The 144179-nt window shown below is 44.4% G+C and overlaps 1 protein-coding gene across 1 annotated transcript; it reads left to right on the forward strand.

The window, feature by feature from the left end:
* The first annotated feature begins 11419 nt into the window (after positions 1 to 11419).
* Positions 11420 to 101237, forward strand: LOC123405206 (probable small nuclear ribonucleoprotein F). Its single transcript, XM_045098986.1, has 5 exons — positions 11420 to 11539; positions 12614 to 12704; positions 99769 to 99808; positions 99956 to 100015; positions 101171 to 101237. The coding sequence occupies exons 1-5, from the start codon at positions 11420 to 11422 to the stop codon at positions 101235 to 101237; spliced, it is 378 nt and encodes a 125-aa protein (XP_044954921.1).
* The last annotated feature ends 42942 nt before the right edge of the window (positions 101238 to 144179 follow it).

Here is a 144179-nt window from a genome sequence, read left to right on the forward strand (position 1 = left end):
GTTCAAAAATGATGCCTCACGTACGGGTTACATCCCGTACTCGACGGAGCCGCATCCTGCATCTCCATGTCACCTCAGATTGGCTCACCGGAATTAGGTGATATCGTGCTGATCGTTCCAGTTGTGCCTCCCATTTATCTCAAGGCCACCTGTGTTGCCGGCCTATACCCTGGGTCGCAATGGAAGCACCTACGGGACATCTACACGGACAACCTTCCCGATGCCAGCAAGCTGTTTGTTGATGTGCCGACATCGACGGTGGACAAGCCAGCGTACTACAACGAGTTCATGGAGGGGATTATCAATGAGGGTGGCCTATGGTATGGCCCTGTGGAAACTTAAAGCCAATAAAGCCACATCCAAGATCCCCACGGCCAATACATCGACGACAACCTCATCCAACACACCCAAGGCCAAGACCCCCATGGCTAATATACCGACAACAACCTCAGCCAAGACACTCAAGGCCAAGAAACTTTGGAGCAAGACAGCGTCGACATATAAGAGGATGCATTGTTTCACGATGATCTATCTCATCAAACCAGTGCAAAAAAGGAGAGAGGAAAGCGTGAGGACACGATGATACACAAAGGATGCGAACAAGTTAATTTGCAAAGCTTGGATGAAAATTAGACAAGATCCCGAGACTGTCACGGAGCAAAAAGGAAAACTATTTTGGAAGAGGTCTCACACATACTTCAGTGAACGTTGGAAGTTTGAGCCCTTAAAAATTTGAGAGTGATCGCGACGATGCGTTAATATAAAAGAGGTGGGCCTTCATCCAGTTGGAGTGCAACAAGTTTTTTGCCTCCCTTGAGAACATCACCAGGCAACCCATGAGTGGCCTAGGCATCAAGACATGGTATGCAATTCAGTATCTTGTTAATATGGGTGTATCTTGTTACTTGTAGCTTTCATCTCCATTGCATATGAATGTATATTGTTGCTTTCATCTTCATTTGTAGACGTTCCAATCTTTGGAAACCATCAAGATCCAAAATGGGGGCAAGGCATTCACCTTAACCCATAGTTGTACGATGATTTTTGAGTGTCTCAAGTCCAAGGAGCAATATGTACCCCAAAAGAAAGACGAGGGACCGACATCGGTCATTGAGCCAAATGGAGGTGAGAAGAGGGGGAAGACAAACTCCAAGGTTGATGACAAGCGGGAAGTATTAACACTCACCTTGCAAGAAACTTTGAAGGGGTCATGATCCAAAGGAAGTGAGGGAGGAGAGAAAGCACCAAGAGAAAGAGGAGCAAACAAAGACCTACTTTGAATTACAAAAGAAGAAGCTCTCAAGATTGAGGATAGCTATGCCCAAACAAAAGAAAATGAGGTGACGCTTGAGTTGATCTTGAAGGAAGTACAGATCATGATAGTCGACTTGAGCAAGGTGTTCCCAAGGAAAAAAGGTGTGATGCCCTCGTCTTAATCGTGCATTAGTCATACATGCAAATACGCACGATCAAGATTGGAGACTCACACAAAGATATCATAACACAACTCTAGACACAAATTCAAAAATAAAGATCTATATTAAAAAGGAAGCCCACGGAGGCTCGAATACACAAGTCAGCGGAAGCAACAAGATCTGAGTAGAGACATAATTAAACAAGTTTGCCTTAAGAAGGCTAAGCAAACAGTGACATCTAGAAAAAAAAAGGCGCAGGACTCCTACCTGGGAGCCTCCTGTCTGCTCCTGGTCATCGGCGGCCTCGACATAGTAGTAGGCTCCATCGGGTTTGTAGTAGTCGTTGGCGGGATCAGCTGGCTCCTGGCTCCATCATCAAATCACAAAAATCATATCGAGGGAAAAAGGAGAGCAAAGCAAATGTGAGTACTAATACATCTCCAACGTATCTATAATTTTTTATTGTTCCATGCTGCTATATTATCATTCTAGGATACTTTTTGGGAATTTATATACCAATTTATAATATTTTTGAGAACTAACCTATAGATCCACTGCCTAGTGCCAGTTCCTGTTTTCTTGGTGCTAGTGTTTTAACCATGCCAAAAACTTTATGTGATGTGCTTGGTCTCACCAATATTGAAGTGTGTTCCCTAATCTTGCATCTTGCAGATTCTACCATCAAGAAACCTTTAGGTAGAATTAATGATGTGCTTATTATTGCAAAAAAAAATTATGTGCCTGTAGATTTCATTGTGCTTGATATTGATTGCAATCCTTCTTGTCCCATAATACTTGTAAGGCCATTCTTACGAAATATAGGTGCAATTATTGACATGAAGGAGGGAAACATAAGGCTCCAATTCCCATTAGAGAAAGGTATGGAACACCTTCCTAGAAATATAATTAAACCACCTTACGAATCAGCCATTAGAGCCACTTATGGGTTGAGTGTCAAAGATAACAACACTTGAAACTATGCATTATGCCTAGCTAGGGGCATAAAACAATAACGCTTGTTGGGAGACAACCCAATAGTTATCTTAATTTTTGTTTTTTTACTTTCTGTTCTTTTGTGTTGACATGATTATTGACTCTATAATTATTATGTTTTTATGTTTTAATTAGAGTTTGTGCCAAGTAAAGCCTTTGGGGTAACTTATTTGATGAGTATGATTGATGCTATGCAAAAACAGAAACTATTGTCTCGAAAGCATAATATTAGTTCCCTGCTCGAGCGTGTTAAATTCATAAAAAATTTATGCAGTGTTTCTGCACAAATTCTCCATGTTGTCCTAATTTTTCAGAATTTTTAGAGTTAAAAAAGTATGGTATCTTCACAGATTGCTATAGATTGTTCTGTTTTAAACAAATTCCGTTTTGCCTCCATAGTTTTCTTGTTTTGATGAAGCTATGGATTATATGGGGGCATATAAGTCATCGATAAGTTAGAATAAAATATGCAATATGTTTCTTATACTAACGGATCTCACGAAGTTTTGTTGAGTTTTGTGTGATTGAAGTTTTCATGTTTTGAGTGTGATCGCGATGGACCATGGAATAAGGAGTAGCAAGAGCCTAAGATTGCGGATGCCCAAGGCACCCCAAGTATTATTATAAGGAATAATCAAGCGTCTAATCTTGGGGATACCCCGGAAGTCATCCCGTCTTTCGTCTGAAACCATCGGTATGTCACTTGGAGCTACATTTTTATTCATCACATGATATGTGTTTTGCTTGGAGCGTCGTTTGCTTTTGTTTGCTTTTACTTTCAGTTTGTCACAATCATCATTTGCTGGACACACATATTAGATAGAGAATCACCTTCATTATGATTTGCTAGAATACTCTATGTGCTTCACTTATATCTTTTGAGCTTGGCAGTTCCTCTAGTACTTCACTTATATCTTTTCAAGCACGGTGGAGTGTATATTTTATAGAAATAATTTTCTCTCGTGTTTCACTTATATTTATTTGAGAGATGAATAAATAGTGACGGTAATTTGCATTGGTCATAAGACTACTCCAAAAATAATAGGCATTCAATGAATGATAATAAAAACCATCATGTAGCACACATAAAGAAATTGTGAGTTAATGACATTGATATGGTAATAGGAAACATGTGTAAGCCCATAATTGTTGATTTATATAAGTGTCGGGATGAAAGGGGTGTTAACTTGTTGTTCATCTAAATATTAAAGAGGCATGGTGATGATGTGTGAGCATTCTTATTCCTTGTTAAAATCCTAGTGTTTTCTCGAGTCGGGGGCGCGCGGCGGTTAACTCCTACCAACCCCCTCCCTAGGGGCATGCGAGTAGTGCTTTGATGTGTGATAAAACTAATAAAACTTCACAATAAGTATGTGAGTTCTTTATGGCTAATGTGACACCTTGGACATACACATCTTTACCTTCTCGCATTTGCTAGCCTCTTCGGTACCGTGCATAGCCCATTCTCACCTCGAGGATTGGTGCAACTTTCACCGGTGTATCCACACCCCGTGGCATGATACGCTTTGTTGGACATAAGCCTCATTATATATTCCTCAAAACAACCACCATACCTACATATTATGGCATTTCCATAGCCATTCCGAGATATATTGCCATGCAAATTCCATTGTCACTTCACATGACTAGTTCGTTCATCATCATATTGCTTTGCATGATCATATAGAGCTGACATAGTATTTGTGGCCAAGCCACCTTCCATCATGTTTTTGATACATGTCACGCTAGATCATTTCACATCCTGGTACACTGCCAGAGGCATTCTCATAGAGTCATAACTTCCTATTAGTTCTCCATATTGAGTTGTAAGTAAATAAAAGTGTGAAGATTATCCTTGTTAGAGCATTGTCCTAGTGAGGAAAGGCTGATGGAGACTATGATTCCCCCACAAGTCAGGATGAGACTCCGGACAAAAAATAAATAAAATGGGGGAGGCCAAATGAGCCCACCATATTTGAAAAAAGAAAAAAAAATGGAGGAGGCAAAAATAAAGAAAAAAGAGATAAAAGCCCACCATAAAAAAAATGAGAGAAAAAGAGAGAAGGGACAATGCTACTATCCTTTACCACACTTTTGCCTCAAAGTGGCACCATGATCTTCATAGCGAGAGACTCCTCTGCTGTCACCTCCATATGCTAGTTGGAATTATCTTATCATAATAAACTTGGCTTGTATATTCCAATGACAGGCTTCCTCAAACGCCCTAGGTCTTCATGAGCAAGCAAGTTGGATGCACACCCCACTTAGCTTGAGTTAAGCTTTCATACACTTGTAGTGCTAGTGCATCATTTGCATGGCAATCCCTACTCCTCGCATTGACATCTATCGATGGGCGCCTCCATAGCTCATTGGTACACCTAGTTGATGTGAGATTATCTTCTCCATTTTTTACCCCTTTGATATCTACCGCCATATTCTATTCCACCTATATGCTATGTCCAATGGTTCACGCTCATGTATTGCGTGAAGAAAAAAAAGTTGATGCATATTCAAAAAGTACGATCCAATTGCCTGACTTGAACACGGTGGTGCTTAACATTTGTATTTATGTGGTGAAGACGGAGTCATGCCTTACTAATACAATAAAGATGAATAGGGGGTAAATATTCTTTTAGGATCTATACTTTGAAAATCAATAATTATGTTGCTTATACTTAATCAATATTATTATGTTGATGTTTGTTAATTGATTATTTCTCAATGATCATACATACAAGAAATTATATTATGGATAGCATGTCACATAAAAATTCTGTTTTTATCATTTACCTACTAGAGGACGAGTAGGAATTAAGCTTTGGGATGCTGATACGTCTCCAACATATCTATAATTTTTTATTGTTCCATGCTCATATATTATCATTCTAGGATACTTTTTGGGCATTTATATACAAATTTACAATATTTTTGAGCACTAACGTATTCACCCAGTTCCCAGTGTCACTTCCTGTTTTCTGCGTGTTTTTTGCTTTGCTGGTTTACCCTACCAAACGAAGTCCAAATGCCACGAAACTTTAATATGATTTTTTTGGACTATACGAAGACCTGCAAGCATCAGAAGTGGATGAGAGGCCACACGAGGGAGGCACAAGCCAACAGGGCGCGACCTAGAACTTGCATGTGCCCTAATGGCTTGTGGCCACCCTGGATGCCTCCTGACATCCCTCTGTGGCCTATAGATTCACAAATATTCCGAAAACCCTAAGAGCACTCCCGAAAAACTTCTCCGCCGTCGCAAGTCTCTCTTCTGATGGGAGGCCATCTAAACCTTTGTTTCGGCGATATGCCAAAGGGGAGATCAATCACGGAGGGCCTCTACATCAACCTTGCTGCCCTCACCATGACGTGTGAGTAGTTCACCATAGACCTACAGGTCCGTAGGCAGTATCTAGATGACAATCTCTCTCTCTCTCTCTCTCTCTCTTTAATAACATGTTCATCGCATCTTCGCTTTGATCTGTCCGATGTAATCACTATGTATGGTGTGTTTGTTGGGATCCGATGAATTGTGGGTTTATGTTGAGATTATTCATAAAAACTATTTGAGTCACCTCTGATTATTATGATTCTTAATTGCATGATCATCATAGCTTCGTAATGCTCTCCGATCTGTTGAGATAGTTTGGCCAACTATATTAATATTTCTTCAGTGGGAGTGGTGCGTTGTAGTAGGTTCAACCTAGCGAATTTCTATATCCCAGTGACAGAAGGGGACAAGACGAGTCTTTATTTTGCTGCTACTAAGGATAAAATGGTGGGGTTTATTCATATTAATTGAGTTTATTTTGTCTACATCATGTCATTGTTCTCCAAGCATTACTTTGTTTTTAGTTAATACGTAGAGAGGCAAGCATAGAAGTGCTCTTGAAGTGGAGTAATAGTAATAGGTGCACGCAGGAGTCAGCCTATTTGCTTATGAACGTGATGCCTATATACACATGATCATTGCCGTGAAAATCGCATAATTATTCGCTGTTCTATCAATTGCCCAATAGTAATTTGTTTACCCACCATATGCATTTTCCATGACAGAAGCAACTACGGAACACTACGACCCCCGGGTCTATTCACTTATATATATGTACAAACGATACTATTACCTTGTTGCCATTATTTGTGTTTTATTTTATTTTGTAATTTACAATTATCAACAATTATCTACACACCTCATCTGCTTGCAAATAATGAGATCAAGGGGATTGACAACCCTCTTGCACGCGTTGGGTGCAAGTTGTTTATTTCTTAGTATGCAGTCGCTGAAGACGGTTGAGGATTGGTATTCCTATTGGTTCGATAAACGTTGGTTTTATAACTGAGGGAAATACTTACCCGCATTGTGCTGCGATAAACCGTCCTCTTCATGGAAAACCCAACGCAGATCAGAGTCATCAATTACTCATCCAAAGTATTCGCAAGACTTACATCACATCTATGCCAAATATGGATCGGTGTTAAGGAAAGGGGGTGTATTTCTGGACTATACTGCAGAAAAGACAGAATAGAAGGGAAGGCTTAGCCTATCGAAGACTAGCATCTTGGAATGTCTTGCACCATTAGAAGAGTACATATTAGTATAACATATGTTAGTATTTAGTAGCAATGCCCAGAGATCCTTCCTCGACTCCTCGCGCGAAAGCGATCTCGGAGCCATCATTTGAGTTTAGTGTCACAAGTATTTAGTTATAGTTGTAGTAGATCAGGATACTCTTCGAGCGTCCATTACCGTGGATCGAATAGATATGCTTCCCTACGGGGGTGCACCAACTTACCCAACATGCTCGATTAACTCCGCCCGGACACACTTTCGAGATCATGCACGGCCTCGGCCGATCAACACAACATAGTCATACCCAGGCTCAACAGAGAGGCGACCACGCCGGTCTAAATCCTAAGTGCTCAGGGATCTTGGGTCCATCTCCCTTTGCAGTCCTGCGTGTTACGAGGATAGCCTAGATCAATCCTAAATACATCTTTACACAAAGAATGTGCTTATGCGGGCCACCCGGGCATGCGCAGCTCACTGTGGCATCTCGAGAGCTTTTGGGAGAATGTACGACATAGAGTGCCCATACTTATCCGCGCGTAGTGGTTAGTGCGAAAAGGAGAGAGGCCTACTCATATCACATATCCAAACTCGTTAGTGTCTTGGGAGCGCACGAAATGATCAATGATCCTGTCGCCCCGTCTCGAGGACTTACGACAAGGGTGGGGACCATCCCCCTCTTGGTGCGGTCTGCCTGCTCGGACGTGCCTCGTAATTATCTCGCGGGTACCATTCAGGTCAACCCGATTCATAACAGACTGTCCGGAACTCAGGTCCACCTCAACCGGGGTGGTACCGCCTGTCCCTTCAGTCCCACAATAACAGTAATAGGGGCAATAAGTAAGGTAACAGTGTGTCCTTGGCATCAAGGGGGATCCGAGGAAGCACCCTCGATGGATTTTTATTTGATGTAACCGTCAAGGTGAACGATAAGGTATCAGCCTCAACAGGTTCACACTTGAGGTGTTGCACGACAAAGGCGTCATCGGAGGTGGTGAAAGAGGAAACACCCTCAGTAACCCACAACCGACTAGCTATGCTATAGAGATATCATCAGGAGTGAGGTAGGAGGTATCACCATCATCACTCGATAGCAGCGCTGGATAGTCGTACAACTAAGGGGGTGCGGTGATGTGTGGATCTTGGCACGTCAATCACCTCGATCGAATCTTCAGGTAATATAGCAGGGCAACAAGGACAAATGGGAGGGTCACTGATGGATCACTCCTACGGCGCCAGAAATCGGCACGTTGACGGGAGACTATTCTTGACTCGATACTCCCCGGCAACGATGCCAAAAATCCCTCGCGGCCTCTTGAGCTTGCGTTGGTTTTTCTCTTGAAGAGGAAAGGGTGATGCAGCACAGGAGCAGTAATTATTTCCCTCAGTTGAGAACCAAGGTATCAATCCAGTAGGAGAATCAAGCCAAGTGTCGAGAGTACCTGCGCAAACACAAACGAGCTTGCACCCAACTCTATAAAGGGGTTGTTAATCCCTTCAAGATTGATAGCAAAGTGAGAGTTGAAGGCGGAAAGTGCAACGAAGTAAAAGTGTAAGGCTCAAAATATGAAGTGGAGTAGACCCGGGGGCCATAGTGTTCACTAGAGGTTGCTCTCATGATAGCAAGTATTACGGTGGGTGAACAAATTACTGTCGAGCAATTGATAGAACCGCGCAAAGTCATGACGATATCTAAGGCAATGATCATACATATAGGCATCATGTCCAAGACAACTAGACCGATACTTTTTTGCATCTACTACTATTACTCCACACATCGACCGCTATCCAGCATGCCTCTAGTGTATTGAGTTCATGACGAACAGAGTAACGCCTTAAACAAGAAGACATGATGTAGAGGGATAAACTCAAACCAATGATGTAAACCCCATCTTCTTACCCTTGATGGCAACAACACGATGTGTGCCTCGCTACCCCTTCTGTCACTGGGTGAGGTCACCGCATGGTATGAACCCAAAACCAAGCACTTCTCCCATTGCAAGAACCATAGATCAAGTTGGCCAAACAAAACCCACAACTCGAAGAGAATTACAAGGATATGAAATCATGCATATAAGAGATGAGACAAAACTCAAATAAGATACATAGATAATCTGATCATAAATCCACAATTCATCGGATCTTGACAAACACACCGCAAAAGAAGATTACATCGGATAGATCTCCATGAAGATCATGGAGAACTTTGTATTGAAGATCCAAGAGAGAGAAGAAGCCATCTAGCTACTAGCTATGGACCCGTAGGTCTATTGTGAACTACTCACGCATCATCAGAGAGGTCATGGTGTTGATGAAGAAGCCCTCTGTATCCGAATCCCCCCTCCGGTAGGGCACCAGAACGTGCCCCAGATGGGATCTTGCAGAGACAGAAGCTTGCGGCGGCGGAAAAGTATTTTCGTGGATCTCTCTCGTGGTTTCAGATTTTTAGGAAATTTATAGGCGGAAGAAGTAGGGCAGGGGAGCCACGGGGAGCTCACAAGCCTTCTAGGCCCGACCCCCCTAGGCCGGGCCTGGTGGGCTTGTGACCTCCTCCGAGGTCCCCTGCCTTGGTTCTCAAGTCTCCTGCGTGTCTTCTGTTATGGAAAAAATCATTCCACAGGTTTTATTCCGTTTGGACTCCGTTCAAAATTCTCCTCTGAAAAGGGTCAAAAACATGGAAAAAACAGGAACTGGCACCGGCACTGAGTTAATAGGTTAGTCCCAAAAAAGATATAAAAGGCATACAAAACATCCAAAGTTTGACAAGATAATAGCATGGAACCATCAAAAATTATAGATACGTTGGAGACGTATCAATCACTAACCAACTTATACTAAGCATATAGGATAACAAGTAAGGTACAACAACAGGTTACAATAAGCAGGCTATGCATGAGAATAGGAGCTATCGACAACAGTAGAAAAACCTAATGCAAGCATGAGAGAGAAGGAATTGGTGATATAGGAATGATCAATGAGGTTTTGCTTGCCTGGAAGCTCTGCTGCAAGTGGTTGGACGTCATAGGTGCAGTCGTACCCAGTAGCAGTATTGGTCTCGGGGTCTATCGGGGAGAATAGGGGGAAGAAAATATATAGAGCAAAAAAATGCATCACGATGCATGACAAGGCAATATGTTGTGTTAGCGGTGACCTAGTGCAGTGCTACGCGTTATAGACGGAGTGGGAAATATCCATGGATATTTCCCAAGCTTTAGGGAGTTATTGGAGAGACAGTCCGAGGGGAAAGATCCATGTTCATCATGTTAGAGGCATGTGACAGATGAGTTGATAGCATATTCAGATTCTTTATATTTTTCTAAGCAACTTTCATATATAAATAATTTCATCTTACTTAAAGATTATTTTATATGATTTTTCAAAGTTTTAAACATTTTCTAAAATTACTGGATTTACATTAATTAGAAAAATATTAAATCAAATAAAATGCTAAGGTCACACAACTCTGTGTACACACAAGTATACGAGAGAGGCCGACCAATGGGTCCGTTGAGGAGGTCAATAGACCAGTCAACATAGGCTGACTCATGGTCCCCCCTTGACGAGTCAGGAGGATGATTGGGCCGGTCCTATCTGTTTATACGGTGGATGGGCCCCACATATCATACATATGGAGCTAATTAGGGGATAGATTAATTAGCTGGGTTAATTAGAGGGTGGGACCTACAGTGACTTAACAAAATCAACTTAATAATTTTAACTATTTTTAGTTAGATTAGGAGGGTGGGCCACCAGTGAGTGATTGGGCTGCCTAGTCAGCAACATTGACTGGGGTCAACCTAGTCAAGTAAAGCCAAGAGACGCACTCGCGGTGACCCAGGGTGGGCCCTAGGCGGTGCCACATCAACGGTAGCCCCGGAGTTGGCTCCGGCGATCAAATCCACAGTGAAGGCTAGCGGAACTCTTCGGAAATGTGTGATAGGGGGTCAGATCGAGCGCGGGAGGTGACATTCGAGCACCCACGAAGTGGCGCATCCAACAGCGATGGTGACAGGGCGGAGATGGCCAGAGTCAACGTCGACGTTGAGGCGAGGCGGCGACCGGAGCTTGGGCTGGTGTGGACGAATCGAAGGAGCATTCAATCGAGTGAAACAAAGTGGCTATGGTGCTCTATGCGGTGCGATGAAGATGTTGGACACCACGGTTTGACCATTTGGTCACCGAGGCATCACCGGAGACGATCTCGAGAAGCGCTGAGCTTCAGCTCACATTGTAGTGATGGCTACAGGACGAACGCGAGCCAGAGAAGTCTGGGGGAGGAAGAGGGGCTCATGGCTGTCATGTAGAGGTGCAAAGTGGGCTCGAGGGAGACTTGATGGAGCGAATCATGGCAGCGAAGCTCCAATGTACCGAGGTGGAAGAAGACGGCAAAGCGGGCGCTATGGTGGCTTCCGGCCCAACCTAGTGGCACCGTAGGCCATAGCGATCGATGGTGAGAACCGTGGACACAATCTCAGGGCGCACGGGGAATGTTGAGCGTGCAGGAGAGGTCGGCCATGGCAACAGCATCGCTAGGGTGGGAGGCGAAGAGCGCGGGGGAGAGCTTAAAGTGAGTGGGAGTGGCGTTATTGGAGGGGAGGCGACCAAGGGGTCACGGGGTCGGCCTTATCCCCTTCTCCGCAGAGCTGTAGCGGCGGGGATGATGAGGTGGTCCGGCAAGGACACGCGGGATCGTTCGGCTGGGCCAGCTGGGCCTATCCCTGTGGCCTAAGGCCCATGGGTAGGGTTTTTCTTAAAAAATATTCAGTTTCATTTTTTACAGCAATAGCTTTTTATTTTAGTTAGACATCAAATGACTTTTGTAAATTATGGGACTATTGCATTATTTGGCACTGCCACAAAAAGTATGGAAAGTAAATGAAGTTGTTTGAATTTTGCATAAATGAAAAGGTATTTAAATATGCTTATTTGGCCCTGTTTTAGTTGATATAGCCCAATTAAGCAACCAAGTGATGTTGATTTCCTTAACCAATAGTTGCTATGGAATATTGGCTAAATGGTGAACTATTTTCCAACCATGTTGGTGAATTTAATTTCTCAGTTAATGATGATGATATATGAGTCAAAGATGATCATGACTAGTTAATCAAGGTAGCTTACTTAATGATGATGATCAATGTAGCTCATTAAATAAGGGTGTTACAAAAGGGCTTTGTTCGAGTACAAGCAAAATGAGATGCTCGTGATAGATTAATGAACTATGAACAGATGCAATCATTTTGTATGCCCACATGAAATAAAGTCGAGATGCATGAACTACGTCTCAGACATACTTCTCTGTATATTGCCATGAACTCTAGCCAAGAGGCATTCATTTTGTATGCTGGCACGATGCCGACATGAATTCTAGCTTTATTTTCTCAAATATGTTTGTTGGAAAAAAAGGCCAGGCATACCAAATGGGTTGGCCGGTTGGGCACACTGGCAATACTGGTGCGAACGAGGGTGGAAGCCGGCCCTAGAGGAGACCCAAGCATACAAAAAACGGATAAAATATGTGTCCATTTGTGTCGGCCGCTTGGAGTTGGCCTAATGCCCCTAACACCACTACTGTTATATCTACTCATTCAAGAGTAAAATATGACCACGTGGTTCACTTTCTCATGGTTCATATGTTTTGCAGGCCACGGTATCAGTTAACCTAAAGCCTTTCCTTAACAACCTATCTGGAAAGTTTGTTATCGTCAAACTGAAGTGGGGTATGGAGTACAAAGGTAATATGTGTCCTTTTCATATTTCCAGATATATGATTTCCTTGTTTAGTGTGTGTATATTCTATTTTCGAGAACCCCCGTATTGCCTCACAATATTTTTTTTGGGAATAAGGCAAAATACTTGCCATTTCATTAATTATGAAAAAGGTTTTGACATAAGCCGTAAAATGACGAAAATAAAGACAATGACTACTTTCACGACATAAGAGCACTCAAATGCTGGCTCTAGCCAGCGCCCAAAGATGGGCCTCCCCTTTGATCTTGGCGACGACGACAATGGTAGGGGTTGTCGTGTTGTGGAAGACTCTCGCGTTACGCTCCTTCCAAATTTTCAACAAGACAAGCATCATAATGGAGACAATTGCCTTCTCGATATGGCCTCCAGAGATTAGGACTGGACGTCTGAGCGAGCTTTTTGGCTCGGTTCGAAGCTCGCTCCACCTCGGCTCGCTATAGCTCGACCCGATAGGATAAATGAGCGAGCTAAGTCGTGAAAAGGGGCTCCTTTCCTGACTGAGACGAGCCGGGTTTTCTCCGGTACAACTCGCTGACTTGCTCGAGGCATAGCCCAATTCCCATCATCCATTGTCGCATTAGAGCACGAGCAACACAACGAGAACACAATCTCTCCCCTCCTTTGTTCGGCGTCGTCTCATCCCTGTCGGGACCCCGATCCTAGGTCATAAGAACCCAGCCTGTCACACATCACATGACTTTGCGGCCTCACGCACGGTAAACTCCACGGCCGCCACCTTACCTTGGCCGGGACCGTTTGCGTCTTTTGGCTCACGTATATGAATGTGTCGCTAGCGTTCAAACGACAAGAAACCGGGTCAACATGACTAGTTATAAACCCAAGTGGTACATCCGTACAGGACAGGCATACATAACCCAGCAAAGCAGGTGTCGGTGATCAGTGTGTGTAGACGAGTCGTAGCAAGCTACAAGGACTCCATTACACCGCGTGACATTTCCCCGAGGGGACAGACACAACAGCAAAGAAGGATACATGCCAGTCAATCAATGTGTTCCGAGCAGTAACAAGCTACCAAGGCCCGATGGAAACACAAAGAGGCATTTCCCTGTAAAGAGTATTACTAAAGGAAAACAACTAGGTGTCGAATCCCACACATATAATGCATTTCAAACATACACACATTATGCACGATATGTGTAGATACAACATGGCATCACAACATAACTCTATGACTCAAGCATTTATTAAAGACTCATAAGAGTCAAGATAGTATGATATTACAAATAGGGGTCTCGTGACCCGACACCCAAGTCATACAAACAACAAGCGGAAGAAAATCATGTCTGGGTACAGACATCTACTAAAAGTGGCTGGAAGAGCCTGAAAAGCTAATACGACCCTATCAAAGGAGCTAGACCTTTGTCTGGGATTCCCAAACTATTCCGGTCAACATCGAACACATCGCGTAGAACCTTTTAATGAGTCTAAGACTTCTCTGCAAAAACATAAATAAAGCAACCGTGAGTACAAAGGTACTTAGCAAGACTTACATCAGAACTATCTACATATGCATCATGTTTCAATGAAAGGATTGTGTGGTTTGATTGCAGCAAGCCAGCTTTGACTCTTGGCTAACCTGTACTATGACTACAAGTTCTTTCTTTGAGGTGGGATAGCGCACACGAGTCCACATATTCACCAATGCAATACACCACTATGGATCCACTCTCGTCTCCCTACGAGAAGGCATTCCATAGCACTCACACTTATCTTGCATGTTTTAGAGTATCCATTTAACTTGTCTATGTACCACATAATGCTTCCAAGTAGTCCATATCCGAGTACGCGGCTATTCGAATAGATTGATTCACCCTGCAGGGGTATAATTCTTCACACACGCTCCCACCACTTATCACCATGTGCACGTCATGCATCTCGGCAACCTTCAAGCGGAAGCACTGGCGTGGGTGTCGGCCATGACCGTTAACCACACAAGACCCTAGTCCAGGTTTATCGCCTATTTGAGACTGAACCCGCAAGGAAGTCCGGCCGAGGTTTCCTCTACGGCCCCAAACGATGTGCGTAGGGTTCCCAAGCCCACCATCCGGGTGCCACTTGGTACACTGTGCCACTGTGTATCTACCGCAGAGAAGCCTACCCCGTCGGGCAGAGCTAAACACGACCGCCAACACTTTTCCTACAAACACCAGAAACTAATTGCAACTCCTGGACAGGGATCTAGGCAATTAATAAGCCGAGCGGGGTCATATTTCAGGGCCCAATGCATGGTAGTATCTTGTCTTGGATAACCTACACAGAACTCAGTTCTTAAGGACGGTCCCAATGAGACAACCCACCATGTACTCCTACATGGCCTCTCATCGCTACCTTTACCAAATCGGATTCACACTTCTACTCCCACACTGTAGGACATGAACACAACCATTCTGATTCATCATCCAGATGGATCAGACCCGACACTACTCTAAGCATAGCAGGAATTGTAAACAAGCATGGATGAGTAAGCACAACAAGGCTCAAGCAGTTGCTACTCATGCTAAGTGGTTTCAACTATTTACTGTGACAAAATCAGGTCATGCAGAGGAATCGGTTCAACTACCGATAACATGTACAGTTGAATCGTGTTTCTCCTAATGCAGTAACAGAGAGCAGGAGCGAGAGAGTGGGTTTATATCAATATGCTCAAGGAGGTTTGCTTGCCTGACACGTCTGAAGATAGCAATGAGTCTTCATCAATGTCAACGAACACCTCGTCGGAAATATCGTCTACCGAGAGGGAACAACACCGGCAAACAAGAAAGGAACAACAATCACTTCACAGAAATGCAACACTATGATGCATGCTCAAGACACGAAATGAAAGGTGGCAGGGCTAATGTGGCTATCATTTCTTAAGTTGAAGTTGGATTTGAATTTGAATTCAAATATCACTTCAAGCCGGGTATTTTTCCAAGTACCCTTATAATTGATTCGACCTGATGCTCATAACAAGTTGTTCCAACATGCATGGGGTTAGTATTTTGAGGTACTGATTTGCATTGACCAATGTTTGGTCATAACAATTGAAGTGGAATTCAAATAAGTATCAAATTCCATCTCCAAACTAAATATGAAATTTATCCTGTTCACCATTTTTCCTATTTGGTGATGTTAACTTTTTCAAACATGCATGAAAATGCCATAATCGGATTCTTTGGATTTTTCTGATCCTTTTTCATATATAAATTATTTTCATCCGAGTTATGTTTTATTTTCTATGAATTTTTGAAGTTTTAGGCATTTTATGGAATTATTTTATAATAGGAAATTAATTACTGTGTCAGCACTGCGTCAGTAGTCAACTGGCCCAGTCAAAGTCAAACCTGACGTGTGGGGTCTACACGTTAGTGACAGAGGTTAATTAAGAGGGTTAGATTAGTTTTAATTCCTGTTTTAGAATCGTAGCGCCCACTGTTAGTGAGTCTTTAGGTTAGTTAATCTGGTTAGTTAATTTTGTGATTGACTTAAGTTAAACAGGGATAGGCCCCACCTGTCTATGACTCAGGGGAGTCAACCCACGGTCACACGGGGTCGAGACCACCGGCGGCTCAACGCCGGCGACTACAGACGCGGCGGAGCTCATCGGAATATCCCTATGGGCATCCATTTCGGTCGCGGTTTGGCTTTACGGATAGCTGATGAAGCGCAGCATCCGTTCCGACAAAGCCACGGGCCAGGAGGTGGCCGGAGCGAGGCCGGCGACGACCTCGGGCGGTGTCCGGAGTCGGCCATGGTGGGGGTTGGCGCTAGAGGGCAGGAACGGAGGGGGAGAGCATAGGAGGAGGAGCAGGAGCTCACGGCGGCTCCATTTCTGGCATCAGCGATGAAGGGGGGGCTCGGAGCAGGCCGAATCGACGGCGGCGGATCCGGTGACCGGAGGGAGAAACGGCGATGATGGCGACGCTGCGGGGGCTCGGGAGCTCGGAGGAGTTGATGGAGAGAAGCAGCTCATCGAGGCGGAGGTGTGGAGCGTGACAGGGAAGCGAGGGGTGGCCGGGGTCGACGGCGACGAACTTGAGCAGTGCTCGACAACGGCGGCGAGAGAAGAGAGGAAACAGAGAGAAGAGGAGGGGAATGGAATGGGGAGGAGATAAGGAGGGCTTGACGTCGCGCTGGCGAGAGAGAGCAAGGGGGAGGCGACACGACAAGCAGGAGGTGGCAAGGCGAGCTTGCCACGGCTCTGCCCGTCCTCCTGGCGGAGGAGGAAGATGACCTCCTCGCCCCTGGTGGACTGGGCCTGGAGGGGCAACATGTAGGGTTTTCTATTTTCTTCTCTTTATTCTTTTCTGTTTTCTATTTGCTAACATTTGTGTTGATTTGAAAATAAATCCAAATCATTTTGCAAAATCCTTATAATATTTTTATGTGGCATAAATATAAATGTCCAATACCACATAATAGTTTCAGTATTTAAAAAGCTATATTTTATATATAGAAAATATAATTCCATTTAAAATAGTTGTTTGATTAATTAAAGAAAATCCAATATAAAAAGTTTCTGTGATCCAAAATATTGGTTGACATTTTTATTTCAGTCCAATATTTTATTGGAAAATCAGGGACATTTCCTTGAACCAATTTGAAGCAATATTTATGTTGCTTGTTTGACAAAACTTTAAATGATGAGGCTTGATCACTCCTCATTTCATTTCCAAAAGAAAAAAAATAGGAATGCATGCATGAGATGCAAAGACAAACAATTCTAGGTCTGGGGCTGTGACAATACCTCTCCACTCCGAACGCAAGCGAACGTGCCTCCCGTGACGAGCAAGTACTCTCTCCTTCCGTCTGGTCCCTAGCATTAGCTTGGTGCACACACACTCGACACTCACGCGCGCTTCTCTGCACCGTCACATGGACAGCAGACAACACGCATGCTCCCCTGTATGGCTGCGCGTTGGATGGATGGATTTATAGCTAGATGGATGTATGAATGCTTCTACTTGATTGTGTAGAGTGTAGCTGTTGTCCACCTTAACGTGTGTCGTTGTTTTCTCACAACAGGTTCCAGGGGGTGGCTAATTGAGGTGAGAGCAAGGCCATCGTGGAAGATTCGGGACGGGATAGGGTAGTAGCACATGGTGGTTTACCTAGGTTCGGGGCCCTCGCGTGAAGGTAACACCCCTAATCTTGCATGTCTGATGATATATATGTAGTGTATCTGGTTATAGTACAGAGTTGCTCCTTGAGATGTATTTGGGGAGGAAGAGGGAGCTGTGAGAGCTCTTCCCTCGTGCCTCATGCATGTGTGTGAGAGAGAGAAGGGGAGAGAGTGAGCCCGTGAGAGAGCATATCCTAAGTGAGTAGGCATGGTGCCCTTTATATAGGCATGAGTGGGTGGCTTGAGATGTAAGCTACAGTGGGTAGCTTACATCTCAAGCTGTAGGCAGGTTGAGAGCTAGGCTATAGTGTATTCACGTTGTAGTTAACTTCATAGGGCTGCAGCCGGCCAGGCTCCAGCCGGCCGGGTGCAGCCGATAGCATGTAGCCGGCCACTAGCAACGTGCAGTCTGCAAGGCTCTAGCCGGACAGGCTTGAGCCGGATAGGCTTCCACCCAGCCCGGTGTAGCCTGCACCCCGCAGTCAGCCATCAAGAGCCTGCAGCCGGTAAGGCTCCAGCCCGACACACTCCAGTCGGATAGGATTCCAGCCGGCCGGGTGTGGAATGCAGCCCGTAGTTCGCCAAGAGCAGCCTGTAGCCGGACTGGCTCCAACCGGACAGGCCGCAGTCGGACCAGGAGCCAGATGGGGTAGCCGGAACGGTGGGCCTTAGCCACCCCGATAATTTAAAATGTTGAGTCGTCTCCATGAGCCTACCTGGGGGTTATTCCCCCGACAATAGCCTCTGAGCCTCCGGGTAACTTGGAGAGTTGGGCAGAGGGTTTTTTATATTTTCATAGCAGAGTTCGTTTGTGACAGTTGGCAGCGGGACACGGTCAACGTGGCTTGCTTCCAGTGCAACTCAAAGAGCGTGCCTTCATAGTTGCTAAAGCAGTCGACGACATCGAGGATGTCGGGCGTGGATGCAGAGTCCGTCGTCTGGTGGGCATGGGTCCCTACCGCGTGAGCATGCGTGTCCACCAGCTAGCTGTTTCCAACGGGGGTGCGCAAGCGCACCCGCTAGGTGTAGCGTCCGAGCCTACAGGCGACTTAAAGAGTTGGGAGGAGGGTCTTTGCTGTTGCTGAAGCAGACGGTGGCGTCGAAGATGTTGTGCGCGAACACGGAGTCCGCTTACTGACTGGCGCAAGGCTGTCGTGCATGAACGCGGGGTCCACCGACCAATGCGTGTGACTCTCTGCCATGCACGAACACGGAATATGTCCGCTGGTGGGCGCGGGGTCCTGCCGAGGATGGACGCGGAGTCTGCCGGTCGGCAGTTTCCATCGGGGGCGCGCAAGCGCACCCGCTGGGTGTAGCATCCGAGCCTCCGGGCAAGTCGAAGAGTCGAGCAGAGGGTCTTTGTTTTTGCTGAAGCAGACGACAGCGTTGAAGACGTCAGGCGCGGACGTGGAGTCCTCCGACTGATAGGCACGTAGCCCTGCCGTCCACGGACACGGGGTCCGCCGGCCAATGGGTGCGAGGCGCTGCCGTGCACGGATGCGGAGTCTGTCGGCTGGTGGGTGATACGTCCATTTTGCATCATGCTTTCATGTTGATATTTATTGCTTTTTGGGCTGTTATTTTACTTCAGGGTACAATACTTATGCCTTTTCTCTCTTATTTTGCATGGTTTATATGAAGAGGGAGAATGCCGGCAGCTGGATTTCTGGCCTGAAAAAGGAGCAAGTTTGAGATGCCTATTCTGCGCAACTCCAAAAGCCATGAAAATTAACGTGGATTTTTTTGGGAATATATAAAAAATACTGGGACGAAGAAGTGCCACAGGGGCGCCAGCAGGTGGCCACAAGCCTGCTAGGCGCGACCACCCCCCTAGCCGCGCCTAGGGGGCTTGTGGGCTCCCTACTGGCCCACTGGCTCCCCTCTTGTGCTATATGAAGGGTTTCGTTCCGAAAAAAGTCAGGAGGAGGCTTTTCGGAGGATTCACCGCCGCCACGAGGCAGGACTTGAGCAGAACCAATCTAGAGCTCCGGCAGGACGATCGTGCCAGGGAAACTTTCCTCCGGGGGGGGGGGGGGAATCATCGCCATCATCATCACCAACACTCCTCTCATCGAAGGGGAATCATCACCATCAACATCTTCATCAGCACCATCTCATCTCCAAACCCTAGTTCATCTCTTGTAACCAATCTCCGTCTCGCAACTCCGATTGGTACTTGTAAGGTTGCTAGTAGTGTTAATTACTCTTTGTAGTTGATGCTAGTTGGATTATTTGGTGGATGAGTTTATGTTCAGATCCTTGATGCTACTCATTACCTCTCTGGTCATGAATATGATTATGCTTTGTGAGTAGTTACTTTTGTTCCTGAGGACATGGGATAAGTCATGCTAATAGTAGTCATGTGAATTTGGTATTCGTTCGATATTTTGATGTGTTGTATGTTGTTTTTCCTCTAGTGGTGTTATGTGAACGTCGAGTACATAACACTTCACCATTATTTGGGCCTAGAGGAAGGCATTGGGAAGTAGTAAGTAGATGATGGGTTGCTAGAGTGAGAGAAGCTTAAACCCTAGTTTATGTGTTGCTTCGTAAGGGGATGATTTGGATCCACTAGTTTAATGTTATGGTTAGAGTTTGTCTTAATTCTTCTTTCGTAGTTGCGGATGCTTGCAAGAGGGGTTAATCATAAGTGGGATGCTTGTCCAAGTAAGGGCAGTACCCAAGCGTCGTTCCACCCACATATCAAACTATCAAAGTAACGAACGCGAATCATGTGAACATGATGAAATCTAGCATGACAGAAATTCCCGTGTGTCCCCAGGAGCGTATTTCCTCCTATAAGACTTTGTCCAGGCTTGTCCCTTGCTACAAAAGGGATTGGGCCACTTTTCTGCACCATTGTTACTTTTGTTACTTGTCGCTTGCTACGAATCATCTCACCACACAACTACTTGTTACTGATAATTTCAATGCTTGCAGATAGTACCTTGCTGAAAACCACTTGTCAGATCCTTCTGCTCCTTGTTGGGTTCAACACTCTTACTTATCGAAAGGACTACTATATATCCCCTATACTTTTGGGTCATCAAGACTCTTTTCTGGCGCCGTTGCTGGGGAGTGAAGCGCCTTTGGTAAGTGGAAATTGGTAAGGAAACATTCATATAGTGTGCTGAAATTTGTTGTCACTTTTCACTATGGAAACTAATCCTTTGAGGGGATTGTTCGGGGTATCTTCACTTTGAAGGGAAGCACAAAGAGTTGCTCCTCAACCTGCTGCACCTATTGAAAGTATTTGCTTTGAATTTCCTTCGGGTATGCTTGAGAAAGTGGTGGCTAATCCTTTTACACGAGATGGAACTTCACATCCAGACTTGCATCTAATCTATGTAGATGAAGTTTGTGGTTTATTTAAGCTTGCAGGTTTTCCCGAGGATGAGGTCAAGACGAAGGTATTTCCCTTATCTTTGAGGGATAAGGCGTTTACATGGTATAGGCTATGTGATGATACTCGATCATGGAACTACAATCAGTTGAAATTGGAATTTCATCAAAAGTTTATCCTATGCATCTAGTATATCGTGATCAGAATTATATTTATAATTTTTGGCCTCGTGATAGAGAAAGCATCGCTCAAGCTTGGGGGAGGCTTAAATCAATGTTATATTCGTGCCCCAACCATGAGCTCTCGAGAGAAATTATCATTCAGAACTTCTATGCTCGGCTTTCTCATGATGATCACACCATGCTTGACACTTCTTGTACCGGTTCTTTTATGAAGAGAGATATTGACTTCAAATGGAATTTATTGGAGAGAATTAAACGCAATTCTGAAGATTGGGAGCTTGATCAAGGTAAGGAGTCAGTCATGAATTTCAAGTTTGATTGCGTTAAATCCTTTGTTGAAACAAATATTTTTTGTGATTTTAGCGCTAAGTATGGACTTGACTCAGAGATAGTAGCTTCATTGTGTGAATCATTTGCTGCTCATATTGATCTCCCCAAAGAGAAGTGGTTTAAATATCATCCTCCTTTAGAAGTCAACGTAGTTAAACCCAATCGAGTTGAAGAGAAATTCATTGCCTACAATGATCCTATTGTTCCCAATGCTTACATTGAGAAACCACCTTTCCCTGTTAGGATAAAGGATCATTCTAAAGCTTCAACTGTGATACATAGAGGCTACATTAGAACACCTACACCCCCTGAGCAAATGAGAGTTGAACCTAGCATTGCTATTATCAAAGATCTCATGTCCGATGATGTTGAGGGACATAATATTCACTTTTGTGAAGATCCTGCTAGAATTGCTAAACCTCACGCTAGAGATAAACATAGGCCTGTTGTTGGCACGCCTGTTGTTTCTGTTAAGATAGGAGACCATTTCTATCATGGTTTATGTGACGTGGGTGCTAGTGTTAGTGCAATACCTCAATCCTTATATGATGAAATTAAAGACGAGATTGCACCTGTTGAGATAGAACCTATTGATGTCACTATTCAGCTTGCCAATAGAGATACTATCTGCCCCGTGGGAATTGTTAGGGATGTTGAAGTCTTGTGTGGTAAAACGAAGTATCCTGCTGATTTCCTCGTTCTTGCTACCACTCAAGATAGCTTTTGTCCCATCATATTTGGCAGACCTTTTCTCAATACCGTCAATGCTCATATTGACTGTGAGAAGCAAACTGTCACTGTTGGCTTTGAAGGTGTGTCACATGAGTTCAGTTTCTCCAAGTTTGGTAGACAACCTCATGAAAAAGAGTTGCCCAGTAAGGATGAAACTATTGCCTTGGCTTCTATTGATGTGCCTCCTACTGATCCCTTAGAGCAATACTTGCTTGAGCATGAAAATGATATGCATATGGATGAAAGGGATGAGATAGATAGGGTTGTCTTAGAACAATATCCTATCCTTAAGAATAATTTGCCTGTTGAACTGCTTGGGGATCCAACCCCACCAAAGGGTGATCCTGTGTTCGAGCTTAAACAGTTGCCTAATACTCTTAAGTATGCTTATCTTGATGAAAAATAGATATATCCTGTTATTATTAATGCTAGCCTCTCAGAGCATGACGAAAAGAAGTTACGAAAAACTCCGAGGAAGCACCGTGCTACTATTGGATATACTCTTGATGATCTTAAGGGCATTAGTCCCACTCTATGCCAGCACAAGATTAAGACTAATCCTGATTCCAAACTAGTTGCTCATCATCAAAGGAGATTAAATCCTAAGATGAAATAGGTAGTAAGAAAATAAATATTAAAGCTCCTGGAAGCAGGTATTATCTATCCTGTTGCTCATGGTGATTGGGTGAGTCCGGTGCATTGCGTCCCTAAGAAGGGAGGCATTACCGTTGTCCCTAATGATAAGGATGAATTGATCCCATAGAGGATTATTACTGGCTATAGGATGGTGATCGATTTTAGGAAATTGAATAAAGCCACTAGGAAATATCATTACCCTTTGCCTTTTATCGACCAAATGCTAGAAAGATTGTCTAAACACACACACTTCTGCTTTCTAGACGGTTATTCTGGTTTCTCCCAAATACAAGTTGCACAATTTGATCAGGAGAAAACCACTTTCACCTGCCCTTTTGGTACCTTTCCTTATAGACGTATGCCTTTTAGCTTATGTAATGCACCTGCCACCTTTCAAAGATGTATGATGGCTATATTCTCTGACTTTTGTGAAAATATTGTTGAGGTTTTCATGGATGACTTCTCCATTTATGGGTCTTCCTTTGATGATTGCCTCAGCAACCTTTATTGAGTCTTCAGAGATGTAAAGACACCAATCTTGTATTGAATTGGGAGAAGTGCCACTTTATGGTTAATGAAGGCATCGTCTTAGGACATAAAATTTCTGAAAGAGGTATTGAAGTCGATAAGGCTAAGGTTGATGCGATCGAGAAAATGCATACCCCATAGATATCAAAGGTATAAGAAGTTTCCTTGGTCATGTTGGTTTCTATAGGAGGTTCATCAAAGACTTCTCTAAGATTTCTAGGCCTCTTACCAATCTCTTGCAAAAGGATATTCCTTTTGTTTTTGACGATGATTGTGAGGAAGCCATCGAAATACTTAAGAAGGACTTGATAACTGCGCCTATTGTTCAACCACCTAATTGGAACTTACCTTTTGAAATCATGTGTGATGCTAGTGATTATGTTGTTGGTGCTTTCCTAGGGAAAAGAGTTGATAAGAAGTTGAATGTTATTCACTATGCTAGTAAAAATCTAGACAGTGCCCAAAGAAATATGCTACTACGGAAAAGGAGTTTTTAGCAGTCGTGTTTGCATGTGAAAAGTTCAGGTCTTACATAGTTGATTCCAAAGTCACTATTCACATTGGTCACGCTGCTATTAAGTACCTCATGGAGAATAAGGACGCTAAACCTAGACTTACAGATGGTTTCTCTTGCTACAAGAATTTGATTTGCATGTTGTTGACAGGAAGGGTGGTGATAACCCCGTATCAGATAACTTCTCTAGGTTAGAGAACGTTCTTGATGACCCACAACCTATTGATGATAGCTTTCCTGATGAGCAACTGAATGTCATCAATACTTCACGTAGTGCACCGTGGTATGCTGATTATGCAAACTATATCGTTGCCAAATATATACCACCTAGTTTCACATACCAGCAAAAGAAGAAATTCTTCTTTGACTTGAGACATTACTTTTGGGATGATCCTCACCTTTATAAGGAAGGAGTAGATGGTGTTATTAGACGTTGTGTACCTGAACATGAATAGGGACAGATCCTACAGAAGTGTCACTCCGAGGCCTACGGAGAACACCATGCGGGAGATAGAACTGCACACAAGGTATTGCAATTAGGTTTCTGTTGGCCCACTCTCTTCAAGGATGCCCGTATGTTTGTCTTGTCTTGTGACGAATGTCAAAGAGTAGGTAATATCGGTAAACGTCAGGAAATGTGTATGAACTATTCACTTGTCATTGAACCATTTGATGTTTGGGGCTTTGATTATATGGGACCTTTTCCAATATCCAACGGCTATACTCATATCATAGTTGTTGTTGATTACGTCACTAAATGGGTAGAAGTTATCCCCACTAGTAGTGCTGTTCACAACACTTCTATCAGGATGCTTAAAGAAGTTATTTTCCCTTGATTTGGAGTCCCTAGATATCTGATGACCGACGGTGGTTCACATTTCATTCATGGTGTTTTTTGTAAAACGCTTGCTAAGTACGATGTCAACCATAGAATTGCGTCCCCCTATCACCCTCAGTCCAGTGGTCAAGTAGAGCGAAGCAATGCAGAAATTAAATTAATCCTGCAACAGACTGTCAACAGGTCTAGAAAGAATTGGTCTAAGAAGATCGATGATGCACTGTGGGCTTATAGAACTGCCTATAAGAATCCCATGGGCATGTCTCCGTACAAAATGTTGTACGGTAAAGCATGTCATTTACCTCTTGAGCTAGAGCATAAAGCTTATTGGGAAATCAAAGAGCTCAACTTTGATTTCAAACTTGCTGGTGAGAAGAGGTTATTTGACATTAGCTCGCTTGATGAATGGAAAGCTCAGGCATATGAAAATGCCAAGTTGTTCAAAGAAAAGGTTAAGAGGTGGCATGATAAGAGGATACAAAAGCGTGAGTTCAATGTAGGTGATTATGTCTTCCTATATAATTCTCGTTTAAGATTTTTTGCACGCAAGCATCTCTCTAAATGGGAAGGTCCCTATATTTTTGAGGAAGTATATCGTTCCGGTGCTATCAAGATCAACAACACGGAAGGTAATTGTCCGAGAGTTGTAAATGGGCAGAGAATCAAGCATTATATCTCAGGTACTCCCATAAATGTTGAAAGCAATATCATCAATATCATAACTCCGGAAGAATACCTAAGGGATGTTTATCAGCCTGTTTCAGACTTCGAAAACGAATAGGTATGTGAGTCAGTAAGAAAACAGACTCCGAAACTTTTCCAGTAGGAATTTTTCTCCGTTTTGGAATTGATGAAAAATAGAAAAAATGGAAGTAGTCCGGAAAGCGCGCGAGGAGGCGACAAGCCTGCCAGGCGCTGGCCCACCCCCTGGCCGCGCCTGGGGGGCTTGTGGCCACCTCGTGTGCCTCCCGGACTCCATATTCATGCAGAGTACTCCTTCTGGTCTGGAAAAAATCATTATATATTCTCCCGAAATGTCTGACCCTCGTAACACGCGAATTTCCTCTGTTTCGTTTCGAGCCTGTTTTCTGCTGCAGATTTAGGGCAAGATGTCTTCTCAAGATTCAGAGGGGGAGAGCTATGTGGCCGATTACCTTGACAACCCCAAGGTCTATGGGGACTTGGATCGTTATGGTTGGACCATTGATGAGTAATAATATTATGATCCCAAGGGGAAGGAAGGAAGAAGTTCCGATGAAGACGAGGCTCCTCTACCTCCACCTGGAGACACCCATGTGGAGTTCAAGAAGTCGAGCCTCTGTGACTCAAGGAAGAAGCCTAAGACTTTGTTTATCCCTTCTCGTTTCTTGCAGGACAGTAAGCAGGAATTATGCCAAAGGGTGTTAAGGCTTGAAGAGGAAAATGATGATCTGAGGGAGCAGAATTTTATGCTCAGATGGAAATTAAATAAGGTCAAGGCCTCTGCAACAACTCCACCACCATCACCGCCAAAGGAAGACAACTAAGCATGGATATGGGCAATCCCCTTGGCTTGTGCCAAGCTTGGGGGAGTTGCCTATCGTATCACCATCACATCTTTTGCCTTTACCTTTGTTTTAGTTTGTTCTTTTTTAGTTTTCTTTTTCTCTAGTAGATTAAAAGTCTTAGTGTTTTAGTCTTGAGTTTTGCTTTGTGTCACCCCCGATGTATTCGAGCTTGTGAGCCATATAATAAAGAGTGTCTTAGTTGAGGGCTTTGCCTCTTGCCATGATCAAATGAGTGAGAAAAGAACAACAACATGAAAGATCATGTAATGATCTTATGGGAAGTGATGGCTTCACAGATAAAAAGAATGTTGATTGAAACTTGTCGAGGGTAGACAAACATAGACCTTCGTCATTGTTGCAATTAATAGGAAGTGATAAAGAAGCATAGGTTCACATATAAATACATCATCTTTGACACCATCTACGATTGTGAACACTCACTAAACTATTGCATGCTTAGAAGTAGATGTTGGACAAGGAAGACAACATAATGAATTGTGTTTGCTTGGTTCCGAACAATGTTACATGATTAGAGATCCCTTAGCATGTGAAGATTGCTTCCACCTCATATTAGCCAAAACATCCGCACCAAGTAGAGATACTACTTATGCATCCATAAACCTTCAACCCAGTTTTGCCATGAGAGGCCACCATACCTACCTATGGATTAAATAAGATCCCTCAAGTAAGTTTTCATTGGTGCAAGCAATAAAAATTGCTCCCTAATATGTATGGTCTATTAGTGTGTGGAAAATAAGGTTTGTACGAACTTGTGACGTTCCTCCGCACTAAGAGGAAGACATAAAAGCGACAGACTGCATAATAATTTTCTTTATCACAGGAGGCAATATAAAGTGACGTTCCTCCGCACTAAGAGGACACGCATCCAAACCTCAAAAGCGCATGACCACCTGTGCTTCCCTCTGCGAAGGGCCTATCTTGTACCTTTACTTTTTGCCCTTGAAAGAGTCATGGTGATCTTCACCAATTCCTTGTTTCGCCTTTATCTTGGCTAATGTCATATGCTAGGGAAAGATCTATATTCATATGGTAACTTGGGGGTAAGCATTCATGAATTATTATTGTTGACATTACCGTTGAGGTAAGCAGTTGGGAGGCAAAACTATAAGCCCCTATCTTTCTCTGTGTTCAGCTGAATCTTTGATCTCATGAGTACCACCTAAGTTGTAGCAATTGTAAAGAACAAAAAGATGATTGAGTATGTGGTTTTGCTTTACAAGCTCTTATTTGACTCTTTATGATGTTGTGATAATTGCAATTGCTTCAATGACTAAAGGCTATCGGTTGCTAATTCTCGGTAAGGTTCATGATCCATACTTTACTTTGTGAAGGAATTGTCACTTTAGCATGAGAGATTATATGTTGGTATTGCTATTCTGATCATGATCATGATGCATGCATGTTCGTATCTTGTTTTGTCGACACCTCTCTCCCTAAACATGTGGGCATATTTATTGAGCTCGGCTTTCGCTTGAGGACAAGCGAGGTCTAAGCTTGGGGGAGTTGATACGTCCATTTTGCATCATGCTTTCATGTTGATATTTATTGCTTTTTGGGTTGTTATTTCACTTCATGGTACAATACTTATGCCTTTTCTCTCTTATTTTGCAAGGTTTACATGAAGAGGGAGAATGCCGACAGCTGGAATTATGGCCTGAAAAAGGAGCACGTTTGAGATGCCTATTCTGCGCAACTCCAAAAGCCGTGAAAATCAACTTGGTTTTTTGGGAATATATAAAAAATACTGGGCCGAAGAAGTGCCAGAGGGGCACCAACAGGTGGCCACAAGCCTGCTAGGCGCGGCCACCCCCCCTGGCTGCGCCTAGGGGGCTTGTGGGCTCCCTGCTGGCCCACTCGCTCCCCTCTCCTGCTATATGAAGGGTTTCGTTCTAAAAAAATTCAGGAGGAGGCTTTTCGCAGGATTCGCCACCGCCACGAGTTGGAACTTGAGCAGAACCAATCTAGAGCTCCGGCAGGATGATCCTGTCGGGGAAACTTCCCTCCCGGAGGGGGAAATCGTCGCCATCGTCATCACCAACACTCCTCTCATCAGAGGGGACTCATCACCATGAACATCTTCATCATCACCATCTCATCTCCAAACCCTAGTTCATCTCTTGTAACCAATTTCCGTCTCGCGACTCCGATTGGTACTTGTAAGGTTGCTAGTAGTGTTAATTACTCTTTATAGTTGGTGCTAGTTGGATTATTTGGTGGAAGAGTTTATGTTCAGATCCTTGATGCTACTCATTACCTCTCTGGTCATGAATATGATTATGCTTTGTGAGTAGTTACTTTTCTACCTGAGGACATGGGATAAGTCATGCTAATAGTAGTCATGTGAATTTGGTATTCGTTCGATATTTTGATGTGTTGTATGTTGTTTTTCCTCTAGTGGTGTTATGTGAACGTCGACTACATAACACTTCACCATTATTTGGGCCTAGAGGAAGGCATTGGGAAGTAGTAAGTAGATGATGGGTTGCTAGAGTGACAGAAGCTTAAACCCTAGTTTATGCGTTGCTTCGTAAGGGGCTGATTTGGATCCACTAGTTTAATGCTATGGTTAGACTTTGTCGTAATTCTTCTTTCGTAGTTGCGGATGCTTGCGAGAGGGGTTAATCATAAGTGGGATGCTTGTCCAAGTAAGGGCAGTACCCAAGCGCCGGTCCATCCACATATCAAACTATCAAAGTAATGAACGCGAATCATATGAACATGATGAAAACTAGCATGACAGAAATTCCCGTGTGTCCTCGGGAGCGTGTTTCCTCCTATAAGACTTTGTCCAGGCTTGTCCCTTGCTACAAAAGGGATTGGGCCACTTTGCTGCACCTTGTTACTTTTGTTACTTGTTGCTTTCTACGAATCATCTCACCACACAACTACTTGTTACCGATAATTTCAGTGCTTGCAGATATTACCTTGCTGAAAACCACTTGTCAGATCCTTCTGCTCCTCATTGGGTTCGACACTCTTACTTATCCAAAGGACTACGATAGATCCCCTATACTTGTGGGTCATCAGTGGGCGCATGGCCCTGCCGAGCATGGACGCGGAGTCCGTCGGCTGGCTGTTTCCAGCAGGGGCGCGCAAGAGCACCCGCTGGATGTAGCCTTCAATCCTCCGGGAGACTCGAAGAGTCGAGCGAAGGGTCTTTGCTATTGCTGGAGCAGACGGTGGCGTTGAAGATGTCGAGCATGGACGACGAGTCTGCCGACTGATGGGCACGGGGTCGTGCCGTGCTCGGACACGGGGTCCGTCTGCCGATGGGCGCGAGGTGTTGTCGTGCACGAATGCGGAGTCCGCCAGCTGGTTGGTGATGTTTGCTGTCTACCCCTGGCAATTGTGCCAGAAATACACATACTACGGCACATTGGTATTCCCTCGAAGCGGAAAGGGTGATGTAGCATAGCGACGGTAAGTATTTCCCTTAGTTTGAGAACCAAGGTATCAATCCGGCGGAAGAGTATCTCACCAACCTGCACAAACACAAAAGCTTGCACCCAACGCTACGAAGGGGTTGTCAATCCCTTATAGATAGTTTGCCAACTGAGAACTGAAAGCAACAAAGTAACAAAGCAAAGTAAAAGCGGAGTTGTAAATGATGGATGTGAATAGACCCGTGGGTCGTAGTGTTCACAAGTGGCTTCTCTTATGAAAACAAGTAGACGGTGGGTGAACAAATTACTGTCGAGCAATTGATAGAACTGTGCAGAGTCATGACGATATCTATGCAATGATTATTTCTATAGGCATCACGTCCGAAACAAGTAGACTGATACTTTCTGCATATACTACTATTGCTCCACACATCGACTGCTATCCAGCATGCATCTGGTGTATTAAGTCCATCAGAACAGAGTAACGCCTTAAGCAAGATGACATGATGTAGAGGGATAATCTCAAACCAATGATAAAAACCCCATCGTTTTACCCTTGATGGCAACCGCTTGATGTGTGCCTTGCTGCCCCTACTGTCACTGGGAAAGGTCACCACATGGCAGAACCCAAAACCAAGCACTTCTCCCATTGCAAGAATCATAGATCTAGTTGGCCAAACAAAACCCAAGACTCGGAGAGACTTACAAGGATATCAAATCATGCATATAATAAATCAGCAAAGACTCAAATATATATCATAGATAATCTGATCACAAGTCCACAATTCATTGGATCTCGACAAACACACCGCCAAAGAAGATTACATCGGATAGATCTCCATGAAGATCACGGAGAACTTTGTATTGAAGATCCAAGAGAGAGAAGAAGCCATCTAGCTACTAACTACGGACCCGTAGGTCTGAAGTGAACGACTCACGAGTCATTGGAGGGGCGATGATGATGATGAAGAAGCCCTCCACCTCCAAAGTCCACTCCGGCAGGGCGCCGGGAAGGGTCTCCAGATGAGATCTCGCGGAAATGGAAGGTTGCGGCGGCGGAAAAGTATTTTCGAGGTCCCCTGATTTTTGGTGGAATATTTGGGAATATATAGGCGCAAAACCTAGGTCAGGAGGCGGCCAGGGAAGCCACAAGCTTGCCCACCGCCGCCTCCCCTGGTGGCGGAGTGGGCCCTTGTGGGCTCCCTAGGGCCCACCTGGCCTGGCCCAAAGTCTCCCTGGACTTCTGCCGTTCGGGAAAAAATCATTTCGGGGTTTTTCTTCCGTTTGGACTCCGTTCCAAAATCAGATCAGAAAAGAGTCAAAAACACGGAAAAACAGGAACTGGCACTTGGCACTGAATCAATAAGTTAGTCCCCAAAAAGATATAAAAAGGTACATAAAACATACAAAGAAGACAAGATAACAGCGTGAAACCATCAAAAATTATAGATACGTTTGAGACGTATCAGTGGGCACGGAGCCCTGCCGTGCGTTGACACGGAGTCTGTCGGCTGGCTGTTTCCAGTGGGTGCGCGCAAGCACACTCGCTTGGTGTAGCCTCCGAGCCTCCGAGCGACTCAAAGAGTCTGGCGGAGGGTCTTTGCTGTTGCTGAAGCAGACGGTGGTGTCAAAGATGTCGGTCATAGACATGGAGTCCGCCGGCTGATAGGCATGGGGCCGTGCCGTATGCGGACGCGGGATCTGCCGGCCGATGGGCGCGAGGCGCTGCATGCACGGATGCGGAGTTCGCCGCTGGTGGGCGTGGGGCCATGCCGGGCGTGGTCGCGAAGTCCGCCGGATGTAGGCTTCGAGCCTCCGGGCGACTCGAAGAGTCGGGCAGAGGGTCTTTGCTGTTGTTGAAGCACACGATGGCGACAAAGATGTCGGGCGCGGGGACGGAGTCCGCCGACTGATGGGCGCAAGGCCCTGCCATGTGCGGACGCAGAGTCCGCCGATCGATAAGCGCGAGGCGTTGCGGGAAGCGGAGTCAGCTGGGTACTCCGCATAGCTGGCCATCTGGAGGAGACGGATGGGGAGGCAGCCGGAACGAGGGTCGTGGAGCCGCCCAAACTTGGAACCGACCAACCTTGGAGTCGGCCAACTGGGAGCCAACTAGACTAGGGAGGTAGCCGGAGCGGGGAGCCAGCCGGATCGAGGCCTCCAGGTGAGGGGTTCCCCATGGAAATGATCGTGCAAAAAACAAAGTTAGTTGGCCCAGATATATCAAATATTTGGGTCTCGTAGTGCAAGCTTTGTGGAGAGTGTGCCCATTCGATTTGGTTCGAGTCCCCTTCAGTCTTTTTCAAGTTCTCTCCGATATTTGTCTTTTGCTCTTGTTAGCCGGAATGGAGCGTACAATACTCAGACTCTGGAGCAGACTCGACCGAGCAGATACTCACAAATGAAACAACCGGGTCACGCATGCCATTTTCTCCCCGGACGATTTTCACGTGTGGTGACCTCCAGCTTTCGCTCTCGCTAGCCGGATAGCCGCGGTGCGGTCTGTAGCTGAGACAAAGAGTAGGCCTTTGGTACTGTACATGCTACTAAGTTGTATTATGAGAACGAACTTATCAGACCAAGCGGCCAAACCCAGACCGAGACCAGCTAGCGCCGGAGTGAACACTAAAGTAGCTGAAACAAATGCGGGATGGCCCCCGAGGGTTGCTTGGGGTATCCTTTTTTGTGTGCGGCACGAGGATATGCCAGTGAAGACCTCACATTGCTTTTTTGGCATTGGCAAGGCGGTTGTTGTCAATGACGGCCGACGCGGCTTGCAGCCATCATTGCTTTTTGCCAATGGAGCACGCCGGCGAACCGGTTGGGTGTAGCCGCTAAGCCTTTGCCGGTCGGAGGATGTGCCAGTCAGGTAGACCTGACTATACGTTGAAGTGGACATGCAGCTAGAGCCGGCTCGATGTCGAAGTAGGTGGATAGGCCAGCCGTCCAGACGGCGACGTAGGTCAGCCGATGGGGTGGTGACGTGGGTAGGTGGGCACAGTTTGCATCTTCTTCTTTATTAGCCAGCCAAGTTGCTTTTTTATTTGGGCAGCTGACCCACATTACCTTCTTACCTGGGCAGCCGACGCACTCATTTCCCATGTCGCTGTTTTTCCAGCCGACAGGGGACCACGCGGGCTCAGCTGGCAGAGGGGGCGGTGGATGACGGAGCAGGCGGTGTGAGGCATCAAGCTGGCTACTGGCTCACGGCAGGACAGGCGCACAGGCGGAGCCGCAACCAACCGAGAAGGAGCCATCGAGGCGAGGCAGGGCGCCAGACCAAAACGAGGCAAGGCGGAAACAAACGCATGCGCCGGGGTGCGCAGAGGCGGGAGCCTTCGGCGGAGCGGCAGTCGTCGCCGCGGCAAGGCGTGCGGTGCGTAGTGGGAGGATATCAAGGCATGCGGTGCGTAGTGGGAGGACAACAAGGCGGATTCGGCGCAAGCACAGAGCGATGGGCACAGAGGAGCTGTGACTCGAGGCAGAGGCGGCGCGGCCGGATTGGAGCAGTTACGAGGATGGGATCCGTGTGGGCGGGGTGCGTGCAGGAGCTCGGGGAGAGCGAGAGGCGGAGAGCAGTAAGGGTCCAGGCACGCACAGCCGAGCGGAGCCGCCGTCGCCCAGGCGCAAGAGCGCGCGAACGGGAGGAGGCGAGGCCCAGCAATAGGAGCGGCGGCGTGGTTGGTGGGGAGGCGAGACGGCGCGGAGGCTTTGCGTGGCGAGGCGGAGGAACCAGCGTGTGGCGCGGCGAGGCAGAGGAGCCATCGCGGGGTTGCGACTCGGACGAAGGCACGCGGGGTGATACGTCTCCATCGTATCTACTTTTCCAAACTCTTTTTCCCATGTTTTGGACTCTAATTTGCATGATTTGAATGGTACTAACCTGGATTGACGCTGTTTTCAGCAGAATTTCATTGGTATTATTTTTGTGCAGAAATCAAAGTTATCCAAACGTCCTGAAAATTTACGGGGAGCAGTTTTGGAAAATATAAAAAATATCTGCGCCAAGTTCCACCTGAGGGGGTGGGCCAGTGGGCCACAAGCCCTGGCTCCGCCACCACCCCTTGGTGGCGGTGGGCAGGCTTGTGGGGCCCACACGGCTCTGCCGCCCCCAACCTGAGGTCTATAAGTCCCCTTTCGTCCCAGAAAAAAATAAAAAGAGAAGTTTTCGTCGCATTTGCGATACGGAGGCGCCGCCACCACCTGTTCTTCATCTGGAGGGCAGATCTGGAGTCCGTCTTGGGCTCCGGAGAGGGGAAATCGTCGCCATCGTCATCATCAAACTTCTTCCCTCTCCAATTCCATGAACCTCTTCATCGTTCGTGAGTAATCTATTCGTAGGCTCGCTGGGCGGTGATGAGTAGGATGAGATCTATCATGTAATCGAGTTAGTTTTGATGGGGATTGATCCCTAGTATCCACTATGTTCTGAGATTGATGTTGCTACTACTTTGCCATGCTTAATGCTTGTCACTAGGGCCCAAGTGCCATGATTTCAGATCTGAAATTATTATGTTGTCACCAATATATGTGTGTTTTAGATCCGATCTTGCAAGTTGTAGTTACATACTATGTGTTATGATCCGGCAACCCCGGAGTGACAATAACCGGAACCACTCCCGGTGATGACCATAGTTTGAGGAGTTCATGTGTTCACCAAGTGGTAATGCGTTGGTCCGGTTCTTTGTTAAAAGGAGAACCTTAATATCCCGTAGTTTCCTTTTGGACCCCGCTGCCACGGGAGGGATGGACAATAGATGTCATGCAAGTTCTTTTCCCTAAGCACGTATGATGACACACGGAATGCATGCCTACATCACATTGACGAACGGGAGCTAGCCACATATCTGTCCGTGTTATAGCTGTTGCATGATGAATATCATCCAAACAAATCACCGACCCATTGCCTACGAGTTTATCCTACTGCTGCTACTATTGTTACTACTGTTGTTACTTGTCTTGCTCTCCTGCTACTGCTGCTACTACTATTGCTTGCTACTGGTTCTACTTGCTACTGCTGTCGCTACCGCTGTTCCTTGCCACTGCCGTTACTCGCTACTTTGCTGTTACTACTCTGCTTGCAGATACTAATCATTCAAGTGTGGTTGAATCTGACATATTCAACTGCTAATACATATTCAACTGCTAATACTTGAGAGTATTCTCTCACCTCCCATCGTGCGAACCAACAAATTTGGGTTGAATACTCTACCCTAAAAAACTGCTAGGATCCAATGCGCTTGTGGGCCGTCAACAACATTCTTCTAGTTTCGATCGTCGGAGAGTGCTAACAGCATTCTTCTGGTGCCGTTGCCAAGGGGAAGAAGAGTTGACATCAAGCATTTTTCTGGCGCCGTTGCCGGGGAGGTATTGCTATATTCTCTGAGTCCCTTGAGATTTATATCTGTTGATCACTATGAAGAATCTGAAGGATCCGAAGACCAAAGTCTTGCCCTAAAGTACGAGGGGAGGTAAGGAATTGCCATCTAGCTCTGCACTTGATTCACCTTCAGTTATGAGTAAGTTTGCGACATCACCTCCTGCTAGAAATCTTGATATGTCGCCTGTGCTTGATGATGCTTGTGATACTACTGCTAGAGATGCTATGCTTGATACTATGCCTGATGCTATGCTTGATACTGCTAGAGATGCTATGCTTGATACTACTTTGCCTGATGATGCTAGAGATGCTATTTTGCCTGATGATGTTATGCTTGACACTGCTAGAGATGCTACTTTGCCTGATGTTCCACTAGGAGTGTTCCTTGATGCTCATATTGCTAGAGTTACTCCAATGCTCGTGATGCTTCTGAAACTACTGATACTATTGAGATAGAACCTGCTTTTGCTCCTGTTAGATCTAGCTCTCCTAGATATGAATTGCCTGATATCCCTGAGGGTTACGTTATGAAGGGAGAGATAGCTGAGGATTTTCTTGCGTGTAAGGATGACTACGACGCTGAGAAATTACTTGCCAAGTGGAAGGAAAAATCTCGGGAAGCTTAGATGAAATATGACCCGAAGTTTGCCACTTCACCTATCTTTATCACCGATAAGGATTATGAATTCTCTGTCGATCCTGAGGTAATCTCTCTAGTCGAATCTGATCCGTTTCACGGTTATGAATCTGAGACGGTCATAGCCCATCTTGCCAAACTACACGATATAGCCACCCTTTTCAATGATGAGGAGAAGATCCGCCACTACTATATCCTTAAGTTGTTTCCTTTCTCTCTAAAGGATGATGCTAAAGCCTAGTTCACCTCTCTTGCTCCTGGATGTGTGAGTAGTCCCCAGGAGATGGTCTATTACTTCTGTGAGAAATATTTCCCTGCCCATAAGAAGCAAGCCGCCTTGCAGGAAATATACAACTTTTCTCAACTCCAAGAAGAGAGTCTTCCACAAGCTTGGGGGAGGCTCGTCCAGCTACAGAATGCTTTGCCTGATCACCCTCTTAAGAAGAACGAGATACTTGATATCCTCTATAACAGACTTACCGATGCCTCTAGAGACCACCTAGATAGTTGCGCCGGTTGTGTTTTTAGGGAACAAACTGTAGAATAAGCTGAGACTCTATTGAATAACATCTTGATCAACGATAATGTTTGGACTATTCCCGAACCACCTCCTAAGCCAACTCCTAAGAAAAGAGGTATTCTATTCCTCGGTCCCGAAGATATGCAAGAAGCCAAGAAATCTATGCAAGAGAAAGGCATTAGATCTGAACATGTCAAAAATCTACCACCTATCGAAGAGATCCATGGTCTCGATAACCCGATACAGGTAGTAGAAATGAATTCTTTGCGTAGGTTTGATGAGAGTGATATTCCTTTTGTTAAACATGCTAGCCTATGCTTTGATGAATTTGACAACTTTGTTGCCAAACAACAGAGTTTCAATGAGTATGTTAGCAGACATTTGGAACAAAGTACTCGTATGCTTAGCCATTTAAGAGCTTGTGTAGACAGAAATGTCTATGATCTGAAGCTTCTGAGTAAACATGCCTCTATGATTACTACTCAGGTAGAACAAGTACTTAAAGCTCAGAATGACTTGCTCAATGAACTAAATGACAACTCTATCAAATTCATTACTAGAGGAGGCAAAATGACTCAGGAACCTTTGTATCATGAAGGTCATCCTAAGAGAATTGATCAATATTCTCAAGGAATCAGTGCTGATACACCCAGTCATCCTAAGGAGAAGAATAAGGATGATAGAAACCTACATGCCAGTTCACCAAATACTGTCACACCGGAAGAACCTAATGATATTTCTACGTCTGATGCAGAAACACAATCTGGTGATGAACATGAACCTGGTGACAATATGGATAGTGATGTTCATAATAATGCTCAACCTAGCAATGATGAGGATGTGGAGATTGAACCCGCGGTTAATCCTGATAACCCACAACCTAAGAAATACGATAAGAATGACTTCACTGCTAGGAAGCATGGTAAAGAAAGGGAGCCATGGGTTCAGAGATCTATGCCCTTCCCTCCTAAGCCATCCAAGAAAAAGGATGATGAGGATTTTGAGCTTTTCGTTGAGATGATAAGACCCATCTTTCTGCAGATGCGGTTAACTGATATGCTCAAGATGTCGACGTATGCCAAGTACATGAAAGATGTCGTGACTAATAAACAAAAGATACCAGATCTTGAGATCTCCACCATGCTTGCCAACTACACTTTTAAAGGTGGAACTCCTAAGAAACTTGGTGATCCCGGAGTGCCCACTATACCTTGCTCCATTAAAGGAAACTACATAAGAACTGCCTTATGTGACCTTGGAGCTGGTGTTAGTGTTATGCCACTCTCTCTTTATCGTAGACTTGAGTTGGATAAGTTGACACCCACTGAAATTTATCTGCAAACGGCCGACAAATCAACTGCTTTCCCTATCGGCATTTGTGAGGATGTTCCTGTTGTGGTCGCTAACACCACTATCTTAACACACTTTGTTATCTTGGATATTCCCGAGGACGATGCCATGGCTGTCATCCTCGGAACACCCTTTTTAAACACTACAGGGGATGTTATAGATTGCAACAAAGGCAATGTCACTCTCTATGTCAATGGTAATGAGCACACAGTGCTCTTTCCGAAGAAACGATATCAAGTACATTGCATCAATGCTATCGAAAATACTTCATCGATTCTCATTGGGAGCTTTGAATGCCCTATTCCTCCTGTCAAGATGAAGTATGATTTCTCGTTGTGGAGATACATATCCCCATTGAGGTGACTTAGTGGCTATTCGAAAATTCTCCGTTCTCTCTTGAGATTCGAGAAGGTTTTGTCATAAGGACTTGATCAACCCCATTGACGGATTTCTTTCGATGACCATGAAACGGATGAATCAAAGAGTCACATACCTCTGTTTTGAGCTTTCATTTTCTGTTACTTAGAAGAAAAATGATAGAATTAGTTTAGCTTTTCCTGTTTTCTGTTTTAGCGTCCCGGAGAAAAATACCTCGAAAACAAAAGTTCTCCGATGGTCTTGAAACTTTAGTATGATTTTTTCTGGAATTTTTGAAAATTTCTGGACCTGAGAGCTGGCCTGGGGGCCTGACCAGTGGTCCACAATGCCTGCCACCGCCACCTACCCCCTGGTGGCGGGGTGCAAGCTTGTGGGGCCCACAGGCACCCCCACCACTCATTCCAACTCCCAGCCTCTTCTTCCACTTCTAGAAAAAATTGTTTCGCAGCTCAAACCCATGTTCTTGCTCATTTGGGTGTGATTTTCCATCTCCTTGCTAAAAGCACCATTCTCCGAACCTTTTTAGGGAAATTGCTCCTTGGTAAGTGACTCCTCCATTGGTCCAATTAGTTTTTGCTCTAGTGCTTTATCCTTCGCGTATTCTTGCTACCTTGGTGACCCTGTTCTTGAGCTAGAAAGGTTGATTTTAGCCGGTCCCAAGTAGTTTTAGCGCGTGATACGGTCTCTAGGCACTAGTAGGAGTAGTTGCTACAAGTTGGGTTAATCTTCATTCACTTTTCTTTCGAAGTCTCTAAAAATTTCAGAATTTTTCAGAGCTAGAAAAAGGAAAAGATGAGGAGGTTCTTGAGAGGCTCTTCAAGCCGTACCCACAAGGAGGATGAGAAGAACCACCCCAAGTACGTAGTCCCTCGAGTCACAGAAGTTCGAGCGTGCGAGTGGCCAACTGATGAATTTTTGCGCGCCGCCGGACTTTATGAAGACTTTTATTACTTGGTGGAGAACGCAGGTCTTACTGCGTTCGCTGAAGATAAGTGCTCACAATACCTCCTCCTCACCAATATTTTCGTTCAAAGCTTCAACTTTTATCCGAGGAAGAATCCTCCCATGGTTGAGTTCATGATATACGATGTCCGCCAGTGCATGACGCTGCAGGATTTTTGTAATGTATGCAAATTACCTTATGTTGGGGATATCCGTGACCCTCATCCACGGGACTTGGAGGATTTCATTGGTTCTATTGCTGTTGGAGAGGAGAGAGGAGTGTATCGCGCTAGAATTGCTAGCATACATTTTCCTGTGCTTCGGTACTTCTCACTATTTGTGGGAAAATGTTTGATTGGTCATGGGGAGGCTGGATCGCTTAGTTCTCCAGACCTTGCGGTTTTGCGCGAGGGCCTTTATAACGATAAGACTTACAGCCTAGGTGCTATAGTGGCCCAGCGGTTGAACCTGAACCGTTTTAAAGGTGTCATCTATGGAGGTATCTATGCTACCCGTCTTGCCAGACACTTTGAGATACCCACTAGACTGGGAGAGGAAGGAGAGATGCTTCTCCCTAAGAAATATCTGGATTATGACAGCATGGTTCGCCATGATTTTCTGGATAGAGATGTTAGTAGATGGATGATTTATAACCTGGTGTTTAGTCAGGGTACTCGAGAGACTATTACTTTGCCTGCTCCTTCTTTGTTCGATCTTCATGCAGGCAGGTACACTATTATGCCCTCGGACATCTACGCATATTGGGGCTTGGCCCAACCACAGGCGCCCGTGCCCGAGCCGCCAGTCGAGTACCAGACGCCAGTTTATCAGTGGGAGACAGAGGAGCTCACATAGCAGTGGCATCCACAGTCTGCTCCGGAGTATCCTGGAGCTGGTTATTTCCCACCTTGGGAGTAGACCAAGCTAGGCCAAAATACTAAGATTGGGGGAGTACGTGTTCTCACCGACTTTGCCACTGTATTATCCATGCTAGTTTATTTTCGTTTTCTTGTTTTCTTGTTTTGTGTCCTTTTGAGAAAACCCAAAAAGATTTTTCTTTGTTCTTTTGCTTGTTGGGAGCTTTCCCATGTAAATAGTTTTCTTTTCCTTTGTGTCAAGGTAGAAGATATTGGTTACAATATTTAGTGGTTCTTACATGCTTACCTGTTTAGCTTTCAAAGAGCCATATTACTTTGTCTTCTCCTTTGTGTTTGCCTGCAGATTCAGCTTAGTCCAATGCGCTTATTATCGTTTTCATAGTTCGATCGTGCAAATGAAAGGCAACAATGATGATATATGATGAAGTGACTGAGACTGAAAAGCTGGTATGAACTCTATCTATTTTGTTTTTGTAAATATGACTAGCTTGTCGACCCAGATTTAGCTTTGTTGTGAGAGAACCATGTTTGCAATGATAACTTAGAGATCATAGTTTATGATGCCATGCTTATTTAGCTGAGAGCTTATAATGGTTTGTCTTGAATGCCAACATAGATTTTGAGATGGCTATGATGTAGTATGATAGGATGGTATTCTCCTTTGAACGTTTCGAGTGGCTTGACTTGGCGCATGTCCATGCATGTAGTTGAAACAAAATCAACATATCCTCTATGATGTTCGTATCCATGGTTATTTATATCCTGTTCATGCTTGCATTCAATGTTAGTCAAACTCATTGCATCTTGATGACTCTTGTCGCTCTCTAGTTGGTCGCTTCCCAGTCTTTTGCTAGCCTTCACTTATACTAAGCGGAATACTGCTTGTGCATCTACTTCCATAAACTCAAAAGTTTTCCATGAGAGTCCACCATACCTACCTATTTGCGGTATCTACCTGCCGTTCCAAGTAAATTTGCATGTGCCATTCTCTAAACCTTCAAGAAATAATCTGTTTTGCATGCCCGAACCGCTCATGTGGTGACAGAGGGCTATTGGTATCTTCCATGCTAGGAGTGTTATCCTCAACATGTGTTTATTCACTGTCATTCATGAGAAAGGGGCCGGTAATTGGAATGCCCAGTTCCACGCTTAAATCGAAAACATAACTGTAAAACAAGACTCCCCTGGATTGATGTTAGTATAGACGGTACCCAAGGATGTGTGATTGATTGGTGGTGGGAGAGTTAAAACTTTACTTTTCTGTTTGGGAACCGCCTATAGCATGAGTAGCATGGAAGATATTGAGAACTCTTGGTCATTGCGTTGACAATGAAAGCATGTCACCCAAAATTATTATCTCTGTTTTCAAAGCTTGAGCTCTGGCATCTCTGCAAATCAATGCTTCCCTCTGCGAAGGGCATGTGTATTTATTTTCCTGTTGAGTCATCCTCCTCTTATATAAGCACCAATTAGAGAGCACCTCTGTCATTTTTATGTTTTGCTTTTGATTGATATTGAGTATGACTATGACTGGATCTTCGTTGCTATGAATTACAATGTTTAGTCAGCCCTTGATCGTTGAATGTGCTCTCCATTTATGTTTTGCGGTCTCAGAAAGAGCTAGCGAGATACCACCTATTCATATTGCTTCATGCTTGTTTTGATTGAAGTGTTGGTATTTGAAACTCATTATTATTTTCTCGTTAGCTGATTATGCCATTGATATTAGTTTACCGTGAGACCTTTGTGTCATTTGCTTATGTGGTTAACTTGTGATCTTGCTGAAATTCTGGTTATGAGTTAGACATAGTTGCAACAACAAGATCAAATAGAGTTTGTCAAAGTTTTTCTTTCTCTCTCAGTTTGTCAATTTAGTTGCTTGAGGACAAGCAAGGTTTTAAGCTTAGGGGAGTTGATACGTCTCCATCGTATCTACTTTTCCAAACTCTTTTGCCCTTGTTTTGGACTCTAATTTGCATGATTTGAATGGAACTAACCTGGATTGGCGCTGTTTTCAGCAGAATTGCCTTGGTGTTATTTTTGTGCAGAAATCAAAGTTCTCCAAACGTCCTGAAAATTTACGGGGAGCAGTTTTGGAAAATATAAAAAATATCTGCGCCAAGTTCCACCTGAGGGGGTGGGCCAGTGGGCCACAAGCCCTGGCTCCGCCACCACCCCTTGGTGGCGGTGGGCAGGCTTGTGGGGCCCACACGGCTCTGCCGCCCCCAACCTGAGGTCTATAAGTCCCCTTTCGTCCCAGAAAAAAATAAAAAGAGAAGTTTTCGTCGCGTTTTCGATACGGAGGCGCCGCCACCACCTGTTCTTCATCTGGAGGGCAGATCTGGAGTCCGTCTTGGGCTCCGGAGAGGGGAAATCGTCGCCATCGTCATCATCAAACTTCTTCCCTCTCCAATTCCATGAACCTCTTCATCGTTCGTGAGTAATCTATTCGTAGGCTCGCTGGGCGGTGATGAGTAGGATGAGATCTATCATGTAATCGAGTTAGTTTTGATGGGGATTGATCCCTAGTATCCACTATGTTCTGAGATTGATGTTGCTACTACTTTGCCATGCTTAATGCTTGTCACTAGGGCCCGAGTGCCATGATTTCAGATCTGAAATTATTATGTTGTCACCAATATATGTGTGTTTTAGATCCGATCTTCCAAGTTGTAGTTACCTACTATGTGTTATGATCTCGCAACCCCGGAGTGACAATAACCGTAACCACTCCCGGTGATGACCATAGTTTGAGGAGTTCATTTGTTCACCAATTGCTAATGCGTTGGTCCGGTTCTTTATTAAAAGGAGAACCTTAATATCCCGTAGTTTCCTTTTGGACCCCGCTGCCACGGGAGGGATGGACAATAGATGTCATGCAAGTTCTTTTCCCTAAGCACGTATGACGACACAAGGAATGCATGCCTACATCAAATTGACGAACGGGAGCTACCCACATATCTCTCCGTGTTATAGCTGTTGCATAATGAATATCATCCAAACAAATCACCGACCCATTGCCTACGAGTTTGTCCTACTTCTGCTACTACTGTTACTACTGCTATAAATTGTCTTGCTCTGCTGCTACTACTGTCGCTTGCTACTGTTGCTACTTGCTACTGTTGTCGCTACCGATGTTCCTTACTACTGCCGTTACTCGCTACTTTGTTGTTACTACTCTTCTTGCAGATACTAATCTTTCAGGTGTGGTTGAATCTGACATATTCAGCTGCTAATACTTGAGAGTATTCTCTCACCTCCCGTCGTGCGAACCAACAAATTTGGGTTGAATACTCTACCCTCGAAAACTGCTACGATCCCACACGCTTGTGGGCCGTGAACAACATTCCTCTAGTTTCGATTGCCGGAGAGTGCTAACAGCATTCTTCTGGTGTTGTTGCAAAGGGGAAGAAAAGTTGACATCACGAGGGCGTAGGGGCGTGGCACAGACGGAGCTCGGAGGAGAGCGACACGGACGGGACGGCGACGGGTTCCACCCCCCGTGTCGATGCCTTCCGTCTCAGCGCCATGGGCCACCGCGGTTGGTTGCACGGTGCTGCCTGCAACCTCGAGTTGCATGCAATTGTGGTGTGGAGGCAGGGCTGCAGAGCAGCGCATAGACCCGCGTGCGTGCAAACGGAGTGCCCGGAGTGGATGGGCCAGCGCGGGGAGGGAGCGGGCGGCGCGACAACGCTCGCATAGAACTATAGCCGGGCAGGGTGCGTGCAAGCAGGTGGAGCGGAGCCTGCGATCCACGCGGTGGCGGTAGTAGCACGCAGCGGCGAGCCGGCTGCACAGGCGTACGAATCCACACGCGGGGGACTGACAAGCTAACACGCTGACGTGCGTGTAGGGGTGGATCAACGAACGACACTGAGAAGGCACGCGCGGGGGTGCGGAGGTCCTCGTGCAGCGAAGCATGCGAGGATGCCGAGCCTGTCGGGGATGGCGCCCTCGAGGTCGTTGTAGTAGAGGTGGAGGAACTCAAGGTTGGCGAGGCGCAAAAGTGATGCCTAGATGTAGTTGGTGAGGGAGTTTTTGCCGAGCTTGAGGTCGCGTATAGGAGAGTGGCCACGACAAGCAGCGAGGTCGGCAAGCAAAGCATGACCATCGTGGCTGTAACCAGCACATCCGCACCTAGCGTCTAGCCAGCCACAACCATTGCCCAATGATTGATGTTGCCGCTCATGTTTCTTGTTGCTGTTGGAGCAAAACATGGCCGGGAAGATGAATGCGGAGAAAGTGGAGAATGGCCTTCCGGGAGCCTCATCGAGCCGAGGCCGTTGCAGCCGTTGGGGCGCGTCGGTTGCTCGCATGAACACGGTGGCTAGCAGTAGTGTCAATGCGAGGAGCATGACAACCAGCAGCAGCACCAACATGGCCAGGACGGCAACCAGTCGAGCCGCAAAGGCTACAGCCGCCGGGATGAGGCCAGCGCCAGCGTGAATGCGATGGCCAGGAGTAGCGCGAGCACGAGGAGTACGTAGCGGCGGCCCATAATGGCCGCGAGTCGCTAGTGGCAGCACGCGGGGTTATGGAAGCGGCCGACGAGGTGAGCGCCCCGAGGCCGGACACAAGAGAGGAAAGCAGGTGAGACGACAAGTTGCCAACATCGCGTTGGTGGTGACGAAGATGGTCCCGCCCGTACCGTGATTCCAGCGGCACCTAGCCCCTTGTTGGACGCCAAATGTTGTCGTTTTCTCACAACAGGTGCCAGGGAGTGGCTAATTGAGGTGAGAGCAAAGATCCGGGACGGGATAGGGTTGTAGCACATGGTGGTTTACCCAGGTTCAGGGCCCTCACATGGAAGTAACACCCCTAATCCTGCATGTCTAGTGATATATATGTAGCGTATGTGGTTGTAGTATAGGGTTGCTCCTGGAGCTGTATTAGGGGAGGAAGAGGGAGCTGTGAGAGATCTTCCCTCGTGCCTCATGCATGTGTGTGAGAGAGAATGGGAGAGAATGAGCCCGTGAGAGAGCATGTCCTAAGTGAGTGGGCATGGTGCCCTTTATATAGGCATGAGTGGGTGTCTTCAGATTAAGCTACAGTGGGTAGCTTACATCTCAAGTTATAGGTAGCTTGAGAGCTAGGCTATAGTGTCTTCACATTGTGATTGACTTCGCATATCCGCATCCATACACGCTCCCGCGAGACAGGCCCCAGCCGGTAGCCGGCAGTCGGCTAGGAGCAGCCTGCAGCCGGCTATGGCACCCTGGCTCAGAGGAAACCGGAACACCCCGTATTCCAGCCCAAGGACCAGTCTTCTGGAATACGGAACCGTTGGCACAGAACAAATCATCTCTTTATTACTATGGAAACGATTACAAGGATGCATGGATTACATCGCCTTGGCGATACTACACCTGCCTACGGTAAATCCTACGCTAGCAGCGGAACAACTACCAATGTGATGAACTCCACTCTGCAGGGACTCTGGCTGGAACGCACATCCTAGCTCGCAACTCAGAATCCTTGGCAAGCAAACAATCAAGGCATGACCTGCAAACTGGCATGATAAGCTAGGTGAGTACTTTGAATGTACTCGCAAGCTCACAACAAACATCAGCATTAAGGGACAACATCATAGCAATCAAGATTAATTAAAGGGTTGTTATTACTAAAGAAGTAACATAGAACTATCTATATCAGACTACTCTAACCATACTCGGGTGATACCAACTGATGTGATCTTACCAAGATCCTTTAGCGAGTATCCTCAAGATGGATACCAGGACTTATCACCGTCACGATGCCCCACTGTTACACCGGCACGATGCCCAACTGTAACACCGGCACGATGCCCAACTGTTACACCGGCAATTGTTACACCGGCACGATGCCCAGCTGTAACGTACTCAGACGAGTTCTTCCATCATTACTATCATAGATACGGTTGATCATCTACTGAGGTCTGGTCGGGCTGTCCAATACCGTGGACTCAGCTATTCGAATAGGTTTGACACTCTGCAGAGGTTGCACACTTTACCCATTCCCTGGAGCACTGACCTCGTGATCCCATTCGGGTGCACCAGCATTGCTCCAACGAAACTTGCCTGAACTGTGACCCTTTCATCGTACCACCGGCAACCACTCCCTTCCGGAGTCCTGCCCTGGGTGGCCCTGTGTCCTCATGACACTTTTGTCCTCATGACACCTGCCACCGTTGTGGCCAAAAAAAATTGTCCCAACTGGGAATGGGTACCCCAAACAACTCAACTGGCTCACAGGGTTATCACCGCCTACCGGGCCAAGGTAGCGCGCGTGCATAACCCTCCCTCTTTGGAGGTACCGGTGAAAACGATCACACGAACAGCTCAAGTCAAGGCCGTCCCATATCGGCAAAGAGGTGGTTGTGCGGATGGGCCCAGACAGGTGACTCTGATCAACCAACTAGGTTATCTTATATCCGAATAATATGTCACAGCTGACACTCAAATGTCATAGCAATCTGATAAGCTCTAGCCACTACTGTATATTCAAAAAGTAATCATAGACAGTAATCTCAACCTCATGTTACCGGCTAGTGTGTACGACACTAGTCACTAACGATCCTGTACTCATCTCAGTAATAATTTATTCAACAGTGCATACTCCCATTCCAAATTATCAACAGATATATTTGTTATTAAAGTAGTTAATGAAACTATGATATTGCCATGTGTTAGAGCATATATCTCCATATGTGGTTTTGGTAATTGATGACAATTCTTATGGAATAATGGTTGCCTTAAGTTATTTTTATAGGATTTGTCCATAGGCACTTCTTGAAGTCCATCTGTTGGGTTCAAGGAGTTTATATGATGACCAAGGTGGTATTCAAGGTATTTTCCAAAGAATGGTCATAGAGACATAATGTTGATCAAGATCGTCATACAAAGAGTAAATCAAGATGATCAACACACAAAGCGTACAAGATGTACCAAGAGGGATCAAGTGATCCCATGGTACGGTAAGCATTGTCCAGTATGTATTTGTGTGCTAACCCATGGTCTTCTTGAGAGTTCTATGTGGGGTTAGGTGTGTTTCCATGGGCTTGCGTCAAGACGAAGATCTCATATAACCCATGGAGGATGACGTCAAGTGGTGGAGGATGGTGGCAATGGACTTGTGAAGATATGCTGAAGAGCGGCTCACCCATAGTGTGTATGGGGGAGAAATCAACTAGTCTTCATCAAGACAACGCAAGCAAGAAAGGTGGTCCATCTTGAGGAAGCCAAGATCATCGTCATCTAGCTCAAGAGGACGAGGTGCAAGGTATAGGTTTGCCCTTGATAGGTTTTCTGTTTTAGGATAGATTGTCGTACTGTCAAGGGGGGCTCTCGAGTGAGTAGCTTGATCGTATCGTTCATTGAGAGCTCAAACCATTTGCATCCTTGCATCATACTTCTTTTTTCTTGTTTGGTATTTCTCTTTGTGAGTTTTAGAGCTTATGTTCATCTTCATGACACGCTCGAGTTCATCGAAAACGGAGTCCATATGCATCTTCTATGATGTTTTCGATGTCGGGAGTTTTTACCGCTCCATATGCATGTTCATGACACACTATGATGGTAGTACCGCTCCTCGTGCCAGCGGTAGTACCGCTCCTGTAGCGGTAGTACCGCCCTCGGAGAGGTAGTACCGCCCCCGGAGGGGTAGTAATTTTTTACTACTGCTCCCTAGCGGTAGTACCGCTCCAGGAGCGGTAGTACCACTCCGTCGGACTGTTTTTCGTGGCCTCAGCATGGTTGGTGAACCTACCGAGCGGTAGTACTGCTCCCATGAGCGGTAGTACCGCTGTGTGCGGGCTGTGAGGCTTAACGGATGGATTTTTCCCCACCTATAAAAGGGGGTCTTCTTCCCCATTGAACCTTATCTCTTAATCTCGTGTTCTTCCCCCATTGTTGACCTTCTTCGAGCTTGCTAACTCTCAATCCCTCCAATGATTCTTGCTAGTTCTTGAGGGAAAAGACAGAGGAGATCTAGATCCACATTTTCACCAATCACTTTCTCCTCTAAGTGAGGGGAACCCCTTGGGTCTAGATCTTGGAGTTCTTCGTGTTCTTCTTCATTCTTCCTCTCATTTTCCTCCCTAACATTAGTTGCTTTGGTGGGATTTGGAAGAGAAGGATTTCGGTACTCCGTGTGCCCTTGCCATTGCATTAGTTGCATCGTTTGAGTTCTCCACGGTGATACGTGGAAGTGAAGTTTGAGAAGCTTATTACCTTTGGTACTTAGTACCCTAGATATTGTTCTTCGTGGATGCTTTCACGTCCTAGAAGCTTGGTGGTGTCTTGGAGCTCAATCATTATGGTGTAAAGCTCCGGGCAAGCGTCGGGGTATCCAATTAGGTTGTGGAGATTGCCCCAAGCAATTTGTACGGGTATCGGTGACTGCCCCCAAGGTTTGCCATTTGTACGGGTTCGGTGACCCCCTCAAGGGTCCCTTAGTGGAATTCGGCATCTTGCATTGTGCGAGAGTGTGAGGAGATTATGGTGGCCTTAGTGGCATCTTGGGGAGCATTGTGCCTCCACACCGCTCCAATGGAGATTAGCATCCGCAAGGGTGTGAACTTCGGGATACATCATCGTCTTCGCGTGCCTCGGTTATCTCTTACCCGAACCCTTTACTTATGCACTTTAGTTTGTGATAGCCATATTGTTTATTGTCATATATCTTGCTATCACTTAGTTGTTTATCTTGCTTAGCATAAGTTGTTGGTGCACATAGGTGAGCCTAGTTGTTGTAGGTTTTGTGCTTGACAAATTAAACGTTAGTTTTATTACTCATTTGTTCAAGACTAAACCGTAATTATTTTAAAGCGCCTATTCACCCCACCCTCTAGGCGACATCCACGTCCTTTCAATTGGTATATGAGCTAGGTCTCTCTTTATTAGGTTTAACCACCTAGAGAGTAAGGATGTCGACTAAGGGTTTAGGATTCAGTGACACTCTTAGTTTCGATGGCACAAATTTTGATGTTTGGGTAATTCGCATGCTTAATCACTTTCGGGCCTTGGACCCAAATTTAGAGCAAATTGTACATATGGGTTTTTATCCTCCAAAGGATTCTCAAAATATATCTTTAGAGGATGAGAAAAACTCTTATCTCAATGCTCAAGCTTCAAATGTGCTTTTTGAAGCTTTGAGCAATGTAGTTATATTTCAACTCATGCCATTCCGGGATGCTCATGAGTTGTGGACAAAGCTTCAAGATAAATATGGTATGTCAAGATTTGTGGGAATGATTGTTCTCCCTCCACCTTCGGTCGTGTGGTCTTCTCAACTTCATCTACTTCACCTACATGTGGATTGCCACAAGGTAATGATATGGTGAGTAGTGGTGATCATTGCAACGATGATAGTGGGTTTATTGTTGATGATCCTTCATCACTATATTATTGCAATGCTTCATCTTTGGGCATTAACACTTCGATCACTCTAAATGTTTTACATGCTTGTGTTGATAGTCCTTGCATATCATGTAAAAAATGCTTGACTAAATCTCATGATGATATGCTTCCTATATCTTGTTGCCATGATAAAATGTATATATTCCCTCGAGTTGTTGTGCTAACAATGTAGAGGAAATTCATCACTCCATGGAACAAGATGTGGCCTTGAATGATGCTTCAAGGGATCCTACATCATCATCTATTGTGACTCACGTTTTCCTTATGGCTAAGGCTTCAAAGGTATCTCCTACTTTGAATCCCAATATATCTCATGATGATGAGGTTGATGATAATGGGGATGAGAATAATGATGAAGAGAGTGATAATACTGCATCCTTAAAAATTAAGGGTGAAATGATTTTTAAATCTCTTTATAAGAATAAACTTGCTTGTTCCAACTTCTTGGAAATCATGTCTATTTCCACTGAGGGCAAGAAATACATTGAGGAGTTGGAAGCTCATCTCGAGGAGCATGAGGCCACCATTGAGACAATGGAAGGTCATGAGCGTGAATACGCTAACGAGATCGCGGAGCTATCTCAAGCTCTTGAAAATGAACAAACCACCAAGGAATCTCTTGAGGAAACCTTTGCTATAGAATTATCAAGATTAAAGGAATCCTATGATAGAGCTCTCGAGGTGGCTAATGATTTTAGAACTAAAACGATAATCTTGAACTTGCACATGCTAAACTCATTGAGGACTATGAGCACCTCGAAAATGGCTCACAGGCTATTAAGAGTTCGCTCATCGAACTCACCGAGTCTCATGCTCAACTTGAAGCTTCATATGCTAAAGATCTTGTCAAGTTGCCTTCTCCTCTTATTGTTAATAATGATGCTTGTCTAATTCTACTTCTTGTGAAGCATCCATTTTAAAGGAAAATGTTGAGCCAAGGGCTCAACTCGAGTTGCTATCTAGCAATTATGGGAAATTGGAAGAAAGTCATGGAATTCTCACAAGCTCTAATGATGATCTTCTAGTATCCCATAATGTGCTAAAATTAGCTCATGAGGCTATTACTACCAAGGTAACTTCGAGTGAGCCTCATGTGGACATTAGCACTACTTCTAGTCAAAAAGCTATATTGCCATGTGCTAGTCCTCGTAATTCATCTACTCACATTGTTGCTACATCTTGTGATGAATTACTTTCCATGCCTTGTTGCTCTAACAATGAAGCTTATACTTCCTCTAGTACTTGTGTTGATACTAACCATGTAGAGGAAATCAAAGAGCTCAAGGCCCAAGTCACTTCCTTGAAGAAAGACTTGGAAAAGAGTCATGAAGGAATGTCCACACTCAACAATGTCTTGTGTGGGAAAAAATCCCCGAATGAAAAATATGGACTTGGATTCAACTCCAACAAGAAGAATAAGTCCAAAAGCTTCAAGGAGAAGGGCCAAGAACAAGTCAAGAATTCGACCAAGATTATTTGCTCCAAGTGCAAAATTGAAGGGCACCATGTTAGATCTTTCCCACTAAAGAAGAAGCCCCAAAGTCACAAGCAACAAGGGAAGAGGCCACAAGTGCACTCACATACTCAACTACAAGTTGAAGAAAGACCCTTCCCAAGAAGACCCAAGCCAACACTCCTCATGTTGAGAAATCAATAGGGAAGAAATTAAAGGGTAGATGTTGCTACTTATGTCGTGAGAAGGGTCACTTCGCTTCTTCTTGCATGAGAGGTAATTTATCCAACCCAATCATTATTGATGATATCTATTCACTTGGGAAGGATAAGGTTGGCAATGTGTTTGCCAAGTTTGTTGGTACTCAAAGTGGTGTCAAGAAAAGTACCATTTGGGTTGCCAAGCCTATTCTGACTAACCTCTTAGGACCCATAGTGGTTGGGGACCAACAAGCTCAAACTTGATCAATAAGTGTTTGTGGAGGACATTAGAGACTTGGATACATAATGAAGAATTAAGGGGTCTTCATCATTCATATTTTCTCAAGCCAAGTCATTTGGATTATCGAGTTTCTATCTTATATCCAATGTGCCTCCTTACGGTAACTTGTACTTAAATTGTTTACATTGTTAGTTGCTTGCCCCTTTGCATGTTGTAGTTTTGTACCTTACATGTGTTTGTACATGTTGTGCTTCCAACTTGCTTATGTTGAGTAATCGAGTATGTGTATGTTGGTTTGCATATCATGTACATGTGAGTCTTGTATTGAGCCTTTTTTTGCATCTTGGTTGTATCTTTGTTGGATCTTGTGAGAGATTAATGGATATCCCATTGTGGGGGAGTGATGTGCTTTGCACACCTCACACTCCTATAAATGTGTATACATGGGGAATACCACTTAGGATTGATATTTCAAGATTATATAGTTTATATGTGGTATGTCTTACTCATGAGAAATTCAAATTCTATATGGTCCATTAATTAACTCTTGTTGGTTTTAATTTACCACTTGTTAATATTGTTGGGTTATCACATTATGGGGGAGTAATATGCTATGTGCATATTACAAGCCTAGAGAATGTGTACATTTGAGGTATTGCCACTTAGTGTTGATATTGTAAATTATCTTGTTCCTAGGTGGCATGTTTGCTCTACAAGTGTCATTTGCTTGCGTTTTATGGGTAAAGATGATCTTGGGTATATTTGCGATCTACCAATGTGTATCATTTCCAAAATACTTATTGTCCTTGACAATAGGTATTCCCATCATGTGGTAGAAATTCCTAATCGTCTTTACATTTGATTTTGTGTTTCATTTGTCTTCCTTGCCTCTTGTGGATCTATTTTAACATGTTTAGTGTTTTTATAGATATAGAGAAAGTGATGATCCCATCTTGTGCATTTTGTATTTAAATGCAAATTCTATATAATGCACATCCCTTGGGGGAGCTATCCTATTTTCTTTAGAACACTCTCTTTATTCGCCCATCATAAAATCTTTTGATCCCCATCAAGTGTGTGTTGATGGGAGGCAAGTCTTGCTCTTTATGATGCTTTGTGCCATCGTGAAAATTTGTCGAGGGTTTGGTTTGTTGGAACCTAGCTCTCTTTTGGAAACTAGATACCTCGTGTTTGTTTTCCTTCAATTGGTATCTTGTTTCCTTTTATTTGGCATGTGTAAATGGATATCTCATTCCTTGAGGTATCTTTTAATTGATATCCTTCAAGTGATAGTTTTTCGTTTGGTATCTTATTATCACCTAATACCTTGTCTTTTGGTGTATTATCAACTTTGTGTTGAGTTGATTCTTGAAAGCCTTGAGCATGCATATTTACTATATATAGCTTCTCTTGCTTGCTTTCTCTCTTTGACCCAATATATAGGGGAAACTCCACCTTGTCATAAATTGGCTAAAGTGTGCATGAAATTCAAATTCATATAGATGTGCACATATGTATGTGGAGTTTGTCCTATGTATTGTTGGTTTTCTAACTCTTTGGTCCCAATGAGCTTGGGCACCATTTTGTTTGTTTTGTTGTTCCAGGAACAATTGGAGATGCGTTGGATGCTCGGCTCACCTATAAGGAAGGTGTTGAGACCATGTGGTTATTGGAGCCAAGTTAGGATGATCAACGAACAACTATCTACTACATCAATCCAATGTTGTCTCGGTAACAAGTATCTACTTCATGCATTCATTTCTTTCCAGGTTGCATCATGGCATGCATCTCTTGATTCGTTCTTGTAGTACTTGTTTCCTTTCTCAAAGCATCTGAACGATGATGTCTTATTGCTAGTTGGGATGTCTTTGATATTTGTTGGGGAACGTCGCATGCGAAACAAAAAAATTCCTACGCGCACGAAGACCTATCATGGTGATGTCCATCTACAATAGGGGATGTGTGATCTACGTACCCTTGTAGACCGTACAGCAGAAGCGTTAGTGAACGCGGTTGATGTAGTGGAACGTCCTCACATCCCTCGATCCGCCCCGCGAACCGTCCCGCGATCAGTCCCACGATCTAGTGCCGAACGGACGGCACCTCCGCGTTCAGCACACGTACAGCTCGACGATGATCTCGGCCTTCTTGATCCAGCAAGAGAGACGGAGAGGTAGAAGAGTTCTCCGGTAGAGTGACGGCGCTCCCGAGGTTGGTGATGATCTTGTCTCAGCAGGGCTCCGCCCGAGCTCCGCAGAAACGCGATCTAGAGGTGAAACCGTGGAGATATGTGGTCGGGCTGCCGTGGAAAAAGTTGTCTCAAATCAGCCCTAATACCTCAGTATATATAGGAGGGAGGGGGACGGAAGAGGCAGCCTCAAACCCTCAACGTTTGGCCGAAATTGGAGGTGGAGGAGTCCTACTCCAATCCTACTTGTAGTAGGATTCCACCTTCCCACTTGGAAACTCTTTCCACCTTGTGTTTTTTCCTTCTCAAACCTTATGGGACTTAGTGGGAACTTATTCCAGCCCACTAGGGGCTGGTTTATCTCTTCCCATAGCCCATGAGACCCCTTGGGGCGTGACACCCCTCCCGATGGTCCCCGGCACCCCTCCCGGCACTCCCGGTACACTACCGATGAGCCCGAAACTTTTCTGGTGACCAAAACAGGACTTCCTATATATCAATCTTTACCTCCGGACCATTCCGGAGCTCCTCGTGACATCCTGGACCTCATCCGGGACTCCGAACAACATTCGGTAACCAACCATATAACTCAAATACGCATAAAACAACGTCGAACCTTAAGTGTGCAAACCCTGCGGGTTCGAGAACTATGTAGACATGACCCGAGTGACTCCTCGGTCAATATCCAATAGCGGGACCTGGATGCCCATATTGGATCCCACATATTCTACGAAGATCTTATCGTTTGAACCTCAGTGCCAAGGATTCATATAATCCCGTATGTCATTCCCTTTGTCCTTCGGTATGTTACTTGCCCGAGATTCGATCGTCAGTATCCGCATACCTATTTCAATCTCGTTTACCGGCAAGTCTCTTTACTCGTTCCGTAATACAAGATCCCGCAACTTACAGTAAGTCACATTGCTTGCAAGGCTTGTGTGTGATGTTGTATTACCGAGTGGGCCCCGAGATACCTCTCCATCACACGGAGTGACAAATCCCAGTCTCGATCCATACTAATTCAACTAACACCTTCGGAGATACCTGTAGAGCATCTTTATAGTCACCCAGTTACGTTGCGACGTTTGATACACACAAAGCATTCCTCCGGTGTCAGTGAGTTATATGATCTCATGGTCACAGGAACAAATACTTGACACGCAGAAAACAGTAGCAACAAAATGACACGATCAACATGCTACGTCTATTAGTTTGGGTCTAGTCCATCACATGATTCTCCTAATGATGTGATCCCGTTTATCAAATGACAACACTTGCCTATGGTCAGGAAACCTTGACCATCTTTGATCAACGAGCTAGTCAACTAGAGGCTTACTAGGGACAGTGTTTTGTCTATGTATCCACACAAGTATTGTGTTTCCAATCAATACAATTATAGCATGGATAATAAACGATTATCATGAACTAAGAAATATAATAATAACTAATTTATTATTGCCTCTAGGTCATATTTCCAACAGTCTCCCACTTGCACTAGAGTCAATAATCTAGTTCACATCACCATGTGATTCCAACGAATCCAACACCCGTATAGTTATGGGGTCTGATCACGTCTTGCTCGTGAGAGAGGTTTTAGTCAACGGTTCTGAAACTTTCAGATCCGAGTGTTCTTTACAAATCTTTATGTCATCTTATAGATGCTGCTACTATGCGCTATTTGGAAATACTCCAAATATCTACTCTACTATACGAATCCGTTTCACTACTCATAGTTATTCGGATTAGTGTCAAAGGTTGCATCGACGTAACCCTTTACGACGAACTTTTTAACCACCTCCATAATCGAGAAAAATTCCTTAGTATATTTAGTTACTAAGGACAACTTTGACCGCTGATCAGTGATTCAATCCTGGATCACTCTGTGTACCTCTTAACAGACTTGCTGCAAGGCACACATCAGGTGCGGTACTCAGCCTGGCATACTTTAGAGTCTACGGCTAAGGCATAGAAGACGACCTTCGTCTATTCTCTTTATTCTGCCATGGTCGGGTTTTGAGTCTTACTCAAATTCACACCTCACAACGCAACCAAGAACTCCTTCTTTGCTGATCTATTTTGAACTCCTTCAAAAACTTGTCAAGGCATGGATCTTGTTGAAACTTCCATTAAGCGCTTTCGATCTATCTCCATAGATCTTTGATGCTCAACATTCAAGTAGCGCAATCCAGGTACTCCTTTGAAAACTCCTTTCAAACAACCTTGTATGCTTTACAGAAATTCTACATTACTTCTGATCCACAATATGTCAACCACATATACTTATCAGAAATTCTATAGTGCTCCCACTCACTTCTTTGGAAATACAAGTTTCTCATAAACCTTGTACAAACCCAAAATCTTTGATCATCTCATCAAAGTGTATATTCCAACTCCGAGATGCTTGCACCAGTCCATTGAAGGATCACTGGAGCTTGCATACTTGCTAGTATCTTTAGGATCGACAAAACCTTCTGGTTGTATCACATACAATGTTTGCTCAAAGAAACCGTTGAGAAACAATGTTTTGACATCCTATGTGCAATATTTCATAAATAATGCATCAACAACTAACATAATTCTAACAGACCTTTCGCATCGCTACGAGTGAGAAAGACTCATCATAGTCAACAGTTTGATCTTGTCGAAAACATCTTTGCGACAAGTCGAGCTTTTCTTAATAGTGATTTATCACCATCATCGTCTGTCTTTCTTTTAAAGACCCATCTTTACTCAATAGTCCTCTGACCATCAAGTAGTTCTTCCAAAGTCTACACTTTGTTTTCATACATGGATCCTCTCTCGGATTTCATGGCTTCCAGCCATTTGTCGGAATCTGGGCCCACCATCGCTTTCTCCATAACTCGTAGGTTCACTGTTGCTCAACAACATGACCTCCAAGACATGGTTACCGTACCAGTCTGTAGTAGTACGCGACCTTGTCAACCTACGAGGCTTGTAGTAACTTGATCCGATGCTTGATGATCACCATCATCAGCTTCCACTTCAATTGGTGTAGGCGCCATAGGAACAACTTCCTACGCCCTGCTACACACTGGTTGAAGTGATGGTTCAATAACCTCATCAAGTTCTACCACTCTCCCACTCAATTCTTTCGAGAGAAACCTTTCCTCGAGAAAGGATACGTTTCTAGAAACAAACACTTTGCTTTCGGATCTGAGATAGGAGATGTACCCAACTGTTTTGGATATCCTATGAAGATGCATTTATCCGCTTTGGGTTCGACCTTATCAGACTGAAACTTTTTCACATAAGTGTCGAAGCCCCAAACTTTCAAGAAACGACAGTTTAGATTTCTCTAAACCTCAGTCTATACTGTGTCATCTCAACGGAAATACGCGGTGCGCTATTTAAAGTGAGTGCGGTTGTCTCTAATGCATAACCCATAAACGATAGTGGTAATTCAATAAGAGACATCATAGTATGCACCATACCAAATAGTGCGTGGCTATGACGTTCAGACACATCATCACACTATGATGTTCCAGGTGGCATGAACTGCGAAACAATTTCCACATTGTCTTAACTACGTACCAAAACTCGTAACTGAGATATTCATTTCTATGATCATATCGTAGACAGTTTATCCTCTTGTTACGACGAACTTCACTCCGAAACAGAATTGAACTTTTCAATATTTCAGACTTGTGATTCATTAAGTAAATACTCTAGTATCTACTCAAATCGTCAGTGAAGTAAGAACACAATGATATCCACTGCGTGCCTCAGCACCCATTGGACCGCATACATCAAAATGTATCACTTCCAACAAGTTACTATCTTATTTCATCTCAATGGAAACAAGGCCTTGCTCATGTGGTATGATTTGCATGTCACTAGTGATTCGAAATCAGGTGAGTACAAAGATCCATCAGCATGGAGCCTCTTCATGCAATTTATACTAACATGACTCAAGCGGCAATGCCACAAGTAAGTGGTACTATCATCATCAACTCGTATCTTTTGGCACCAATATCATGAACATGTGTAACACTACGATCGAGATTCAATAAATCATTGAAGGTGATTATTCAAGAAAATAGAGTAACCATTATTCTCTTTAAATGAATAATCGTATTGCAATAAACATGATCCAATCATGTTCATGCTTAACGCAAGCACCAAATAACAATTATTTAGGTTTAATACCAATCCCGATGGTAGAGGGAGCGTGCGACGTTTGATCATATCAACCTTGGAAACACTTCCAACACGTATAGTCACCTCGCCTTTAGCTAGTCTCCGTTTATGTCGTAGCTTTTATTTCGTGTTACTAATCACTTAGCAACCGAACCGGTATCCAATACCCTCATGCTACTAGGAGTACTAGTAAGGTACACATCAACATCATGTATATCAAATACACTTCTTTCGACTTTTGCCAGCCTTCTTATCTACCAAGTATCTAGAGTTGCTCCGCCTCAGTGACTGTTCCCCTCATTACAGAAGCACTTAGTCTCGGGTTTGGGTTTAATCTTGGGTCTCTTCATTAGTGCAGCAACTGTTTTGCCGTTTCACGAAGTATCCCTTCTAGCCCTTGCCTTTCTTGAAACTTAGTGGTTTTACAAACCATCAACTATTGACGCTCCTTCTTGATTTCTACTTTCGCAGTGTCAAACATCGCGAATAGCTCAAGGATCATCGTATCTATCCTTGATATGTTATAGTTCATCATGAAACTCTCACAGCTTGGTGGCAGTGACTTTGGAGAACCATCATTATCTCATCTGGAAGATTAACTCCCACTTGATTCAAGTGATTGTCGTACTCAGACAATCTGAGCACATGCTCAACGATTGAGCTTTTCTCCTTTACTTTGTGGACAAAGAATCTTGTTGGAGGTCTCGTACCTCTTAACAAGGGCACAAGCATGAAATCACAATTTCATCTCTTTAGAACATTACTTATGTTCCGTGACGTTTTAAAACGTTTTCGGCGCCTTGCTTCTAAGCCATTTAAGTATTTTGTACTGAACTATCGTGTAGTCATCAGAAACGTGTATGTCGGATGTTCACAGCATCCACAGACGACGCTCGAGGTGCAGCACACCGAGTGTTGCATTAAGGACATAAGCCTTCTGCGCAGCAACGAGGACAATCCTCGGTTTTACAGACTCAGTCTGCAAAGTTTCATACTATCAACTTTCAACTAAATTTTCTCTAGGAACATATAAAAAACAGTAGAGCTATAGCGCAAGCTACATCGTAATTCGCAAAGACCATTAGACTATGTTCATGACAATTAGTTCAATTAATTATATTACTTAAGAACTCCCACTCAAAAAGTACATCTCTCTAGTCATTTGAGTGGTACATGATCCAAATCCACTATCTCAAGTCCGATCATCACGTGAGTCGAGAATAGTTTCAGTGGTAAGCATCTCTATGCTAATCATATCAACTATATGATTCATGCTCGACCTTTCGGTCTCATGTGTTCCGAGGCCATGTCTGCACATGCTAGGCTCGTCAAGCTTAACCCGAGTGTTCCGCGTGCGCAACTGTTTTGCACCCGTTGTATGTGAACATTGAGTCTATCACACCCGATCATCACGTGGTGTCTCGAAACGACGAACTGTAGCAACGGTGCACAGTCGGGGAGAACACAATTTCGTCTTGAAATTTTAGTGAGAGATCACCTCATAATGCTACCGTCGTTCTAAGCAAAATAAGGTGCATAAAAGGATTAACATCACATGCAATTCATAAGTGACATGATATGGCCATCATCACGTGCTTCTTGATCTCCATCACCAAAGCACCGGCACGATCTTCTTGTCACCAGCGTCACACCATGATCTCCATCATCATGATCTCCATAAACGTGTCGCCATCGGGGTTGTCGTGCTACTCATGCTATTACTACTAAAGCTACGTCCTAGCAAAATAGTAAACGCATCTGCAAGTACAAACGTTAGTTATAAAGACAACCCTATGGCTCCTGCCGGTTGCCGTACCATCGACGTGCAAGTCGATATTATCTTATTACAACATGATCATCTCATACATCCAATATATCACATCACATCGTTGGCCATATCACATCACAAGCATACCCTGCAAAAACAAGTTAGACGTCCTCTAATTTTGTTGTTGCGTGTTTTACGTGGTGACCATGGGTATCTAGTAGGATCGCATCTTACTTACGCAAACACCACAACGGAGATATATGAATTGCTATTTAACCTCATCCAAGGACCTCCTCGGTCAAATCCGATTCAACTAATGTTGGAGAAACTGACACTCGCCAGTCATCTTTGAGCAACGGAGTTACTCGTAGCGATGAAACCAGTCTCTCGTAAGCGTACGAGTAATGTCGGTCCGAGCCGCTTCGATCCAACAATACCGCGGAATCAAGAAAAGACTAAGGAGGGCAGCAAAACGCACATCACCGCCAACAAAAACTTTTGTGTTCTACTCGAGAAGACATCTACGCATGAACCTAGCTCATGATGCCACTGTTGGGGAACGTCGCATGGGAAACAAAAAATTTCCTACGCGCACGAAGACCTATCATGGTGATGTCCATCTACGAGAGGGGATGTGTGATCTACGTACCCTTGTAGACCGTACAGCAGAAGCGTTAGTGAACGCGGTTGATGTAGTGGAACGTCCTCACATCCCTCGATCCGCCCCGCGAACCGTCCCGCGATCAGTCCCACGATCTAGTGCCGAACGGACGGCACCTCCGCGTTCAGCACACGTACAGCTCGACGATGATCTCGGCCTTCTTGATCCAGCAAGAGAGACGGAGAGGTATAAGAGTTCTCCGGCAGCGTGACGGCGCTCCGGAGGTTGGTGATGATCTTGTCTCAGCAGGGCTCCGCCCGAGCTCCGCAGAAACGCGATCTAGAGGTGAAACCGTGGAGATATGTGGTCGGGCTGCCATGGCAAAAGTTGTCTCAAATCAGCCCTAATACCTCAGTATATATAGGAGGGAGGGGGAGGGAAGAGGTAGCCTCAAACCCTCAAGGTTTGGCCGAAATTGGAGGTGGAGGAGTCCTACTCCAATCCTACTTGGAGTAGGATTCCACCTTCCCACTTGGAAACTCTTTCCACCTTGTGTTTTTCCTTCTCAAACCTTATGGGCCTTAGTGGGAACTTATTCCAGCCCACTAGGGGCTGGTTTATCTCTTCCCATAGCCCATGAGACCCCTTGGGGCGTGACACCCCTCCCGATGGTCCCCGGCACCCCTCCCGGCACTCCCAGTACACTACCGATGAGCCCGAAACTTTTCCGGTGACCAAAACAGGACTTCCTATATATCAATATTTACCTCCGGACCATTCCGGAGCTCCTCGTGACATCCTGGATCTCATCTGGGACTCCGAACAACATTCGGTAACCAACCATATAACTCAAATACGCATAAAACAACGTCGAACCTTAAGTGTGCAGACCCTGCGGGTTCGAGAACTATGTAGACATGACCCGAGTGACTCCTCGGTCAATATCCAATAGCGGGACCTGGATGCCCATATTGGATCCCACATATTCTACGAAGATGTTATCGTTTGAACCTCAGTGCCAAGGATTCATATAATCCCGTATGTCATTCCCTTTGTCCTTCGGTATGTTACTTGCCCGAGATTCGATCGTCAGTATCCGCATACCTATTTCAATCTCGTTTACCGGCAAGTCTCTTTACTCATTCTGTAATACAAGATCCCGCAACTTACACTAAGTCACATTGCTTGCAAGGCTTGTGTGTGATGTTGTATTACCGAGTGGGCCCCGAGATACCTCTCCGTCACACGGAGTGACAAATCCCAGTCTCGATCCATACTAATTCAACTAACACCTTCGGAGATACCTGTAGACCATCTTTATAGTCACCCAGTTACGTTGCGACGTTTGATACACACAAAGCATTCCTCCGGTGTCAGTGAGTTATATGATCTCATGGTCATAGGAAGAAATACTTGACATGCAGAAAACAGTAGCAACAAAATGACACGATCAACATGCTACGTCTATTAGTTTGGGTCTAGTCCATCACATGATTCTCCTAATGATGTGATCCCGTTTATCAAATGACAACACTTGCCTATGGTCAGGAAACCTTGACCATCTTTGATCAACGAGCTAGTCAACTAGAGGCTTACTAGGGACAGTGTTTTGTCTATGTATCCACACAAGTATTGTGTTTCCAATCAATACAATTATAGCATGGATAATAAACGATTATCATGAACTAACAAATATAATAATAACTAATTTATTATTGCCTTTAGGTCATATTTCCAACAATATTCGTATGTTGGAAGTTCATATTGTACAATAAAAAAATATTATGCCATGTGCTATGCTTCCAAGCAAAGATCTTATTGATATATTTATGACTTCCTTTTGGATATATTGTTTGTTCCTTCTTGTAACCATTTCGTGTGTACATCCTTCTTTGTGGATATATATCATCATGATTGTCTTCTACTTAGAATCTTTTACACATGAGAGAAGTTACATCTCTAATTGATATCCTCTTTTCTTTTACGTCCACCGTTGCATTTCCTTTTTCAGTTTTTGGTGGCTTCGTGAAAGGATTTGTCTTGAGTGCGTATCTTATTTTCATACATATTGATGCACTCTTTGGCCGTGAAGATTATTTTTCCTCATGCTTGTCTTGATGAGGGTTTTGCCATTTCGATTGGTATCCCTCCTCTTGACAAGGTTCTTATTTCCTATCTTCACCATGGGTTGTCACAAGCGTTGGTTCTTATTTTGTTTATTAGTAAGCTTGTGAACCCATTTTCTAGTATGTGTGTGTGGGAATGATGTCTTGCACTTTGTGTCTCATTTCATCAAGACTATGTTGATGAGTAATGATCATCCTTATCTTAGTCTTCTCAAGTGCTTTGCCATGACTCACACACATTATTTTGGTTGAGCCTAGTCTTAAGTTGCTTCTTTTACATGTTGCTCAAGCATTTGTTTTGTGCAAGTGATACGCTTATTGTCTCATTTATCTTCTTGCACTCGTTGTGTGTTTTTATTAATTTTGGGGGAGCAACGATCCTATTTTGTGCACTTGTATCAAATACAAAAATCTCTTATTAGTGCACAAATCATGGGGAGTTTCTCTAGTTTTGATAAAACACTCTATGGCCTTTATCATAATATCTTTTATTCATGTGGTTTGAAGGACCATATGGTTGTTTGTTTGATCTGGTATCTTTTGATTGCTTGCCTCTATTTTTGTATGTCTTTGTAGCATACGATCCTTTTATTTGCAATCTTTGGGTCCTCAAAATTGTTTGTTTTCCTCCAACTACTTATCATTGTATTTGTGTATTTCTTTGCACTCATTTGGTAAGAAGTACACACTTTTTGGAGGACCACCAAATATATTGGCTTTCTAAAAATTTCGTCCATTTTGGCAATCGATGCCAATGGAGAAGTTTAGAGAGTTTACTTTGGATATGTTTACAGGGTTTTGCTTTTATTTCATAAGCATTTACATCTTGCACGCATGCATTATTGCTTTGTATGTGTGCGCTTGGTTATGCTTATTTCCTTATATAAACTCTCTTGAAGTGGTTGTCATCAATTACCAAAATGCGGGAGATTGTTAGAGCATATATCTCCATATGTGGCTTTGGTAATTGATGACAATTCCTATGGACTAATGGTTGCCTTAAGTTATATTTATAGGATTTGTCCATAGGCACTTCTTGAAGTCCATCTGTTGGGTTCAAGGAGTTTATATGATGACCAAGGTGGTATTCAAGGTATTATCCAAAGAATGGTCAAAGAGACACAAGGTTGATCAAGATCGTCAGACAAAGAGTAAATCAAGATGATCAACAAACAAAGCGTACAAGATGTACCGAGAGGGATCAAGTGATCCCATGGTATGGGAAGCATTGTCTAGTACGTATTTGTGTACTAACCCATGGTCTTCTTGAGAGTTCTATGTGGGGTTAGGTGTATTTCCATGGGCTTGCGTCAAGAGGAAGATCTCATACAACCCATGGAGGATGACGTCAAGTGGTGGAGGATGGTGGCAATGGACTTGTGAAGATATGTTGAAGAGCGGCTCGCCCATAGTGTGTATGGGGGAGCAATCAACTAGTCTTCATCAAGCCAACGCAAGCGAGAAAGGTGGTCCATCTTGAGGAATCCAAGATCATCATCATATATCTCAAGAGGACGAGGTACAAGGTATAGGTTTGCCCTTGATAGGTTTTCTGTTTTAGGATAGATTGTCGTACTGTCAAGGGGGGCTCTCGAGTGAGTAGCTTGATCGTATCGTTCGTTGAGAGCTCAAACCATTTGCATCCTTGCATCATACTTCTTTTTTCTTGTTTGGTATTTCTCTTTGTGAGTTTTAGAGCTTATGTTCATCTTCATGACACGCTCGAGTTCATCGAAAACGGAGTCCATATGCATCTTCTATGATGTTTTCGATGTCGGGAGTTTTTACCGGTTTTATTCGAAGAAGGGTTCTCACCATTTTCTTATGGGACTTTTCTCACTTTCTTCTTATTCATATTTCTATCAAGATTGGGTTATCCCATGTCATTAGCTTTCCAACAAACCTGGTTTCGTTGAATTCGGAGTCCGTATGTGAAAGTTACAGCAGTTTCAGTATACAGCGGTAGTACCGCTCCTGGTGCCAGCGGTAGTACCACTCTTGTTGCGGTAGTACCGCCCCCGGAGAGGTAGTACCACCCCCGGAGCGGTAGTAATTTTTTACTACCGCTCCCTAGCGGTAGTACCGCTCCGTCGGACTGTTTTTCGTGGCCTCAGCATGGTTAGTGAACCTACCGAGCGGTAGTACCGCTCCCATGAGCGGTAGTACCGCTGTGTGCGGGCTGTGAGGCTTAACGGTTGGATTTTTCTCCACCTATAAAAGGGGGTCTTAACTCTCAATCCCTCCAATGATTCTTGCTAGTTCTTGAGGGAAAAGAGAGAGGAGATCTAGATCCACATTTCCACCAATCACTTTATCCTCTAAGTGAGGGGAACCCCTTGGGTCTAGATCTTGGAGTTCTTCGTATTCTTCTTCGCTCTTCCTCTCATTTTCCTCCCTAGCATTAGTTGCTTTGGTGGGATTTGGGAGAGAAGGATTTGGGCACTCCGTGTGCCCTTGCCATTGCATTAGTTCGATCGTTTGAGTTCTCCACGGTGATACGTGGAAGTGAAGTTTGAGAAGCTTATTACCTTTGGTACTTAGTACCCTAGATATTGTTCTTCGTGGTATGCTTTGGCGTCCTAGAAGCTTGGTGGGATCTCAGAGCTCAATCATTCTGGTGTAAAGCTCCGAGCAAGCGTCGGGGTCTCCAATTAGGTTGTGCAGATTGCCCCGAGTAATTTGTACGGGTATCGGTGACCGCCCCCAAGGTTTGCCATTTGTACGGGTTTGATGACCGCCCTCAAGGGTCCCTTAGTGGAATCACGACATCTTGCATTGTGCGAGAGCGTGAGGAGATTACGGTGGCCTTAGTGGCATCTTGGGGAGCATTGTGCCTCCACACCGCTCCAACGGAGATTAGCATCCGCAAGGGTGTGAACTTTAGGATACATCATCATCTCCGCGTGCCTCGGTTATCTCTTACCCGAACCCTTTACTTATGCACTTTACTTTGTGATAGCCATATTGTTTATTGTCATATATCTTGCTATCACTTAGTTGTTTATCTTGCTTAGCATAAGTTGTTGGTGCACATAGGTGAGCCTACTTGTTGTAGGTTTTGTGCTTGACAAATTAAACTTTAGTTTTATTACGCATTTGTTCAAGCCTAAACCATAATTATTTTAAAGTGCCTATTCACCCCCCTCTAGGCGACATCCTCGTCCTTTCACCATGCAATGAAGCAAATGAAAGTTGTGGCTTGCCTGGGATGATGGAACCACCGGGAAGAAGCGCGAGAAACTCGCGGAAGGAATTGCCGGAAATAGTTCTCTCTCGGAGGAGGGGCTATTTACGGCAAGGGCAACATGGTCATTTCCACTGTGAGATCACATGATGGAAATGATACCATCTTGTCGGGATCCATGAGACGAATACGTGGGCTTTGGAATCACTAGAATCGGAGTTATGGATAAAAAGTTATAAGGGTCTTGGTGGCAGGGACTGATCTGCAAAATAAATATTCACATACGGGCCTATCAGTGGATAAGGCAGAAAGCACTTTTGAGTGAATACGCTTTCGGAGAAGTGAAAGCGTATTTATGCCCAAAGAACAACAGAATACGCTTCCATAAGGGGAAAACGTATTTTACCAAAAGGCGCTTCCACTTAAAATCCCGTGGGCCGAGGGTGGGTCAACGGTGTGAGGCTTACTTGCGGGGCCCACGGCTGACCTCTCTCTCTCCCATCTCCATCTTCCTCCTCCCGAGAAGCAGAGGAGGCCGGCAGGGCGCGACCGGCAAGGGAAGCCGCCGCTCTGGCGAGCTATTCTGGCCGGCGAGGCGCCCGAAGGGCTCGCGTGGAGCACCGCATCCGGGGAGAGTCTCGGTCGAGCGCGGGGAAAGCAGCACACCGTGGAGGAGGTGGTTCTGGCCGAGTGCGGCCGGCGAGGGCTCCGGTGGCTCCGGCCGTTTCTGGCCAAATTGAGACCACCGGCGGCCCCATTGGACCATGCCGCATCCGTCCGAACCAATCACAGGAGTAGAGGAGGCTCGGGGAGCTCGGTCAAGAGGGAGGCAGGGCACGACTACGGGTGGAACATGAAGGGCTCGCTGCAGTGAGGGAGAGGGAAGGGCGGAGGGCGGAGGAGCTTCGCTGGAGACCAGGGGATATGCAGAAGCTACCAGGGGTGGGAGAGGGGCTTGGCTTGGAGCGAATTTAGGAGGAGGAGGCCGGCGTCCATAGCGGCCAGGGAGAAGGAATTGGGCACTGGGGGTTAGTCCTCGAGCAGGGGAGGAGGCTGGGAGGCTGCTGGGGTGTAGGAGAGCTCAGGGTATGCCTTAAATAAGCATGGGGAGGAGCTTCACGACGATGGCCGAGGCTTCGAGATGAAGGTAGCCATGGCAGCCCTCCGGTGCTCAACAGAGGCAGCCAGTAGCTACTGGACGAGGCGGAGAAGCCTCCAGAGGACTGCTACGGCAACAAAAACCTTTCCCGGCAACGGCGCCAGAAATCCTTCTGCTGCTACTAGCATGATTGTCACTAATAGAATTTATAGTGAAACCATTGCAATCATGCTTTTCAGCCAAGGAGCCATCGTGAATCACTTCATAAATTTCTTCCTCACAATTTTCAGATTCACGCATCTCAAGCAAAACTCCATAAAGATAGTCAAGTGCACTCAACTCACTAGCAATTGGATCAACATAATTGGATCTCTTAAAGAGATTAGCAAGTGGATGAGGATCCATATCAGTAGATTTTCAGCAACTGAAGATGCAAGCATATTGAAGGCACATGGCACACAAGCGAACAGAAAGCAAGCGAGAGAAAAGGGCGAACGAAAAAGTCAAACGGGAAAGGCAAATTGGTGAAGTGGGGGAGAGGAAAACGAGAGGCAACTGGCAAAAAAGGTAAATGCAAGAGATGAGTTTGTGACACTTACTTGGATAGATCTTGACTTGATCTCTCCCCGGCAACGGCGCCAGAAATCAGCGTGTTGACGGGAGATTATTCTTGTCTTGATACTCCTCGGCAAGCGGTCCTCCCCGGCAACGGCGCCAGAAATCCTTCTGCTACGGCAACAAAAACCTTTTCCGACAACAGCGCCAGAAATCCTTCTACTGCTGGCTACGCCTATAGGGATTTCCTTGGCAAATATGCAAAGGATTCCCCCGAGGCCTTGGAGCCTTGCGTTGGTGTTCCCTTGAAGAGGAAAGGGTGATGTAGCACAGCGGCGGTAAGTATTTCCCTCAGTTTGAGAACCAAGGTATCAATCCAGTAGGAGGATCGCATCAAGTCACAAGTACCTGCCCAAACACAAAGAGCTTGCACCCAACGCTATGAAGGGGTTGTCAATCCCTTATAGATTGTTTGCAAAGTGAGAACTGAAAGCAAAACATAAACAAAGCAAAGTAAAAGTGAAAGTTGAGATGATAATTGTGAATAGACCCGGGGGCCGTAGTGTTCACTAGTGGCTTCTCTCATGAAAGCAAGTGGACGGAGGGTGAACGAATTACTGTCGAGCAATTGATAGAACCGCGCAAAGTCATGACGTTATCTATGGCAATGATCATATCTATAGGCATCACGTCCAAAACAAGTAGACCGATACTTTGTGCATCTACTACTATTACTCCACACGTCGACCGCTATCCAGCATGCATCTAGTGTATTGAGTTCATAAGAACAGAGTAACGCCTTAAGCAAGATGACATGATGTAGATGGACAATCTCAAATTTATGATGAAAGCCCATCTTGTTACCCTTGATAACAACAACATGATGCGTGCCTTGCTGCCCCTTCTGTCACTGGGAAAGGTCACTGCACGGTATGAACCCAAAACCAAGCACTTCTCCCATTGCAAGAATCATAGATCTAGTTGGCCAAACAAAACCCAAGACTCGGAGAGACTTACAAGGATATCAAATCATGCATATAAGAAATCAGCAAAGACTCAAATATAATTCATAGATAATCTGATCACAAATCCAAAATTCATCGGATCTCGACAAACACACCGCCAAGAGGATTACATCAGATAGATCTCCCTGAAGATCATGGAGAACTTTGTATTGAAGATCCAAGAGAGAGAAGAAGCCATCTAGCTACTAACTACGGACCCGTAGGTCTGAAGTAGACTACTCATGAGTCATTGGAGAGGCGATGATGTTGATGTAGAAGACCTCCAGCTCCAAAGTCCCCTTCGGCAGGGCACCGGGAAGGGTCTCCAGATGAGATCTCGCGGAAACGGAAGCTTGCGGCGGTGGAAAATTGGTTTCATGGACGCCCAGATTTTTTCTACGATTTTAGGGAATATATAGGCCAAATAGCTAGGGCAGGGGAGCGCCAGGGAGGCCACAAGCCTCGTGGCCGCGCCACCCCTAGCCGCGGCCACAGGGCTTGTGGGCTCCCTGTGGGCCTCCTGCCTTGGCCCTCAAGTCCCCCGATCTTCTTCTGTTCTAGAAAAAATTATTACGGGGATTTTATTCCGTTTGGACTCCGTTCCAAAATCAGATCTGAAAAGAGTCAAAAACACAGAAAAAACAGGAACTGGCACTTGGCACTGAATTAATAAGTTAGTCCCAAAAAAGATATAAAAGGTATATAAAACATCCAAAGTTGACAAGATAACAACATGAAACCATCAAAAATTATAGATACGTTTGAGATGTATCAAGCATCCCCAAGCTTAATTCCTGCTCGTCCTCGAGTAGGCAAGTGATAAATAATGAATTTTTGATGCTTTCATGCTACCTAGCATAGATGTCCTTTGTAACTCCTCTTATGTGACGTGAATGTTCAGATCCATTAGATTCAAAACAATAGTTTGCTATTGACGTGGAGACAATAATACTTCAAGCAAACTAGCAAGGTAATCATGAACTTTCAAAATAACAAGGCCAAAAGAAAGTTATCCCTACAAAATCATATAGTCTGGCTATGCTCTATGATCCTTGCACGGCGAATTTAAATCATGCACAACCTCGATATTTCCCAAGTAATTGTTTTCACACCTTTACTTTCTCAAACCTTTTCAACTCTCACGCAATACATGAGGGTGAGCCATGGTTTTAGCACTATAAGTGGAATGGAGTGTCTTGGAGGTTGCAAGGCAAACAAGGCGAAGATGGTCACATTGACTAGGCATATCAACGAGCTATGGAGATGCTCATCAATAGATATCAATGTGAATGAGTAGGGATTGCCATACAAATGATGCACTAGAGCTAAGAGTATGTGAAAGCTCTTAAAGAAAACTAGTGGGTGTGCATCCAACTTGCTTGCTCACGAAGACCTAAGGCAATTTTGAGGAAGCCTATCATTGGAATATAGAAGCCAAGTTATATAATGAAAATTTCCCACTAGCTATATGGGGGTGACAAAACGAGAGACTCTCAATCATGAAGATCATGGTGCTTAATAAGCACAAGTGTGGAAAGATAGTACCACTGTCCCTTCTCTCTTTTTCTCTCTTTTTTTGGTGGGCTCTTTGGCCTCTTTATATATATATACATATATATATATATATATACATATATATATATATATTGTGGGCATCTTTGGCCTCTTTTATTTCCTCACATGGCACAATGCTCCATCAATGATGATCATCACACTTACAACTCAAAACTTAGAACAATGATGACTCTGTAAGGAATGCCTTCGGTAGTGTATCGTGACAATGATCTAGCATGGCATAGACATCAATGCAACACATCATGCTAGCTATCTTATGATCATGCAATGGCAATGTGGAAGTGGTGGCACATGTCATGGTGGTAGTTGCATGGCAATATATCTCGGAATGGCTTTGAAAATGCCATAGTAGGTAGGTATGGTGGCTGTTTTGAGGGAGGCTAATGGTGGTTTATTGCACCGGCGAAAGTTGCACGACAGTAAAGAAGATAATGATGGTGGAAGGTGAAAGTGCATCTAGACCATGGACTCAACATTAGTCATGAAGAACTCATATACTTGTTGCAAAAGTTTTAGTAGTAATCGAAACAAAGCATTCAACGCATACTCCTAGGGGAAGGGTTGGTATGTATAAATCATCGCGCGATCCCGACCGCCACACAAAGGATGACAATCAATAAACTAATCATGCTCAGACTTCATCACATAGCGGTTCACCATACGTGCATGCTACGGGAATCACTAACTTCAACACAAGTATTTCTAGATCCACAACACCTACTAATATAACTTAATATTACCACAACCACAACTCAAAACTAATTGAGATGAATCAAACTTCTCTAACTACTCAATGCACATGAAGGTGGAAGTTTTCATATCCCTTCGGATAACTACCCCTTTTGAGACTACTTTCATAGCATACATCAACTACCACGCCACGCGCTTCCGTGCTCTAAAAGATAGAAGTGAAACACATAGAGCAAGATCAACTAGCTCAAAAGATATAAGTGAAACACATGTGAGCTGAATTGCCTAATCAAAGGATATAAGTGAAGCTCGACAAAATCACGGTGAGTGCATGTCTCTCTCTCTAGGTGTGCAGCAAGGAAGATTGTGACACAACAAAAATAAAAAACTCCTACAATACAAGACGCTCCAAGCAAAACACATAAAATGTGGTGAATAAAAATATAGCCCCAAGTTATGTTACCGATGGATTGAAGACGAAAGAGGGGATGCCTTCCCGGGGCATCCCCAAGCTTAGGCTTTTCCGGCATCCTTGAATCAACTTGGGGTGCCTTGGGAATCCCCAAGCTTGAGCTCTCGCCACTCTTTATCTCTTTGTCCATAAGAACTTCACCCAAAACTTGAAAACTTCACAACACGAAACTTAAACAGAAACTCGTAATATAATTAGTATAAGAAAGCAAATCACCACTTCCTTAGGTACTGTAGCAAACTTAAATTCTACTTATGTTGATGTTGGGTTACTGTATTTTCAATCTTCCATGGCTAATACCCCCCGATACTATCCATAGTTTCATCAAAATAAGCAACCAACTCAACAAAAACAGAATCTGTTAACAGCAGACCAGTCTATAGCAATCTGTATACTTCGTATACTTCTGGTAATTAAAAAATTCTGCCAAATTATGACAGTCTTAATAATGTGCGTAGCAATCAGAAGCAAAAAAGAATCAACTCAACAGCTCTCACAGAAAAAAATGAAAATTATTTTCGTGAGCAGAAAGTTTCTGTCTTTTCCAGCATGATCAAACGATCATCCCCAAGACTAATCATCACGGTTTTACTTGGCACAAACGCAAAAGAAGCACAAAAAACACAATCGTAACAGAATTATGGAAGTGTGGGAAACACAAAACAGAAAGAAAAAGGATAGATTCGTTGGGTTGCCTCCCAACAACCGCTATTGTTTAACGCCCTTAGCTAGGCATTGATAATTCAATGATGCTCACACAAAAGATAGGAATTGAAGCACAACGAGAGCATCATAAAGCATGTGAAAATCACATCTAAGTCTAACATACTTCCTATGCATAGGCATTTTATAGGAAAACAAATTGTCAAGACAACCAATAGTTACCAAATGCACGGAAGAAGAAAGAGACAATAGCAATCTCAACATAACGAGAGGTAATGTGGTAACATGAAAGTTTCTACCACAATATTTTCCTCTCTCATGTGGGATCATATTCAAATTAAACAATATAGCTATCCAATAGGATATTCTTTTCATGATCCACATGCATGCAAAGTTGACGCTTTTCAAAAATAGTGGGATTATCATCAACTAAAGTCATGACTTCTCCAAACCCACTTTCAATCTTATTGCAAACATCATATTCATCATGAGGCTTAAACAAATTTTCAAGATCATAAGAAAAATCATCACCCCAATCATGATCATTGCAACAAGTAGGGGACATAGCAAAACTAGCATCCCCAAGCTTAGGGTTTTGCATATTTTTAGCATGATTGTCACTAATAGAATTTATAGTGAAACCATTGCAATCATGCTTTTCATCCAAGGAGCCCTCGTGTATCACTTCATAAATTTCTTCCTCACAATTTTCTGATTCACGCATCTCAAGAAAAACTCCATAAATATAGTCAAGTGCATTCAACTCACTAGCAATTAGATCAACATAATTGGATCTCTTAAAGAGATTAGCAAGTGGATGAGGATCCATATCACTAGATTTTCAGCAAGCGAAGATGCAAGCATATTAAAGGCACATGGCACAGAAGCGAGAGAAAAGGGCGAACGAAAAATTCAAACGAAAAAGGCAAATTGGTGAAGTGGGGGAGAGGAAAACGAGAGGCAACTGGCAAAAAAGGTAAATGTAAGAGATGAGTTTGTGACACTTACTTGGATAGATCTTGCCTTGATCTCTCCCCGGCAACGGCGCCAGAAATCGGCGTGTTGACGGGAGATTATTCTTGTCTTGATACTGCTCGGCAAGCGATCCTCCCCGACAACAGCGCCAGAAATCCTTCTGCTACGGCAACAAAAACCTTTCCCGGCAACGGCGCCAGAAATCCTTCTGCTGCTGGCTACGCCTATAGGGATTTCCTTGGCAAATATGAAAAGGATTCCCCCGAGGCCTTGGAGCCTTGCGTTGGTGTTCCCTTGAAGAGGAAAGGGTGATGTAGCACTGCGGCGGTAAGTATTTCCCTCAGTTTTTGAGAACCAAGGTATCAATCCAGTAGGAGGATCGTGTCAAGTCACAAGTACCTGCACAAACACAAAGAGCTTGCACCCAACTCTATGAAGGGGTTGTCAATCCCTTATAGATTGTTTGCAAAGTGAGAACTGAAAGAAAACGTAAACAAAGCAAAGTAAAAGTAAAAGTTGAGATGATAATTGTGAATAGACCCGGGGGCCGTAGTGTTCACTAGTGGCTTCTCTCATGAAAGCAAGTGGATGGAGGGTGAACGAATTACTGTCGAGCAATTGATAGAACCGCGCAAAGTCATGACGTTATCTATGGCAATGATCATATCTATAGGCATCACGTCCAAAACAAGTAGACCGATACTTTCTGTATCTACTACTATTACTCCACACGTCGACCGCTATCCAGCATGCATCTAGTGTATTGAGTCCATAAGAACAGAGTAACGCCTTAAGCAAGATTACATGATGTAGATGGACAATCTCAAATTTATGATGAAAGCCCATCTTGTTACCCTTGATGGCAACAACACGATGCGTGCCTTGCTGCCCCTTCTGTCACTGGGAAAGGTCACCGCACGGTATGAACCCAAAACCAAGCAATTCTCCCATTTCAAGAATCACAGATCTAGTTGGCCAAACAAAACCCAAGACTCGGAGAGACTTACAAGGATATCAAATCATGCATATAAGAAATCAGCAAAGACTCAAATATAATTCATAGATAATCTGATCACAAATCCACAATTCATCGGATCTCGACAAACACACCGCCAAGAGGATTACATCGGATAGATCTCCATGAAGATCATGGAGAACTTTATATTGAAGATCCAAGAGAGAGAAGAAGCCATCTAGCTACTAACTAGGGACCCGTAGGTCTGAAGTAGACTACTCACGAGTCATTGGAGAGGCGATGATGTTGGTGTAGAAGCCCTCCATCTCCAAAGTCCCCTCCGGCAGGGCACCGGGAAGGGTCTCTAGATGAGATCTCGCGGAAACGGAAGTTTAAGGCGGCGGAAAAGTGGTTTCGTGGACGCCCTGATTTTTTCTAGGATTTTAGGGAATATATAGGCCAAAGAGCTAGGGTAGGGGAGCGTCAGGGAGGCCACAAGCCTGGTGGCCGCGGCCCCCCTAGCCGCGGCCACAGGACTTGTGGGATCCCTGTGGGCCTCCTGCCTTGGCCCTCAAGTCCCCCGATCTTCTTCTGTTCTGGAAAAATTATTTCGGGGATTTTATTCTATTTGGACTCCGTTCCAAAATTAGATCTGAAAAGAGTCAAAAACACAGAAAAACAGTAACTGGCACTTGGCACTGAATTAATAAGTTAGTCCCAAAAAATACATAAAAGGTATATAAAACATCCAAAGTTGACAAGATAACAGCATGAAACCATCAAAAATTATAGATGCGTTTGAGATGTATCAAGGACGCACGCAAGTGGAGGAGAGCTCCCCGGCGCCCGAGGACAAGCCAATGCTAGCTGGAGAGGATCTCTTGCCTCTCTCGATGCACAGAGCGCCACTTTGGCATGCTCTGAGCATGGTAACCACATGCACTATGTGCTCTGTTGTGCCACTGCTCCTCACACCATGTCGGCAGTGTGTTCCCTTCAAGAAACAGTCCCCGAGAGGTGATGGCTCAAAGAAAAAGATTGTGGTTGGATGGGAATGATCACCTGAAGTTTCCTGCAGCAGATTTGGACACTTTTTGTGATCAATAAGAAGAAGATAAGAGCAAATCATCATGTCAGGGAGGCTTAGGGTAGGAAGGACTACAACCTGTGAAGTTTGAGGATCACATGACCAAAATTGGAGAGGGTTACTTTGGATCTAGCTAATCTGGTCCAAAATAGGAATTTTGAAGTGGCACTCACATACATGCTTGGATTGAGCTCAAATTTGGAGGAGATGAATAATTTGGGCACGAGAGTATACTGTATAAAATTGATGCCATCTTGATAAGCCCAAGTAGCACTTCCTTCATACAGTTTCTCCCTTGACAGAAACTTAGAAGAATTAGTGGAATTAATTAGCTACATAAAATGGGCTCAAAATTGGTTTAGCAAGGTTTTATAGACATGAGAATGTCCTGGTAAAAAGTCAGAGTTTATGGAGCAATATAAAATATAGTTGCTTCACAAATCCAAATAATGACAAGAGACAAAGATTTGAAGCTATGGTCACATGGTTGAAGGTGTGATGCTCAAATTTAGTGGAGATGCATTATTTGAGCATATTGAGATGATGACAAAGATTCAACTCATTTGAACTCTCCTAGCTAGCACTTGCTTCACAAAGCTTCTTCTGGATCAGAAACTTTGGAAATTTGCCAAGAAATATTTACTAGCTATATTGAGTTGAATTTTGGCATGAGGCAATGATATGAATAGGAAAGAGTGTCCACAAATTTTGAGAGCAATCCAAAAAATGAAAACGGTACTTGCTTCACAACTTGACAAATAGGGCAGAATCATAAAAAGATTTTTTGGGAATTATTTTTGAAGACGGCAAGGAAGTATTTTGTCATATCTGAGGAAGATATGACCAAATAGATTTATGAGAATTATTTGGGAATTTTTGGAGAGATAGAAATGAGGGTTGCTTCACAACACCACACAAACAGGATTATTCCTTTAAAAGAAATAGGAATATTCCCATGGAAAAGAATATTGGGATTGGCTCAAGATGGAAATGGCTAGGTCTTGAGGTGGTTTTAAGATTGTCAAGCCACTAAGAAAAAGAAATCAAGGGAAATCCTTTTGGGTTTCAAAACTATCAAACCACAGAAAAGCAAATCCAGATGAGAATCAAAGAAAAAGAAATGGGCAAAATCCAGGGTGTTACAAACCTACCCCCCTTAAACAAATCTCGTCCTTGATATTTGATTGATCAAGGTTCAACATAAATATCCTTACTGGAGGAAACCGTTTCCAACTCGGGTTTCCTTCTTACCTTGGAATTATACCCCCGGTAAATCTTCGCTGATTGACTAGCTGGCTTCAGGGTGGTTTGTTCCACTGGATCCTCATATGTTACTCTAACTTTCTCCTGTTTATATATGCTAACTTGACTGTTGGAGGTTTTGGCAGAGAGGTCTTGTTCACGTTAAACTATCCTTTGACTGATTCCCATAGGTGCGGACACATGCTTCGAGGTTGTTGTCCCACATTCTGGTCGTTCCGTTTGTCGACACCTTTAAGTGGATAATGGGCCGTGTAATTCCTTGACACTGCTGTTGTCATCTGCTCAGTAGTCTTCATAGATTTGAACATTCCGATCTAAGCATATCTAGTTGGGCTGAGTGGATTGACTCGATATAGGGTCCTTGCAACTTAAATAGACTCCATGGGTGTGTTACCACGGTGTTTGATATCAAACCGGACTGTCTTGAATATATGTATTATGTTGGTCTTGCAACCATTATCATACCTGTATGGGCAATCTTGCTCTTTCATTATAGTTCTCTTTGCTTGGATCCTTAGTTGAAAGAGCTTGGTCTCATGTATTCTTTATCCTTTTGGAAGACCATGGGTGATGTCCGGTACCATGTTCTGGCAAGCATATTGCTTAACGAGTTGTAGCTATAGGGTAACGACCGTATGAACCCTTGGATAAAACTGGCAAATAAACTAGTAGCCACCAGAACGGTCTTTAGAACTCAGATCTGGGACATTACTGGAGTAACTCAACCCCGACTTAAGACGGCTGAAAAGCAGCTCAGAGCATGAGACAACGTCGATAAGAAGAAAGTAGCAGCTCCCTAAGATGGCTGACAAAAAGCTCAGAGCATAAGGTCACTGCCACGAAGAGAAACTCAACAACTAACCGAAACAGCCGAAAAGTAGCTCAGAACACAGGCGAGTTGTTGACAAGAGAAATAAAAGTCGGCATCGACCGCCGACGGCCGAAAATAGGTCAGAACAGATGTGTGGTGTCCTCATCAAAGAAAGACAGGCAAGGGTTCATCCGTGTCCCGTACAGCTTATCCATGGATTGTTGGTCATCTTACTGAAGTTTATAACGGGCGTTCTTCTTCTTATATAGCTCATGCAATAGTCGGATTCTCACCGGGCTGTCATCGTTGTATGATCAACTCCTATGTCCTTGGTAGCATTTCCACCATATATATTGGGTCTATGTGGCAGAGTGCTTGATTCCTGAAGCAGGCTTGTGTCTTGACTGACTATTTTGCTTTCTGACCAACTGTTGCGAATTTGATTCTTGTATGGTCATATGTTGCCAACTGTTAGTGAAAATAACTTGTACCAGTGAGAATGCGATGCCTTTCAAAGGTTTACTTAGCTTGTGTTGTAAGTCATCCAGGGTATCATGTCTAGGAAGACTGGGTAGCTTGTGCTTGATGCTTTGATCGGGGTAGCTTCTCGAAGAAGCTTGGGTACTATATCTCCACTGCTTTTCTTCCTTGAAGACTTGCTGGATAAGACTCGGTACCTTATGCCGGAAGCTTGATGTGATGTCTTATTGGAGAAGCATGGGTGTCTTGAACAACGTACCACATGTCACATTGAGTAAGTCACCTGAATCTTGTGCCATAAGTCTTTTGGGTAGCTTGCGAGGAAAGACTGGGTTACTTACACCTGAAGCATTCTTTTGCCATATGCAAGCTAAGTGCATGAATATCTCCTTAACGTTCTTGCTGTCGGTCACTTGTTGTATGCAATAGCGTATTCGGCTAACCTTCTTGCTAGACACTAAGTTCATAGCTCATTTTGACTTCCTTTCGTAGTATAGCAGATTTCAAATTGTGCTCATAATAGATTCAACCGTGTGTATGCATCATACCTTTAACTCGAATTGTACGCGTCTTCTTCCTTTTTGTTGATTCCATGATTGCTGCTGAGAAAGTTACACGGATGTATGCTTGATGCTAATAATTCATCTCGTCGGGATACCATTTTTATTCAGGCTCAATATTCCTCATATAATACAGTATGCTGATAATTCCATCTTGCTGAACTGAGCTCCCGAATAACTGGCTCTTCACCGTTTCCTTTGAGTCCAATGTCGGTGAGCAATTTCCATAAGGGGAAAATAAGGTAACACCAAGGGACCAAAGAAAGTAGCAAACGACAAACACACGAAGCAACAAAATCACACAGTGGTAATAGCACACACTCTACAGCTATTCACGACAATGATATGCATTCGTACTTAAGCATGAAAATCTCGCAAGAACTTTGGTACTACGGTCTAACATGCAGTGGCGGTGTGCACGAAGGTGAATCAATGTGTGGAAGGGGGTCGGTGTAAGCAAAGCTACACAAAACAGGCGCTTACACCAGTTCCGTCTGGACGGACACGGTGGCAAGGACGAACTTGGTGATCGTGGGTCGGAACACAGGGTCTCGAACACGTCATAATCAAGCGTACAGAAGAGAACTGTACTCGTCCAGAGAATGGATGGCAGAGAAGGATAACTATGAAAGAAGGGCTTGATGGCATTGCCCTTTTCTGATAAGTAAGATCAGTAAGGGTTGCCAACGCGGCTAGAGGGATGGTCAAGATCCGGGATAGAAGCATGTCTATCACCGAGACCATAGGGCGGCTAAAGAGAATGCATTGGTGTGGTACTGGTGTGTCAATCCGACGAGAAATCAACATCACTATGCACCTTTGCATCACTCTGCTAAAGCGAAGATGACACCACACCAAGGAAGAAGAAAGCTGGCTGGAGAGCGCATGTGGTGAATCAGAACCGATGCCACGTACACTCACCAGATCCATCGTTAGTAATAAAATATCTAGTCTATATGCATGCCATGCAGAATCAAATGAAACAAACAAGTGCAGCAAACCAACTGGATCCTATACTACCAGTTACTAACGCTCGCGTAGTCTAGGGCATCCTACAGCCAGACCTGCTCTGATACCAACTCTTGTGGCACCCCGGCTCAGAGGAAACCGGAACGCCCCGTATTCCAGCCCAAGGACCAGTCTTCTGGAATACGGAACCGTTGGCACAAAACAAATCATATCTTTATTACCATGGAAACGATTACAAGGATACATGGAATACATCGCCTTGGCGATACTACACCTACCTACGGTAAATCCTACGCTAACAGCGCAACAGCTACCGATGTGATGAACTCCACTCCGCAAGGACTCTGGCTGGAACGCGCATCCTAGCTCGCAACTCGGAATCCTTGGAAAGCAAACAATCAAGGCATGACCGGCAAAATGGCATGATAAGCCAGGTGAGTACTTTGAATGTACTCGCAAGCTCACAACAAACATCAGCATTAAGGCAAGACAACATCATAGCAATCAAGATTAAGTAAAGGGTTGTTATTACTAAAGAAGTAACAGAGAACTAACTATATCAGACTACTCTCACCATACTCGGGTGATACCAACTGATGTGATCTTACAAAGATCCTTTAGCGAGTATCCTCAAGATGGATACCAGGACTTATCACTGGCACGATGCCCCACTGTTACACCGGCACGATGCCCATCTGTAACACCGGTATGATGCCCAATTGTTACACCGGCAACTATTACACCGGCAAGATGCCCAGCTGTAACGTACTGAGACGAGTTCTTCCATCATTACTATCATAGATACGGTTGATCATCTACTGAGGTCTGGTCGTGCTATCCAATACCGTGGACTCGGCTATTCGAATAGGTTTGACACTCTGCAGAGGTTGCACACTTCACCCACACTCTATAGCACTGACCTCGTGATCCCATTCGGGTGCACCAGCATTGCTCCAACGAAACTTGCCTAAACCGTGACCCTTTCATCGTACCACCGGCAACCACTTCCTTCCGGAGTCCTGCCCTGGGTGGCCCTGTGTCCTCATGACACTTGTGTCCTCATGACACCTTCCAGCGTCGTGGCCAAACAAAACTGTCCCAACCGGGAACGGGTACCCCAAACAACTCAACTGGCTCACAGGGTTATCACCGCCTACCGGGCCAAGGTAGCGCGCATGCATAACCCTCCCTCTTTGGAGGTACCGGTGAAAGCGATCACGCGAGCAGCTCAAGTCAAGGTCGTCCCATATCGGCAAGAGGTGGTTGTGCGGATGGGCCCGGACAGGTGACTCTAATCAACCAACTAGGTTATCTTATCTCTGAATAATATGTCATAGCTGACACTCCAATGTCATAGCAATCTGATAAGCTCTAGCCACTACTGTATTTTCACAAAGTAATCATAGACAGTAATCTCAACCTCATGTTATCGGCTAGTGTGTACAACACTAGTCACTAACGATCCCGTACTCATCTCAGTAATAATTTATTCAACAGTGCATACTCACATTCCAGACTATCAACAGATATATTTGTTATTAAAGTAGTTAATGAAACTATGATATTGCCATGCAATGAAGCAAATGAAAGTTGTGGCTTGCGTGGGATGATGGAACCACCGGGAAGAAGCGCGAGAAACTCGCGGAAGGAATTGCCGGAAACAGTTCTCTCTCGGAGGAGGGGCTGTTTACGGCAAGGGCAACATGGTCATTTCCGCTTTGAGATCACATGGTTGAAATGATACCATCTTGTCGCGCTCGATGAGACGAAGACGTCGGCTTTGAAATCACTAGAATCGGAGTTATGGGTAAAAAGTTATAAGGGTTTTGGTGGCAGGGACTGATCTGCAAAATAAATATTCACATACTGGTCCCTGACTGGATAAGGCAGAAAGCACTTTTGAGTGAATACTCTTTCAGAGAAGTGAAATCGTATTTATGCCCAAAGAACAACAGAATACGCTTCCATAAGGGGAAACGTACTTTACCAAAAGGCTCTTCCACTTAAAATCCCGCGGGCCGAGGATGGGTCAACGGTGCGAGGCTTACTTGCGGGGCCCACGGCTGACCTCTCTCTTTCCCATCTCCAGCTTCCTCCTCCCGACAGGAGAAGCAGAGGAGGCCGGCAGGGCGCGACCGGCAAGGGAAACCGCCGCTCCGGCGAGCTATTCTGGCCGGCGAGGCGCCCGAAGGGCTCGCCGTGGAGCACCGCATCCGGGGAGAGGCTCGGTCGAGCGGAGGGAAAGCAGCACACTGCGGAGGAGGTGGTTCTGGCCGAGTGCGGCTGGCGAGGGCTGCGGCGGCTCCGGCCATTTCTGGCCAAATTGAGACCACCGGCGGCCCCATTGGACCATGCCGTATCCGTCCGAACCAATCACAGGAGTAGAGGAGGCTCGGGGAGCTCGGTCAAGGGGGAGGCAGGGCACGGCTGCGGGTGGAACATGGAGGGCTCGCCGCGGTCAGGGAGAGGGAAGGGCAGAGGGCGGAGGAGCTTCGCCGGAGACCAGGGGAGATGCAGAAGCTACCAGGGGTGGGAGAGGGGCTTGGCTTGGAGCGAATTTAGGAGGAGGAGGCTGGCGTCCATGGCGGCCAGAGAGAAGGAATTGGGCACTGGGGGTTATTCCTCGAGCAGGGGAGGAGGCTGGGAGGCTGATGGGGTGGAGGAGAGCTCAGGGTACGCCTTAAATAAGCACGGGGAGGAGCTTCACGACGACGGCCGAGGCTTCGAGATGAAGGTCGCCGTGGCAGCCCTCCGGTGCTCAACACAGGCGGCCAGTAGCTACGGGACGAGGGGAGAAGCCTCCAGAGGACGCACGCGAGTGGAGGAGAGGTCACCGGCACCCGAGGACAAGCCATTGCTAGCTGGAGAGGAGCTCTTGCCTCTGTCGATGCACAGAGCGCCACTTTGGCATGCTCTGAGCGTGGTCACCACGTGCACCACGTGCTTTGTTGTGCCACTGCTCCTCACACCATGTCTGCAGTGAGGTCCCTTGAAGAACCATTCCCCCACAGATGATGGCTCAAAGAAAAAGACTGTGGTTGGATGGGAATGATCACCTAAAGTTTCCTGCAACAGATTTGGACACCTCACTATGATCAACACGAAGAGATAAGAGCAAAGCATCATGTCACGGAGTCTTAGGGTAGGAAGGACTACAATCCTGTGAAGTTTGAGGATCACAGGGTCAAAATTGGACAGGGTTGCTTTGGAACTAGCTAATCAGGTCCAGAGTAGGAATTTTGAAGTGGCACTCACATACATGCTTGGATTGAGCTCAAATTTGGAGGAGATGAATAATTTGGGCAGGAGAGGATGCTGTATAAAATTCATGTCATCTTGATAAGCCCAAGTGGCACTTCCTTCATACAGTTTCTCTCTGGACAGAAACTTAGAAGAATTACTGGAATTAATTGGCTCAAAATTGGTTTAGCAATGTTTCATGGACAGGAGAATGTCCTGTTAAAAATTCAGAATTTATAGAGCAATATAAAATATAGTTGCTTCACAAATCCAAATAATGACCAGAGACAAAGATTTGAAGCTATGGTCACATGGTTGAAGGTGTGATGCTCAAATTTGGTGGATATGCATTACTTGAGCATGTTGAGATGATGGCAAAGATTCAACTCATTTGAACACACCTATCTAGCACTTTCTTCAGAAAGTTTCTTCTGGATCAGAAACTTTGGAAATTTGCCAAGAAATATTTACTAGTTAGATTGAGTTGAATTTTGCCATGAGGCATTGATATGAATAGAAAGAGTGTCCACAAATTTTGAGAGCAATCCAAAAAATGAAAAGGGTACTTGCTTCACAACTTGACAGATAGGGCAGAATCAGAAAAGGAATTTTTGGGATTATTTTTGAACATGGCAAGGAAATATTTTGTCATATCTGAGGAAGATATGACCCAATAGATTTATAAGAAATATTTGGGAATTTTTGGAGAGATAGAAATGAGGGTTGCTTCACAACACGAGGCAAACAGGATTATTCCTTTAACAGAAAAAGGAATATTCCCATGGAAAAGAATATTGGGATTGGCTCAAGATGGAAATGGCTAGGTCTTGGGGTGGTTTGAACATTGGCAAGCCACTAAGAAAAAGAAATCATGGGAAATCCTTTTGGGTTTCAAAACTATCAAACCATAGAAAAGCAAATCCAGATGAAAATCAAAGAAAAAAAATGGACAAAATCCAGGATGTTACACCAGCAAGGCTCCAGCTGGACAGGCTCTAGCCGAACAGGCTTGAGCTGGATAGTGTTGGGGAACGTCGCATGGGAAACAAAAATTTTCCTACGCGCACGAAGACCTATCATGGTGATGTCCATCTACGAGAGGGGATGAGTGATCTACGTACCCTTGTAGATCGTACAGCAGAAGCGTTAGAGAACGCGTTGATGTAGTGGAACGTCCTCACGTCCCTCGATCCGCCCCGCGAACAATCCCGCGATCAGTCCCACGATCTAGTACCGAACGGACGGCACCTCCGCGTTCAGCACACGTACAGCTCGACAATGATCTCGGCCTTCTTGATCCAGCAAGAGAGACGGAGAGGTAGAAGAGTTCTCCGGCAGCGTGACGGCGCTCCGGAGGTTGGTGATGATCTTGTCTCAGCACGGCTCCGCCCGAGCTCCGCAGAAACACGATCTAGAGGAAAAACTATGGAGGTATGTGGTCGGGCAGCCGTGAGAAAGTCGTCTCAAATCTGCCCTAAAAGCCCCATATATATAGGAGGAGGGAGGGGGACCTTGCCTTGGGGTCCAAGGGACTCCCAAGGGGTCGGCCGAGCCAAGGGGGGGAGGACTCCCCCCCCCAAACCGAGTTGGACTTGGTTTGGTGGGAGGAGTCCCCCTCCCTTCCCACTTCTTCCCTCTTTTTTTTTCTTTTCCTTTGATTTTCTTATCTTGGCGCATAGGATCCCTTGGGGCTGTCCCACCAGCCCACTAAGGGCTGGTGTGCCCCCCCAAAAGCCTATGGGCTTCCCCGGAGTGGGTTGCCCCCCTCCGGTGAACTCCCGGAACCCATTCGTCATTCCCGGTACATTCCCGGTAACTCCGAAAACCTTCCGGTAATCAAATGAGGTCATCCTATATATCAATCTTCGTTTCCGGACCATTCCGGAAACCCTCGTGACGTCCGTGATCTCATCCGGGACTCCGAACAACATTCGGTAACCAACCATATAACTCAAATACGCATAAAACAACGTCGAACCTTAAGTGTGCAGACCCTGCGGGTTCGAGAACTATGTAGACATGACCCGAGAGACTCCTCGGTCAATATCCAATAGCGGGACCTGGATGCCCATATTGGATCCTACATATTCTACGAAGATCTTATCGTTTGAACCTCAGTGCCAAGGATTCGTATAATCCCGTATGTCATTCCCTTTGTCCTTCGGTATGTTACTTGCCCGAGATTTGATCGTCAGTATCCGCATACCTATTTCAATCTCGTTTACCGGCAAGTCTCTTTACTCGTTCCGTAATACAAGATCCCGCAACTTATACTAAGTTACATTGCTTGCAAGGCTTGTGTGTGATGTTGTATTACCGAGTGGGCCCCGAGATACCTCTCCGTCACACGGAGTGACAAATCCCAGTCTTGATCCACACTAACTCAACTAACACCTTCGGAGATACCTGTAGAGCATCTTTATAGTCACCCAGTTACGTTGCGACGTTTGATACACACAAAGCATTCCTCCGGTGTCAGTGAGTTATATGATCTCATGGTCATAGAAATAAATACTTGACACGCAGAAAACAGTAGCAACAAAATGACACGATCAACATGCTACGTCTATTAGTTTGGGTCTAGTCCATCACGTGATTCTCCCAATGACGTGATCCAGTTATCAAGCAACAACACCTTGTTCATAATCAGAAGACACTGACTATCATTGATCAACTGGCTAGCCAACTAGAGGCATGCTAGGGACGGTGTTTTGTCTATGTATCCACACATGTAAATGAGTCTTCATTCAATACAATTATAGCATGGATAATAAACTATTATCTTGATACAGGAATTATAATAATAACTATACATTTATTATTGCCTCTAGGGCATAATTCCAACAGTCTCCCACTTGCACTAGAGTCAATAATCTAGCCCTCACATCACCATGTGATTTACATTGTAATAAATCTAACACCCATACAGTTCTGGTGTCGATCATGTTTTGGCCGTGGAAGAGGTTTAGTCAGCGGGTTTGCTACATTCAGATCCGTGTGCATTTTGCATATATTCACGTCCTCCTCCTCGACGTAGTCGCGGATGAGGTTGAAGCGTCGTTTGATGTGTCTGGTCTTCTTGTGAAACCTTGGTTCCTTTGCTAAGGCAATGGCACCAGTGTTGTCACAGAACAAGGTTATTGGATCCAGTGCACTTGGCACCACTCCAAGATCCGTCATGAACTGCTTCATCCAGACACCCTCCTTAGCCGCCTCCGAGGCAGCCATGTACTCCGCTTCACATGTAGAATCTGCTACGACGCTTTGCTTGGAACTGCACCAGCTTACTGCATCCCCATTAAGAATAAATACGTATCCGGTTTGCGACTTAGAGTCGTCCGGATCTGTGTCAAAGCTTGCATCAACGTAACCTTTTACGGCGAGCTCTTCGTCACCTCCATACACGAGAAACATCTCCTTAGTCCTTTTCAGGTACTTCAGGATATTCTTGACCGCTGTCCAGTGATCCACTCCTGGATTACTCTGGAACCTGCCTGCCATACTTATGGCCAGGCTAACATCCGGTCTAGTGCACAGCATTGCATACATGATAGAGCCTATGGCTGAAGCATAGGGGACGGAGCGCATATGCTCTCTATCTTCATCAGTTGCTGGGCACTGAGTCTTACTCAATCTTGTACCTTGTAACACTGGCAAGAACCCTTTCTTGGACTGTTCCATTTTGAACCTCTTCAAAACTTTATCAAGGTATGTGCTTTGTGAAAGTCCTATCAGGCGTTTTGATCTATCCCTATAGATCTTAATGCCTAGAATGTAAGCAGCTTCTCCTAGGTCCTTCATAGAGAAACTTTTATTCAAGTAACCTTTTATGCTCTCCAAGAGCTCCACGTTGTTTCCAATCAGTAATATGTCATCCACATATAGTATTAGAAACGCCACAGAGCTCCCACTCACTTTCTTGTAAATACAAGATTCTCCAACCACTTGTATAAACCCAAATGCTTTGATCACCTCATCAAAGCGTTTGTTCCAACTCCGAGATGCTTGCACCAGTCCATAAATGGATCGCTGGAGCTTGCACACCTTGTCAGCATTCTTAGGATCGACAAAACCTTCGGGTTGCATCATATACAATTCTTCCTTAAGGAAACCGTTAAGGAACGCCGTTTTGACATCCATCTGCCAGATTTCATAATCGAAAAATGCAGCTATTGCTAACATGATTCTGACGGACTTGAGCATTGCTACGAGAGAGAAAGTCTCATCGTAGTCAATTCCTGGAACTTGTGAAAAACCCTTTGCCACAAGTCGAGCTTTATAAACGGTCACATTACCGTCAGCGTCCGTCTTCTTCTTAAAGATCCATTTGTTCTGAATAGCCTTGCGGCCCTCAGGTAGTATCTCCAAAGTCCACACTTTGTTCTCATACATGGATCCTATCTCGGATTTCATGGCTTCTAGCCATTTGTTGGAATCTGTGCCCACCATTGCTTCTTCATAATTTGCAGGTTCATTGTTGTCTAACAACATGATTGATAAGACGGGATTACCGTACCACTCTGGAGCAGCGCGTGATCTCGTCGACCTGTGTGGTTCAACAGAAACTTGAACTGGAGTTTCATGATCATCATCATTAACTTCCTCCTCAACCGACGTTGCAATGACAGAGGTTTCCCCTTGCCCTGCGCCACCATCCAGAGGGATGAGAGGTTCGACAACCTCGTCAAGTTCTATCTTCCTCCCACTCAATTCTCTCGAGAGAAACTCCTTCTCGAGAAAAGTTCCGTTCTTAGCAACAAACACTTTGCCTTCGGATTTGAGATAGAAGGTGTACCCAACTGTCTCTTTTGGGTAACCTATGAAGACGCATTTTTCCGCTTTGGGTTCCAGCTTTTCAGGCTGAAGCTTTTTGACATAAGCATCACATCCCCAAACTTTAAGAAACGACAACTTTGGTCTTTTGCCATACCACAGTTCGTATGGTGTCGTCTCAACGGATTTTGATGGTGCCCTATTTAAAGTGAATGCAGCTGTTTCTAATGCATAACCCCAAAATGATAACGGCAAATCAGTAAGAGACATCATAGATCGCACCATCTCTAACGAAGTACGATTACGACGTTCGGACACACCATTACGCTGTGGTGTTCCAGGCGGTGTTAACTGCGAAACAATTCCACATTGTCTTAAGTGAGTACCAAACTCGAAACTCAGATATTCACCCCCACGATCAGACCGTAGGAACTTGATCTTCTTGTTACGATGATTTCCCACTTCACTCTGAAATTGCTTGAACTTTTCAAATGTTTCAGACTTGTGCTTCATCAAGTAGACATAACCATATCTACTTAAATCGTCAGTGAAGGTGAGAAAATAACGATATCCGCCGCGTGCCTCCACGCTCATTGGACCACACACATCGGTATGTATGATTTCCAACAAGTCACTTGCACGCTCCATTGTTCCGGAGAACGGAGTCTTAGTCATCTTGCCCATGAGGCATGGTTCGCACGTGTCAAGTGAATCAAAGTCAAGTGACTCCAAAAGTCCATCAGCATGGAGTTTCTTCATGCGCTTTACACCAATATGACCCAAGCGACAGTGCCACAAAAATATGGCGTTATCATTGTTTACTCTAACTCTTTTGGTCTCAATGTTATGTATATGCGTATCGCTATCGAGATTCAATATGAACAATCCTCTCACATTCGGTGCATGACCATAAAAGATGTTACTCATAGAAATAGAACAACCATTATTCTCAGACTTAAAAGAGTAACCGTCTCGCAATAAACAAGATCCAGATATAATGTTCATGCTCAACGCAGGCACTAAATAACAACGATTTAAGTTCATCACTAATCCCGATGGTAGTTGAAGTGACACGGTGCCGACGGCGATTGCCTCAACCTTGGAACCGTTTCCTACGCGCATCGTCACTTCGTCTTTCGCCAGCCTTCGTCTATTCCGCAGTTCCTGCTTCGAGTTGCAAATGTGAGCAACAGAACCGGTATCGAATACCCAGGCACTACTACGAGAGCCGGTTAAGTACACATCAATAACATGTATATCAAATATACCTGATTTTTCTTTGCCCGTCTTCTTATCTGCCAGATACTTGGGGCAATTGCGCTTCCAGTGACCCATACCCTTGCAATAGAAGCACTCTGTTTCAGGCTTAGGTCCAGCCTTGGGTTTCTTCGGCGGATTGGCAACAGGCTTGCCGCTCTTCTTCGAATTTCCCTTCTTGCCTTTGCCGTTTCTCTTGAAACTAGTGGTCTTGCTCACCATCAACACTTGATGCTCTTTACGGAGTTCAGACTCTGCGACTTTCAGCATCGCAAACAACTCGCCGGGAGACTTGTTCATCCCTTGCATGTTGTAGTTCAACACAAAGCCTTTATAGCTTGGCGGCAGTGATTGAAGGATTCTGTCAGTGATAGCTTCTTGCGGGAGTTCAATCCCCAGTTTAGCTAGACGGTTTGAGTACCCAGACATTTTGAGCACATGTTCACTGACAGATGAGTTTTCCTCCATCTTGCAAGCATAGAATTTAACGGAGGTCTCATACCTCGCGATCCGGGCGTTCTTCTGAAAGATAAACTTCAACTCCTGGAACATCTCAAATGCTCCATGACGCTCAAAGCGACGTTGAAGTCCCGGTTCCAAGCCATACAAGACTGCACATTGAACTATTGAGTAGTCCTCCTTACGCGCTAACCAAGCGTTCTTAACATCCTGATCAGCCGTAGCGGGTGGTTCATCTCCTAGCGCAGCATTAAGGACATAATCCTTCTTTCCAGCTTGTAAGATTAGCTTAAGATTACGAGCCCAGTCTACAAAGTTGCTTCCATCATCTTTCAACTTAGCTTTCTCTAGGAACGTATTAAAATTCAGGATGACACTTGCGTGAGCCATGATCTACAACATAAATATATTCAAAGTGGGCTTAGACTATGTTCAAGATAATTAGAGTTCAACTTAATCAAATTATATGCTAAACTCCCACTCAAAAAGTACATCTCTCTAGTCATTTGAGTGGTTCATGATCCACTTACACTATCCCAAGTCCGATCATCACGTGAGTCGAGAGTAGTTTCAGTGGTAAGCATCCCTATGCTAATCATATCAACTATATGATTCATGATCGACCTTTCGGTCTCATGTGTTCCGAGGCCATGTCTGCACATGCTAGGCTCGTCAAGCTTAACCCGAGTGTTCCGCTGTGCGCAACTGTTTTGCACCCGTTGTATGTGAACGTTGAGTCTATCACACCCGATCATCACGTGGTGTCTCGAAACGACGAACTGTAGCAACGGTGCACAGTCGGGGAGAACACAATTTCGTCTTGAAATTTTAGTGAGAGATCACCTCATAATGCTACCGTCGTTCTAAGCAAAATAAGGTGCATAAAAGGATTAACATCACATGCAATTCATAAGTGACATGATATGGCCATCATCACGTGCTTCTTGATCTCCATCACCAAAGCACCGACACGATCTTCTTGTCACCGGCGCCACACCATGATCATCCATCAACGTCTTGCCATCGGGGTTGTCGTGCTACTTATGCTATTACTACTAAAGCTACATCCTAGCAAAATAGTAAACGCATCTGCAAGCACAAATATGTTAGTATAAAGACAACCCTATGGCTCCTGCCGGTTGCCGTACCATCGACGTGCAAGTCGATATTTCTATTACAACATGATCATCTCATACATCCAATATATGACATCACATCATTGGCCATATCACATCACAATCATACCCTGCAAAAACAAGTTAGACGTCCTCTAATTTTGTTGTTGCAAGTTTTACGTGGTGACCAAGGGTATCTAGTAGGATCGCATCTTACTTACGCAAACACCACAACGGAGATATATGAGTTGCTATTTAACCTCATCCAAGGACCTCCTCGGTCAAATCCGATTCAACTAAAGTTGGAGAAACCGTCACTTGCCAGTCATCTTTGAGCAAAGGGGGTTACTCGTAACGATGAAACCAGTCTCTCGTAAGCGTACGAGTAATGTCGGTCCAAGCCGCTTCAATCCAACAATACCGCGGAATCAAGAAAAGACTAAGGAGGGCAGCAAAACGCACATCACCGCCCACAAAACCTTTTGTGTTCTACTCGAGAAGACATCTACGCATGAACCTAGCTCATGATGCCACTGTTGGGGAACGTCGCATGGGAAACAAAAATTTTCCTACGCGCACGAAGACCTATCATGGTGATGTCCATCTACGAGAGGGGATGAGTGATCTACGTACCCTTGTAGATCGTACAGCAGAAGCGTTAGAGAACGCGGTTGATGTAGTGGAACGTCCTCACGTCCCTCGATCCGCCCCGCGAACAATCCCGCGATCAGTCCCACGATCTAGTACCGAACGGACGGCACCTCCGCGTTCAGCACACGTACAGCTCGACGATGATCTCGGCCTTCTTGATCCAGCAAGAGAGACGGAGAGGTAGAAGAGTTCTCCGGCAGCGTGTCGGCGCTCCGGAGGTTGGTGATGATCTTGTCTCAGCAGGGCTCCGCCCGAGCTGCGCAGAAACACGATATAGAGGAAAAACTATGGAGGTATGTGGTCGGGCAGCCGTGAGAAAGTCGTCTCAAATCTGCCCTAAAAGCCCCATATATATAGGAGGAGGGAGGGGGACCTTGCCTTGGGGTCCAAGGGACTCCCAAGGGGTCGGCCGAGCCAAGGGGGGGAGGACTCCCCCCCCCCAAACCGAGTTGGACTTGGTTTGGTGGGAGGAGTCCCCCTCCCTTCCCATTTCTTCCCTCTTTTTTTTTTCTTTTCCTTTGATTTTCTTATCTTGGCGCATAGGATCCCTTGGGGCTGTCCCACCAGCCCACTAAGGGCTGGTGTGCCCCCCCCCAAAAGCCTATGGGCTTCCCCGGAGTGGGTTGCCCCCCTCCGGTGAACTCCCGGAACCCATTCGTCATTCCCGGTACATTCCCGGTAACTCCGAAAACCTTCCGGTAATCAAATGAGGTCATCCTATATATCAATCTTCGTTTCCGGACCATTCCGGAAACCCTCGTGACGTCCGTGATCTCATCCGGGACTCCGAACAACATTCGGTAACCAACCATATAACTCAAATACGCATAAAACAACGTCGAACCTTAAGTGTGCAGACCCTGCGGGTTCGAGAACTATGTAGACATGACCCGAGAGACTCCTCGGTCAATATCCAATAGCGGGACCTGGATGCCCATATTGGATCCTACATATTCTACGAAGATCTTATCGTTTGAACCTCAGTGCCAAGGATTCGTATAATCCCATATGTCATTCCCTTTGTCCTTCGGTATGTTACTTGCCCGAGATTTGATCGTCAGTATCCGCATACCTATTTCAATCTCGTTTACCGGCAAGTCTCTTTACTCGTTCCGTAATACAAGATCCCGCAACTTATACTAAGTTACATTGCTTGCAAGGCTTGTGTGTGATGTTGTATTACCGAGTGGGCCCCGAGATACCTCTCCGTCACACGGAGTGACAAATCCCAGTCTTGATCCATACTAACTCAACTAACACCTTCGGAGATACCTGTAGAGAATCTTTATAGTCACCCAGTTACGTTGCGACGTTTGATACACACAAAGCATTCCTCCGGTGTCAGTGAGTTATATGATCTCATGGTCATAGAAATAAATACTTGACACGCAGAAAACAGTAGCAACAAAATGACACGATCAACATGCTACGTCTATTAGTTTGGGTCTAGTCCATCACGTGATTCTCCCAATGACGTGATCCAGTTATCAAGCAACAACACCTTGTTCATAATCAGAAGACACTGACTATCATTGATCAACTGGCTAGCCAACTAGAGGCATGCTAGGGACGGTGTTTTGTCTATGTATCCACACATGTAAATGAGTCTTCATTCAATACAATTATAGCATGGATAATAAACTATTATCTTGATACAGGAATTATAATAATAACTATACATTTATTATTGCCTCTAGGGCATAATTCCAACAGTCTCCCACTTGCACTAGAGTCAATAATCTAGCCCTCACATCACCATGTGATTTACATTGTAATAAATCTAACACCCATACAGTTCTGGTGTCGATCATGTTTTGGCCGTGGAAGAGGTTTAGTCAGCGGGTTTGCTACATTCAGATCCGTGTGCATTTTGCATATATTCACGTCCTCCTCCTCGACGTAGTCGCGGATGAGGTTGAAGCGTCGTTTGATGTGTCTGGTCTTCTTGTGAAACCTTGGTTCCTTTGCTAAGGCAATGGCACCAGTGTTGTCACAGAACAAGGTTATTGGATCCAGTGCACTTGGCACCACTCCAAGATCCGTCATGAACTGCTTCATCCAGACACCCTCCTTAGCCGCCTCCGAGGCAGCCATGTACTCCGCTTCACATGTAGAATCTGCTACGACGCTTTGCTTGGAACTGCACCAGCTTACTGCATCCCCATTAAGAATAAATACGTATCCGGTTTGCGACTTAGAGTCGTCCGGATCTGTGTCAAAGCTTGCATCAACGTAACCTTTTACGGCGAGCTCTTCGTCACCTCCATACACGAGAAACATCTCCTTAGTCCTTTTCAGGTACTTCAGGATATTCTTGACCGCTGTCCAGTGATCCACTCCTGGATTACTCTGGAACCTGCCTGCCATACTTATGGCCAGGCTAACATCCGGTCTAGTGCACAGCATTGCATACATGATAGAGCCTATGGCTGAAGCATAGGGGACGGAGCGCATATGCTCTCTATCTTCATCAGTTGCTGGGCACTGAGTCTTACTCAATCTTGTACCTTGTAACACTGGCAAGAACCCTTTCTTGGACTGTTCCATTTTGAACCTCTTCAAAACTTTATCAAGGTATGTGCTTTGTGAAAGTCCTATCAGGCGTTTTGATCTATCCCTATAGATCTTAATGCCTAGAATGTAAGCAGCTTCTCCTAGGTCCTTCATAGAGAAACTTTTATTCAAGTAACCTTTTATGCTCTCCAAGAGCTCCACGTTGTTTCCAATCAGTAATATGTCATCCACATATAGTATTAGAAACGCCACAGAGCTCCCACTCACTTTCTTGTAAATACAAGATTCTCCAACCACTTGTATAAACCCAAATGCTTTGATCACCTCATCAAAGCGTTTGTTCCAACTCCGAGATGCTTGCACCAGTCCATAAATGGATCGCTGGAGCTTGCACACCTTGTCAGCATTCTTAGGATCGACAAAACCTTCGGGTTGCATCATATACAATTCTTCCTTAAGGAAACCGTTAAGGAACGCCGTTTTGACATCCATCTGCCAGATTTCATAATCGAAAAATGCAGCTATTGCTAACATGATTCTGACGGACTTGAGCATTGCTACGAGAGAGAAAGTCTCATCGTAGTCAATTCCTGGAACTTGTGAAAAACCCTTTGCCACAAGTCGAGCTTTATAAACGGTCACATTACCGTCAGCGTCCGTCTTCTTCTTAAAGATCCATTTGTTCTGAATAGCCTTGCGGCCCTCAGGTAGTATCTCCAAAGTCCACACTTTGTTCTCATACATGGATCCTATCTCGGATTTCATGGCTTCTAGCCATTTGTTGGAATCTGTGCCCACCATTGCTTCTTCATAATTTGCAGGTTCATTGTTGTCTAACAACATGATTGATAAGACGGGATTACCGTACCACTCTGGAGCAGCGCGTGATCTCGTCGACCTGTGTGGTTCAACAGAAACTTGAACTGGAGTTTCATGATCATCATCATTAACTTCCTCCTCAACCGACGTTGCAATGACAGAGGTTTCCCCTTGCCCTGCGCCACCATCCAGAGGGATGAGAGGTTCGACAACCTCGTCAAGTTCTATCTTCCTCCCACTCAATTCTCTCGAGAGAAACTCCTTCTCGAGAAAAGTTCCGTTCTTAGCAACAAACACTTTGCCTTCGGATTTGAGATAGAAGGTGTACCCAACTGTCTCTTTTGGGTAACCTATGAAGACGCATTTTTCCGCTTTGGGTTCCAGCTTTTCAGGCTGAAGCTTTTTGACATAAGCATCACATCCCCAAACTTTAAGAAACGACAACTTTGGTCTTTTGCCATACCACAGTTCGTATGGTGTCGTCTCAACGGATTTTGATGGTGCCCTATTTAAAGTGAATGCAGCTGTTTCTAATGCATAACCCCAAAATGATAACGGCAAATCAGTAAGAGACATCATAGATCGCACCATCTCTAACGAAGTACGATTACGACGTTCGGACACACCATTACGCTGTGGTGTTCCAGGCGGTGTTAACTGCGAAACAATTCCACATTGTCTTAAGTGAGTACCAAACTCGAAACTCAGATATTCACCCCCACGATCAGACCGTAGGAACTTGATCTTCTTGTTACGATGATTTTCCACTTCACTCTGAAATTGCTTGAACTTTTCAAATGTTTCAGACTTGTGCTTCATCAAGTAGACATAACCATATCTACTTAAATCGTCAGTGAAGGTGAGAAAATAACGATATCCGCCGCGTGCCTCCACGCTCATTGGACCACACACATCGGTATGTATGATTTCCAACAAGTCACTTGCACGCTCCATTGTTCCGGAGAACGGAGTCTTAGTCATCTTGCCCATGAGGCATGGTTCGCACGTGTCAAGTGAATCAAAGTCAAGTGACTCCAAAAGTCCATCAGCATGGAGTTTCTTCATGCGCTTTACACCAATATGACCCAAGCGGCAGTGCCACAAAAATATGGCGTTATCATTGTTTACTCTAACTCTTTTGGTCTCAATGTTATGTATATGCGTATCGCTATCGAGATTCAATATGAACAATCCTCTCACATTCGGTGCATGACCATAAAAGATGTTACTCATAGAAATAGAACAACCATTATTCTCAGACTTAAAAGAGTAACCGTCTCGCAATAAACAAGATCCAGATATAATGTTCATGCTCAACGCAGGCACTAAATAACAACGATTTAAGTTCATCACTAATCCCGATGGTAGTTGAAGTGACACGGTGCCGACGGCGATTGCCTCAACCTTGGAACCGTTTCCTACGCGCATCGTCACTTCGTCTTTCGCCAGCCTTCGTCTATTCCGCAGTTCCTGCTTCGAGTTGCAAATGTGAGCAACAGAACCGGTATCGAATACCCAGGCACTACTACGAGAGCCGGTTAAGTACACATCAATAACATGTATATCAAATATACCTGATTTTTCTTTGCCCGTCTTCTTATCTGCCAGATACTTGGGGCAATTGCGCTTCCAGTGACCCATACCCTTGCAATAGAAGCACTCTGTTTCAGGCTTAGGTCCAGCCTTGGGTTTCTTCGGCGGATTGGCAACAGGCTTGCCGCTCTTCTTCGAATTTCCCTTCTTGCCTTTGCCGTTTCTCTTGAAACTAGTGGTCTTGCTCACCATCAACACTTGATGCTCTTTACGGAGTTCAGACTCTGCGACTTTCAGCATCGCAAACAACTCGCCGGGAGACTTGTTCATCCCTTGCATGTTGTAGTTCAACACAAAGCCTTTATAGCTTGGCGGCAGTGATTGAAGGATTCTGTCAGTGATAGCTTCTTGCGGGAGTTCAATCCCCAGTTTAGCTAGACAGTTTGAGTACCCAGACATTTTGAGCACATGTTCACTGACAGACGAGTTTTCCTCCATCTTGCAAGCATAGAATTTAACGGAGGTCTCATACCTCGCGATCCGGGCGTTCTTCTGAAAGATAAACTTCAACTCCTGGAACATCTCAAATGCTCCATGACGCTCAAAGCGACGTTGAAGTCCCGGTTCCAAGCCATACAAGACTGCACATTGAACTATTGAGTAGTCCTCCTTACGCGCTAACCAAGCGTTCTTAACATCCTGATCAGCCGTAGCGGGTGGTTCATCTCCTAGCGCAGCATTAAGGACATAATCCTTCTTTCCAGCTTGTAAGATTAGCTTAAGATTACGAGCCCAGTCTACAAAGTTGCTTCCATCATCTTTCAACTTAGCTTTCTCTAGGAACGTATTAAAATTCAGGATGACACTTGCGTGAGCCATGATCTACAACATAAATATATTCAAAGTGGGCTTAGACTATGTTCAAGATAATTAGAGTTCAACTTAATCAAATTATATGCTAAACTCCCACTCAAAAAGTACATCTCTCTAGTCATTTGAGTGGTTCATGATCCACTTACACTATCCCAAGTCCGATCATCACGTGAGTCGAGAGTAGTTTCAGTGGTAAGCATCCCTATGCTAATCATATCAACTATATGATTCATGATCGACCTTTCGGTCTCATGTGTTCCGAGGCCATGTCTGCACATGCTAGGCTCGTCAAGCTTAACCCGAGTGTTCCGCGTGCGCAACTGTTTTGCACCCGTTGTATGTGAACGTTGAGTCTATCACACCCGATCATCACGTGGTGTCTCGAAACGACGAACTGTAGCAACGGTGCACAGTCGGGGAGAACACAATTTCGTCTTGAAATTTTAGTGAGAGATCACCTCATAATGCTACCGTCGTTCTAAGCAAAATAAGGTGCATAAAAGGATTAACATCACATGCAATTCATAAGTGACATGATATGGCCATCATCACGTGCTTCTTGATCTCCATCACCAAAGCACCGGCACGATCTTCTTGTCACCGGCGCCACACCATGATCATCCATCAACGTGTTGCCATCGGGGTTGTCGTGCTACTTATGCTATTACTACTAAAGCTACATCCTAGCAAAATAGTAAACGCATCTGCAAGCACAAATATGTTAGTATAAAGACAACCCTATGGCTCCTGCCGGTTGCCGTACCATCGACGTGCAAGTCGATATTTCTATTACAACATGATCATCTCATACATCCAATATATCACATCACATCATTGGCCATATCACATCACAATCATACCCTGCAAAAACAAGTTAGACGTCCTCTAATTTTGTTGTTGCAAGTTTTACGTGGTGACCAAGGGTATCTAGTAGGATCGCATCTTACTTACGCAAACACCACAACGGAGATATATGAGTTGCTATTTAACCTCATCCAAGGACCTCCTCGGTCAAATCCGATTCAATAAAGTTGGAGAAACCGTCACTTGCCAGTCATCTTTGAGCAAAGGGGGTTACTCGTAACGATGAAACCAGTCTCTCGTAAGCGTACGAGTAATGTCGGTCCAAGCCGCTTCAATCCAACAATACCGCGGAATCAAGAAAAGACTAAGGAGGGCAGCAAAACGCACATCACCGCCCACAAAACCTTTTGTGTTCTACTCGAGAAGACATCTACGCATGAACCTAGCTCATGATGCCACTGTTGGGGAACGTCGCATGGGAAACAAAAATTTTCCTACGCGCACGAAGACCTATCATGGTGATGTCCATCTACGAGAGGGGATGAGTGATCTACGTACCCTTGTAGATCGTACAGCAGAAGCGTTAGAGAACGCGGTTGATGTAGTGGAACGTCCTCACGTCCCTCGATCCGCCCCGCGAACAATCCCGCGATCAGTCCCACGATCTAGTACCGAACGGACGGCACCTCCGCGTTCAGCACACGTACAGCTCGACGATGATCTCGGCCTTCTTGATCCAGCAAGAGAGACGGAGAGGTAGAAGAGTTCTCCGGCAGCGTGTCGGCGCTCTGGAGGTTGGTGATGATCTTGTCTCAGCAGGGCTCCGCCCGAGCTCCGCAGAAACACGATCTAGAGGAAAAACTATGGAGGTATGTGGTCGGGCAGCCGTGAGAAAGTCGTCTCAAATCTTCCCTAAAAGCCCCATATATATAGGAGGAGGGAGGGGGACCTTGCCTTGGGGTCCAAGGGACTCCCAAGGGGTCGGCCGAGCCAAGGGGGGGAGGACTCCCCCCCCCCCAAACCGAGTTGGACTTGGTTTGGTGGGAGGAGTCCCCCTCCCTTCCCACTTCTTCCCTCTTTTTTTTTCTTTTCCTTTGATTTTCTTATCTTGGCGCATAGGATCCCTTGGGGCTGTCACACCAGCCCACTAAGGGCTGGTGTGCCCCCCCCAAAAGCCTATGGGCTTCCCCGGAGTGGGTTGCCCCCCTCCGGTGAACTCCCGGAACCCATTCGTCATTCCCGGTACATTCCCGGTAACTCCGAAAACCTTCCGGTAATCAAATGAGGTCATCCTATATATCAATCTTCGTTTCCGGACCATTCCGGAAACCCTCGTGACGTCCGTGATCTCATCCGGGACTCTGAACAACATTCGGTAACCAACCATATAACTCAAATACGCATAAAACAACGTCGAACCTTAAGTGTGCAGACCCTGCGGGTTCGAGAACTATGTAGACATGACCCGAGAGACTCCTCGGTCAATATCCAATAGCGGGACCTGGATGCCCATATTGGATCCTACATATTCTACGAAGATCTTATCGTTTGAACCTCAGTGCCAAGGATTCGTATAATCCCGTATGTCATTCCCTTTGTCCTTCGGTATGTTACTTGCCCGAGATTCGATCGTCAGTATCCGCATACCTATTTCAATCTCGTTTACCGGCAAGTCTCTTTACTCGTTCCGTAATACAAGATCCCGCAACTTATACTAAGTTACATTGCTTGCAAGGCTTGTGTGTGATGTTGTATTACCGAGTGGGCCCCGAGATACCTCTCCGTCACACGGAGTGACAAATCCCAGTCTTGATCCATACTAACTCAACTAACACCTTCGGAGATACCTGTAGAGCATCTTTATAGTCACCCAGTTACGTTGCGACGTTTGATACACACAAAGCATTCCTCCGGTGTCAGTGAGTTATATGATCTCATGGTCATAGAAATAAATACTTGACACGCAGAAAACAGTAGCAACAAAATGACACGATCAACATGCTACGTCTATTAGTTTGGGTCTAGTCCATCACGTGATTCTCCCAATGACGTGATCCAGTTATCAAGCAACAACACCTTGTTCATAATCAGAAGACACTGACTATCATTGATCAACTGGCTAGCCAATTAGAGGCATGCTAGGGACGGTGTTTTGTCTATGTATCCACACATGTAAATGAGTCTTCATTCAATACAATTATAGCATGGATAATAAACTATTATCTTGATACAGGAATTATAATAATAACTATACATTTATTATTGCCTCTAGGGCATAATTCCAACAGATAGGCTTCCAGCCGGCCGGGTGTAGCTTGCAGCCTGCAGTCAGCCAGGAGCAGCCTCCAGCCGGACAGGCTCTAGCTGGACAGGCTCCAGCCGGTTAAGCTTCTAGCCGAGCGGGTGTAGCCTGCAGCCTGTAGTCGACCAGGAGCAGCTTGCAGCCACACAAGCTCCAGCTGGACTAGGAGCCAGCCGGGGTAGCCGGACCAGGGCGTTAGCCACCCCGATGTTTAAAATGTTGAGTCATCTCCTTGAGCCTACCCGGGGCTAACCCCCCGGCACCATGTCCGTCGTCCTCGCCACTCTCGGCACTGACGGCGGACGCGCCCTTTCATCGATGCTTCGCACGTTGCCGTTTGTCCCTCCCATGATACCTAGCCAAGCATCCGTCGTTGTTCATCCCTCCCATGATGCCTGGCCAAACGTCTGCCGCCCCGATGCACGCAAGCACACACTCCACATGCATGCACACACATTAGCAGTGAACAGACGAGCTGACCGAGCTAGAGGCAAAACAAGCCAAGCCTCCATACATAGGCTCATTGAAACAAAGAGTCGAGTCGAGCTCAATGCAGGGTTGGGTTGAACTCGGCTCATGTCCAGCCCTACCAGATATGATCATATTGTGCCACCAATCCTAAATGGAGACCTTGTGACACCAAGTTGTTGTAGATTGGTCGTGGATGCCAAACCAGGTGATGATCTAATTTCAAACTTGAACAATGAATCTACACCGGAAGAGAAGATGAGCAACCAACTCATGGACTTGCTTAGAGAGGGGGCATAGATTGCAATTCGGCCATCCATGTTGTTGCACCCGATCGGTAGTCCACACGTGATTTTGAATGATCAACCAAGGAAAATGCTTTCATTTGGACATAGCCTAAGTCTTCTAGATTGTGGTAGAGGTCGGATTGAGGACTTGTCCTGCAAACTGTGCCATGTAAGAGGTGGCTGCCGAGTATTCACCACAAGAAAAAAATTTCATCTCCAGGATACCTTGTTTCTATGGACTCTTACATGAATCTGCAGGTATTACTTTTATTTTTTTGTTTCACTGCATTATTAAAGTTGTGATGGATCAACATGTCAAAATTAAACGTGTTGATAACATTATGAGTTGTCTTGTGATGGATCAACATGTTTAATTTTTTTTATTGTCTTTCCTACTACTTGCAACCTGCTGATACAAACGAGTATATTGATGGGGAATTCCATGTAAACCTTGGAGAGATATTGATAAGATAAAAAATTATGATCATCTTTACCTTGCTAGTGTGAATTAGTCCTGTATACTTGTGTACCTAACGAACTACCCGTTCTAAAGCATGCATCTACCACTATGTGTTATAAGTTTTACAAGAAGTACTGCACATTCAACGATTTAGAGTATGATGCTTCTACGATATGCAAGCGGATCATCTAGCTTAAACTAATCTCTATTCTCATAATAAAACATGCGGTGTTTTTGTTCTTCCATAGTGTTATTTTGCATAAAATCCCTTATAGTTGCTGAGAATTAAGCCATGGTACAGTTTTGAGTCGTAAACAAACTAAAATGTTTTGCTTCACAGACCCAAAGATAACTTTTTGCGTTACACAAAAAGCCCCCTGTAGGTTTTGATATTCAACCCGCAGTCTATATCATATGTTTTAAAAAGTACATATCTTTTAAATTGTAACTGCAATTTTAACATGTTATATATGAATTTTGATTAAAAAAAATATAGAATCTGAATATTATGTTATTTTACCTATTAAACATTTTTAAAATGTTGTTTTGGGTGTGACCTTGATAGATAGCGCATGATCCGTCTTTATTTCGTATCGATGTAGGTTTAGATAGAAAATGAACAACTGCGCAAAAAATGGATTGGAGACGAAAGAAACCATCTACAACCACACATGCACGCGTCGGCAAAACCTTGCAGGGACAAAGAAATATTTTTTATCTTATGTAGAGAGAGAGGGAGGGAGGGAGAGAGATATATGCATTAGGATTGACACATACAAAAACGTCGTGATTTTGTGGGCACTCGTATCACATAACGGACATGGACCTATTGAGATCTTGAATCATGATTATTGGGTTAGAAGCATGTATTTTTTTCGTTGCAATGCACGGGAGTTTTTGCTAGTACGTAATAACGTGATGGATGGCTGATGTTAGGTATCTTACAAATATCGGACCATAATTTATCGTGTGTATAGTAGCTCGCAAGTTTTATTGTCGTTTGATGAAATAGAATTAATGTGCGTATTCAGTCCATCAAAGTTACATGTTGATAAACGGCTGATTCCATATTTGATGGATGCACTTAAATCATATATTCCTTGATCAACTTGGCACATTTGGTACCCAGTTGTCCCTCATGGTGTGTTATTTCCTTGGTCAACAGGTGCAACAATTTTATGTTTATGTGTGGCGTTCCAGAGGATACTGAGATAGAGGATGCAGCGTAAGAAGACATGGACCGTTGTGACGCACAGATATCTAACATAAACGTGCCAATCTAGCCCGTTGCAGATGTAGTATCTATTGATGCAGTATCTATGATTTACCTGTTCCAGTGTCATCTAGATGTTTCGTTGTACCGGTGACCTGTTTTATCAGCTTTCAATCGTCTGGATGGTGCTATCATCCTTGCTGAGTGTTAGAAGTATTGGATTTCTTGAGCAATTCTATTTTGGGGTGCTTGGTTTTGGAAACTACTTGCCGAATTGACCCTCCATTCTTACTTTACTCGTTTGGTTTGAGATATATCATTTCTTCGTCTATATAGCCACTTCGGTATTATCAACACACGATTTGTGTTGAGGTTATTATTCAAATCAAACATCCCAACCATCAATTTGTTGGGGTGTTTGGTTTGAGGCAATAGATAGCGCATTCCATCCTTGGTACAACATGCCAAACTAGAGCAGAATTTCAATAGTTGAGGGTTCTACTTGCACCATTCCATGTTTAATGTAAGTCTATATATAAGAACCTTTTTTTCCTCGTGTAAGTCGACTACAATAACCTTTTCCCTCCTCCTCTCAATCCTTCTCTGGTCCAACCGACATGGCCTCACGGGAGATGCTAAGAGCATCTCTAGCAGACCCCGTGAGCTGGTCAAACCCGTAAAAAAACAATGTGTTCACAGTTTCAGTCGAAAAAACGGCGCGGAGCAGACCCCGTAAAACTTGTTCGACCCGTAAAATTTTTAAGGGTCAATAAATCCATCCACGAAAACCTTATATACACATTATTGGAGTCACTATACAGTTCAACCCGTAGAGTAGTCAAACCTCGTCGGAGCAAACGCACCGCCGCGGAACTGACCGAATCTATCTGGAACTCACCGGAATCTGTCGCCGCATGCCGGAAGAAGCCGTCGCACGCCAGAATTTGTCGCCGTCCGTCCGAATTGCGGCCAGCTCGACCTCCACTACCAAGATGAGGCCGTCCACGGGCAGGATGGAGCAGGCCACCGGCGGCCTGAATCAGGGCGGGGTGACACCAGAGAAGAGCGGGACAGGGTAGGGGAGCTTGCGTGGCACGACGGAAAACGTACGCACGGGGACGTGCAGTGTTGAGCTCAATCGGGGACGAGCTGTGCCGAGCTCAATCGAGGGCTGGCGGTGCAGGGCTCCTCCACTGCATGCATGGCCGGGAGCGGGCGGCGTCAGGACGAGGCGGGCAGCGCCGGGCGAGCCAGGTGCCAGGGCGAGGCACGCCGTGGCCGGAGACAGCTGTCTGGGACGGGAGGAAGAAAAAGGAAAAATGAGCTATAGTGGAATACGGTTTCATTTACGGGGTCTGTTCTGTCCGAAGCAATTTCGCATTGTAAAAATAATTTTACAGTGCCCCTTACACACGGTTTTAAGGGTCGGTTTTTACGGGGTTAAAGATGCACTAAGGTGTCCCCACCTCCCCATCTCGGCCATGGAGTTCCATGTTCTCCTCTGCCCTCATCTTCCTCTCTGCAAAATCAAGGTAGAAGAAAAAGATCCATCTATCAGTGGTTTGGCTTTTCCGTGAACAAGGACAGGATCGTCGAGTGAGGATTGGCTGACTACTGAGTTACACACACAAAAATTTAGGCAATCTGGTAATAGCAAACGAAGAAATGTAAGTTCTATCACCACTTTGTCCTTCGTCAGCATAAAGCTTTCTCCATCGATCTAGGAAATGCAACTTTAGTTTTAGTGCACAAGTGCAAGTGTTCACCCAGTTGCACTTTTCTATAAGCTCAAGCTGTAATAATTTTCTTTTCTGAATTGATTGAGACTTAAGAAAACCTCAGTCCATTGCGACCTAGCAAAACCCTGGTACAAAATGGATCATCACATAACACATTACGTCCCAAATACACCCTTTTATCTTTATCTAAACAGATGGCGAACTGCATGATGCTGTTCCAAACTAACCACTGAAGACCTTCTCAAAAAAAAAAAAAAAAAAAAAAAAAAAAAAAACTAACCACTGAAGAGAAAAGAAACTTAAAGGATAAACTGGAGAGGATCAAAACTAAGCCCAACATCACCCTAGCAAAAACTGTCCCTAGTTATTACAAACGTCCAAGCAGGCAGGCCATGATCCCCAACGCCGCACCGGCACCGCTCCACCAGCTCCCCACCGCTCCGCGTCCGGCCGCGGCTTCTGGTATCTTCGCCGCCACGCCGCCGTGCACACTTGGTATCGGGATGATCGCAGATGGTGGTGGCGTGTTACCCGGCACTTCCGGTTCAGGCTCCGGCATGCCCGGGGACGGGACCAGCTGCATCGGCGCTGGCGCCGGCGTGGGAGGCAGCGACATGTGCCTAGCCCTCGGCCTCTGCGGTCCGGGTGCGGGTGCAGCCATGCCAGGCGGGAGGATGAGGTCGCTCACCTGGAGCACCAGCACGCTGAACGCCTGCGAGGTGACCACCTTGACGAGCGTGGCGTTGCGTCGTACGCCGCCGCCCGGCGCGCCAGAGGAGAACGCGATGCGTCCGTCCTCGCCTCCGGACACGCGGACGAACCCGGCGCCGCGGCCCCGCGCGCCGGCCCCGGTCCCCTGGAGCATCGTCGTGACGATAGATCCGTCACCCGTTCGGCCCCGGCGCAGCGCGTCGAGCCTCTCCTGGTCGAGGAAGTCGAGGACTGCGTGGAGCGCGAGCAGGTCGGTGAGTGCCGGCAGAGGGAGACGCGGCAGGCCGCGGAGCTCGTCGGAGAGGGCGGTGTTGTTGACGGCGAGGATGGTGACGATGGGGTGCTGGTTGATGGCGCGCGCGAGCCCGGTCTGGGTGAGTAGGTTGCTGAAGCCGCTGTACTCCGGGTAGCTGGAGAGGATCTTGGTTACGTCGAATGGGGAGGCGACGGTGGCGGGCATCATCCCCGGGAGCACGAGGCCGCTCACCTGGAGCACCATGACGCTGAACGCCTGCGCGGTGACGACCCTGAGGAGCGTGGCATTCCGCGGCGGCGGCCCGGTTCCGGTTGGCCCGGCGTAGGAGAAGGTGATGGGGCTCTTCTCGCCGCCACTGACGCGGAGGAGCTTCATCTCGTCTCCCGGCAGCAGCGTGGTGACCTTGGAGCCTTTGCCCGTGCGCCCAAGACGTAGCGCGTCGAGCTTCTCCGGGTCGAGGAAGTCGAGGACGACGTGGAGCGAGAGGAGGTCGCCGAGGAGCGGGTGCGGGAGGCGGCGGAGGGCGGCGGTGGGGAGGCCGCTGTTGTTGGCGGCGAGCACGGTGACCTTCTTCTGGAAGTTGATGGAGCGGGCCACTCCCGTGTCGACCAGCATGCAGGTGAAGTTGCTGAACTCGGGGAAGCCGGACAGGATCTTGACGATGTCGAAGGGCGCGGGCGGGGCGGCGGCGGCGGCGACCTCGGCCGCCGGGAGGAGCAGGAGGACGGCGGCGAGCGTGAGCAGGAAGGGAGGAGCCATGATCGGGTCTTGGGATTAGCTGGCTAGTCTCGCATGCACTGAGAGGGTTAAGGATCACTTATGGAGTCTGGTGCTTATTTATACGGCGCGTGCGTGGTGCGCGAGGTGTCGGAGATGGCGGCAAGGGAGCGGTCGGAGGCGTTTGAACGGTTGGAGCAGTGACTGGACCGCTTCCAAGTTCCACAACGCTGGACACGGATCATACGATCTACGATTTCTGCGATGTTATAGCGAGCCATTCGCCATCCCAAAGGGCTAACGGCCCGGTCCGAGTTTACCCCAGCTCCAAATATTCCCTCGGCTCCGAGAGACATGGACTGGGCTTGCTTCGGTCAGTAATATATCTAGCCACATGCATATATATTTTTTAGAAAAGGAAGATGGTTCACGTCATTTTGTTAATTATTCATAAAGATATTACAAAATAATACATTAATATGTTTGAAGCCGTCATCTTGACAATATCTATCGCTATTCCTATCCAATTATGAAGGGGTGTCCAATGTCTGAGCCGAATACCAAACAAACATCACAGCAAAGCCTAACATCTAAAATCTGATGCCCCGATCAAGCCACATATCGGGTCTGGAGTACAAACTGGTGTGCACTCTCATAGGCCGTCGTTGCCGTCTTCCATCAGTCCAGCTTCAGAGTAGGTACTACCGACGCATCGACCTTGACAGGCCTGCCGTCGTAGCCCACATGACGTTACACATCGCCTCTGTCCTACGCGCATTCATCATCACACATCCGTCACAGAGACTTTGTTGCACCTTGTCGTCGAGAGTCCACGACGTCGATGCATCATAGGGCGTGCCACTCCACCATAGATGACGTCCACTGGTCCCTCGAACCTATGCACACCTCCAAGAATGACATACTCGAGATGGGTACGATACATGAGTGTCGACGTCATTCGATCGACCGACCTAGAGTTTTCTCCGGAGGTAGCGTATAGGGGTCTAGCGCTTCTCCATGACGATGCCTTCAAAAATCGGACGACTCTGATAGCGTGGCGTAATAGGGATGTTAGACTACTCATATCAATAAGGAATTTCTTCTTTTCCGAGAGCCCATTCAAAGAGAACTCCTAAATTAAGCGTGTTTGGCTTGAAGTAGTTCTAGGATGGGTGACTGACCAAGAAATTGGTCTTGGGTGCGCACGAGTAAGAACAAAGTGCGCAGAAAAAACTAGTATTGTTCTGTAAGGACAGTCTAGATCCTGTTAGGAGTAACGAACACCGGTCGATATGTTCAGGGCATTACAAGTTGGTATCAGAGTCGACACTCCTGGTTACATGGATGTTTGCCGACAGGTGTGCGGTCATCTTGTTCATGACGTTTGTGACCCATCATGACACATGACATCACACATGTACCGAACTGGACGCATAGATGTATGTAGCAAGAGTGAACGTTCATGTGGCCCGACGAGGAGTTTGGTTTCTCTGAGTGGGGGTGTATGTGATAGGCTGCCTTAATACGGATGTTAGACTGCTCATATCAATAAAAAATCTTTCTTTTTCGGAAGCTCATTCAAACAAAATTCTCAAGTTAATAGTTCTTTGCTTGGAATAGTTTTAGGATGGGTGTCCGACCGGGAGTTGGTCCAGGTGCGCACGAGTGAGGACAAAGTACGTAGAGAAGACTAGTATTAAACTGTAAGGCTAGTCTAGATCCCGTCAATAGCAACGAGCACCGGCCGATGTGTCCGGAGCATTACAACGACGCAGAAAGATGTCGCCATCGCCGACCTTGACAACGTGCCAAGAGTAACATTTTCATCCAGGTCCGATCGAGGACCCTCCATCCAACATCGTGTGTACGTGACCGCCATCGATCATCCCGCCGCGCATGAAGGTCGTACCGGTCGGATCGGATTTGATCAAAGACCAGGCCCACCATGCCTCCGCCGCCGGGGTCAGATATGATTTGACCCCCCACCGCACCGGGGAGGCAACCAACGTACAACGGGCCGCCTCCACCGCATCATCCCGATGAGTACGTCGCCGCCACTACGCCGCTGATCCCAGCGCCCGTCTCTCGCTGCCGCCTGACGAGACCGCCCCACACCAGCTCTCCCGAGGTGCGACGAACAGGGCCCCGTCGTCGGCTACCAGAAGGGGCTTTGCCCCAGCAGCCCCGGCCGACGACGTGGTGGGGGGAAGGGGGCGAGGAGGCAAGGGGAAGGAGATCGGCATCTAGCCACATGCATAAAACCTCGCTAGCCAGCCAAGAAATCAAAGTAAGTGCCTTTTATGCTTGCTTGCTTGCTTGTTTAAATAGCTTTACACATACGTGTTACTCTCGAAGGTTTGGGTTAGTGTTTAAAAACCTTGAAGAATAATACACGTAAGTGTTACTCTTGAAGTTTTTTTTTGTTTTTCTTGATTTTGTTGGCTTTCTTCTGTTTTCATTGTGTTCCATTGTTTTGTGTTATTTTTAACAGATGTGTACTTTTTCTCACACAATTTATATTTTCACATATACATCCAAAATATTATACCGATGTTTTATTAAATATAAGTTATTAATGCTTTTATATTATATGTTCTTGTGTCTAATTTTACCATACACGATGTACAATTTTTGCTTATATTTTGCATATACATTAATAACATTTCTTATACATGTTTAACAATTGTAAACAAAATCTTATTTAACACTGTTTTTAATTTCCTTTTCCTATTTGAGGTTGAAAAGTTTTCTTCCCTATCCAACATCGAGTTTAAAGTTTATACCTTTTGTTACACTTTCGCACATTTTCTTATTTAATGTTGCTAGATTGCATATAAAGAAACACTTTTGCCCCTCATGTAGAAATAGAAACGCTCGATACGGACCTTTGGCCAACAAGTCTTTTTCGGGTTTTTTCGCCAAGTACGTGAGTCACAGTTATCGAGAGAGACAGTCGATCAAATCAATCCCAGCTCTTCCCTGATTTACAATACATACATAAAAATGCCGTTACTTCCCAACGACTGATTTCATGCATGCTACTCTGCCACGAAACGCTTCGATGACCTGGAAAGGGATTGTGGTGGGGAGGAAGACACTGGAAGCTAGATTACTAAGGAGAATTTGTGATGGCACCACTGTGAACATCAAGACTGGTAGGTGGCTACCGGGAACATTATCCATGCATCTATCGTCGCAGATTGGTGGCGCCTATCGGGAACGTCGCATGAAAAACAGAAAATTTCTTACACTTATAAAGATAAATCTATGGAGATCAACATCTACGAGACGGGGAGTGCATCTACATACCTTTGTAGATCGCTAAGAGGAAGCGTTGAGAAACACGGTTGATGTAGTCGAACGTCTTCGCGATCCAATCACGATCTGTCCCACGATCCAATCACGAACGTCCCGATCAAGTGTCGAACGGACGACATCTCCGCATTCAGCACACGCACATCTCGATGACGCCTTCAACTCCTCGATCCAGCGAGCAAGGATGAAGTAGTAGCTGAGTTCTCCGTAAGCCAACGACATAGTGGTGGCGGTGGTCCAATCTCAGCAGGGCTTCGCCAAGCATTGTCGTGATCACGACGGTGGAGAATTACTACGAGAGAGAGAGGTATGGCGCCGCCTAGCAATTGTGTGTTGGTTTCCTCCCTCTCCCTCTCTATTTATAGGAGGAAGGGGTAGGTACGGTTGAGCCTTGCCACCTCCTCCAAGGAGGGAGGGTCGGCCGAAGTGGGGAGGAGTCCACCTCCAACAAGGGAGGTGGATACCCTAGGGAGGAATCCTCCTCCACCAATGCACCTCCTCTACCTAACCCTTCGGGCACATGGGCCCTATTGTGGTCAGCTACCCAGCCCACCAGGGGTTGGTGCGCCACCTCTTAGGCCATGCGCCCCCTCGAGGTGGGTGGGCCCCTCCCGGTGGACCCCTGGAACCCTTTCGACACTCCTCGTACAATACCGAAAACACGTGAAACATTTCTGGAACCCGGATACCACTTTCCTATATATAAATCTTTATCTCCAAACTATTCCAGAGCTCCTCATAATGCTCGGGGTCTCATTCGAGACTCTGAACAACCTTCGGTCATCAACATATATTGTTGGAAATATGCCCTAGAGGCAATAATAAATTAGTTATTATTATATTTCTTAGTTCATGATAATCGTTTATTATCCATGTTATAATTGTATTGATTGGAAACACAATACTTGTGTGGATACATAGACAAAACACTGTCCCTAGTAAGCCTCTAGTTGACTAGCTCGTTGATCAAAGATGGTCAAGGTTTCCTGGCCATAGGCAAGTGTTGTCACTTGATAACGGGATCACATCATTAGGAGAATCATGTGATGGACTAGACCCAAACTAATAGACGTAGCATGTTGATCGTGTCATTTTGTTGCTACTGTTTTCTGCGTGTCAAGTATTTGTTCCTATGACCATGAGATCATATAACTCACGGACACCGGAGGAATGCTTTGTGTGTATCAAACGTCGCAACGTAACTGGGTGACTATAAAGATGCTCTACAGGTATCTCCGAAGGTGTTCGTTGAGTTAGTATAGATCGAGACTGGGATTTGTCACTCCGTGTGACGGAGAGGTATCTCGGGGCCCACTCGGTAATACAACATCACACACAAGCCTTGCAAGCAATGTAACTTAGTGTAAGTTGCGGGATCTTGTATTGCGGAACGAGTAAAGAGACTTGCCGGTAAACGAGATTGAAATAGGTATGCGGATACTGACGATCGAATCTCGGGCAAGTAACATACCGAAGGACAAAGGGAATGACATACGGGATTATACGAATCCTTGGCACTGAGGTTCAAACGATAAGATCTTCGTAGAATATGTAGGATCCAATATGGGCATCCAGGTCCCGCTATTGGATATTGACCGAGGAGTCTCTCGGGTCATGTCTACATAGTTCTCGAACCCGCAGGGTCTGCACACTTAAGGTTCGACGTTGTTTTATGCGTATTTGAGTTATATGGTTGGTTACCGAATGTTGTTCGGAGTCCCGGATGAGATCACGGAAGTCACGAGGGTTTCCGGAATGGTCCGGAAACGAAGATTGATATATAGGATGACCTCATTTGGTTACCGGAAGGTTTTCCTGCATTACCGGAAAAGTTTCGGGCTCATCGGTAGTGTACCGGGAGTGCCGGGAGGGGTGCCGGGGACCATCGGGAGGGGTGTCACGCCCCAAGGGGTCTCATGGGCTATGGGAAGAGATAAACCAGCCCCTAGTGGGCTGGAATAAGTTCCCACTAAGGCCCATAAGGTTTGAGAAGGAAAAAACACAAGGTGGAAAGAGTTTCCAAGTGGGAAGGTGGAATCCTACTCCAAGTAGGATTGGAGTAGGACTCCTCCACCTCCAATTTCGGCCAACCCTTGAGGGTTTGAGGCTGCCTCTTCCCTCCCCCTCCCACCTATATATACGGAGGTATTAGGGCTGATTTGAGACGACTTTCTCACGGCTGCCCGACCACATACCTCCATAGTTTTTCCTCTAGATCGCGTTTCTGCGGAGCTCGGGCGGAGCCCTGCTGAGACAAGATCATCACCAACCTCCGGAGCGCCGTCACGCTGCCGGAGAACTCTTCTACCTCTCCGTCTCTCTTGCTGGATCAAGAAGGCCGAGATCATCGTCGAGCTGTACGTGTGCTGAACGCGGAGGTGCCGTCCGTTCGGTACTAGATCGTGGGACTGATCGCGGGATTGTTCGCGGGGCGGATCGAGGGACGTGAGGACGTTCCACTACATCAACCGCGTTCTCTAACGCTTCTGCTGTACGATCTACAAGGGTACGTAGATCACTCATCCCCTCTCGTAGATGGACATCACCATGATAGGTCTTCGTGCGCGTAGGAAAATTTTTGTTTCCCATGCGACGTTCCCCAACAGTGGTATCATGAGCTAGGTTCATGCGTAGATGTCTTCTCGAGTAGAACACAAAAGTTTTTGTGGGCGGTGATGTGCGTTTTGCTGCCCTCCTTATTCTTTTCTTGATTCCGCGGTATTGTTGGATTGAAGCGGCTTGGACCGACATTACTCGTACGCTTACGAGAGACTGGTTTCATCGCTATGAGTAACCCCGTTGCTCAAAGATGACTGGCAAGTGTCGGTTTCTCCAACTTTAGTTGAATCGGATTTGACCGAGGAGGTCCTTGGATGAGGTTAAATAGCAACTCATATATCTCCGTTGTGGTGTTTGCGTAAGTAAGATGCGATCCTACTAGATACCCATGGTCACCACGTAAAACATGCAACAACAAAATTAGAGGACGTCTAACTTGTTTTTGCAGGGTATGCTTGTGATGTGATATGGCCAATGATGTGATGTGATATATTGGATGTATGAGATGATCATGTTGTAATAGAAATATCGACTTGCACGTCGATGGTACGGCAACCGGCAGGAGCCATAGGGTTGTCTTTATAACTAACGTTTGTGCTTGCAGACGCGTTTACTATTTTGCTAGGACGTAGCTTTAGTAGTAATAGCATGAGTAGCACGACAACCCCGATGGCGACACGATGATGGAGATCATGATGATGGAGGTCATGGTGTGACGCCGGTGACAAGAAGATCGTGCCGGTGCTTTGGTGATGGAGATCAAGAAGCATGTGATGATGGCCATATCATGTCACTTATAAATTGCATGTGATGTTAATCCTTTTATACACCTTATTTTGCTTAGAACGACGGTAGCATTATGAGGTGATCTCTCACTAAAATTTCAAGACGAAATTGTGTTCTCCCCGACTGTGCACCGTTGCTACAGTTCGTCGTTTCGAGACACCACGTGATGATCGGGTGTGATAGACTCAACGTTCACATACAACGGGTGCAAAACAGTTGCGCACGCGGAACACTCGGGTTAAGCTTGACGAGCCTAGCATGTGCAGACATGGCCTCGGAACACATGAGACCGAAAGGTCGAGCATGAATCGTATAGTTGATATGATTAGCATAGAGATGCTTACCACTGAAACTATTCTCGACTCACGTGATGATCGGACTTGAGATAGTGGATTTGGATCATGTACCACTCAAATGACTAGAGAGATGTACTTTTTGAGTGGGAGTTCTTAAGTAATATGATTAATTGAACTAATTGTCATGGACATAGTCTAATGGTCTTTGCGAATTACGATGTAGCTTGCGCTATAGCTCTACTATTTTTATATGTTCCTAGAGAAAATTTAGTTGAAAAATTGATAGTAGCAACCTTTGCAGACTGAGTCTGTAAAACCGAGGATTGTCCTCGTTGCTGCGCAGAAGGCTTATGTCCTTAATGCACCACTCGGTGTGCTGCACCTCGAGCGTCGTCTGTGGATGCTGTGAACATCCGACATACACGTTTCTGATGACTACACGATAGTTCAGTGCAAAGTACTTAATGGCTTAGAAGCAAGGCACCGAAAACGTTTTAAAACGTCACGGAACATAAGTGATGTTCTAAAGATATGAAATTGTGATTTCATGCTTGTGCCCGTGTTAAGAGGTACGAGACCTCCAACAAGAATCTTTGACCACAAAGTAAAGGAGAAAAGCTCAATCGTTGAGCGTGTGCTCAGATTGTCTGAGTACGACAATCACTTATATCAAGTGGGAGCTAATCTTCCAGATGAGATAGTGATGGTTCTCCAAGAGACACTGCCACCAAGCTTTGAGAGCTTCGTGATGAACTATGACATATCAAGGATAGATACAATGATCCTTGAGCGATTCGCGACGTTTGACACTGCGAAAGTAGAAATCAAGAAGGAGCATCAATAGTTGATGGTTTGAAAAACCACTAAGTTTCAAGAAAGGCGAGGGCTAAGAAGGGATACTTCGTGAAACGGCAAAACAGTTGCTGAGCTAATGAAGAGACCCAAGATTAAACCCAAACCCGAGACTAAGTGCTTCTGTAATAAGGGGAACAGTCACTGAGGCGGAGCAACTCTAGATACTTGGTAGATAAGAAGGCTGGCAAAAGTCGAGAGAAGTATATTTGATATACATAATGTTGATGTGTACTTTACTAGTACTCCTAGTAGCACGAGGGTATTGGATACCGGTTCGGTTGCTAAGTGATTAGTAACGCGAAATGAAAGCTACGGCATAAACGGAGACTAGCTAAAGGCGAGGTGACGATACGTGTTGGAAGTGTTTCCAAGGTTGATATGATCAAACGTCGTACGCTCCCTCTACCATCGGGATTGGTGTTGAACCTAAATAATTGTTATTTGGTGCTTGCGTTTGAGCATGAACATGATTGGATCGTGTTTATTGCAATACGATTATTCATTCAAAGAGAATAATGGTTACTCTATTTGCTTGAATAATCACCTTCAATGGTTCATTGAATCTCGATTGTAGTGTTACACATTGGTGCCAAAAGATACGAGTTAATGATGATAGTACCACTTACTTGTGGCACTGCCGCTTGAGTCATGTTAGTATAAATTGCATGAAGAGGCTCCATGCTGATGGATCTTTACTCACCTGATTTTGAATCACTAGTGACATGCAAATCATACCACATGAGCAAGGCCTTGTTTTCATTGAGATGAAACAAGATAGTAACTTGTTGGAAGTGATACATTTTGATGTATGCAGTCCAATGAGTGATGAGGCACGCAGTGGATATCATTATGTTCTTACTTCACTGACGACTTGAGTAGATACAGGAGTATTTACTTAATGAATCACAAGTCTGAAATATTGAAAAGTTCAATTCCGTTTCAGAGTGAAGTTCGTCGTAACAAGAGGATGAACTGTCTACGATATGATCATAGAAATGAATATCTGAGTTACGAGTTTTTGGTACACAGTTAAGACAATGTGGAAATTGTTTCGCGGTTCATGCCACCTGGAACATCATAGTGTGATGATGTGTCTGAACGTCATAGCCACGCACTATTTGGTATGGTGCATACTATGATGTCTCTTATCGAATTACCACTATCGTTTATGGGTTATGCATTACAGACAACCGCACTCACTTTAAATAGGGCACCGCGTGTTTCCGTTGAGATGACACAGTATAGACTGAGGTTTAGAGAAATCTAAACTGTCGTTTCTTGAAAGTTTGGGGTTTCGACACTTATGTGAAAAAGTTTCAGTCTGATAAGCTCGAACCCAAAGCGGATAAATACATCTTCATAGGATATCCAAAACAGTTGGGTACATCTCCCATCTCAGATCCGAAAGCAAAGTGTTTGTTTCTAGAAACGGATCCAAAAGGAAAGGTTTCTCTCGAAAGAATTGAGTGGGAGGGTAGTAGAACTTGATGAGGTTATTGAACCATCACTTCAACCAGTGTGTAGCAGGGCGCAAGAAGTTGTTCATGTGGCGCCTACACCAATTGAAGTGGAAGCTGATGATGATGATCATTGAGCTTCGAATCAAGTTACTACAAACCTCGTAGGTCGACAAGGTCGCGTACTGCTGCAGAGTAGTACGGTAACCCTGTCTTGGAGGTCATGTTGTTGAGCAACGGTGAACCTACGAGTTATGGAGAAAGCGATGGTGGGCCCAGATTCCGACAAATGGCTGGAAGCCATGAAATCCGAGAGAGGATCCATGTGTGAAAACAAAGTGTAGGCTTTGGTAGAACTACTTGATGGTCATAGGACTATTGAGTAAAAATGGATCTTTAAAAGAAGACAGACGATGATGGTGATAAGTCACTATTAAGAAAAGCTCGACTTGTCGCAAAGATGTTTTCGATAAGATCAAACAGTTGACTATGATGAGACTTTCTCACTCGTAGCGATGCTAAAAGTCTGTTAGAATTATGTTAGTTGTTGATGCATTATTTAGAAAATATTGCACGTAGGATGTCAAAACATTGTTTTCTCGACGGTTTCCTTGAGCAAACGTTGTATGTGATACAACCAGAAGGTTTTGTCGATCCTAAAGATACTAGCAAGTATGCAAGCTCCAGTGATCCTTCAATGGACTGGTGCAAGCATCTCGGAGTTGGAATATACACTTTGATGAGATGATCAAAGATTTTGGGTTTGTACAAGGTTTATGAGAAACTTGTATTTCCAAAGAAGTGAGTGGGAGCACTATAGAATTTCTGATAGGTATATGTGGTTGACATATTGTGGATCAGAAGTAATGTAGAATTTCTGTAAAGCATGCAAGGTTGTTTGAAAGAAGTTTTCAAAGGAGTACCTGGATTACGCTACTTGAACGTTGAGCATCAAAGATCTATGGAGATAGATCGAAAGCGCTTAATAGCAGTTTCAACAAGATGCATGCCTTGACAAGTTTTTGAAAGAGTTCAAAATAGACCAGCAAAGAAGGAGTTCTTGGTTGCGTTGTGAGGTGTGAATTTGAGTAAGACTCAAAACCCGACCACGGCAGAATAAAAGGAATAGACGAAGGTCGTCTTCTATGCCTTAGCCGTAGAATCTAAAGTATGCCATGCTGTGTACCGCACGTGATGTGTGCCTTGACTCAAAGTATGTTGAAAGGTACAGAGAGTGATCCATGATTGAATCACTTGCAGCGGTCGAAATTTATCCTTAGTAACTAATGGACTAAGGAATTTTTTCTCGATTATGGAGGTGGTTAAAGAGTTTGTCGTAAAGGGTTACGTCAATGCAAGCTTTGACACTAATCCGAATAACTATGAGTAGTGAAACGGATTCATATAGTAGAGTAGATATTTGGAGCTTTTCCGAATAGCACATAGTAGCAGCATCTATAAGATGACATAAAGATTTGTAAAGAACGCACGGATCTGAAAGTTTCAGAACCATTGACTAAAACCTCTCTCACGAGCAAGACGTGATCAGACCCCATAACTATATGGGTGTTGGATTCGTTGGAATCACATGGTGATGTGAACTAGATTATTGACTCTAGTGCAAGTGGGAGACTGTTGGAAATATGCCCTAGAGGCAATAATAAATTAGTTATTATTATATTTCTTAGTTCATGATAATCGTTTATTATCCATGTTATAATTGTATTGATTGGAAACACAATACTTGTGTGGATACATAGACAAAACACTGTCCCTAGTAAGCCTCTAGTTGACTAGCTCGTTGATCAAAGATGGTCAAGGTTTCCTGGCCATAGGCAAGTGTTGTCACTTGATAACGGGATCACATCATTAGGAGAATCATGTGATGGACTAGACCCAAACTAATAGACGTAGTATGTTGATCGTGTCATTTTGTTGCTACTGTTTTCTGCGTGTCAAGTATTTGTTCCTATGACCATGAGATCATATAACTCACGGACACCGGAGGAATGCTTTGTGTGTATCAAACGTTGCAACGTAACTGGGTGACTATAAAGATGCTCTACAGGTATCTCCGAAGGTGTTCGTTGAGTTAGTATAGATCGAGACTGGGATTTGTCACTCCGTGTGACGGAGAGGTATCTCGGGGCCCACTCGGTAATACAACATCACACACAAGCCTTGCAAGCAATGTAACTTAGTGTAAGTTGCGGGATCTTGTATTGCGGAACGAGTAAAGAGACTTGCCGGTAAACGAGATTGAAATAGGTATGCGGATACTGACGATCGAATCTCGGGCAAGTAACATACCGAAGGACAAAGGGAATGACATACGGGATTATACGAATCCTTGGCACTGAGGTTCAAACGATAAGATCTTCGTAGAATATGTAGGATCCAATATGGGCATCCAGGTCCCGCTATTGGATATTGACCGAGGAGTCTCTCGGGTCATGTCTACATAGTTCTCAAACCCGCAGGGTCTGCACACTTAAGGTTCGACGTTGTTTTATGCGTATTTGAGTTATATGGTTGGTTACCGAATGTTGTTCGGAGTCCCGGATGAGATCACGGAAGTCACGAGGGTTTCCGGAATGGTCCGGAAACGAAGATTGATATATAGGATGACCTCATTTGGTTACCGGAAGGTTTTCCTGCATTACCGGAAAAGTTTCGGGCTCATCGGTAGTGTACCGGGAGTGCCGGGAGGGGTGCCGGGGACCATCGGGAGGGGTGTCACGCCCCAAGGGGTCTCATGGGCTATGGGAAGAGATAAACCAGCCCCTAGTGGGCTGGAATAAGTTCCCACTAAGGCCCATAAGGTTTGAGAAGGAAAAAACACAAGGTGGAAAGAGTTTCCAAGTGGGAAGGTGGAATCCTACTCCAAGTAGGATTGGAGTAGGACTCCTCCACCTCCAATTTCGGCCAAACCTTTAGGTTTTGAGGCTGCCTCCTCCCCTCCCTCCCACCTATATATACGGAGGTTTTAGGGCTGATTTGAGACGACTTTTTCACGGCAGCCCGACCACATACCTCCACGGTTTTCCCTCTAGATCGCGTTTCTGCAGAGCTCGGGCGGAGCCCTGCTGAGACAAGGTCATCACCAACCTCCGGAGCGCCGTCACGCTGCCGGAGAACTCTTCTACCTCTCCGTCTCTCTTGCTGGATCAAGAAGGCCGAGATCATCGTCGAGCTGTACGTGTGCTGAACGCGGAGGTGCCGTCCGTTCGGTACTAGATCGTGGGACTGATCGCGGGATTGTTCGCGGGGCGGATCGAGGGACGTGAGGACGTTCCACTACATCAACCGCGTTCTCTAACGCTTCTGCTGTACGATCTACAAGGGTACATAGATCACTCATCCCCTCTCGTAGATGGACATCACCATGATAGGTCTTCGTGCGCGTAGGAAAATTTTTGTTTCCCATGCGACGTTCCCCAACATATATAACTTCACAATACCAAATCATCACCGAACGTTAAGTGTGCAGACCGTGCGGGTTCGAGAACTATGCAGACTTGACCGAGACACTTCTACAGTCAATAACTAATAGCGGGACATGTATGCCCATATTGGTTCTCACATATTCTACGAATATCTATATCGGTCGAACCAACGATGTCCAGGATTCAGCTAATCCCGTATGCAGTTCCCTTTGTCCATCTATAACACCTTGTTTTTAACTCTCCTCACTAATTTGACTTTTTCCAACAATAAGGACCAATTAAGCTTTTTTTGTGAATGCTTGTGATGCTTGAAGTGACTATTGCTTTCTTGCTTGCTTGTATGCATGTGTTTGATTCTCAATAATTCTTGTTACTCTCCAGACTCACCTCCTTAGCCCAAAACTCCTGCCTAATAATCATGCCATGTGTTTAGGACCAGAAACTATTTTTACCAAATATTATTTTCATGAAAAAGCATTTCTTAGAATTAATCTTTCAAAACCCGTGAGATGGGATTTGTACTACAAGTCCTCAAATTAGGGAATTTAGTTTGCACCAAATATTTTATTTAAAACCCATTATCAAAATGACTTCCCAAAATCACAATATTATTATTTTAAAAGTTATTTTACTATTTTATTTAAATGCCTTCCTGTGAGGCTAGAAATGGTCTCTTATGAAGGAAAGTTATTTTTATTGCTTTCAAAATATTTAAGAAAATTTAGGGAAACTCAGTGGACATATATATTTCATATATATGAGTTTCAACACATGGTCATGTTCAAAATATTGGGCAAACCCCTTCAAATCCTTCCTATCTATTTCATGCTTTTGGAATATTTCTATAAGAAATATTCTCAATTAATTCCTGTAAAATTCTAGCATGTCACATATGATATGTGATGATCATGACAAGTTTCATCTCAATCCAAGTTGATTTTATTCCTTAATTATTCTAAAACCCTATCTGTCCAGATCCAAATTTGAGGAACTCTACATTGTCAAGTATCTCAAATTGTGCTCAAATTTGGTAGACATGTTGTGATACTCCAATAATGCATCCACACTAAGTGGTGTATCAAGGAGAATGGAAGAACTTGTCCCAAGCCCCTCAAAACCCTCTGTGTTGAATTCTGACTTTGGGAAAGTTTACATTATAAAGTTTCTCCAATTGGCCCCAAACTTTTTGGGCATGCTTTAATGCTCAAATAATGCCCCCACACCAAATATTGGATTTGTGGGAATTGATTTGAATAGTTTTGTAAGAAGAAAGCCATTTCTGCCCATTTCATGGGTTTTCCAAGTCTACATTGGAAACCTTCTCCACCAACTCCCAAATTTGGTGTCCAAGCTTATTTTCATCTATTATTTGATCCTTTTAAGTTTCATATCAATTTAAGTCCATCTGGTTGCCCTGACACTCGTCAAACACCTTGTGTGCACTCACCTAAGTAGCTACTTTGGCCCCTTCCACTTTTACCCTTGAGCTCAACTTTCTACCACAACTTCATATAGTTACATTTTACCCGAGTATCATTTCCATGACCTCTGGTCAATTATTGGAGAGAGGCTCCATGTAACTACCTTTCACTTTTACCCTTGGATCCCCATTTTCCCCTTCTTGCCCCACCTCTGTTTAAGCCAAAGCCCTCACCTCTTTCCATAGGGCCCCTAGCATCCCAAGGCATCATTTCAAGCCAAGAGATGGCATGCTCATGTAGGAAAAATGAGCAGCACATCTACAAGTTAAATTGCGGTTGAAATGTAGCTTTGTACAGCAAGTACTAGCTACCCTCCTTTGCTTGAGCTGAAACTTTGCAGTGGTGTAGTCCTTCCATACCAGATGCCGCTAGACATGGTTTCACCCCAAGTTTCCCCCTCTGAAAACCACCTTTGCCAGCCCCAAGTTTCCTGCTGGAATCTTAACCACAACCAAAACCAATTCATACCAGCACAAGATGCAACCAAACTCCAGAGTCTCCTTCCTGGATGTGTGCCCTACGTGTTGGACATGTTTGACTGGTCATGAGTGCCCTGTAGACATGAGTGGCCACGGTGACCACGTTGGTAGCATGCAATATCGGTGCTCTACCCCTTGTCCTCTTGCTGCAGCTCATGTCCGGCCGTTGAAACGTGTCTCAGGGCATGAGGGGATTCCATTTGACTGCTCCAAGTCCTTCCCAATGCCTAGAAGCAGCCAATTCCACCTAGGGACGCGTGTCTTCCCCGTGCCTTGAGAGCACCAAGAGCTCCCAAGCTCTATCTCTTCCTTGCCCTCTCTTATCTCCTCTTCCCCCGAGTCTCTCTTTCTTCCCTCTCCCTTGCGCATCACCAGGGCTCCCCCTTTCGAGCCCTGCTCTCCTCCCAAGCTCGCTCTTCCTCCTACCCCCTCCAATGGCCGAAGCTCCATTGGAAGCCTTCGCTCGAGCTCGTGCCCCTCCGGGCCCTTCCTCCTCCCAAGCCAGCACGGAGCTCCCCTCAGCCTCCGCAGGACTCTTCCCTCTCTCCCTCAGCTTCTTTCTCGAGGCCGCCATGGTGTTGTACGGCCGAGGCCGAGTCGGCCGCAGCTTCCTCCGCAGCCGCGTCGCGAGAGAGCTCCGGCCCTCTCCCTCGTGCCCCAGGCCATGGAACGGGGGCGGTGCGACCTCCCTAGGCTAGCAGGGGCATCGGTCGTCGCCAGGAGCGGTCGTGGCAGCCGTGGCGGTGCAAGCTCCGGCCGGATCGGGCCCTGCCTCTCCCCTGTACGAGGGGGAGGTAGGAGAAGGTCCTGGCAAGGGGGCCCCTGTAAGCCTCTCCCGTGTCGGGCCCACGCGGATAAGTGGAGACGCCTCGACCGTTCTACGCCTTCCCCATGCCGAAGGCATATTCACCTGAATACGCCTCCTGCATGGGCACGTTGCCCCAGGATGAGCTACTGGGCCGGCCCATCCGTCTATCTAGCGCCCGAGCGTGATATAACCCACCTGGTAGCCCTTCTTTGCTTTATTTGTTTTCTTTGAATCTTAAAAAATCTTTAGCAAATTCATATGAGCCCCAAATTTAATTATTCAAAATCCTGCAGGTTCCTAAAATCAAGGGCTATCCAAAGATATGCTTTGCACATTTTTCCAAACAACGTTTATACTGTATTTATATTTAAATACAGATTTGGGGTGCTTCTAGCCCCCCTTTCAAAAATCCTAGAGGATTCGAATTCACTCCAAATGGAGTGATTCCAATTTCCAGAGCCTTTCTTATAGCTTGCCCTATTTTTGAAGCCTTGGTCAACATTTTTGTGTGATATATTTCTGTTGCAATAAATAAATAGCCCTCTTTTGCTATTTATCCAATGTTAGAAAATCCCTAGTATATTCACCTCAACTCAAAATCCAGTGAGACAACTTTCTAAATGTTTCTAAAATTATAATCTGTTAATGAGCGCCTCCACTTTTTTATTATCATGATGTATTCTGTAGGCTTCTTTAAGGATCACCTGTTCCTCCGTTCATCCATTCAAAAATCTCCGATGATCCAAACCTCCTATAGCAATCTTCAGGTATTTTTCTTATGACTAGAGAGGTCCAGGAAAAATAACACTCCTATTTATTTAGCACTTTTGTTTCTGCTTGTTGTATGGCTTACCGTGTTGTTTCCAACGTTAGTTGACGGAGTAGACGGAGTACTCGGAGTTGGACCAGAAGACCTCGAAGACCCCGAGGACTTAAGTGAGCAAAGGCAAGCAACCCTTTGACCATGTTTGAGCATATGTTATATTGCATGCTAGTAAAGCAAATACTCCCAATGCATATGATCATGAATATTCGGTAAATCATTGAAGTGATGTTACCGATGGCTCCTCCAGAGCACTTGCATTTGAGCATGATCCTACCACCTATGAGGGTCACACGAATATCATGTTCACAAGTAGAGCTAAGCATAGTAGAAGCATGAACATGATGATGGTATAAATCAAAGGTTTATGAAAACCCCGTCGGGTGCCACTAATGCCCGAGGGTTATGATGAGTTAGGTGGCCACTTTTGGTGAAGTGGTGCACCGGGTATTTTGATGTGAGTGGTTTCAGAAATGGGATTAGATTTATGATGTGTCGACCGTCCCAACCTTACATGTGTGACCATGTTACCCCTTTATGGGATGAGGCTTTGTTGATTACTCTGGTCGGTGCTAGCGAAGAGCCACATTTCTAGTGGCAGAGTGATGTGTGGTCACTCTCGTGACGGGGTCGTGCCAGGTAGGACGACTATGCCATTTTTACGTGTTCCGGGCACACCGTTGCTCCTCGCATGGATGATATTGTCCAGAGTCGGTGCTCATAAGACCTACATCATGTGGGCTAGGTACCAATCGAGTGGATCTCTTTGTCTAGTATCGTCATGGGAAAGGCAATGATCGGGTACTTACCTCGGGTATGTTATATACCATGAGTCGTGGATGACAAGGAAGTTTCCCGGATCTCGTGGGTACAACGTACAACCTCTGCAGAGTGTAAAACTATTCGAATAGCCATGTCCACGGTCAAGCACAGTTGGGTAATCATTCTTAAACTACGTCAAGTCATTTCCGCACAAACCAAGCGTGTGTGTGTTTAATGATGTTATCTGAGAAAGAGTTGATATGACCAAGTTTGGTGACTTGGCATATCGGGTGAACCCGGAGCGTTCAACCCACAGCATATATATTGATATATGTAACCAGTTCTTCTAAATACCATCTAGCTTATGTTGCACGTCCATCTATGATCATGCTTATTTACAGTTAAGCTGCTACCCCCCCCAATACTGCATATTACTTGTTATCATACCGATTTCACTATCCATATCATGGGCTATTTGCGAGTACATTCAAAGTACTCATTGGCTTGCCACTGGTTATTTCATTGACCATGTATGAGAGGTCGGGATATGGTGAAGAGTAACTTGGTGACGTTCCTGCGAGCTAGGATGCTTCCCGATCAGAATGCGTGTAGGTTAAGGCTGATGGCATGGGTTCACGCTTTCGACCAATATTTCCGATATTGGTCAAGTTTGGTGCGTTGGCCCTCAAGGCCCTATATATGTAACACTTCACCGCAACGGTCATTTATTGTATTAAACGGTATGTATGGATGTAACACTCTTGTTATTCAGTTTCTGTGTGTTCAGTGAGCATTGATCTCTGGGATCACTGAGCACGTTCATTCGGCGATCTCGACTCGTAAGTTGGGGTCCCCACACCATCGGTATATTACTTGCCCGAGATTCGATCGTCGGTATCTCCATACCTAGTTCAATATCGTTACCGTCAAGTCTCTTTACTCGTTCCTTAATACAATTAAAAAAAGATCTTGTAACTAACTCCTTAGCCATATTTTTTGCAAGCTTACTGTGATGTTGTGTTATCGAGTGGGCCCCAAGATACGTCTCCGTCAGACGGAGTGACAAATCCCAGTCTTGATCCATGCCAGCTCCATAGACACCTTTGGAGATACCTGTAGAGCATCTTTATAGTCACCCAGTTACGTTGTGACATTTGATACACACAAGGCATTCCTCCGGTGTCAGTGAGTTTCATGATCTCATGGTCATAGGAACACATACATTGACATGCAAAAAGCAATAGCAGAAAACTGGATACGATCAAACGCTATGCTTACCTTTTATTGATCAAATGTTAGAAAGGTTGTCTAAGCACACACACTTTGTTTCTTCGATGGTTATTCTCATTTTTCTCAAATACCTGTTGCACAACTTGATCAAGAGAAAACCACCTTTACTTGCCCTTTTGGAACTTTTGCTTATAGACGTATGCCTTTTGGTTTATGCAATGCACCTGCTGCTTTTCAAAGATGTATGGCTGGTCTCTTCTTTATTTTTTGTGAAAAGATTGTTGAGGTTTTCATGGATGATTTCTCCATATATGAAACTTCTTTTGATGATTGCTTAAGCAACCTTGACCGAGTTTTGCAGAGATGTGAACAAACAAATCTTGTCTTGAATTGGAGAAGTGCCACTTTATGGTTAATGAAGGTGTTAGGGCATATTTCTCCGTGTGTGGTTTTGGTAATTGATGACGAACCCTATGGACTAATGGTTGCATTGAGTTATATTCGAAAGATTTGCCCATAGGCACTTCTTGAAGTCCATTTGTTGGTTTCAAGGAGTTTATATGATGACTAAGGTGGTATTCAAGGTATTATCCAAAGAATGGTCATAAACACACACGTTTGATCAAGACTAAGACAAAGAGTAAATCGAGTTGATCATCACACAAAGCATGCAAGATGTACCAAGAGGGATCAAGTGATCCCATGGTATGGCAAGCATTGACCATTGCACTTTTGTGTACTAACCCATGGTCTTTGTAAGAGTTCTATGTGGGGTTAGGTGTGTTTCCGTGGGCTTGAGTCAAGAGGAAGATCTCATACAACCCATGGAGGATGACGTCAAGTGGTGATCATCATCAAGATTGCGGTGTGCAAGTTCAAGTGGAGCATCACGAAGATATCTTGCTTGAAGCTTGCCGTCCATTGTGGTGGCAATGGATTTCTGAAGATGTGCTGAAGAGTGGCTCACCCATAGTGAGTATGGGAGAGCAATCAACTAGTCTTCATCAAACCAACACATTCAAGAAAGGTATTCCATCTTGAAGAAGCTAAGATCATCACCATCTAGCTCAAGAGGACTAGGTGCAAGATATAGGTTTGCCATTGATAAGTTTTTCTATTTTAGGATAGATTGACGTACTGTCAAGGGGGGTCTCGAGTAAGTAGCTTGATAATATCGTTTGTTAAGAGTTCAAACCATTTGTATCCATGCATCATATTTCTTGGTTCTTGTTTCATGTTTTTCTTTGTGAGTTTTAGAGCTTATGGTCATCTTCATAACAAGCTCGAGTTCATCGAAAATAGAGTCCATATGCATCTTCTATGATGTTTTCAATTTTGGAAGTTTTTGCCTATTCTTCATTCATAGATGTCTCACACTCTATATCATTGGCATTTTTCCTAACTGCATGTTCTTAAGATTCCTAATCCAACAAGCTTGAGTTTGCTCAGTTCGGAGCTGATACGCGGAACTTATGGCATTTCCGGTCTTTCCTGTTTTCTAACTGATAGGTCCATTTTGCATCATGTTTTTATTGCTTCTATTTTATAAAGTTTTAAATCAATATAAAACCCCATGGAGTATTTCTAATGCCTTTTCTCTCTTAATATGCAAGATTTACACAAGGAGCGAGAATGCCCGTAGCTGGATTTTAGGGCCTGAAAAAGCTACAACAGAGATACCTATTATGCACATCTCCAAATGGGCTGAAATTTCACGGAGAATTATTTTGGAATATATAAAAACTACTAGGCCAAATATCCACTAGAGGAGGCAAGCCAGATGCCCACACAACACCAGGGCGCCCCTCCTGGGCGTGCCTTGATGTTGTGTGGAGCCCCTGGCCCACGTCTGGCCTCCTCCTTGTGGTATATATGTCATTTTACCCTAAAACTTTTATGGGGGGACTTTAGAGATGAGGCGTCGTCGCCACGAGGCGGAACTAAAGCAGGAGCACTTTTGCTCTTCGGTGGGCAGATTCCGTGAGGGACACTTCCCTCCGGAAGGGGGAAATCGTAGCCTTCGTCATCACCAACAACCCTCTCATCGTGGGAGAACCAATCTTCATCATCAGCATCAACAATACCATCTCATCTCAAACCCTTGTTTATCTCTTGTATTCAATCTTTGTGTCAGAACTTCAGATTGGTACCCGTGATTGGCTTGTAAGGTTGATTACCTATCGTAGTTGATGCTAGTTGGTTTGCCTCTTGAGATATGAAATGCTGAGTTCCTTTATGTTATTCAATACCCCTCTGATCTTGAACACCATGATGATGAGTGAGTAGTTACTTTAGTTCTTGAGGATATGGGAGAAGTCTTGTCATAAGTAATCATGTGAATTCGGTATTCGTTTGATATTTTGATGATATGTATGTTGTGATTCTCTTATTGGTGTCATGTGAAAATGTACTACATCACACTTCACCATTCATGGGCCTAAGGGAACTCATTGTGGAATAGTAACTAGATGATGGGTTGCTATAGTGACAGAAGCTTAAACCCTAGTTTATGCACTATTCTGTAAGGGGCTGATTTGGATCCATACGTTTATTGCTATGGTTAGACTTTGTCTTAATTCTCTTTTCATAGTCGCGGATGATTGTGAGAGGGAGTAATCATAAGTGGGAGGCATGTTCAAGTAAGAACAGCACCCAATCACCGGTCCACCCACATATCAAATCATCAAAGTAGCGAACGCGAATCAAAAGAACATGGTGAAAGTGACTAGATGAAATTCCCGTGTGTCCTCAAGAATGTTTGCATCACTGTAAGTACTTGTCCCGGCCTGTCCTTCGCACTCAAAAGTATCGGGCTACCTTGCTACACTTTATTTACATTTGTCCCTAGTTACTCGCTACAAATTAACTTGCTACCAAACTATCTATTACCGCTTGTTTCAGTGCTTGCAGAAACTACCTTGCTGACAACCGCTTCTCATTTCCTTCTACTCCTCGTTGGATTTGATGATCTTACTTATCAAAATGACTATGATTGATCCCCAATACTTGTGGGTCATCAATGTTCACTGACAGAACTGTTCTCCTTGATCTTGTAGGCAAAGAATTTATCGGAGGTCTCATACCTCACGATCCGGGCATTAGCTTCAAAAACTAACTTCATCTCCTGGAACATCTCATCTTCTCCATGGCGTTCAAAAGGCCTTTGAAGTCCCGATTCCAAGCCATAAAGCATGGCACACTGAACTATTAAATAGTCATGCACGTGCGCCTGCCAAACATTCACAACATCTGCAGACGCCGTTGGAGGGGGTGCTTCCTCAAGCGGTGCATGATGTGTGCTAGAACTACATTGGTATTTCCCCAAAGAGGAAGGGATGATGCTGTATAGCGATGGTAGGTATTTTCCTCAGTGATGAGACCAAGGTTATCTAACCAGTAGGAGAACCTCCTCACACCATGTAAACAACACCTGCACACAAATAACAAATACTCGCAAGCCGACGTGTTAAAGGGGTTGTCAATCCCTTTCGGGTACGACGCCTCATGATAGGCAAATAACATGAGGTAAAAGTGGTAGATAGGATAAATAGATAGCGGAACAAATAAATTGCAGCAAGGTTTTTTTGTATTTTTGGTTTAATAGATCTGAAAATAAAAGCAAAGGAAAATAGATCGCAAAGGCAAATATGATGAAAGGAGATTTGGGGGCCATAGGTTTCACTAGTGGCTTCTCTCAAGAAAAATAGCAAATAGTGGGAAAAAATAGTGTTGGAAATTAATAGAACTTCAAAAACTCATGACGATATCGAGACAATGATCATTATATAGGCATCACGTCCAAGATTAGTAGACCGACTCTTGCCTTTATCTACTACTATTACTCCACACATCGACCGCTATCCAACATGCATCTAGTGTATCAAGTTCATGGAAAAATGGAGTAATGCAATAAGAACGATGACATGATGTAGACAAGATCTATTTATGTAGAAATAGGCCCCATCTTGTTATCCTTAATAGCAACAATACATATGTGTCGTTTCCCTTTCCGCCACTGGGATCAACCACCATAAGACAGAACCCATCACGAAGCACCTCTTCCCATTGCAAGATAAATAGATCAAGTTGGCCAAACAAAACCCAAATATCATAGAAGAAATACGATGCTATAATCAATCACGCATATAAGAGATCAAAGAAGACTCAAATAACTTTCATGTATAAAACATAGATCTGATCATAAACTCAAAGTTCATCGGATCCCAACAAACACACCGCAAAAAGACTTACATCATATGGATCTCCAAGAGACCATTTTATTGATAATCAAGAGAGAGAGAGAGAGAGAGAGAGAGGAAACCATCTAGCTACTAACTACGGACCCGTAGGTCTACAAAGAACTACTCACGCATCATCGGAGAGGCACCAATGGACATGATGAACCCCTCTATGATGGTGTCTGGATTGGATCTTGTGTTTCTGGACTCTACGGCGGCTGAAATAGATTTTTGTCCCCCTTCCTAGGGTTTCTGGAATATTGGGGTATTTATAGAGCAAAGAGGCGGTGCGGGAGGCCAACGAGGAGGGCACAACCCACCGGGACGCTTGGGCCCCCAGGCACGGCCTGGTGGGTTGTGCTCCAATCGGAGCTCCCCTCAGGTGCATTCCTCGCCCACTGGATGTCTTCCGACCAAAAAAAATCCACAAAAAGTTCCGCTTCGTTTGGACTCTGTTTGGTATTGATTTCTTGTGATGTAAAAAACATGCAGAAAACAGCAACTGGCACTGGGCACTATATCAATAGGTTAGTACCAAAAAGTGATATAAAATGATCGTAAAACATCCAAGAATCATAATATCATAGCATGGAACAATAAAAAATTATCGATACGTTGGAGACGTATCAGCATCCCCAAGCTTAATTCCTTCTCGTCCTCGAGTAGGTATAAAGACAGAATTTTTGATGTGGAATGTTGCCTAACATGTTCATCACATTCCTTTTCTTTATAGCATGGACATTTGGACTTTTATATGGTTCAAAGCAATAGTCTAGTTTTGACATGAAGACTTTAATACTCAAGCATACCAACAAGCAACCATGTCTTTCAAAATACAAAAACTCAAGCAAGTTACCCCTAGCCCATTATGCTCAATCATTGATACACTCATGAAACACACTCGAATATTAGCTATACCCAATGCTCAAATAAGATCCTAGTGCCACTTAGTTGGTGCTTTATGAGAGATGATGGAGACTCAAATTCAAAATAAAAATTGCATAAGTAAAAGAAAGGCCATTCGCACAGGGAAGTAGGCATTTGTAGAGGTGCCAGAGCTCAAAGCGAAAATTGAGAGATAAAAACATTTTGGGAGGCATACTTTTCCCACCAACGAAAATGACTTAGAGCTCCCAACACTTGCCATGCTAGATACATGATAGGCGGTTCCCAAACAGTAGATAAAGTTTATTCCTTTTTCCACCATTACTTTCACTTTCCATGGCTTGTCCGTATCCACGGGTGCCCTCCATACCAACACTTTCCAAGGAATTTATTATTTGACAACAAAAAGTAAATTCATTTTTTTCATTTTGGGATTGGGCATCCCTAATACCTTTGTCGTACTCTCATGCAATGACAACTGAATAAACACTCATCGTGAGAATAACACATCTAGCATGGAAAATATTGGCGAACCCTCACCGCCTCACGAGCGGTAGAGCACAGAAAAGAGAAATTTATTTTGAAAATTAGAGATGGCACATGCAAATTTGCTTAGAACGGCATGGAAATACCACATATAGGTAGGTATAGTGGACTCATATGGCAAAATTGGTTTAAAGGGTTTTGGATGCACAAGTAGTTATCATACTTAGTGCAAAATGAAGGCTAGCAAAAAGATTGAGAAGCGACCAACCAAGAAACCAAAAATCTCATACCCAAGCATTAAGGTAACATCGAATAATGCACCACAAGTAGGATATAAATTTCATTGCATAACTATTGACTTTCGTGCTTGCATAGGGAATCACAAACCTTAACATCAATATTCTTACTAAAGCACAATTACTCATCAACATGACTCACATATCATATCGTCATATCTCAAAATCATTACTAAGAATCAAGTTTATTTTGTCCAATGATCTTCATGAAAGTTTTTATTATATCCTCCTTGGATATCTATCACTTTGGGGCTATTTGAATGTTGCTTTTGATAAGCTCAAACAAATTTAAGTGAAGAACACCAGCATAATTTTTCTCTCCCTCAAAATAATCTAAGTGAAGCAAGAGAGAATTTCTTAAAAAAAATTACTAACTCCCAAATAAATCTAAGTGGAGCATGAGAGCATTTCTTCAAAAATAACAAAGCACACCGTGCTCAAAAGATATAAGTGAAGTACTAGAGAAAATCCATGGCTCTAAAAAATTAAGTGAAGCATAGGAGCAAGCATAGCATAATTTTCGGCTCTCTCAAAAAGGTGTCTCTAGCAAGGATTAAAGACTTAAAACACAAAGCAAAACAAGCAAAGACTAATATCATACAAGACGCTCCAAGCAAAACTCATAATATGTGACGAATAAAAATATAGTTTCAAGTAAAATACTGATGGTTGTTAGAAGAAAGAGGGGATGCCACTCGGGGGCTTCCCCAAGCTTAGTTGCTTGCTACTTATTGAATATTACCTTGGGGTGCCTTGGGAATCCCCAAGCTTAGCCTTTTGATAATCCTTATTCCTTCATCCATCGTAAGATCACCCCAAACTTGAAAACTTCAATCACACAAAACTCAACAAAACCTTGATGAGATCCGTTAGTATAAGAAAGCAAGCCACTACTATAAGTACTATTGAAAACCTATTCATATTTTATTTTTGCATTATATCTACTGTATTACAACTTTTCTATGGCAAAAACTCATCAAAGAAAACCATAGAATCATCAAAACAAGCACACAACGCAAAGAAAACATAATCTATCAAAAACAGAACACTCTGTAGCAATCTGACTACTTCGAATACTTTTGTAACTCCAAAGGTTTTGAATAATTAGGATGATGTGAATAATTTGTGTAATAATATTATTCAAAAATAATCAACTCAAAAGTGGTCATCTGTTAAAAATGAAAAATAATTACGTGAGCGCAAAAGTTTCTGTTTTTCAGCAAGATCAAATCAACTTTCACCCAAATCATCCCAAAGGCCTTGCTTGGCACAAACACTAATTTAAACCAAAAAAAACACATATAACCAGAGGTAAAATTGTGTATTTTATTGAAAATAACAAGAAAACCAAAAAGCAAAAAGATACAAGTTGGGTTGCCTCCCAACAAGCGATATCGTTTTACGCCCCTAGCTAGGTATAACGCGTAGGATCTAAGTGTTCTCATATTTGTTTATAGATCCATATGGTGCCCTCATGATTTATTAATATGGTGGCCTAATTGTTGTTCTAGGGAAGTGTTCCCTTCCCTTCTTAGTGGAAATTGAAATTTAATATTGCCTTCTTTCATATCAATCACGACACCAATAGTACGTAAAAACGATCTACCAAGTATAATTGGACAAGCCGGATTGCAATCAATACCAAGAGCAATAAAATATAAGGGCACATAATTCCTATTTGCAAGAATAAGCACATCATTAATTCTTCCCATAGTCTTTTTAATAGTAGATTCAGCCAAGTGCTAATTTAAAGAGCATTCTTCAATATTGGTAAGACCAGGCACATCACATAAAGATTTCAGAATTGTAGAAACACTAGCACCCAAGTCACATAAAGCAAAACACTCATACTTTTTAATCTTGAGTTTGATAGTAGGTTCGAAATTTTCTAGGAATTGTAACTTGTAATTCCAATTTTTCTTCAAAAGCTTTCATCATAGGATCAACAATATGTTTACTAAAAGCTTTATTTTGTTCATAAGCATGGGGTGAATTTATCATGGATTGCAACAAATAAATACAATCAACCAAAGAGAAACTATAATAATTAAAGTATTTGTAATCCAAAATAGTGGGCACATCACTAGTTAAAGTCTTGACCTCTTCAAACCCACTTTTATCAATTTTCTCAACAAGATTTTCACCCTCCGAATCATAGGGACGCCTTCTAACTAAAGTTGACTCTTCTCCAGTCCCTTTTTCATCAATCTTAATTTTACTAAACAAAGAATCAATAGAAGAAACACCAATCATTTTAAGATCTTCATCACTTTTATGTAAGTAATCACTAGAAAACGCTCTTTCTAACAATTCTCTTTTAGCTCTAAGCATTGCGGTTCTTTTCTTACTTTCATCCATAGAAACATAAAGAGATTTAATTGATTTTTCAACTTTAGGCACACAATTTTTCATCTTGAGACTTTCTACATCATGAGAAATTCTATCAATACTTCTAGACAAATCTTCAACTTTATTCAACTTTTCTTCTATCAAACTATTGAAAGCTTTTTGAGTATTGATAAATTATTTAATATTTTTCTCAAGATCAGATGTGTTTCTATTATTATTATAAGTAGGATTACCATAGTTATTACCATAATTATTAGAATAATTACTAGGAAAAGGCCTAGGATTAAAATTACCTCTATAAGTATTGTTATTGAAATTGTTTCGCGAAATAAAATTCACATCTATGGCATCACTATTTTGCTCAATCAAAGTAGACAATGGAACATCATTAAAATCAATAGGAGCACTTTTATTAGCAACTAACTTCATAAGAGTATCAACTATTTCACTCAAAGAATTTATTTCTTCTACCGAATTGACCTTTTTACTAGTAGGAGCTCTTTCGGTATGGCATTGTGAGTAATTAGCCATAATATTGTCTAGCAACTTAGTAGCTTCACCCAAAGTAATTTCCATAAAAGTACCCCCTGAGGCGGAATTCAAGATATTACGAGAAACAAAATTCAACCCCGCATAAAATAATTGTATGATCATCCAAAGATTTAACCCATGAGTTGGGCAATTCCTTAGCATCAATTTCATCCTTTCCCAAGATTGTGCAACATGCTCATGTTCAAGTTGCTTGAAATCCATGATCTGGGTTCTAAGGGAAATAATTTTTGCGGGCGGAAAATACTTAGTAATAAAAGCATCCTTGCACTTGTTCCAAGAATTAGTACTATTGCGAGGCAAAGAAGAAACCCAATTTTTTGCACGATCTCGCAAAGAAAACAGAAATAATTTCAACTTCACAACATCATTGGACACATCTTTTTTCTTTTGCATATCGCATAATTCCAAGAATGTGTTAAGATGGGACGCGACATCCTCATTAGGAGTAACGAAAAATTGATCTTTCATAACAAGATTCAACAAGGCAGTATTAATATCACAAGACTCCGCACTAGTGGCGGGAGAAGCAATCGGAGTGCTGATAAAATCATTGTTGTTGGTATTTGAGAAATCACATAACTTGGTGTTCTCCTGAGTCATGATGACTTCATAACAAGATTGCACTCAAAAATAGATCTGACGAGAAAGCGACGAACGAACAAGAGAGCGAATAAAATGGCAATTTTTTGTGAAGTGGGGGAGAGGAAAACGAGAGACGAATGGAAAATAATGTAAATCGCAAGGAGATGAGATTTCTGATTAGGAACCTAGTTGATGTTGAAGATCCTCCCCGGCAATGGCGCCAGAAATTCCTTTTGATCTCTGCTAGAACTACGTCGGTATTTCCCCAAAGAGGAAGGGATGATGCAGTATAGCGATGGTAGGTATTTCCCCCTCAATGATGAGACCAAGGTTATCGAACCAGTAGGAGAACCTCCTCACACCACGTAAACAACACGTGCACACAAATAACAAATACTCGCAACCCGACGTGTTAAAGGGGTTGTCAATCCCTTTCGGGTACGGCGCCTCAAGATAGGCAAATAATGTGAGGTAAAAGTGGTAGATAGGATAAATAGATCGCGGAAAAAATTAAATTGGAGCAAGGTATTTTTGTATTTTTGGTTTAATAGATCTGAAAATAAAAGAAAAGGAAAATATATCGCAAAGGCAAATATGATGAAAAGAGACCCGGGGGCCGTAGGTTTTACTAGTGGCTTCTCTCAAGAAAAATAGCAAACAGTGGGAAAACAATTACTGTTGGGCAGTTGATAGAACTTCGACTAATCATGACGATATCCCGAAAATGATCATTATATAGGCATCACGTCCAAGATTAGTAGACCGACTCCTGCCTGCATCTACTACTATTACTCCACACATCGACCGATATCCGGCATGCATCTAGTGTATTAAGTTCATGGAAAAACGGAGTAGTGCAATAAAAATGATGACATGATATAGATAAGATCTATTTATGTAGAAATAGACCCAATCTTGTTATCCTTAATAGAAACGATACATATGTGTCGTTTCGCTTTTTGTCACTGGGTTCAAGCACCATAAGATCGAACCCATCACAAAGCACCTCTTACCATTGCAAGACAAATAGATCAATTTGGCCAAACAAAACCCAAATATCGGAGAAGAAATACGAGGCTATAATCAGTCACACATATAAGAGATCAAAGAAGACTCAAATAACTTTCATGGATAAAAACATAGATCTGATCATAAACTCAAAGGTCATCGGATCCCAACAAACACACCGCAAACGAACTTACATCATATGGATCTCCAAGAGACCATTGTATTGATAATCAAGAGAGAGAGAGAGAGGGAGCCATCTAGCTACTAACTACGGACCCGTAGGTCTACAAAGAACTACTACCGCATCATCGGAGAGGCACCAATGGACATGATGAACCCCTAGGTGATGGTGTTTAGATTGGATATTTTCGTCCCTCTTCCTAGGGTTTCGGGAATCTTGGGGTATTTATAGAGCAAAGAGGCGGTGCGGGAGGCCAAGGAGAAGGGCACAACCCACCGGGGCGCGCTTGGGCCCCCTGCCGCGCCCTGGTGGGTTGTGCTCCCATCGGAGCTTCTCTCAGGTGCGTTCCTGGCCCACTGGATGTCTTCTGAGCCAAAAAAATCCACAAAAAGTTTCGCTGCGTTTGGACTCTGTTAGGTATTGATTTCCTGCGATGTAAAAAAGCATGCAGAAAACTGCAAGACGCACTGGGCACTATGTAAATAAGTTAGTACCAAAAAATGATATAAAATGACTATAAAATGATTGTAAAACATCCAAGAATGATAATATAACAACATGGAACAATCAAAAATTATAGATACGTTGGAGACGTATCAGTGCATCAAGGACATAAGCCTTTTGCAAAGCCGTGAGGATAATCCTCACATTACGGACCCAGTTTGCATAGTTGGTTCCATCATCTTTCAGCTTATCTTTCTCTAGGAACACATTAAAATTCAGGGGAACTACTGCGTGAGCCATTGATCTACAACATAATTTGCAAAGACAACTTAGACTATGTTCATGATAATGGGTTCAATTAATCATGTTACTTAAGAACTCCCACTTAAATTGACACCCCTCAGGTTGTTTGAGTGTGACATGATCCAAATTCACCAACTCGAGTCCGATCATCATGTGAGATGAGGTGGTTTCAATGGTGAATATCTCCATGTTGATCATATCTACTATATGACTCATGTTCGTGTTGGAAATATGCCCTAGAGGCAATAATAAATTGGTTATTATTATATTTCCTTGTTCATGATAATCTTTTATTATCCATGCTAGATTTTATTGATTGGAAACTCAAATACATGTGTGGATACATAGACAACACACTGTCCCTAGTGAGCCTCTGAAGGACTAGCACGTTGATCAAAGATGGTCAAGGTTTCTTGGCCATAGACATGAGATGTTGTTTGATAATGAGATCACATCATTAGGAGAATGATGTGATGGACAAGACCCAAACTATGAACGTAGCATATGACCGTGTCAGTTTATTGCTACTATTTTTTGCATGTCAATGTATCTATTCCTATGACCATGAGATCATGCAACTTCCGGACACCGTAGGAATACATTATGTGTACCAAACGTCACAACGTAATTGGGTGACTATAAAGGTGCTATACAGGTATCTCCGAAGGTGTTTGTTGGGTTGGGATGGATCAAGACTGACGGAGACGTATCTTGGGGCTCACTCGGTAATACAACATCACAATAAGCCTTGCAAGCAATGTGACTAAGGAGTTAGTCATGTGATCTTGTATTAAGGAACGAGTAAAGAGACTTGCCGATAACAAGATTGAACTAGGTATAGAGATACCGACGATCGAATATCGAGCAAGTAACATACCGATGGACAAAGGGAATAGTATACGGGATTAACTAAATCCTTGACATAAAGGTTTGAACGTTCAAGATCTTTGTATAATATGTAGGAGCCAATATGGGCATCCAGGTCCCGCTATTGGTTATTGACCGGAGAATGTCTCAGGTCATGTGTGCATAATCCTCGAACCACAGGGTCTGCACACTTTAGGTTCAGTGACGTTTCGGTATTATTGAGTTATGTATGTTGGCGGACGAAGGTTGTTTGGAGTCCCGGAGTAGATCATGGACGCCAGAGGAGCTCCAGAATAGTCCAAAGGTAAATATTGATATATAGGAAAGTGGTTTTTGAACTCTGGAAAAGTTTCGGGCATTTCCGGTAGTGTATCCGGAGTGACGAATGGGTTCCGTGGTCCACCAGGTGGGCCCACCCACCCCAAAGGGTCTCATGGGCTATGGGAGGACATGGACCATCCCCTGGTGGGTTGGCCGAACCCCTCACTAAGGCCCGATGCGGCTAGGAGTAGGATTGGAGGTGGACTCTTCCACGTTCTCCACTTCGGCCGAACCCTTTCAGGGTTTTGAGGCTGCCTGCTCCCCTTCCTTCCTCCTATATATACTAGAGGATTTGAGGGCAGCTCTAACCCTCATAAGCCATGTGATGCCCTATCTTTCTCTAGGTCGTTTTCTCCTCTAGATTAGTTCAATAGAGCTTGGGGAAGCCCTGCTGGATTAGTTCACCACCACCACCACCACACCGTCGTGCTGGAGAACTCATGTACCTCTCCGCCCCTTTTCCTAGATCAAGAAGGCGGAGATCGTCATCGAGCTGTACGTGTGCTGAACGTGGAGGTGTCGTACGTTCGGTCCTAGATCGGGAAGGATCGTGATGAGATCACGGGACGGATCGTGATGAGATCGCAGGAAGGATCGTGATGGGATCGCGGGACGGATCATGATTGGATCGCGAAGACATACGACTACATCAACCGTGTTATATACACTTCCGCTTAGCGATCTACAAGGGTATGTAGATGCACTCTCCTCTCTCATAGATGGTCATCACCATGGATAGATCTTGTGTGCGCGTAGGAAAATTTTGTTTCCCATGTGGTGTTCCCCATTAGTGGCATCATGCGCTAGGTCTATGCATAGATGACATCTCGAGTAGAACACAAAGGAGTTTGTGGGCATTGATGTTCAGATTGCTGCCCTCCTTAGTCTTTTCTTGATTCGGCGGTATTGGTGGATGAAGCGGCCCGGACCAACCTTACTCGTACGCTTACGAGAGACCGGTTTCATTGACTAACATGCAACTTGTTGCATAAAGATGACTGGCGGGTGTCTTTTTCTCCAATTTTAGTTGAATAGAATTTGACAAAGGCGGTCCTTGGAGAAGGTTAAATAGCAACTTGTATATCACCGTTGTGGTTTTGCGAAAGTAAGATGCGATCATACTAGATACCCATAGCAGCCATATAAAACAAGCAACAACAAATTAGAGGACGTCTAACTTGTTTTTGGAGGGTATGCATGTGATGTGATATGGCCAAAGACATGATATGATATATTTGATGTATGAGATGATCATGTTGTAATAGTTAAATATCGACTTGCACATCGATGCTACGACAACCGGCAGGAGCCATAGGGTTGTCTTTAATTATTTTTGTGCCCGGTGATGCTTTACTTTATCAGTAGTTCAGTAGCTTTAGTAGTAACAACATAGGTGGCGTGGCAACCTCGATGGCAGCACAATGATGGAGATCATGGTGCGGCGCTGGTGACGATGGAGATCATGGAGGTGCTTTGGTGATGGAGATCAAGAAGCACAAGTTCATGGACATATCATGTCACTTATGATTTGCATGTGATGTTAATACTTTTACGCACCTTATTTTAGTTAGGACGACGATAGCATTATAAGGTGATCGCTCACTAAAATTTCAAGATAAAATTGTGTTCTCCCCGAGTGTGCACCATTGCGACAGTTCGTCGTTTCGAGACACGACGTGATGATCGGGTGTGATAGACTCTACGTTCACATACAACGGGTGCAAAACAGCTGCACATGCGGAACACTCGGGTTAAACTTGATGAGCCTAGCATGTACACACATGGCGTTGGAACACAAGAGACCAAAAGGTCGAACATGAGTCATATAGTAGATATGATCAACATAGAGATGTTCACCATTGAAGCTAACTCAACTTACGTGATGATCGAACTTGAGTTAGTGAATTTGGATCATGTGTCACTCGAATGACTAGAGGGATGTCAATTTGAGTGGGAGTTCTTAAATAATATGATTAATTGAACTTATTATCATGAAAACAGTCAAAATGTCTTTACAAGTTATGTTGTAGCTTGCGTTGTAGCTCCACTGTTTTTGATATGTTCCTAGAGAAAAGTTAGTTGAAAGATGATAATAGCAATTATACGGACTGGGTCCGTAAAGTGAGGATTGTCCTCATTGTTGCGCAGAAGGCTTATGTCCTTAATGCACCACTCAGTGTGCTACCCCCGAGCGTCGTGTGTGGGTGTTGCGAACATCTGACATACACGTTTTTGATGAATACATGATACTTCAGTGCATAATGCTTAACAGCTTAGAATTGAGGTGTCCAAAACGTTTTGAACGTCACGAAACATATGAGATGTTCCAAAAGTTGAGATTTGGATTTCAGGCTCGTGCCGGTGTTGAGAGGCATGAGACCTCTGAACAGATTATTTGTCTACAAAGAAACGGAGAAAAGCTCAATGGTTGAGCATGTGCTCAGATTGTCTAGGTACTACAAATCACTTGAATCAAGTGGGAGTTGATCTTCCAGATAAGATAGTGATTGACACAGTTCTCCAAAGTCACTGCCACTAAGCTACTGGAGCTTCGTGATGAACTATAGCATATCATGGATGCTGAAGATGATCCCTGAGTTATTCGCGATGTTTGACATCGCAAAAGTAGAAATCAAGTCGGAGCATCAATTGTTGATGGTTAGTAAAACCACTAGTTTAAAGAAGGGCAAGGGAAACAAGGGATACTTCATGAATGGAAAACTAGTTGCCACTCTAGTGAAGAAACCCAAGGTTGAACCCAAACCCGAGACTAACTGCTTTTAATATGAGGGGAACGATCACTAAAGCGGAACTACCCTAGATACTTGGTAGATAAGAAGGCTGGCAAAGTCGACAAAAGTATATTGGATATACGTGATATTGATGTGTACCTTACTAGTACTCATAGTAGCACCGGGGTATTAGATACTGGTTCAGTTGCTAAGTGTTAGTAAATCAAAATTATAGCTAGAGAATAAACGGATACTGGCAAGTGTAAGGTCACGATGTGTGTTGGAAGTAATTCCAAGGTTGATGTGATTAAACATCACACGCTCCCTCCACCATCGGGATTAGTATTGAACCTAAATAATTGTTATTTGGTGTTTGCGTTGAGCATAGACATGATTATATCGTGTTTATTGCAATACAATTATTCATTTAAAGAGAATAATGGTTACTCTATTTACTTGAATAATACCTTCAATGGTCATGCACCTAATATGAATGGTGTATTGAATCTCGGTCGTAGTATACCCATGTTCATAATATTGATGCCAAAAGATACAAAGTAGTAATGATAGTACCACTTACTTGTGGCACTGCCACTTGAGTCATATTGGTATAAAACACAGGACGAAGCTCCATGCTGATGGATCTTTGGATTCACTCGTTTTTGAATCGTTTGAGACATGCGAACCATGCCTATTGTTGTAAACGCATGAAGAAACTCCATGCAGATAGATTGTTTATACTCACTTGATTTTGAATCACTTGAGACATGCAAATCATGCCACATGGGCAAGATGACTGGAGGCCTTGTTTTTAGTGAGATGGAACAAGCAAGTAACTTGTTGGAAATAATACATTTTGATGTATGAAGTCCAATGAGTGCTGAGGCACGCAGTGGATATCGTTATGTTATTACATCACTTATGATTTCATTAGATACCAGTGTATTTGCTTGATGAATTACAAGTATGAAATATTGAAAAGTTCAAGCAATTTCAGAGTGAAGTTGAAGATCGTCGTGACAAGAGGATAATATGTCTATGATGTGATCGTGGAGGTAAATATATATCTGAGTTGCGAGTTTGGTAAACATTTAAGACAATGTGAAAATTGTTTCACAACTCATGCCACCTGGAACACCATAGTGTGATGGTGCGTCCGTATGTCATAGTCGCGCCCTATTGGATATGGTGCATACTATGATGTCTCTTATCGAATTACCACTATCGTTTTTGGGTTATGCATTAGAAACAACCGCATTCACTTGAAATAGGGCACCACATAATTCCGTTGAGATGATAAGTTGTCGTTTCTTAAAATTTTGGGGTTGCGACGCTTATGTGAAAAAGTTTCAGTGTGATAAGCTCGAACCCAAAGCGGATAAATGCATCTTCATAGGATACCCAAAACAATTGGGAATACCCCCTATCTCAGATTCGAAAGCAAAGTGTTTGTTTCTAGAAAAGGATCCTTTCTCAAGCAAGAGTTTCTCTCGAAATAATTGAGTGGGAGGATGGTGGAACTTGAGGAGGTTATTGAACCATCACTTCAACCATAGGGTAGAAGGGCGCAAGAAATTGTTCATGTGGCTCCTACACTAGTTGAAGTGGAAGCTGATGATGGCGATCATAAAGCTTCAGATCAAGTTACTACCAAACCTCGTAGGTCGACAAGGACGCGTACTGCTCCAGAGTGGTACGGTAATCCTATCTTGGAGGTAATTTTGGTGGACAACAATGAAACTACGAGCTATGGAGAAGCGAGGTGGGCCCGGATTCCGACGAATGGCTAAAGGCCATGGAATCCGAGATAGAATCCATGTATGAAAACAAAGTGTAGACTTTGGAAGAACTACTGGATGGCTGTAAGGCTATTAACTAGAAGTGGATTTTCAAAAGGAAGACGGACGATGATGGTAAATGTAACCATTAAGAAAGCTCGACTTGTCGCAATGATGTTTCGACAAGTTCAAGGAGTTGGCTACGATGAGACTTTCTCACCCGTAGAGATGCTGAAGTCTGTTGGAATTAAGTTAGCAGTTGCTACATTATTTATTATGAAATCTTGCAGATAGGATGACAAAACATTGTTTCCTCGACGGTTTCCTTGAGGAAAGGTTGTATGTGATACAACCAGAAGGTCTTGTCGATCCTAAGGATGCTAACAAGTATGCAAGCTCCAGCAATCCTTCTTTGGACTGGAGCAAGCGTCTCGGAGTTGGAATATACGCTTTGATTAGATGATCAAATCTTTTGGGTTTATACACGGTTTATGAGAAACTTGTATTTCCAAGAAAGTGAGTGGGAGCACTATAGAATTTCTGATGAGTATATGTGGTTGACATATTGTTGATTGGATATCATGTAGAATTTTTGGGAAGCATATATGGTTGTTTGAAAAATGTTTTTCAAAGGAACAAACTGATTTAAGCCTACTTGAACATTGAGCATCAAGATCTATGGATATAGATCAAGACGCTTGATAAAACATTCGATGAATGCATACCTTGACAAGTTTTGAAGGAGTTCAACGTAGATCGGTCAGAGAAGGAGTTCTTGGTTGTGTTGTAAAGGTGTGAAATTTGAGAAAGACGCAAAGCTCGACCAAGGCAGAAGAAAGCGAAAGGACGAAGGTTGTCCCCTATGCCTTAGGCATAGGCTCTATAGTATGCCATGTTGTGTACCGCACCTGTTGTGTGCCTTGCCATGAGTCAGTCAAGGGGTACAAGAGTGATCCAGGAATGGATCACTGGACAACGGTCAAAGTTATCCTCAGTAACTAGTGGACTAAGGAATTTTTCTCGATTATGGAGGTGCTAAAATAGTTCGTCGTAAAGGGTTATGTCGATGCAAATCATGCAAGCTTTGACACTAATCTGTATAACTCTAAGTAGCAAACTAGATTCGTATAGTGGAGCAGTCGTTTGGATTTGTTCCAAGTGAAGCGTGGTAGAAGGATCTACAGTATGACATAGAGATTTGTGAAGTACACACAATCTGAATATTTCGTGCCCGTTGACTAAAAGCCTCTCTCACAAGCAAGACATGATCAAACCCCATAACCGTATGGGTGTTAGATTCATTGCAATCACATAGTGATGTCAACTAGATTACTGACTCTGGTGCAAGTGGGAGACAGTTGGAAATATTCCCTAGAGGCAATAATAAATTGGTTATTATTATATTTCCTTGTTCATGATAATCGTTTATTATCCATGCTAGAGTTGTATTGATTGGAAACTCAGATACATGTGTGGATACATAGACAAACACAATGTCCCTAGTGAGCCTCTAATGGACTAGCTTGTGATCAAAAGATGGTCAAGGTTTCCTGGCCATAGACATGAGTTGTCATTTTATAATGGGATCAGTTCACTAGGAGAATTATTGTGATGGACAAGACCCAAACTATGAACGTAGCATATGATCGTGTCAGTTCATTGCGATTGTTTTATGCATGTCAAGTATCTGTTCCTATGACCATGATATCATGCTAATCCCGGACTCTGGAGGAATGCCTTGTGTGTATCAAACGTCACAACGTAACTGGGTGACTATGAAGGTGCTCTACAGGTATCTCCATAGGTGTCTATTGGGTTGGCATGGATCAAGATTGGGATTTGTCACTCCGTATGACGGAGAGGTATCTCAGGGCCCACTCGGTAATACAACATCACAATAAGCCTTGCAAGCAATGTGACTAAGTAGTTAGTCATGGGATCTTGTATTATGGAATGAGTAAAGAGACTTGCTGGTAACGAGATAAAAATAGGTATAGAGATACCGACTATCGAATCTCGAGCAAGTAACATACCAATAGACAAAGCGAATAGTATACAGGATTAACTGAATCCTTGACAAAGAGGTTCGACCGATAAAGATCTTTGTAGAATATGTAGGATCCAATATGGGTATCCAGGTTCCGCTATTGGTTATTGACCGGAGAATGTCTCATGTCATGTGTGCATAGTTCTCGAACCCGTAGGGTCTGCACACTTAAGGTTCGGTGATGTTTCGGTATTATTGGGTTATGTATGTTGGTGACCGAAGGTTGTTCGGAGTCCCGGATGAGATCTCGGATGTCATGGGGAGATCTAGAATGGTCCAGAGGTAAAGATTGATATATAGGAAAGTGGTTTTTGAACTCCGGGAAAGGTTCGGGCATTTCCGACACTGCACCGGGAGTGACGAATGGGTTCCGGGGGTCCACCAGGTGGGCCCACCCACCCCAAAGGGTCTCATGGGCTGTGGGAGTACATGGACCAGCCTCTAGTGGGTTGGCCGACCCCCCCCCCCCCCCAGTAAGGCCCAATGCGGCTAGGACGTGGGAAGGGAAGAAATCCAAGTGGTACGGGAGGAATCCTACTAGGAGTAGGATTGGAGGTGGACTCTTCCACCTCCTCCACTTTGGTCAAGCCCTTTGAGGGTTTTGAGGCTGCCTTCTCCCCTCCCTCCCTCCTATATATACTAGGGTATTTAAGGGGAGCCCTAACCCTGATAAGCCACGTGTTGCCCTCTCTTTCTCTAGGTCATTTTTATCTCTAGATTAGTTCAGTTGAGCTTGGTGTAGCCCTGTTGGATTAGTTCACCACCACCACCACCACCACGCCATCGTGCTGGAGAACTCATATACCTCTCCGTGCCACTTACTGGATCAAGAAGGCGGATGTGGGGACCCCGACTTACAAGTCGAGATCGCCGAATGAACTTGCTCAGTGATCCCAGAGATCAATGCTCACCGAACACACAGATATTGAATATTAAGAGTCTTATATCCGACATACCAATTAATACAACAAATGACCATCAAGGTCAAGTTTCACATAGGTAGGGCCTATAAGGCCAATCACACCGAGACATCTACTAGCGGAATTCTTGGGGATAAACGGGAGCCCATGCCATCAGCCTTCACCAACATGCATTCTGACTGGAAAGCGTCCTAGTTCGTGTGTCCATCTCCCAGGATGAATTCTTCTCCAAACTGTCCTTCCATGTTTGGCCAATAACATAACTAGTGGCAAGCCAGTGAGTACTTTGAATGTACTCGCAAACATCCCATGATATGGATAATGCACTTGGTATGATAATAAGCGATATGCAGCATTGGTGGAAAGCAAGTGGAATGTAAATAAACATGATCATAGACAGGTATGGATATGCATCATAAGCTAGATGGTATTTAGAAGAACAGGTTGCAGATATCAACATATCTGCTATGGGCTGACCACTCCGGGTTCACCCGATATGCCAAATCACCAAACTTGGTCATATCAACTCTTACTCAGAAAACACCATTAAACACACACACACACACACTTGGTTTATGCGGAAACAACCGGACGTAGTTTAAGCAGGATTACCCAACTGTCCTTGACCATGGACACAGCTATTCGAATAGTTTTCCACTCTGCAGAGGTTGTACGCTGTACCCACGAGATCCGGAAAACTTCTGTGTCATCCACAACTCGCGGTATATAACATACCCGAGGTAAGTACCCGATCATTGCCTTTCCCCTGACGATACTAGACAAAGATTTCCACTCAATTGGTACCCAGCCCACATGATGTACGTCTTGCGAGCACAAACTCTGGATAGTATGTTCCATGAGGGGACCAACGGTGTGCCCGGAACACGTAAAAATGTCATAGTCGACCTACCTCGTACGACCCCGTCACGAGAGTGACCACATATCACTCCCGCCACTAGTAATATGGCTCTTTGCTAGCACCGACCAAAGTAATCAACAAAGCCATGTCCCATAAAGGGGTAACGTGGTCGCACATGTAAGGTTGGGACGGTCGACACATCGTAAATCTAATCCCATTTCCGAAACCACTCACACCAAATATACCCGGTGCACCACTTCTTCACAAGTGGCCACCTATCTCATCATCACCCTCGGGCATTAATGGCACCCGACGGGGTTTTCAAAAAACCTTTGATATATACCATCATCATGCTCATACTACTATAATGCTTAGCTCTACTGTCTACTT

Source organism: Hordeum vulgare, chromosome 6H (assembly GCF_904849725.1).
Source record: "Hordeum vulgare subsp. vulgare chromosome 6H, MorexV3_pseudomolecules_assembly, whole genome shotgun sequence".
Classification (NCBI taxonomy): Eukaryota; Viridiplantae; Streptophyta; class Magnoliopsida; order Poales; family Poaceae; genus Hordeum; species Hordeum vulgare.

Coding starts and splice junctions, on each gene's coding strand:
- LOC123405206 (XM_045098986.1), top strand. CDS start 11,420: ATGGTGAGAACCGTGGACACAATCTCAGGGCGCACGGGGAATGTTGAG. Junction 12,705..99,768: donor GTGGGGTATGGAGTACAAAG/GTAATATGTGTC, acceptor TTTCATCTCCAG/GATACCTTGTTTCTATGGAC. Junction 99,809..99,955: donor TCTTACATGAATCTGCAGGT/ATTACTTTTATT, acceptor CTACTTGCAACC/TGCTGATACAAACGAGTATA.